Raw genomic sequence first — 144179 nt, forward strand, 5'->3', positions numbered from 1 at the left:
AGCCCTGCCCTGCCATCTGTGTTTTTGCTGTTTCTAAATGTTTCTCCAGTTAGGTTTGTGTAACCTCTCCAGCTACCCATTCATCACCTGCCCACCCCACCCCCCTACCCGACAATGTCAATGTCCCTCCTTAAAGGGGAACACCCAGTGACACGGAGCTCAGACTCCATTAATCATGCTGTCCAGTGTCTCTGTGACTACCCTCCGAGAGGCAGGAGAGGGAGTCCTTTACAAGTGGCAGAGACCAAGGGCATTCCACGCTCTCAGAATGACACTCTCACTGCGAAGGACTGTGTCAGCAGCTCAGCAGAGTTCCAGCCGTGATCTGTTTAAGGGAAGCCTCTGCAGTTTTCTATATTAGTTCCAAACAAACCCCTCACTTCAAAATCCTCTTACGTTTACTGGCTGGTTGTCCAATTCAACTTGGTACAAGGCTTTTTATTTACTTCATCTAGTGGGTAAAAAAACCCCAACACAATATAGACAACACATTTATAGTTTGCTTTTCTCCAATAATCATATATTATGGCTCTTTCAGAAGTACCTTAAGTGTAGTGGTTGCTGAAAATGTGAAAAGCTCTTCTGGTCCTATATCAGCAGTTCAGTGAGAGTCAGCCCCTGAGGTCATCTCAATACAGAACAACATTTTCTTCCTTAAAATTGATTTTTGTTTTAACTTGTATGAAAAGAAAGCCAGTATAGATGTGCAACAACTGAGATAAGCGATGCATCTTCTGTACTGACAAGCATAAAGAATGTCAGTTGTACTCTCTGTACATTTAATATAGTATTGAAAATAAATTTAGTATCATTAAACCACAGCAGTTTTCGCCATCTAGAAAAAAATGTATTTACTGTAGTACACTAATGTACTGTATGCTCATACATTTCATTCCATCCCTACTCCAGAAGAGATTGCATTCCAGCTGTAAATTACCAGCTAATTATAACCAAGCTCTGCCATTAAAGTAAAGGTTTTTGTTTGCTTATTTTTTTCTGAATCTTCAAGTTTAAAAATTGGATTGAAGAATGGCATGACTAACCAGGAGAACCAGGTCTTTATAGCGTAGATACACTGTAAAGTTGCACATTTTTTTCCCAGAGCAAAATCTTTTTCTTATTTTCTAGAGGTCATTTAAAAAAGACCTTTCAAAACTGCAAGAAACAAAGGAGGCACTGAATAAATTCACAAAACTGATATTTTACGCATTGTGTTGATATGCGGTGGCTCTGTGGCTCAGGATCTGCGCCTGTGGTTGGCAGGTTGCTGGTTCGAACCCACAGCTGGCAGAGGAATCCTACTCCGTTGGGCCCCTGAGCAAGGCCCTTAACCCCAACTGCTCCAGGGGTGCCGTATAAATGGCTGACTCTGCGCTCTGACCCCAAGCTTTTCTCCCTGTCTGTGTGTCTCATGGAGAGCAAGCTGGGGTATGCGAAAAGACAAATTCCAAATACAAGAAATTGTATATGGCCAATAAAGTGATCTTACCTTATCTTATCGTAAAACTCTATTTATCCCACGCGATGAGTGTTTATGATAATGCAACAACAGGTTTGCCTTTATGCAAAACAGGAGTTCCTTCTGGTCAGCATGACCTGGCTGCTGTTCACCTTATTGTATTCTTCAACATACTGTCTGTAGAGACTGTATCTACCCACAGACTTGAAACTGGTCTAACTGGAATCAGTGCTGAGGTCAGTCACAGAGAGCGCACAGACAGCTTCACTGCATGTAGCCCTGGAAACGCTAGAAGACACCTGTCATCACATTCTCTTAACCATAATTGTGAAAAATAACTTTCCGACTGGCCTTGATGGTTTACATCACGTGGAAGACGACTTCTTTAATTTACATAATTATTTAATGCGAGTAAAATCCGCCCAAGGAAATTGGGCATGCACTTCACTGTGATCCCGTGCAGCTAATCTTAAAGAAAGAGTGCAGTCAGACTTATGCTGCTTTAATAAAAATAAAACCAAGAGTGGTTTTAATAATTCATGTAGAATAAATGGCACATTTTCATTACACAATATGAGTATTACATATAAAATTCTTATAAATATAATATATAATGGTATCATAATGATCCGTAAATGTGCAAAGGTCCATAATAGTGTTATTTTCTCCATCCTAAGACTAATAAGAAGGTCAACCACTTTACTCGTGTCACAATCCCTGTAATTCAAAGAGTTTTCACAGGATTATTATACTGTAGTTTCTGTTCAACACTTATTTAGAAAGAGTTTAGGAAATGCCACTTAAACATTTAAAAATAAATATGGTGACTACCATTGTTAGAATTAATTAAGACAAGTGCTATGTTTAATTAATGGAAGTAAAAACAAAATCCTAATTAAGTAAGGTGGTCATTCCTAATTGCAGCAAAGAGCTGCTTCCACTCCCTCTGCTGGCAAATGTGAAACTTAGCTCCTTTGTGAGACTCGATATAACAATCCACCCACCCATTTTCAGGCTGCCTATCCTCGTGAGGGCTGTGCCTCAATAATCCTGCACTTAAATACATGCATGTTCTCATGAAGGTGGGAAGAGTATGCATTTAATTAGGCTCTGATACAGAAGGAAGGTGATCGGGGCAGCAGGTCTATTAACAGTGAATTGTACTGTAGTTGGCATTGTTACCAAAGCCAATGAGACTGCAAGGACACCAATTTCAGGTGAAAACAAACTACAGTTTCACATTAAGGTAGCACATTCTCTTGCAAAGGCATTTAGCCCATTAGTTGTCTCATCAAAACCTTTACGAACTACAGATTTTTGGAGATACTACACTGAAAACGTGCCTTCACCCTGTATGGTATATGACAATACTCATATTTGGAGGATCAAGAGTTTACTGTCTCAGCAGTGCTGCAGTGCTGTTGTGTACTGTATTTAACTACACTACTAAGACCGGAGCTTCAGGATATTTATGTAACAATTAAAACTTGCTTGTACTTTTTCCTCCACTAGATGGTAGTCTGTACTAAACCCCTGATTCTAAAGCCTTGTGTGTGCGTTATTTTATTGAAAGAGCTGATGAACATGTACTTGCTCGGTCCAATTATTCGCCTTCCTTGTTTAGAATTAACATAACAAAATCAAAGGAAAAGGAAAAAGAAAGGAGTGGCTACGAGCATTTGTTCTTCAGAGCTGTGCTTTCCTACCATGAAGTTGTCCAGCACTGAACTTTTACTCCAATTTCCCCTTATGCTGATCTTAGAAAAATGTCAGATTATGTCCGAAGATCCACAGTCATATCATAGACTCAAAATAAAAATGCAAAATATTCATATTCAAAATGTATATTTTTGTACCAAGGAAATCCAGTGTGACTAAATAGTAGACCCCTGATTTTCTTTATTCAAGATGTTGATGGACTGCTGCCTGCTATATGACCTTTGAAATAGTAGTGAAACAGAATCCTTTAAAAACACACACCCATCAGGGAGTTAGAATATGTCAATATTTGGGGGATTGTGTTTTTTCACTTTTCCAGTCACTGAGCCCTTTTTATTCTGTCAGTCCCACTGATCCCTACAACATAAACCCTAGTTTGTTTCTTGAGAAAACACCTCTGTCGAGGGTCCTCCAAAGGAACTTGGGATATATTGGCCATTCTTGAAAGTCTCCCCCTATAAAATAAAAAAACAATCCTACAGTAGCACTTCAGAGAAACATCAATCTCAGCCAGGCTGACATGATGTATCTATTGTCATATGGCAGATTCACACAAGCTATTTCGCAGCTGCTAGGATCTGTAGAACGCATGTGTGATAAGGCACCAAGGCAAAGAAGCTTGCAGACCACTAGAATAAATACAGTAAAAGTTATATTGATTTGGAAATGTTGATCACTCAGTGAACTTTCCTGTGAGTATCTGGAGTGCATTGCTCCTTCAGTTAATGACAATTGAGCTCTTGTTTCAAGATGTGTATGTGTGATGTGGAAATCTGACGCCTGTAACAGGATCTGTGCATCTTAAAAGTTCAGAAAAGTCAATAGATAACCTACCTCTGTATTACAACAGATGTTTACAAAACATGGTCACAGTTATTAAGCTGTTGTATTCTGTATTCATTGCAGTCAAACACGCTGCTCAGAGAGAATCAGTTTCTTCCTATATGTTATTGGCTGTGCAAAAGTCTTTTTGAATTGATCTACTCTTTTCATTAAGCTTTTTTTTTTCTCCATGCTGAAACACAGTTCTTATAACTACTGTATCATGCCCTGAACTTTTAACCCTGATTTTTGATGAGGAACACCATGACAGTAAGAGGCTTATATTTGGTTTGTAAAAGTGATCATAAGTGTGCAGGTTACAGGTTGTGTAACGAAGTGTCTGAAAATTCTCATCAATACAAATTAAAAATTACTACATGACAACTTTGAGTTCTTCTCACCCGGATGTTGCTGTATTTATAATAGTCAAAGTAAAAAACACTGGTAAACAATTTGAGCAATGTTTTAAGACATGGTCAAAGCTAAGTTGTTATTTATTTCACTGCTCAAAGAAAAATTATGTCACATGCATGATCCCTAAGAATGGAGAAATCCCTGTCTGGAGCTGCTAACTTTGATTTTATTCACACAAAGAAAATGCAAAAGCTTTTTCACATAGTTCTTCTTTCTAAAATTGCGAGAGATTAATATTTGGAAACATTCCAATAATTCTCAGCAACTTGTTTGCTCTTAAAAAAACTTGTTACCCTGAAAAGTACCTGAAATACAGGTTGAAGAAATATACAGTAAGTGTTTTAATTCAAAGAAACAAAAATAACTTATAAGAAGCAGAGCACCAACAAAAACAGAATGCACAAGGTGCATTGGGAATTCAGAGCTTTCTGAACCGAAAATGATTAACCAGATTTAACAGAGCACATGTTTGGCCAGCCAGGAAATGCAGGGGCATGAGGATTAAATTGACAGCTTTAGTGTTTTCCGAAACCTGATAGGAAGACCTCAGAGACAATGGGAAGGGCAGGCCTGAGTACTGGTGACATATTGAGGACCTGCAAGTGATGTTGTGGTACAATGTCCTGTGTTATGCAAATTGTTAGCTGCTGTGCCCAAGAGTTGCTGCCACCAACCTGCAGAACTGCATTTATCTGTGGCTCACACACGTCTGCAGAATGGTCACACATTGGCTCTAGAAGAGGAATTGGAGGAACCTTTTGCCCCACAGCAGCCAAAGGTGATCCTGAGCTTCTGAAAGGAGCCTCTGCTGAGAACAGCAAACGTTTTGATGCCTGTGCTCTAATTAAAGAGCAGGGGAGATTTTGAGCTGACAAGAGAGTGCAAAACAGACTTCTCACAGAGCTAGTGAGCTGCTGTTCCTTGATGACAAAGTTCTTACTGTTAGTCTGTTGTCTAGGGAACTGCTAACAGTGACACTGTGTGGTTAATGGTTTTTTAATTACCTTCAGCAAAGTGTAGCTACAAAGGAGCTGTCCTGCTACAGCATAACATTACCCTGTAACTTGTAGGGGGTGATATTGACACTTATATACCATAAGTGACACAAATAATACATAAACTTTAAATGTATTTGTTGTCAATTACAGTTTAAAGGATTTGGGCTATTTTTATAATATACAGTAACTGTATTGTTGTATATTGTTTTGAGGGTTCAAAACAATGCCAAGAGAGTTCACTTTTCTTAAACTTTGTATGTATTTTTTCAGCTTGCTTCTACTTTATCAACATCCAAGAGTAAATCTGCAATGACTTCATTTTGTGACACAAATAATAGATGATTTTGGTCTGGCTTGACTTGAAATTACCCTATTCTAACATTTAATCTTTTAAGGAGGTTCATCCCCTGTGTTCCATTCAAATCTCTAACCTCTGACCATTGTATCCCTCAGTGCTCCAGCAAGATGCAGGAGGTGCCTGGTGTTGACAATCAAAAGCTTAGTAATCTTGGAAAGAGGGTGTATGATGAGAGCCGGGAGACTGGGCAGAGTACAGTCTCTCCCAGCTGTCACTCTGACTGGCCAAGATCAGGAGTCGTCATCAAGTTCAGTGCAGGCTGTGCACACTGTATGTCTAAGGATCAAGACAACGCTTTCTCCTTTTCTAGCATTCAAATAGACTGCATTACGGGAAAAAAACATCACTCAAAAATATAGAAGTTGGTAAAAATGAATCATTTTTAACATTCCTTTCTATTTCTAATCCATTCGGAAGTAGTGGCTCAGAACATGCATAAAATGCTCTGATCCTATAAAATGTCCATTATATAAATCTGCCTCTGTGGCTCAATGCTTGGATGGCAGGTGTTTGATATGAATACAGATGATAGGTTTATGTCAACATTTATTTCAGTTTTCTACTGATCTTGACACGATGATTTGGAAAAGTAAAAATCTTGATCAAATACCTTCATATGCCTTCATATAATTAAGCAACAGATGGCAAACTCTATGACATTCATACGGTAAGCCTACATGAATGAGCAAATGAGAATAATACTTGACATCTAATGGACAGTAGAGAAATGGAACATGACAGATCGTATAGAAAAGGCTCCTGGGGAACTTATCCCCTTAGTTCTGAGCTGTCTGACCCACTGCATCCTTTTATACCAACTTGAAGCCTAATAGCCATTTGAGCACCTACAGGGCAAATACTTCAATGAGCACCACTCATCTCCAGTTTCACCCATCAGCAGGTGAGGTCAACCATCAAAGGTCACACATTGTCCAGCAACTCTGGCCTCACCTACAGAAAACTTTTTTTTTCAGCACCAGAGCTGCTGTTTGTATAAGGAATGTACATCTGACAGCCTGATTGAATTCTGTCTTATCTGAAATGCTAAGACAGCTGCCAAAGTGCATGTATTCCGGGAGCAATACGAAAAAGACCAGGTGCTGGTTATTCTGGAATTCCAGAAGCAAGTCCAGGGCGTAGGAATGCATTCGTACTTATAAAATGGGCTAGTGTGTTTTAGAAATAAGGACATATGGTGGGTTTTTTTTTCATAAACTGCAGGTTTAATATCTTTCCAGTTTATAAAAGCATAAGATGGTTACAAACAAAAGGAGCCCAGTCTGGACACATAGCTTGTTTAGGTGCTAGTAAATAATTGGTCTTCGAATCTCATCCAGCCACATCTTGAAAGAAGTCAGGGTATGAACAACGGCTTGCTTTCTCTGATTCTTCAAAGACTACTGTTTCAGACTGCTTTAAAGAACATGGCAAAGTGTAAAGTACCATTTCCTCACCATAAGCAACACAAAACAGGTGACTAGTGGTCAAATTGATTTATGAAGCTCCAAACAGCCTTTCTTGGACCGTAGCACTAGTAGCAATCTACCGTAAGTGTAGCCCACAGCAGTATAGTAATGGGCAGTAAAAGCACATGCATAGGATTAATTCTCCACTCCAGCCTCCAGAAAAAGGAAGTTTATTGCTGTTCCATTTTACAAAACAAAAAGAGAAACATGTTGCAATATGTGGGCTTACCTAGAATTAGCAAAACAAACAAATGACTCCTGTGAAACTAAATTTCTTTGGCCTTTGCTGGACAACGAAACATTAAAACAGAATAAATAAATAATAAAAAAAACAATAATTGGGAGCTTGCAAAGGCAGGTCCAATAAAGTAAAAAAAAACATATTGGAAAATAAAAATATATTGGTTAATGAGGATAAAATGTCTCTGGTCTGAGTGTGTATTTTTAAAACATCCTATTAAATAAATAAACATAGCTGCTTTCAAATGCATATGCAGGTTTTACTCTTTTTAGATAGTTCTAGAAAACACTAGCAGTGCTCCTGAAAATGAATAGAGCTTATTAGATTAATGAAAACCTGTTTAACTTACATCAACAACAGAGTGCTATAGGATTTCTACTTTTTGTTGAACTTCAAGGGTGTCACAGCTGAATTAAATTCCACTGTACGATTAAGTCCTAGTCATCAAAGAGAACCAAATGAATTGCATAAACCATGGAATTGTGCTCTTGCTCAGTGCTCTTCAGCATTGTTTAGCTGTGTTTTGTGTTTTTGCTGATCACGTCAAAAAATATCTCAATGAAGAGATAACCATCGTTTTATACTTCAGCAATCACAACAGAATATTATTTTCTCTGTGAAGTGAACTTCCTTTTCCTTTACACATAACTCCACTTCAAAGCACTTAATTGGTGTTTTAATATCACAGAATGGAACCCATTAATAAACTACAGCTGCCAAGAATTAGAATACACTTCCTGGCAAGTTTTATTTTAGAACAGGGGTATAATGCAAGGAAACACATAGAAAAATCTGTACATCTCCTTCAGGGCTGCTAAATCTGTTTGACTCTGTTTTTAAAAGGCCTAAATTAGCTTTCCTGGCCTGTCCCTCTAACACCACCCCATATACAGTAATATTAAGAAGTAACTATAAAAGGCTAATGACATTAATCCCTGTGCCTGGGCCACACAGCTAATGAGAGCATTTAGAGATCCTGTCCTGACTTCACAGTATGAGGCCGAAGCAGCACAAGCCTGGGAAACCCATCACATGATTTACAGCAGCTAGGGGTTTTAATTGAGGGTTTGTTTGATATAGAACTTAGTGTCTCACCCCTGGGGACTTGATTCCTAATCTGTGCGGAGTCTGAAAGTGAGACGCGGAGCTCCAGAGGAATTTGTTTCGAGAAACAGCGACATCCTGGCAGGGAGCCTAAGCAATACAGTAGAAACCCTCTCCAGTGCCCACCCCCCTCCTTGGGCAATTCTCAAGAGCATTGGGGGGTAATTACAATAATTATCGCCATCAGATGGGAATGGAAAGGAAGCATCGAAAATCTTGCTTCCTTTTCTTCTGGATGATCGTCCCGACAGCCATGGTTAGAAAACAAACTCCCCAAATAAAGTCACGAAAAGGCAGCCTTTTGTCATTGCTTTCAATAGTTATTCAGTGTGATTGCCACTTTCGGCTATTTTTAACCGATGTCTTAGATAAGGGCAGCAGTCTTCTAATCTCATGTATTACTTTTTTTGGAAGAAAAAAACATCAATTGAAAGAATCTGCGCCCAAAACAAAATCACACATTTTCCAGAGCACGTTTCTCACACACAGAAAGAGTGTTGTTATGCATGCAGCAGGCTCCAAATATGTTTTTATGTAAATTATATCTCCTGGATTGGGGGAGGTATGTTCCAAACATTGAGACAACAACGGGGGCAGGAGCCATAAGAAAATATCAATTCAGTGTGGGTATGTTGCACAACCTGCGGGCAGTTATGGGCTCTAAACAGAGGAGATCCTAACCCCCCAACACACGCACAAGAATTCTATTTTAAAAACGGCAAAAAACAGGAACTGGACAAAGGAACAGGAAAATAGGAGAGGGGGTGGCTGCAGTCATACAGGAAAGTGCTGATAGTGATCAGAGAGCAATGCAAGACTTCATGAAGTCAGGCAAGCATGGTGACCTTCACTTTGAAGGCCCTGGATTCCATCACCCTCCTGCCTCCTGGGCTGTGTATAAAATCCAAAACACTTGTTTTCCCAAACAAAACCCTTGAAGCCAGGTACACTGTAATTGTATATAACGTCTCCATTATGGTGGTATTTTTATAGTTCCGTCTGAAAGCTGTTCCTATCAAAGTCATTTAGTTCCACCAGCTGCACAAAGGGAGGCTCACTACCGCCTGTGTAGGAGAATATCATCTAGATTACAGTACAAGTGACAGCAGCATATCAATCTTTTCATAGATTGTTCGAACCAAAGCCAAACTTTTAAAAGAGATTGCCATTAATCCTTCAGCACAGCTCTCAGGGTGGTTTAAACTCTTAATTACCTGCCTCAGCGCCAGTAAAAAGAAGTAGCTTTAGTACAGAGTCATCATATGAACTGTGCAGGGCTTTTAGCAGGAAGGATTCAACACAGACCTAGGTGGTCGGCTTCAGAAGACTTCGGGAAAGGTGAAAATCCAAACGGACGGGTGTCCGAGATAATAGTTGGATTGGGATCCATGACACCCTATGGACATTTAACGAGGAAAAAATAATATTTTTCCTGTGAGCTGCAATGTGCAGCTGCATATAGCTGGAAAAAAGGATGGGTCATGGCTTTCAGAGAAAGAGGTGCAGGAGAGGCCGAGCACAGGTCAGGAGAGGAAATCAAGATGTCATAGGCATCAGGGGCAACGCAGATATTCCAGGGTTTCCTTTGAAAACAGGCTGGACGTGTTTTGGGGAGTAATGAGCTCCTAGAAACTAAATGTACTGATTGGACCAGATGGTCTTCTCTCTCTGGAAACTCTTAAAAACCATTCTGTGTCCTCAAACCGTACTGGTACGACCCCCTCTAGGCAGGAGCGTGGAGGAGCTCAGAGCGGTGGATTGTGGGTTCAGATCCTGGATAGGACACTGCGGCAATGCCCCTCCACAAGGTACTTCACTCAAGATTGTTCCGGTAAAGTCGAATGTAAACGTGAATTTGCTCTCCGTTGGAGCATCTGGTAAAATAACGGAATGGTTCGTTTTTGGTCTGACCAGGGAGCTTTCTGCTACATTCCTCCTCTCCCTTCGGGGACCACAGACATAACGAGACTAAACAATCCCTGCCAGTTTAAATCTGCAACCTGCGGCAGACAAATGGAGTGTTAAAACAAACAAGGCCAGAGGTGGCTGTTTCTCATTTTGAAGCATCTCTCTTTGTAAACAGCGAGTTTACAACTCTGTATCTGGCTTCCAAAGCCCTGTTTAGAGGAATTCACTGGGTAAACACATGGGTCTGTGCCACAATACACTTCAGAAGCTGCAATCTTTCAATTCGGCTTTTCGTTTGAACCTGCTGGCATTTAGGATGTTTGCAGACTTGTTCCAATCTAATTTTCACGAACATGTACTGTACTTGGCTGATAGGTGTTAATTCCCGATCCGTCTCCAGCTGTCTCAAAGAACAGCCTTGCCAGGACCTGTGAAAGATCCAGTTGTGGGACCTGTGAGCTTTCTCTCGCATTGCGTTCAGTTTCGCCGAGAAGGTAAATCATTCCCTCTCTCACTCTGCCCTGGTCCGATGAAAGTCTCTGTTCTGTATAGGGAGGCGACAATTGTGGGAATAAAGTTCCGATACTTCCGATAATCACATGGCGACAATCTCACCTGCGAGAAATGTTTCCCTGGAAACAGGATTATTACGCAAAGAGAGCTCAGATGCTTCTAAGGTGTACAGAAAAGTAGCAAGGGGAGACCCGTTTCTTTTCTAAGAGGGAGAAAGGGATTTTCTAAATGAGGGGTAGGTGAAGCATGAAGTGTGATCCAGCCAATCTCCTTTTGGGGCTGGGCTGTTTCAGAGTTTTGTTGAGGGGAGGAGGCTAAGAGGCCATTTGTTCTCACCGAGCCGAGCCTGAGCGGGTGAAACAGACGGTGCCGCTGAGCGCTTTCAGATGTGGACAGGATAACGCAAGCACTCACAGCTCCTGCGACTTTTTTTTGTGCGTTTTCTTTTCCCGATTTCATTTAAGAACTCCTGCTGGTGCAAGGGAAGAATTCTAATTTGCGAGACGTTTCAACAATTAAAAATCACATCAAGCAGTCCGGAGCACTAAAACCTCGTGCTTATTGCGCTTTTATCTTGGAGTTCACTGGAACCGAACTGTCAGGATGTCAGACCTGTCTGTGAATGATCATCTAGAGGGAATATTGTCAGATTTTGAGGGTATGTACTTTAATAATAATCTAACTGGTGTAAATAAGTAACACCACATAAGTAACCCGGTTAAAGCTCTCCAAAAACGTAACAGATGACATAGGAAACAAGTGCGTTCTTTAAAGTTGCAGTTTGAATTGTTCAGAAGGACTGTTACCGTTGTGTTACACTGCTATATTGAAACTCTGTAACTTGCTGCATATCTATTTAGAATGGCTGGTATTTCGAAGTGTATCTTATAGTTAACCTTAGAGTTTGGCAATTGCCTTTACGGCTTCAAATCGTTAAACGCGAGTTTTGTCCAAATTATCAGCCTAGAGACGGAGCATTGAGTGAGCACTGCTTGTTGGCAGTGTTAACTTTGGTGAAGCTAGTTTTTGTTTCACCGAGACACAATCTATCTTCTTTAGTGCAATACGACCAACGGAGCTTTTTCACCAAGTGCGCTTTTAAAAGTTCCGACCGACACCAGCCAATCCTGTCTGTTGTGAGGAGATTTAAAGGCCATCATGAGATATATAAACTGTTGGAATTGTATTTTCTCGTTTCATTCCGGCTGAAGGTACGAAGGTACGGCTCCTTTCTTCTTTATTTTGAAAATGGCCGGGTTGTTTTTTTTATTCTACAACAAATGGCTGTTGGATCATGCCCCATTCATTACAGGGGGGGGGGGGGGGGGGGACTTCTAACTGATCCCAGTAGACAGGCGTTCATACAGTACCTGCCTCCTACACGAAGCGAAGGTTTTAGTGAAACGGTTACACGAATCTTTTACTCATCCTTTTAAAGCCGGTAGATTAACTGCACACCGGTGCATAACCCCTGCGGCTTGGTCTGAATCATACAGTTTCGATAGACACAGGTGCTCCCCGAGGACAGGAATCGGGGGAAAAAGTATGTACTCTGACATTGAAATAGTGGACAGTTAAATATGTCCATTAAGATTTTACGCTCCAAGCTCTATAGACAGACCTAAATGTATGATATGGATTAAAAACGTCAACTTCATATGGTAGTATTTTGCTCAATTTGGTCAAGTTGAAAGCTGGTAACAATTATTTCATTATTATCAGGTTTTAATCATGGAGTTACCATGGATTTTGTGCATTATTTCTCTCTGCTTAGTTGTTGACCTTTTGTGCTTTTAGGTAACTCCATTTACCTAAGTAAGAGACTTCCTGACACACATAAATATTTAACTTTGAGAGATGCTACGTTTTAGATGTTCTGCTTTTTTAAAATTCAAATATTTTGTTGTGTGATCATTACAGGAAATACATTTTATTGGAGTGGGAATTCCAGGGAGAGTGTATCTATTGATCTCCTATTACACTTTATTATTATTCAGTACCGTTTGACACAGTTACATTATCTTTAGATTAAGTAAATTACTAAATCGGTATCTTGTTTATTTAAAATAGGTGTTGTTACAAGCCTGTAACTTTATGCAACTCTCTTTATTTTTAAAGAGCTGCATTCCAAGCAAATTGTGCTCTTTGTCTTCCCCTTGAAAACAAACTAAAGATAATGTATTATTTAAGGCAAACCTAAAAAAGATTGTTTGCAGAGTATGCTTTGTAGTTGATGAGTATGGAGCCTGCTGACACTTAAATGTGGAAAGGTTCTCTTTCAGATGTTGGATGATGTTTCAAATCTTTTTTGTTTCTTGAAATGCATACTAAGTAACCACAAATACACATTATGCAGCTGGATCCAACAGAATCCTGTTAAACCTTTCCTGAATGTTTTAGATGCTTGTGATTTGAATGATCAGCAAATGGATATTTGAGGAACTCTTACATCCCTCAAATTAAGTGCAAGTCTGTAGTTAAAAGCACTTATTCTTTTTTTATTTAGAGAACACCTATAGATCTACAACCCAAAGCACACTGAAGCTGCGCTTCCTTTAGGTAGTAAAGCACTTTCAGAATGGTTGTCTTGTTGATTTCTGACAATACAGAAAATAACTGTAGACGCCCATCATCTGAGGAGCCAGCCTTGCGCAACCCCTGACTGATCAACTGTGAAATTATGCAGTCCTACCTAGAATGGAGGGAAGTACCCCCAGGGACTGCTTTTTTAAACCTACCCACATGTTTGTGAAAGACTGAGGCTTAGTTCTTGGATCTACAAAAAGGAATGGATTGGATCCAGTTGACATAGCTCAATAGGTCAAGAGTTTCCCCTAGAATTTGGGATCATGAGTGGCTAGTGTGGGACGTTTGAGATAGGGATGGTTCATCACTTTCCAGGAACGTACTGCTCCTGTTGATTGGCAGTCGATGGGTGTAAATCTTAGTTGTTTATTTTCACTCCCAGGAATGGGCTTGAAGAGGTGAGAGAGAATGAACTGCTTGGACTCTGATTACATATCCACATAGAAACACACACTAAATGGTTTGCATTGAGGAGCACCGTCATCATGCCATCATAGGAATAATGAGACATTTTATGTGAGTTGAGTAGAGTCTAGAAGGCTAGAGGACTCTTCCATTGAAATAAGTAATTACAATCATTAAAGACTGTCCAAAACTGTCAGTGTGCATGTTTGTGGGTATACAGTATGTCTCTTATATAGAAATGCCATCGCCAGAGCAGACTGGAAAACCCCTCATTTTTAATCCGATGCAAACTTTAAATAAACAGACTTAAAAGGTAAAAAAAACAAAAGCTTTTACTAAAATGGAAAACCAATGTTGCAGCTTGTAATGATTTTAAGATGGAATGGGATTAAGACCACCTTTAATGCTGATGGAGAGAGAACATCTCATATAAAGATGCTCAGGAGATGTGTGTGTAGGACTGCTTTCCTCCTATCTTAACCTAAAATAATTTATTACCAGCATTATCAGTAAGTTGTATTGTTGCTTGGAGGTACATCGACCTCCCCTGATATTTTGCTAAGCAAGAGCACACCATGTTACTCACTGTTCTACTGCCATAAAACTGTTGTGGATCAAGGATGTTGGCAACTTAAAAAGCATTTATTAGAATATGACAAGATACCTGCCACTCTGCTCCCCAGCTAAGATGTGTTCATACTTGTTTGTTGGTGTCTGTTTTTACACTACTGAAACCACCTTCATGTTGGCAAGAAAAAAAACCCTGGTACCGATAGAAGGGTTTGTAACACGATGCCTGTCATTGACATCCTGCATTCCTTTGTTGCTACACACTGAATAAAAATGAACCTCCCAGCATGGCAAGCCAAATAAGTCTGTTTATAGAAACCTATCTGTGTCCCTTAGAACTCCTTTCCCGTGTCTGATATCTCATCGGACTGCATTTAGAGAGAACAATGAAAATTTAACAGCAAATTTGTCACAGGCAGAGACCCAGCAGGGAAGAATAGTATCAGATTCGTAACATCTGTATGTTTTAAAAGGTGTAAAATTCAATGAGGAAGAGCAATTGGTTCAGTCCCAGTGATCAACTGTTTTTGTGTGAATGTGTACATCTCAAGTGTCAACACTGTTTCATAACTCCAGTGATGTACAATAAAAACTAAATGTTCATTACCTTTCCGCTTTGCTTTCTTACATGAAAATTTATCTCAATCAAAAGTTAGCTCTTTTGCAGAGCTGTTTGCACCAAGGAGGTGCAGATCACAGTTTCAGCAAATGTTTCTGAGTGTGCGGCATCTTTCTAATTGGAGGAAAAAACTCAAAGTAAGAATGTTCAAGCACCACTGCAGCTTATGTGCATTAAACCTTAAGTGGCGGTCTTTGCTGTAATTACTAAATTACTTCTAAATCTTGCAGGACCCTGTTATATGCGAGACACATGGAGATCCAGGGGGCAGCACTATTTCTGTGAGTGTTTAGTGATGAAGGGCTTTAATAGAGGCTTTTGCGACCTATTAATCCTTATTGGTACAGAAAATGTCAAATTCAAATGAATGCCAGACAATTAAATGCCATCAGTGATCCTCCTGCCTTGTAACAAAATAAGAATCCAGCACAAATCATGAGCCATGCGCATTGAAAATCTCTTTTATCTTTGTGGTTAGGCTTTGGAGTTGATTTGTTTTAATTTAAAAGTTTTCTGCTTCTTAATCTCTCTTTTTTATATACATATTTAACATCTGGAGGTATTTCAAGAATACCAAGCCGTAAACCTCTCTTCTTCAGTTGTCCTGTAACACAAGAGCAGATTGAAGGCGTGTTTTAAGTGGGGTTTCGTCGTGTATGACCGCTCCAAATGAGATTTAGACAAAGGTTACAATGTTGCTCTAAGGTTGTGATCTGAAGACAGCTGCACCAGTCCCCCGGCAAATAACTGTATTCTGTGGGTCTCTGACTCTGGTCCTGGAGAATCTCAGTCTTGTGAGGCTGAATTCAGTCGGTGGCAAAGATCCACATGAAACGTCTCGGCTAATGAAGCTAAGTAAGGGGGTCCAATTACACATTTGAGAGTTCATCCAGAATGAAAACCAGAAGACACAGCGATTGTCCAGAAGCGGGATTGGAGACCTCTGCTACAGGGAGTCTTAATGAGGACACTGAGCTCTTGTTAGAGGCTAGATTATTAATGACCAACTGCCAGGCGCAGCGCGCAGCCCCTGTGATGGAAATGTCAGAGCCAGGCTCAATCTAAAGGTGTCCCAGATTCGTTAGCTGGACAGAAGCTGAACGGGTCGAGAAGCTGTCATGGGTGAGAGCTAACGTCAGCCTGCGATTAAACCAGAGGAACTGGGAAGGCCAAAGGGACAGGAATAGCTGGCTGCAATGGAGATGGGGTGAATGTAACCGAGATGGGAGAGGCGTCTGGTATTATGTAATTTAAGACCTCCATAGTTAAGGGGCTCAGTCGATCTAAGGCATGCAGTTAGAATATTCTAATTGCTGCCTCGTGATCTCATTGCACTGGCACACTGGTAGGAGAGAACGTTTCTGTTTGTTTGCTGACAAGTGGCAAAAAATAAAAATAAAGGATCGGGTTGCAGGCCTTCTCTCGCGTTCCTTTCAGACACGGGTGTCCCAGTTGGGTTTAAAGCAGCGGGTCTAAGGCCACTTTGGGCTTGGGGGCTTGAGACTTGTTAGTGGGGGAGGGGATGGGGGGACTGTGCGCGTTTCACCGCTGTGCTTTTAACTCCTTCATCACATCCACCAGTGGCCACCTGGCTGCATTCGCCACTCATAATTGCCTCTGTGTGCAGTTGTTTATTTTTTATTTTTTAAACGGGCTTGCTTGTTAAGCAGAGCAAAACATGTCAGCGTCCTCAGACATGGACAGAAAAGCTTCACTCCTGTTTTGAAAGGTCATGCTTTTTTACCCTTTTCATCCACAGCATTTATGTTGCAGTTTTCCCAAGTGTGCTATGTAATTATTGTGTATGCTTTATGGGAGCCAGTGCCTGCATCTGTTTCCAAAACCTTTCTTTCTGCTGTTAACCTGAATGAATGTGGAGTGTGTTCTAACTGGAGAGCACGCAGACACTGTATACCACTCCTGAAAAGTACTCCTAGCTACACAGTACAAATATTTGGCAACGCAACAGGCAACTTGGCAAAGACTTTCTAATTGAATGACACAATCGGGTATTTAAATAGCCTGAAGCCGCATATTCTTAATGAGCTGCATAACTTTCAGAAAATGGTGATTATTTATCAGCCCTGCTCTTTTATTTTAAGAGGCCGAAACTTGTTTTTGGTTACGTGTTTTTCTTTCTTTTTCTCTTTCATTTTAACAAACATAATGCTTTCACACATAAAGTCACAAGAAAGCAGAAACTGTCAGTTGTGTCATACAAATACTACAGTGTATTTTTTAAATGAGAGGTCGATTGTGAAGATGCACATATTAAACTATATGAGTTATAAAAAGTGCTATTATGGTAAGAATTGAGCATACGTTGATGTTGTTTAATCATTTTGAAATGCTTCATTTAATTTATGAAGTATTTCACTTCCAGTAGGAGAGACTTGAAAATGATGGTATAGTTTCTGAAAAAGAAAATTAAAGCCAGACATTGGCAATACTGTCAGATTTTTCTAGGCCTTAGGCAGGTACTTGGGCTCTCTTGTCTCCATGGTTACACCACAGTAAATGGCAGCTAGGAATTCTGGATCCAGATGTGCATGTGGGAAGGACATTTCCACAGGTAAACAGCTCACACCTGATGTGAACAGCAGGAACAGTGGGGTGTTCTGTAAATACCTGAGAAGAATGCAGGGATTGAGGGCGTAAAAACTGTCCAGAGCAAGTCCCTGCCTGTTGAGAACACAGCCATATTGGGGATAGGGAACACCAACTTTCACCTGAGGAGAGTGTGGTAGGAGTGACGTTCCAGACCACTGAGGTTTAAGAGTTTGCTTCTTTCAGTTCCAAGTGTATTCAAGTCTTTTAGCTTTACATGAATTTTGGAGATCTTTTTGATCTTTTGTTACCGCACTATATCACCTGCCCAAGATATAGAGAACAGCTGGTGGCCTGGAAGAGCAGTCCTTCATGAATTGGCTGAGTGTTTCCCTTTCATTCAGAGCTGCCCGTGGTGCCCCTGCCCTGGCCTGCGTTGAGGCGGTCAGCTCGACTAACCAATCAGTTTGGCTCCTTTGGTCAGAGCTGGTTACATCTGGCAGTGAATTGTAGGTTTGAAGCCAGGGGTCATCCACTTTGGGTCTCCAGCCTAGAAGCACATGTGGTGTCAAATGTCAGTGCTGAGGTTATTTAAGGTGGCATTGTAGGTAATGTTTTGAATTACTTCAGCGATGCTTTAATGGTACTTCCTTAAATCAACATTTTGTGACAAGGTAGGCTATCACATGTCTCTGTGGCCTGACCCTTGGGTTAGTCTACAAGTGCCTCTGTGTGAAGGACATGTGCACTTATTTGTTTTTTGCACCATTCTATTTTGAAAGGTGGGATTTTTTAAATATACTGTATATATAACCCTCATATAAAGAACACAATACTTAGTGCCCTCCAAGAACACTGGAGCAGCAAAGTCAGCTTTGCTTTACGGTCAAGTCAATTTGTATTTGCAGTCGTGAGATTACAGGGACAATATGCAGTTTATTTTTGGGTAATTCCATGCGTGCATTGGTTCACATTGCAGCAAAACACATTCACTTTAAATACATTTCAAAAAGTGATAGTCAGTATTTCGGGACAAAGCCCTTTGAGTCAGTTAGAAGTCTGCTATCCATTGAGCTCATCAAACTCTTTGTGTGATTATTTGAGATGCTTTGCTAAGTCTTCGCTGTAACCACTGAGTTCCTGCCTATATTTGTGGTAGTCTGACTTTTTGCTTCAGTATATATGAAGTTTGAAATGCTGCTCAGCTTAATTTAAACCTGGAGGTCGACTTGACCCATCTAATATTTTCCACTTTTTTTTCTCTTGTTAAACTCCTTGATTGCCTGATGTGCCTCTTGAGGGCATATGGAAGCATTTTCTTCTGCAAAATCAGAAACATTTTGTTCTGTAAATTTCAGAATTAATTCTGCCACTGTCTTTAGCAGTTACATCATCAGGAAAGAAGAGCCAGTCAGTTCCAGGTGTCCATGGCAGGCCATGACATTTACCTCAAACATGCTTCACAGATGAAGCGGTATTCTTTGGAACATCTGCAGTTCCTTGACTTTTTCTACTCTTTCAACTTCAAAATTGCTTGCTTATATTTCACAGAAAAGTCTTTGTTTTTGATCTTCAACAAGCTCCACATTGCTGAAATCAAAGCAAGATAGTTTGCTGTGACGTTCACGGCTCTTTTATGTACCTTTTTACACAACAGCAAACACCTGACCAAGGAGACACCTGTCAGCCAATTGTCCCAATACATTTCAGATATTCCTTCGAAATAAAGAGGTTCAGAGTTTTCAGGTTGTTTAATTAATGGTAAAACTGAATGGACTTGATCAAAAATATGTATTGTACATTTCTGTCATGATTGTTTTCATGAGAAGTGATTGTTGTAGAGTTCATAGTGAAAATCCCAGCTTAGACTTCATCCTCCCAAGATTTTTGGAGGACACTGTAGATCACAACCCAAGAAGAGTGTAAATTGTCTACCTGTGTTGTTTAGCCTTAAGGCTATTTAAATCTGTTTGGCACCTTAAGTGACTCAAAATGCGGAGTTGGTAATGTGCTGCAAGCTGGCATGTGCAAGTCCAAAGGTGTCTAGAGCTACTTGCAGCCTTTCTGTTGGCCTGTCGTATCCCCTGGCGAAGTTACAGAAGGCAGACTGAAGTACCCATTAGATCGATGTCAAGTTTTCTTGTTGCTGCAGGGCAGTGATTTACAGTCTGCTGTCTTCTCCTGTGTGAATGCTGTTGTCAGCCAAGGCATAAAAAATAAGACTTATACTTTCTGAGATTAATGAGGTGGTATCATTTTTTTCTCATTCTAAGGCACTAGTAAGACATGCCAGGCATAGTAAAGACAACCCCTCCTTACATCAGTGTGAATTATTGCACTGGGGAAGTGCATGTTATGTGAAACAGTGTTTCATTTCTGGAAATTAAATTGAAATTTCTGCGTGCCAACTGTCTGCACTTTTTCACTTTCAGCAGATAGGAAAACAAGTGCTCAGTTACCTTGACTTCCTAAATCGCAGCAGGCTAGGTCAGTATGGACAGATGTCTTGGATGCTACTTGCACACTTTTACAAATTTACAGCTTTGCTGTGGAAATAATGTTGGAACTTAAAGCATTTGTTTGATAAACAGGAATGGATGTGTATATAATGTGACAGGACACCGTGCGGGGATTTTATTAGCTATTAAAGTCTTACAGATGTGTACCATATGGAAGTTTAAAAAACAGGGAAGAGCTCTTAATTTAAACACTGACTTCATTAGCCTTGTGATGTGCTGTGCTCTAATCTTTGGTATCAAGTACAGTACAGGAGTTCTGATGAAAACTTTACCGGAGGTGAGTCTAAGTACAACATTTGATAAAATCAGCACTTTATCTTCTTTCCATGCCATTATGCACCCTTGCAGAAAACATGCAAAAATATGGCATTGAAGCCAGTTCTGTTCCAGTATTCCCTATCTTGAATAATACAGCTTTTTAAAGAGGTAAGGTCAGGCAGAGTAAATGCTGCATGATGCTCCGATACAGTATGTACAGATTTGGCCAGTGCTTACTAAAAGTGTTTGCTTTTTAAAAAGCATATTTATACCTGAATGCAAACATAATGTTTTGTCACATTGAGGTAATGTTGGAAAAGGAGTAGATTGCTATTATATCAATAGATGGACAGTCCTGAGACAGAGATGGATGAAAAGAGCAGTCTCCTTTCTGCGAGGATAAAGAAGTGCCATTATTTGTTTTTCCTGGGGTCTGTTAGGGACCTCTGTTCACTGCACAAAACCCACAGGCCTAGTTCCTCCTCAGGATTATTTCTTCACGGTGAATGTCATAACAAATCCAGCAAGACAGGCAGCTATACGCTGAGCTGCTGTCATTGTTCAGCTCTGGAATTCTGGGTCAAAACGCAAGCTGTCGTAATCTGAACCTCCGCCCACAGCCCCAGAAGATCCCCCGTTTGTGAATTCAGCCTTTGTGCAAGAGGAAGAACGGCCATTTCCGGTGAGAGGCTGGGGTGTTTCTCCTCCGGGAGCACAGAGAGCAGGCCACACAACAGCCCTGACAAGCCTGCCTGCTGCCTGGCTTTTCTTACATTGTCCAGTCATGTGCCGACTGAGACTTGCTCCAACAGGTGGCCAGGGCTAATTGCATTGCAAAAAGGAGGAGAAAAGCAAGACCATATTACAGTGCTTCTGTATTGAACAGCATCTGTTGAAGTCTGTTCTCCTGATTTCATGAAACATTTTAATGGAAAGTTACTCTATTCACAGATATTTTTTCCCTTCAGTTTTGGACCAACCACTTATTATTCCACCCAACTTTGAGCAAGAGGCTCTCTCCCTTGTCTGAGAGGACCTGGAGACTTTTTTTTTTGCCTTAGTGCACACCTTGAATACAGAGGTCAGGCTGTTGGTGCCAGTTGGAGGACAAGTGACAGCCTATAGAGGTACAGGGTGCACCCTGCTGTAGCAGACAGTGTCTGCTCTCTCCCTCCCAGCCACCTCAACCCAAGCCCCGGAGCTCCTGGCCACATGGTTTTGTGCTGCAGTCAGGATCTGGGATATGGGAAACCCCTTCTTAGTTTCCTTTCAAAGCTTCTGTGACCTCAGATTCTGAGACTCAAAATGTTCTGTATGTGCACATGATCTTCTGGGAATCATTCCCATTTTGGAAAGCAATCAACTGAATGCAAAATGTGAAAGCCAAATGCTGCTTTAGCTGCAGACCATAGCTTCAGAGTCTAATGATATAGCACATGACCTGAAAGTAGATTAGACTTGCCACATTTTATACATCAAACTTGCTGTGTTATTAACGTATGTGATAGTGTGAACAATACTGTCTTATTCAATCCTGCAGCAAGTCAGCTGCAATCAGCAGTCACCATAGCAATTTGGTTAATTTATTACAGGCACATACAGCAAGTCACCCTGCCACAGTATGCACTGTGTGTGTGCCTTAATCACCAATTGCCAAACTCAGAATCTCAGTTTAGATATACTATACTGTGTACACACTAAAGTAAAAGCAGGTGGAACGTGTCAGACTTTTTTTCAATCTGTGCCTTACAGAGATGAGAGACCTCAAATGGAATTTGACAATACCACATTTGAAGGGATTTGTGGGGAAAAGAGAACTAAACCACCTCAAATGTGTTTAGATTACAGTGCATTGGATATACATTTTATTAAATGAAGTCTTATCCACACCTTTTCTACTTTCAACCATTTTCTTTTTTTTCAGCCTTTATAGTTTTATTTCCCAGCAGAAACACTTGAGATCCATCATCGCAGTTAGGACTGTTCGCTCAAGTGCTGGGCTAGACCACCCCTCGGCACACTTTGCAGACACGCACAGGATGTGAACTAATAACAACTGTAGCATCGCAGTGACAGCCGAGGAGGATTAAAGTAAACTAAAGCAGATCAGTTTTGACTTGGGGGAAAAAAAAAACACTGGAAGACCAGCTAATGGATGGGTGTAAAAAAGGACTGGAGTTTAAACTCATTCATGTAGATTCTCTACAATAGATGAAAAGACTGGTGCATTATAGTTCTGATAAAGCAAAATGATTTAAGTGTTTCAGTTTGTAAATCAATGTTTATATATATTTTAGTGGAATGTTTAATTGCTACACAACCTAACCTAAAACATTATCAGTTGTTCTCATCATTGACCCCTGCCAAAATATTTTTTATTAAAATTGAAACATGAAAGACAATAATGCTGTAGTCTTGCTCCGATTGGAGATGACTGATTTTTCTGTTTGTAACGCATGCTTCATAATGCTTGTGCATGAGTCCCCGATGTGAACACCACGATTAACTGGAAAACTGCTGTGATTCAAAACACACCTGCTTTACTGGTACTGATGGCGTTAGCACAGGGCTCAACACATGCCTTCAGCCAGTTAGGGTTTTTAGATAATATGGCTTTTGTGTTCCGCAAGCCCCTGCCTCTTTCTGCTCGAGTCACCCAGCCTAGAACAATAGATCTCCTTTACCAAGGAGCCTGGGGCAGCCAACACAGTAAAGTAGTTTGCTTCCCTCCTACACTGCTCTTTCTGTCACTGGCTGGGTCCTGCTATGAACTTGCAATCATCTGTTCAAATGCAGAGATGTTGAGCACATCTTGATATCCACAACATTTTAAAGTAATAAGCATAATTGCTTGGAGTGCTCCCAGACCTTGGGAATCGGTAAAACCGAAAAAGAAGAGTTGGGCGTCTTTTAATATTTGCAAAGGAACAAGTAATAGGTTTATTCCAGGCTGAAAAGAGAAGAAAGAAAACGCAACGTTTCGGCTGTGGAGCCTGTGAGGCCGTGACACCGGTTGACACCTGAAGAAGGCTCCACAGCCGAAACGTTGTGTTTTCTTTCTTCTCTTTTCAGCCTGGAATAAACCTACTACTTGTTCCTTTGCAGCCTGCGCATGCTGACGCAGCTCCCCACTTGAACTGTCTTTTAATATTTGCTTATTTCCTGAAAAAAGCAGTTTGTATTCGCTAAAATATATTGACTTTAAACAGCCGTGGTTTTTAACAATCTAGAGAAGAGAAAATGCGGGATTCTGTCTTGCACGAGTGAAGCTTAAGCCAAGGATTATGGGGTGTTTCTTAATTTTCTATGTGTTTTGTGAGTGTATTCCTGTCTGGAAGGCAAGGATCATGGTATTTTTAGACCACAGTGTAGTGAGATACTGAGTAGCTAGGCCCAGGTTCAACTATAGTGCTTCACTCAGAGGGTCTGACTGTGGTTGTAAACACAAGCATGCTCTGATCTGAACAGGACAGTGGTTCACTCACTGGTATTTGCCTTTGCTTGTGCACCTCTTTTAAAAAGTCCTTGCCAAAGGAAGACAAATAAAACCTCAAGTGCTATACCAAAGTGTTCAATTACAAAACCACATGGATACAACCACTTCTTTAGACCTTGTTCTGTGGTGTTGACAATAACATGGTTAACGGTTGCATTTACCAGTCATCCAGTTAGCTTGTTTGTGTAGTAATTGATAAAAATAGGGTTCATTCATTGCCCTAGGCTGCAGATCGGTTCTTTTTTCCAACCTGTCTCCAGGACTGAAGTGTGCCTTTGTTCAGTAATGTCATGCAAACCTCAAAGAAAGATCAAATAGTCATGGTTATAATTATCACCCCACTGCTAACACTGCTTCTGAGAAAGCAGCACTGAAGGCTTACATTCACATTATCTACATTCCCAGGGAATTTCTATTCAGTAAGGGATAAACTTTGAGTCACCCAGAATCCGTAATGCTGTTCTTCATTTATTAATAGTTATTAATCTTTTTCTTAAAATAAATGTAAAATAAATCTCACATTACAATATCAACATCTGTGAGCACAGCATCATGTTGTCTTAAGAAATGTGATTACAAAATCATTGGGTTTTTCTTCCATGCTCATTGAAAATATACCGCACTGGGGAATCCAAATTACTCAGCCCTTTCACTAGTAGCTTCATCTTTGTGCTTCTACATGAAACAAGATCTTAGATTAATCCTTTCATAAACATTTACTCTCTGAATGGTTTGGCATTGGTCCTGATAGATCAAAGCCAATAACATAACATTACTTTAATTTCCATGCTGTTTGCTTAAGACATTTCATGATGGAGACACAAGAAAGTTCTTTGAAGGTCTTTTCTGTGTATGCACTGTGTGGGCCTGTGAGTGAAACGCAATGCTTTAAACAAATGGAGGCATATAGTGTCAGTACAGGAGAACAAAGTGTAGGTCTGAGGCAGTGTGGTTTGGAGATGGACCTCCTATCCAGTGTTAAATTCTAATTCAAATTTCTATTGAGGTTGAAGGCCTTACTGCTTGTCTTCTGATTCTTTGCAGTCTTTAAAGTGTGCCTCTTTGTCTTCACAGCGTTGAAGAGGTCCTTCGACATTGAGGATGTGGATGAGATCCCCACCTTCTCTCCCACCTCTCCACTCAACTCTCCCTTCAGTCCCACCCCCGCTGGCCTCATCATAAACAAGACCACTGATGGCAGAGGACCAGGAGCCCATGTTCCTCCATCCTACCAGTCGCGGATCAGCATCGGCTCCAGTCCCGCCCAGAGTCCAGTTCTGAAGAATAAAATGGTCAGCAGCTTGTCTTTTAACCGTGGCTCAATGGCCGTTGCCAAAACCAACGGTAGTGCAGGTTCCGGCATTACTCGAGTCTCCTCTTTTCAGACTAAATTCAACCCCAATGGCTTCTCCTCTTCATCAGGTCCGGGGAGTGACAATGACAGCCTTCATAGCTCTTCCTCTAGCCTAGAATATCAAACCTCTTCCAAAATGACCTCCTATGCCAGCCCTCCCCAAAGTCCAATGGGTGTAGGCGACTACAAGACTCAGCGCCTCTACAGCCCTGCCTTGAAGAAGTTCTCATCCCATGGAAACATGTTCCATTCCGAGGTGGAGCCTCCCATGGTCTTAGCTGCTGAGCCGATTGGATTGAACCATGGCTCCATGCCCTCCTTGGATCTCCACATCGCTGAAAGTCGAGGGATAACAAGTGCAAGCTCTCCAGGCCTAAGGTATGGCAACACTGGACCTTCCTGGAATTCTGTATCTCACCGACAGAATTCCTTTCCACTTGAACGGGAGCCGTCTTTCTCCTCCAGCACCCGGGCTCCAAAACCCAAGGAGCCCATGAGGCTTAACAAGTTCCCTCTGGATCTGGATAACCTGGTGGCCAGGCCTCAAGAAGCTCCTCCTGAGGTTGTGCCCAAAGCTGTCCCAAGATCCAGCTCCAAGCTGAACAGCCTCCCTGGTTCTTCCAGCCCTGCTGCATTAAACAGCTTAGACAACATAGAGAGGGCATCACCCTATGGTAATATGGCCAAAACAGTGCCTGTTCACCCTCCAGGATCTTTCCCTGTCCCATGTGTCAGTGCATCTCCAGTTCTCCTCTCCCCGCCCCAGACCCCCCAGTTTAAAATCGTCTCGCAGCCACAGGTTGTTCTGCTAAGCCCCGAGTCTCTGCCAGAGCCTGCCCTTCAGAAGGTTCTCCAAGATACTGCGGTCAGCAGTGAGCTCTCCCAGGCAGTTGCTCCGCCAAAGGAGAGTGTGGGCTCCATCCTCCAGAGGATCGCCTCATTCTCACGAGCTGACAACAGGAGCCTGACCAGACCTGGGGAGAAGTACCACGATGACAAGGCGACCGAGAGAGAGGAGCTCCAATTACCACAGGAGGACCTGCGAATGAAGAGGCGGGAAGGTAAGAACTTCAATTTAAGGCATCGTAATGTGGAGCTTCTTGAAGATGTGCTGCCCTTAAAGAGCAGTGGGAAGGGAGTTCTTTTCTTGGCAGTAGCAGCAGTTCTTCCGATTCTTAACAGCTGCTGTCAGTACATGCAATGACACAATAAAAATTGTGATATTTTTACTGGGAAAGTTGTTTTTCAGTAAGACCATTAGTTAAACGAACGGGCCGGCACACTGCAGCAGATTTCGGTTACAGTGTGCTTTTCTTCAGGCTAATGTGATCCTGTCATCGTGATTTGCTTTTAACATCTTGCAGATGCTTTACAAAATTCCCCTTGTATCTATAAATTGTTAACACAGCGACAGTGGTAATGACGTTGTATTGCCTGTCATCACCACACATCCAGCAGTGAGATACACAACCGCCACAGCCAAGTTGTTTCCTCCAACCCGGCTCTGCAGTTCCAGCCTCGTTTCCTGTAAACGAAGATTAGGTGAACCCATGACATTTTTGTTCCCTAAGACACTTACGCAAAATCAGTGCAGTCTTCAATTCTGTTTCTTACTTCTGTTCTTTCTAAACATAACAATAGCAATAACAAAGTCCTTAGATTTTTTTTCAAACCATTAGTTCTTCATTTTCTTACTCATGTTTTACACTGTGCTCTTTGCCCTCTGTTCATAAAGTAAGGTCTCCTGTTTTTGTGACTGATAGTCACGTGCTAGAGCAGCAGTTCCCCGCTGTAGTCTCTGTGGATCACTTTACTTTCTGTTTTCTGGTCCTGCCGAGTTCTAAACTACCACGATTTGGTTGAAAAGTCCCTTAATTCACAAGTAATTTCATCTTTTAACACTAGAATTCCAAAGTATCTCGTTACTAAGTTTTGGAGATTCTTGGACACCCCTGAGTCTGTGCTTACAGGTTTAAGATAGAACCCACTCTGCCTTGGCCAGAATCCAGCCTTACTTAACGGTACTTATGAAACCCAGGACAAAAGCAGCAAAACAATTAAAAAAGAAATGAGATCGTTGAGAAAATAGTTCAGTTAATGGCTTAGTTAGGGAGTTCCCTGAAGACGCTGTCAGAACCACTAGGGTGGAGAACAGACAGTGGATCTAGGCAATGCACTGAAGTAAAAAAGAGGCAAAGTCAATCCTTGGTCATATAGCAAAGGAACAGCAGAAGCCCCAGTTCCACGTTAAGATTAGCCGTGTTGTGGAGGAAGTAGGAGTGATTATTGAGAGCAGGCCAGCGCAGGGTGGCAGAGGTGATCTCCGTGATAGCAGTGTGGAGGGTCACGTGCAGCAATGCAAGCAGTGGCCCTCATGCCCGCTGGAATGTTAGTCTTGGATCCCAGCCAGCCCTTTTTACGGAGTGCAATTTACCATTTCGAAGTGGCAGGAAGGAAAAAAATACCCGGAACGCTTCTTGGAACGTCTGCTAACTTGGCTATATGGAGCTGAAGGGACTCTTGTGTGCTGTCAAAAACCCTCACTTCTAATTTATCTTAGCCGACGCCTCAATGGGCTCGATTGTCCTTGTCTTTCAAGAGCTGCTTCCTCCTGTGGGATAGAGGCGGTGGGCCTGAGGTCTGAGAAGGTGCTTCGAGACAGTGCTGGTGGTCAGGTCATTCCAGTTGATGAAGATGATGTGCTCTTACAGAGCTTCATTTAGAAGCTGAATGTTTTTCTCCACAATTATTTTATATCTCCAATGGTTATTTGCTAACTGCAAAACGCAGGGTATTCATTCTTTACCCATTTTATCTGGAAGATGTTCAGTATGTTTTTTGCCATACTCAATTCAATTGAATTGCTATTGCCTGTACAGTTAATGTCTAGCCCATGGTATACTCATTTTCTATAAGATTCCTGAATGAAAAGTCATTTTTATTTTATTCTAATTTTAAAAAACCTGCAACAAATTACAGTATATAAAAGTTCTCTTTGTTCTGGACCAGCTAGAGGGTAGGTTAAATGTTTTGCAAAGCAGTGAAAACCCTGTTTACAACATGATTTGTGCTTGGTGTTATCAGTGAATAACTAATTGTAACCATTAAAACAAACACCCTTAAAAAGGTACACTGTGCAAGAACAAAAATTCTTAGATTTATTCTTTATTGGGCAGTAGGTATAACCCATGAGAGTCTGTAAATACAACTCACTAGTTTTGAGAAGAAAGGTGATTAGTGCTGTGGGAATGAAGGTTTACAGGAAATAATTAAACATCTAAGGAACAACTTAATATCTGCAAATAATCTGAGATTCTCATGCAATTTTCAAGGGATTGAGGAACACCCATTATTATAAATAATATTTCAAACCAGTGGAAAATAACAAGGAGTCACAATGCCTCTGTTACAGTATGTAAACATATCTTTCAGAATTGTAGGCAGTGTTTGAGTTCTACCAATTACCAGCATTGTACAGGATTTTAAGATAAAGATACAGTGAGCTGGGTTACTTGATCATTTTGGAAGGCATGTTTCAGGGCTAACTGTGTGACAGTGCTGTATTGTTCGTCAAGATTGTTTTTATTAAATTGGCGCCATGGGATGACTTACAATTTTTTTTTCTGGGAATACCACTTATCTGATGTCACGCACTGAAAAAGGGTGCCGCGCAAATTCCGACAAAGACTGGGATATTTTGTTTTCTGTTTTTTTTTTTGTCTTTGAGTCGTTTTTCACTTTAAAGAGTGTGTACTTTGATACCGATAGACTGAAGTGAAAGAAATGGAACGTGTCAGGAACACCTGAGAGGTACAGGGAACTGTAACTGAATCCGAGCCTGTTCCACAGCACCATTCACCTGGCATTTTTTAATCATGTCAGTAATCCACGTTGTACTTGCGGCTTTTGTCGAAACAATAGTAACCCTTAAGTGAACCATGGCTGTTTCCACAACATTATTTGGCAAAGGCAGAGGAATGCATTCAGTGGAGATTAATATATCTCCACAGCTCTGAGGTTTTCCTTCTCATGCAGTTCCTCATTATCACTGTCAACATTCTTCTCAAGTTTGCAGAAAACCACGCTGCATTAATAAAGTTTAAAATACTTGGAGGACAGAGTATTCCACTGCAAATGATATGTAACTATGCTGCCTCTCCTTAAATGATATATCATAGCAGTTAGATGCATGCAGAAAATGTGACTGGTTCCAACGGTTTACTTCAGTGCAAAATGTAGAGAGAATTTGAGTTCAGAACAAGATAGTACTGAATTTCAGAAATTATCCTGGTTACTATATCTGTCTCCACGTGTTCAAGAATACCCATTATCACAATTAATTATACAGCTGCTTGTGACTAACTGTGCCTGCATTATTCAGAGTACATTGGAGGAGTGACATCAGAACAGAACAATATTGCACTGCTCTAACACAGCAATGACGGCAAATGCTCACCAGGAAGTGAATTTAACCAGTGCATGTGCTCAGCTCCTGGTGATTATAATTAAGTCAGAAAAAATAAGGTTGCAGATTCTGAAATAGCTGACATGCGTGAAGTAGAATCGCACGTTAGGAGTAACAGTGTGGCTTTCCGGCGTCCTTTCACAGAAAGGCTAATCACTGAATATTGAAGGAGTAAGTGGAGTGATTTGTGTATTCTTTTTCAAACTCCCCAGACATCAAGTCCTGTGACTGTGAAATTCAATAAGACAATCTAGCTGGATAAGGAGGCTATTTTGTATGATTGAATCACCAATCAGAAACAATAGTAACTATTACAAAGCTCTGGCAGTTAATTAGCATGACAAGAACGTGTTTGTATATCCAGCACAAAAACTCTCTGTAGGCACACTTTCTTTGTCCCACATTGCATTTCACCTTTGGGAAAGGTCCCTTGTGTTTTTTTAATCTGCTGTTCTTGCTGACTGGTATTACCCGAAAACAGGTTTATTCCATGACCGGAATTGAATCTTCTGGAAGGTTCAACAAAATAGTTTCATTACTTTCAGGTGGACTGCTGCAGTAATCTTTTTCGCTTATCACTGCACGGAGCTGCCAAAACATCACTGAGACCTCAGCTTTTATTAATCGCTCACCTCTTGAGTAAATCAATCAGTGCTAAGCAGGTTTATATTGTTTCAATTAAAATTCCTAGTCCTGGCCAAGGCCTGAGCTTTCTATGTTGGTATTTCTACACCCGTGACTCCAGTCCCTCTCTCTCAGCCTCTGCTGGGCAGAGTTTAGGTCTGCGATGATCTTTTCCAATATTTTTCCCCAGACAAAGACGTCCCATGATAATAATAATCTGAATTTTGACATAAGTGAATTTGTGCCTATTAATGGAATAGCTGATCAGAAATTATTTTAATTAATATGAAATGGGAGGGGACTGTTTAACTAAGGAGTATCTGCTTGTAACATTTCCTTAACACTCTTTCATTTGAAAGCAGAAGTTCTTCAGTTCTTCAGCCTATATATTTTTAAGCCATGCAGCTAAAAGAATTACCCTGTTGCTGATGTGTTTTTAGCAGCCAAAGGACTTTTCAATTTTCATAAACCTGCAAAGAACGCTTTCTTCTTTTGTTTGACATTCCTGCCTGAACCACTTTTATTTCCAAGTAAATAGCAATAAGGATCACGTGGATGGATGTATCATAAGACTAGTAATTACAGTGCAAAACCCTCTGAATCACTTTAAAGTAAGTCAGTATCTGGTTGGATTGAAGGGCACCTTCTATTTCTATTTTCATGTATTCAGACTAAAAGATGTCAGTGGAGCTCCACATTGCCTTGAAGGATAGAATTTAAGGATTGCATGGTCATAAAGCAGGATGCAGACAATAATTTCTAAGACTTCTCTTCCAGACAGTCCTCTTTAAACTGGTTTTTCATTCAATAGATTAGGAATCAGGAATTTGTTTAGAACGATTGTTGTGTCTATCCTATTTCTTGTGACTGGACCCGGAAGGAAAAAGTTGCCTCATGCATAGATGAAGCTGTTTCTTTTGTTTTGTTTTTCCTTAGTTTAGTTAACTGTGAATTGCTTGATGAGGTCCATGTGTTCTCCCTGGGATAGTAAAGTACAGTAATATGGTCTATAAAGCATCAGGTTTTATTATAAAATAAAAAATCTTTGGTGCACTTACCGTAACAATGTGGTGACGTATTTTATTTAATATTTGTAAATCCCACATCTATCAGGAGCTCCATTCCATCATGTAAGTGTTGAATTTTAAAAATCTTGCAGTACTCGTTCTTCCTAAACATTTAGAAAGTTTCCTTGTACTGTGATACTCTGTCCAGGAAGTGTGGAAATTGGCCAGGACAAACAGATTAACGTTTTACCATACATTTGGACAGAAGATAAAACAATTTTTGCAGTTCTAAACTAAGGTGTTGCCCTGTTTGCTAATCTATGCCAATTTCAAACACTACACAAAGTTCACATGCGTCTTCAGGTGCAGCCTTCTCTTCAAAGGCATTTTAAAGGTAGTGAACACTGTCAAATCCTGAAAGGGATTAAATTCTTCCTTTCCCTGTAATTACACGACCATAGTTTGTCTGACGGCTATTGAAGATGTATTTGATTTTTGAACTGCCTGAAGAATCTGAGTCTCGGATTCGCAGGAGGTTTGTGTCTCAGTTAACATGAACCATGACAGAAGTGCGCATGCTTTAAGAGGATATTGTTTGTGGTCCAAATGTTATTTTGGGCAATTTTAATTTCAACTGTTTATCGATGACTTCTTATCTTTCAAGCAAGAATGTGTGCATACCTCAATGACTTCGAAGACCAGGAAAATGGATGGACTTATCAAAATTAAGAAGCTATACCTAACTCTTTAACCTTGCTTTTAAGCTATCTTTCTTATCATCTGGTGAATAGCATGAGTAAATGTAAAATGCTCAGTGCTTCTGTATGTAATCTGCCTTTGATACCTTCTTTGCAAATTAATCAAACCAGTGAACAGGAACATGAAATCAATGTTTATTCTTTCTGGAATAAATCCCATTAAAATAGTGGCATGTAAGAGGTACTATGAAATATATGTAGATAATAACGGAAATTGACCATTTTTTCTCCTGTCGGCAAACTTTCTTATATATTTTAAGAAAAAATGAAGCTGTGTGATTCCACTCGAATCTTTCATCATGCAATTGTTTGTGTTACTGGTGGCTGTTTAAACATTTATTTTTCATTTAAATCTAAATTGTATTTAATTTAAAAATGATAGGGGTGTCAGTACATGCTTTATAAGTATGATGCTGTGTCTTAGTTTACAGTGTCTTTTGTAGTGTGAAACATTGCATAAAAGCTGTCACATAGAGGTCATGGTGTTTTTCCATATGCTCCGTAGTATCACCAGCTTATTTTCAGGCTGTACCCCTGTGTTCATTTACACATCAGCTAAAAACCGTGTCTGCCTAACACAAAGTGTTGGACGTTGCAAATATTCAGAAATCCACATCTGGTGCAAGGAATTGACCTATATATAATGAAAAATGATTTAAAAAACCTTTCCTGCTTAACATTCCTTAAAAATCTGGTTGAGGTCAGAGATTTTTCTTGCTGAGTTCCAGGAATGACAGCTGCTCAGAGCTGATTCTTGATCAATGAGAACTGTTGGATTGGAAATGAGATACCAATGTCTCCTTACGAATATCGTACATTCATTTTTCCGTTAGAGCATTTTTGTCTTGACATTATCCTTCTCGTATGGTTTTTAAAGCCTTAAATCTAGAAAATTCTTTTTTTTTCTTCATAGGCGTACACTGTCGACAACATTTACAGCATGCTTTCTCTGTAGGCAGTGACTGAATGCAAAAAAAATGGTTTGGGGATTTGTTCAAATGCAGTCAGGACATTCTTTTTTTCAACATGACAACATGTTTTCTGAGCAGAACTTTTTTTGGGGAAAAAACAGTCGTATTTTCATCCCCTGTATCAGAGAAGATTGCAACTGAAATCACTTCCTGAGAGGGGAGAAGGTCATTGTTTATTGCCATGACCACACCATTGAATTTGGCTGTAACATTAATTGAAATGAACTTGAGGGAGCTGCTGAGAGCTGTAAAAATCTGCCTTTTACTCTGCCAGATTCTGCATTTCAGTGGGGTTTCTTTCTGGCTTGCTCCAAGACATTTTTTAATATAATTTCAAAAAAATCATGAGCAATTAAAACATTATTCACTGTTTGGATTTGCCAATGAAAGCCAAATATTATTGCTGAAGCTGACAGGAAAGCTGTTATTAATTAGCACTCCTGTCTGTACAATAGTTTGCAACCACAGTGGTTCCTGTCACTTGCCTGTGCTCCAGCACAAGTCTCCTCTGACCAAACCCTTATCCCACATTTGCGTCGTAGACGCCACATTTTTTAATTAAGCGTCTTTTCAGTTGTTTCCAACGAATTGTTTCCTTTCACAGAAAAATAACCCATCTCCCCAGAAAAACATCCTGGATGGAGATTCTCCTCGCTTGCCACATTCCATTTGTTCCTCTGTTTGCATCTACTGACCGAAACCAGATCTGTCAGCAAAACAAGGCTTGGGCTTCTCCGAATCTCTGAACCGGACACAAGGAGGAAAACCTACAGGATTGACAGAAACTCCTGTGTTTACATGGGGGAACTTTAGAAATCACGTAAAAAACTGCCTGGACATTCGCCAGCAAAAGCAAAATATTTAATTTACTAAATTTCCAGTTTGAAACGGTAGACGTCTGGAGCTGTAGGTCCCATACGCTTGCAGTATTTTAAAGCACCCTTGTGGTTTTAGTGGGGCACCAAATACCTGGTGGTTTCTCAGTCCCACTTTATCACGATTCCATTTTATTTGTTGAGACTCGGTAGTTTCTAGGTGATCATTCACTGCAGAGAGCTGGCTGTCTCCTAGTCCTCTATGAACAAGAAGTGAATTTGAGCTTGGTTTGTAGTCTGGCAAAGAAACTGAGTCTCAGTCGCAGGTGGTGCGGTCTTGTTTGTTTGAGATGATACTTTCTTTTTGTCCCTTAACCAGTTGCTTACTGTGCAAACCGTATGCTGAAACAGTGAAATGGGAGTCAGCCAGCAAACCCCAGCTGGAAAACAAAAAGAAAGAGACGAGTATTTTCACTTTCAGAATCAAAGCTGTGAGCATGCTGTGTGAATGAGTTTAACACGTTTATCCTTTGTGTGTGAACGGAGCCCAGAACTGGTCTCACTCTCCCAATCACACCTCCTCTTTCTGCGTCTCCTCACAGCTCTCCTGCTCTCCTGGTTCATGTTGACTCTTGCCGAGAGCAGGCAGGAGGTTCTGCACTCTCCTATGGAGCACAATTTATTCTGGATTTAATTACAGTGATTGAGGGAATAAATTCTTCGCCAGCAGATGTTTTCAGTCACCCTCCCCTGTTAACCTTTTCAGTTCCAGCACTCTTTCTGGGAACTTTTTTTTCAAATAGCTTTTCTTACTCTGAAAATCAGATTTTCTTACTCGAATTGAAACAATTTATGGCGTCATTTTCATATATGGTCTAAACTATCAGCTCATTGTATAATTTGGGTTTTATTATTAGTTTTTCTTTATTTAAGGGATATCATTTTATATATCATATATCATTTCATTGGGTTCAAGTATCATTCTTTGAGGAGTATAAATTACTGCGTATATATATTTAAAAAAATCATTTAGCAGTGAATTACCTGGAACAGATTACAGTTGAACATCTTAGTTCAGATTTACATCTGCTGTATTTCCAGTGGGCTGTTGCAGATCATTATTTTGTTGTAATTAAAGAGATATAATACAAGCAGAAGTGAGTGTGTGGGTCCGGGCTGCTGTAGGTTCATACCTGAGTATTTTCTGTTTTGGCAGTGTTTTAAGGTAAATCAGATCTCATTTCTCAGTTTTCTGGATGTATTCCCTCCTTCTGCATCTCTGGTATGAGCTTGTATTGCTTCGGGTCTCATCAGCTGTCATTACACAAGAGTGAGCTCTGGCCCTAGATAGTGATCTTCTTGGTAATATTCAAGCAGCTTCAGTTGAAGACATTTTTGTTACAGCAGTGTTTGTACAAGGCAGGAAACTCTTATTATTAATCAGCGTGTGGCTTTTTAGTTTGTTTTGATTCTTTTTTAATATCCGTAAAGCATATCCTATTTTGGATCGATGAGCCGATGATTGATGATCGGTGTGGTTGTAGAAGTGAAAAATGCAAAAATCTACACAGATCCAAAGCAGGCATGTGTAGGGCAAAATACACGTTTTCTCCTATTAATAACTAAACTAGGCATCCTAATGTCCAGACCTCAGGAGCCGCAGTCCTGTGGGTTTTCTGTCTCTTTAAATTATCACCAGCTGAGGGCTGTGAGAAAGGTCTACACTGGTCCAGTTAAGCCTTAATTGGATCAAATTAACCTCTCTCCCTGGTGCAGACATGTTTATAAGTTAAAGAGACCAGCAGGGATCCAGACCCCAGGAATTGGGATCCCCTGAATGAAACATCAGTTTGAAAATATTAGCTTATTAGGTTTCGGAAAATGCATTGTAGAAGAAAATCTCATCATTGTATTCATCAGTTCAATCAAGGTTTTGATGGTCAAAAATGGTTGAATGTGTTGGAACACATTGGGTTGTATACTGTAATTTCATAGCCACTAACATTTAGAGTTTTTTATAACTAATAGTTGTAAAAATGATTTATACATTTAGCACACAGTGGTGTGTTTTTTCATTCAGTAGAAATCTCAGAAATGCTTTTGGATAGATGACAGCTTTTATTGAAAGCGCTATTTTTGGTTTCTAAATTGCCTTCACCAAATAAAGTGTGGCAACATCCAGCAGTTTTGAAGTGTGGGTAATCTGGGGTCATGGACTTTAAAGTAAAAATAATGAACAGGCAGGCTTTTACTCTTTCATAAACCTTTTTTGGAAATTGACCATCCACTTCAAAGATTATTTCTCTTTTTGTGGGATTATTATGACTTTAGGCTCTTCTTTATACAGCTGGGCACCATTTCATGTTTGAGAAGTTATCGCTGGTATCCTAATTTAATAACGCTTCAAACTGTGGCTTGAAACACAGACAAATTCTTGTATGCTCAATGCTTTTCCTTGGGCAGTGTACAGTATTCTGCTGGAATTCATTATAAATGTGCTGGAATATTCATATAGTAAAACAAACTGTCCTTTAGAAGCAAATTCGACAATGCTCTGAATGAGTTTATTTTTAGAATTTCGGGGGTTATCAGTTTGCTCTCTGTTGCTAGGTTTTTGTTTTTGTCTTGACGTTGTCAAACATCCAAGTTCTTTGTCTCTTCTTCACTTTTACCCTTTGAGATATTTTGCAGGAGCTTGTTAATTATGCATCTAAGCTTGCTAATTGAACCCTGCAGGTCAATACAAGAGCTGGGGTGATACTCACAGGACAGTGCAGTACTTCACAGGCAAGTGTGAATGACTGCAGGTATGTAGAAATGGATCCCTCACAGGAGGCTCTGTATAGATCCACAGGCTGCCTGTCCAGGAGACATAGGAGTGCTGGCTGAACAAAAACACAATAACTGCTGTCTCCCTTACTGTGTTGAAATTCAGCTTTGCTGCCCATCTCGAAAACCTACGTGTAGGAAAGGTGGAGGCGTGTACACACGTATCCACTGCAGGTTTTTTTATCTTCTTCATTAAAAAGAGAATGCACTGAAATGTGATTTCCCAAACTTCTAAGAAATCTAAGAAAAGTGAGGCAGGACAGCTTTTCATGTCAAGAGGCTGCTCATTTTGTATAAAGAAAGGTTATAAACAAGACCAGGCCACCCGGCCCATCTTGTGCACATTTAGGGAGCTACAGAGCCTGGAAGGATACAGAAGCTCTCATTTGACTTCCTGACATATTCCTTTTCCTTTCACTGCGTTGATTTATTCTGTCTGTCTTATGTTATAGATCTTGCAAAGTCAGGTTTTGCGTTCCACTGGTAACTGTGCAGGTGCTGAGCTGGAGGGTATGGACTGGAAATGGTGCTGTTATCAGCCGGGTAGTGCTGTGCTGCTGACAGCTCACACCAGTCACCAGGACTCAGGCCTCATGCTTTTCTCGTGTGCATCCTTATACACAAAGCACTAGCGCTGATCTCCCAATACCTCTTTCACAGCTGCATTTTGACATGCTCCCTTTCAACGCACTCCTGCTTTCAGCCACCCTCAACACTGTCTGTCTTCTCCCCGGCTTCGCAATGTTGAAGGGAGACGGAGAAGCTTGAACGCTGAGCACTCAGTCCTGCTGGGAATGCTTTGTGCCAGCACGGTCAGGCGCAGAGTCTGCCTTTTAGAAGCTAAGCAGCACGTCATCTTTCCTCGGTTTCAAAACTATTTCTGTTTCCATCAGAGTGGGGAAGAAAACGTGAGAATGTTTTTGCTGTAAATGTGTGCTTAACTGAAGTAAAAAGCACCCCCCCAACAGCAGTTCAGAACAGGTGCTTGGGCGAAACATGGGGTTTATCCTAAGGGGGTCTAGGTGAGGGCCGATGGGTGTGTTCCTGTTAAATCCTTGCTGTTTTTTTTATGAAATCTATTCATTTGAAAGCTGCACATTTGCAAATTTGGCTTGAATTTGAAAAGAAACAAGGACTTGACTGGCTTTTGCTGGAGCACTTTTGCGAATGCGAATGACTCTCGCCAAACACGGCTTTTAGACTGTTCGGCAGTGGCTTGATAGCACTTGATAGTTTTCCAAAGAGAGGTCTGTTTTGGTGCAAGAGGAGATGTGGATTTTTTCAGTCTGTACTGGGAAGGAAAAAGGCCTCAAAACAACATGTTTATTTTGACAGTTAGACAAGCAGGAGCTTGAGTCCTTGAAACCCTGTCAGTTAAGAGAGGAAGGAGGTGTGTAATGGTCTCGTCAGGGCATATATCCCTCGTGAAAGTACGAGGGCTTGTAGGATTATATTCTAAGAACTGTTAAGAGGCCTGAAGGCCTGGGTTTGTGTCTTTTGTGTGATCACTGTGAATTTTGATTAGGCTTTGTTTAAAAGGCTTTTTTGCAAATCACCCCCCCCCCCAAAATCTGAAGTTCTGCAGTTTTTTGAGGTGGACTGCAATCTGTGCGGCCAAAATCTCTGAAGTAGGTGTGGTTTTGACCTTGTCCCTCTGCTTCAGACATTTTCCCGAATGCACTCTTTAATTGTACAGCTTTTTTGGAAAATGGATGGTAATTATGTTGTATTTTTTCTGCCTTGGTTTGCCTTCAGGAAATCTATTCTCTTGTAAATCTTCTTTTTCTTTCGTGTGCGTGTCTTTGTGTGTTGTCTTCAGAGCCACAAATTACTGCAAGATTACTTAATTGTTTACATTTGTACAATATTTGGCCTTACAGCATCTGGTTGGAGGCACTTTGGTGGTCAGTGCACCACAATGAGAGACAATAGCTGCACTCAGAAAGCAGAAACAAAGAAAGAGACTGAGTAACTTCAACAGAGGTAAATCCACAATGAGGCATGGCCTGGTTGATGGGATAAAGATGGATTCATCCTTGGATGGTCCTCTCTATCAGCCCAGAAAGCCTGTTCCTTTAAAGTGGGATTGTAGTGTTGTAGTGCCTCATGATCTCCAACCATTGAGCTTCAGTTACAGGTATCTTGCTTCGCTTTGGTTCTGAGGTATATCATCACCACTAGTGATTGTAAATGTGTTGCAGCTATCAGTGGACTGCAGGCATAGTTGATGAGTAATATCTGTATTACAACATTTACCAAAACCCAGCTGGCATTTGCGGATCCTGATTTTTCCAGGAATGCTGCCTTGGGGCCATCTGGGGTTAAATTTCGTGTCCCATTAGTAGCCAAAAAAGAAAAATATATTCTCAGTAGTAAGCAAACATCAATGGGCCAAGTGAGGTCCAGTAGCTCAGTAGCAGGTAACTGTGCTACGAAACTAGATGATGCAGAATTGTTTCTCCTGCCAGGCATTCGTGCCATGCATGCAATCTTCTTGATTGCATTTTAATAGAAAGGTGAGAGCCTGGTTTTTATCTCAATATCTGCTTGAGCTTTAATTTCAATATCTGCATAATCTGTGATGTAAGACACTAGTCCGTGTTGTCCTTAGAGTCCCTGGAAGTATGCATTTAACTAAATAACATGCTGTAGAGAGCAATCTTGTCGTGTGTGTGATGGAAAACACATGGTCTATGAGGGCAGCAATTCTAAGGTAAACAAAAGCATTAGCAGAGTCTACCCTGTGGAATTCTATATGCTGTAATTAACAGTGAAACACAAAACAAAAACACGTGCAGAAACTAAGGTGAAGCACATTTAAGACCAGTCACAAGGAGTCACAAAAAGGTTCTAGCTGTCTGAAACAAGAATACCAGCTCTATTATTAAACCAACACCTTGGGTTCTGGAACAAGCATCCTAGTCCTAGTCAAATCTGGGAACAATGCACAAAGTTTAATAAGCTTCTGTGAGCTTTTTAATGGATGAAAGTTATATAATTTACCAGATGGAAAAAATGTTCCGTTCATTGACACGGTTTTACTAAAAAACCAGCTGCCTGAAGGCAAGTCTCACAATAAACCCGGTAATTCAGGGAGAAAATCTTATTTAAGGAAGTGAATTAATTGTTCTCGGGGAAAAGAATTTTTGCCTCTGGGATATTGGGCTTGGTTTCTGGATGAGAGATCTTGGCTCAGGGGATGCTGGTGTCAAGGTCGATTATCATGGCTGACAGTCGTTCGGCACAGGCTGGGAGCAAGATTCCGAAAGGAGAGCCACTGTTGGATATTATAGCACTTCCTTAAGCGCTGCACCACTCAAGATATTTTATGGCACATTAAAGTAGTATTTCCCTGCCAGAAATATGCATAATAATATTTAGAAGAATTTTATAAACACTCTCTTTCTGAAGTTCTATATTTATTTTTTGTCACTGCTTTATTGCTGGAATGTCCTGTTTTTACTGTTTTACTACATGTTATATATATTTTTTTAAAATTGCAAGCACCCAAGGAATTTTTAAGAATTGCGTATGGTTTAAAAAACAACAACTGAAAAACAGAACTGTGGATTTTCTCCCAGTGTTGCTTTCAGGCTCTGATTATACCACCAGGTGCCCTGGCTTCCAGACAAACAGTCTGGGGAGCCCCTGTGTGTGTTCTTTGCAAGGGAACCCAAGGTTTCACGGATCACTGAGAGCCAAGGAGGCCATTAGTACAACTAATGGCCTGTATCTCCACTCCTTGTATGTATAGATGTACTGCTGATAGGGCAAAAGGACATCATTTACTGCAAGAGTAGCAGCCTATTGATAACCACTCTTCATTTCTTCAAGTAATGTAAATTGGAAGTAGACTTTTTCTTTCTGCGTTTACTGTATCTGAAGAGAAGAAAATTGTTTGGGTGTCCAATGAGCTGAGGAGAAACAATGACCCAGAAGATGCTATATCTATTTTTTAGGAAATCTAGGAGTAGCAGGGCTACTGGGCTCCTGAAATTAAAATGTGGCTAACTTCCTGGGCTGTGCCCATGGGACTGAATTCTGATTACAGAGTTCATGGAAGCAGGAATCAAAGATTAGGAGATTAGTAAGAGGTTAGTCTGCTGGACACCTCAAGTCATGTTATTAGTTAATATGTTGTATACTGTCTTATCTTTTTTTAATTGAGAACTTCTCAAATTGGTTTAATATCTAGGAAACACAAATCTGTTTTTGTTTAGTTTTTTTTAACGTGACACTACCCAGATTAAAGGTGCATACATTTGCTTTGTTGTCCTCCTGATAATTAGTGGTTGTGTTTGCATGTGTGAACCATATATTTCTATCCTTCATGTCTGTCTGTGGCAGGTCACCCGCAGAGCCACCCATCGTGTGAGAGATAGCAACTCTGAATTTCATCTGGTCTGCCGAGCTGTTTGCTGCTGGATTTGACAAGAGGAATATAGTGACATGCAGAGAGCTGGCAAAGGCTGACAGTAGTATCTCGAACAGCAGTTTAAAAAAGGGGTGCTTATGTTACGGTCAGCTTGGGATGAGCACCTTGTGGCTGCTCAGACCTTGCAGTTACGACTTGTTAGAAACTCATTCCACTGCAGTGAGTCACAGCCCACTTTGCTTTTCTTTCACCACTAATCTCTGTTTGTTATGGTCGGAGGAGTGTTCATTGTATAATCCCTGAAGAATGTACACCTTCAAGGGAAGATGTGCAGGACAGCTCCAGGGAATACCATGCCCTGGGGACATTGTCGTGACAGCTCTGCAGCCTCATTTATGTTTAGTGCTATTTCAAGAGGACAGTCACATATTCAATAGTGTATTTGTTCTTCTGTAAATGAAGACTCTAAAGGAGTCTCTGCCTATGAAAAATAGGACAATGAGATTGTTTATCATCCTTTATGTAATGGGGATAATATGTTAATTTTTGTTTTTACATCTGCCAAACCAATGCAATGTCTCCCATTGCAGTCAGCCAGTATTACATCAATGTGTAGGTAGACATACTGTAGAATGTATAGATCCAGTTTCTGTGAGACGTGGCACTACCAAGGTATTTCCTAATCCTGAACAGCCTGCTCAGAAACCAGGCTCTCCTGTGTATCCTCCTGTCATGTGTCTAATGTCTTTTAAAGTTTTTTCCCCTTTCCAAATGAGCACCTGGAGAATGATAACAACCAAATGGTATGGTAGAACTGAGTTCATGAATCAGGTGTGCAGCGTTTTGATTAGTTGAAAACATAAAGGTACCATGTTTTACGGGAAAAACATGCCGGAATGCTTGGTGTTGAATCTGAATCAGACAACATTAAAAACTGAGTCATTCTAAATTAGAGGCTGGATCTGACCTGATGTTTAGAGCCTTAAAATGACCCCTTGTTAAGCCTGTACTTTTTGTTTTTTGAAATCTGATAAGGCAGCTTTTCACCGGTTGACTCACAACACTTCTCTCTGATAATGTCAGGTTACAACCTCATTGTAACCTGAATTCAGTGTAGATGAGTGCAGATAGCAAAGAGTGACCTGTAAGTAATGTGGTAGTTCTTTGTGAAAGACACACTAGCCCTTAAAGAGTGGATAGTTCCTGTATTCAGCTTAGTTGAGCACATGTTATTTATTGCCACTAATAAATAATACAAATGCTTGCTTTTGCCATCTCCTAGCACTCCATAAGCTGTGTTTCAATAATAAAGCACTAAACCATGGGTGACAGCATACCTTGCAATAGTATCCCTGCATTTGAAATGTTTGGAGTAACATTCCTGGTTTTTGTCCTTTGCTCTGGAATTAATTTGGATCAGAATTGTCCTTCACTGGATTTTGCATTGGGGTTCTATTAGGAAACATGTTTTTTTTGCTATCATCCTTTTTAATCTCTCGTGGATAAATTAAGTAGTGCGGAAAATAAACCAGTCTTTCTCATTACCTATTTCTTAGTATTTCTTAGAAGCATTTCATGCTTCTGATGTACTGAAAAGGGGATAAAGAATTCTGAACTGTCAGAAATACTACATGATACAAATACTACAGATCTGTATACAAATCTTTCAAAGGCTGTGTTGAAATGTCTCCTTTTATGCTTATCCAGGGCAGAACAGTTTCTTGTTTCATTATCTTTTTACCTGGAGATTTATAAAGTGAAGATAACTTAATCCCACGGGGTTACAGGAATGAGCTCTGAAGTCAAGAAATGAGAGGGAGGAAATGATTTTGGCTCTCCATTCACGACAGTCACAGCAGGACTGTACTCAGAGACCACAGCCTTCCCAATACAGATCTGTATCCTCACTGACAGCCTGGATTTGGGAAGGAATTCTGAAATGCATTTTCTCCCAGTTTGCTTTGACAGAAGCGCTATTGTCACACCACGTAGTTCCTGTCTATCCAGCTTTCAGAGGGTTATCCCATTACAGCTCCCTGCTGTCTAGAAAAGGTCTTGCTTTAACAGGAGGGGGTGGGGGGAGTTGGGAAGGCAGGTACCAGGCTGGAAGACTTGTTGAGTGGGAAGATAATTTCAAACCGCACAGAAAAACAAACCAAGGTTCGTTAAGGTACGCCTGGGGAAGTTCACTCAAGCAAACGCGTACGATGGTGTACTAGGGAATAAACCACCGTTGCTAGAAACAAATGGTTCCTTGTCTGGACAGACTGACGGCTGAGCTAAAGGTACAGTATTAAAAAGTGATACATCCAACTGGCTTGCGTCTCAGAACACTCACAGACAACCCACGCACTGACTGAGCCCAGCCTGCACACTTGGGTAGAAAAAAAAAAACCTCCACCATTTGTAGCTGAGGCAGATTGTGCAGAAGTGTTCATGATAACCAAGCATTAAACACTAAGACCCTCCACCTCCCAACACACACACGGTCTCCTAATTGTGTTGAAAATGCACAGCTGCTCTGACTATCTGTCAGACTAAAAGGCAAAGAAAACATAAAGAGCACTGAAATTGACATTTTGCTTTGATATATTTCTTTAATCTTGGTTGGATGGATTCTTCTTGGGGCAACTCATTTTTTAGATTTCCATGTTGAAACCCATTGTAACTCTACTGACTTAACATTATTTCCCCCTTTGTTGCGGCAATCGATAAGAAACATGGATTTTAGACACAGTCTGCACAAGGTTATTGAGCCTGATCTCTTTTTGTCAGGTGCTCTTGGTAGATAAGACATGGGCTGCAATCAAAAGGCTTTGTCTTAAATTGTTAGTGTGGACTTCGCATAACCTCCTGGTTAGCACAAATTATAAAGACTAACTTTAATGCAAAATGTGACATAAGTGGTTATGGCTGGATACTGTACACTTCACCTCTCTGGAATGACGTTATGGTTCAGCTGTTCATTCGGGTTAAATTATTAACCTTAATAACTAATAGACTATTACTGCGGGCCTTTCTGTAATCTACCAGAAAGATTGTTTTACCTGTGCTTTTTATCAATGTACTGGAGCTATGAGCATGTGTTCAACTAAGAACAGGCAGCATGCTGTTGACTTGGACTAAAACGTTCAGCTCGTGAAACACACAGCATGTGTGTTTATGCGAAATTATTTTGATTAGAAGCATCTTATGCACTTAAAAGGATGCATTCAACCCAAGCTTGTTTATTCTTCCCTGTTAATGTTGGTCAGGTGATGAAATAAATTGTAAATTGTGTTAATGTTTAGTTTTATTTGTCTACACTGAAGTGAACTACAGATATTCTGGTCTTCTTGGATGTAGAAGTTCTGGAATGTCCTTAATTAGCTTGACCTCAGAAAGCACTTTGTTTAGGCTGAGGAAGTAGGTTTTGGCTAAACATGCAATATAGATCCTCTTTAAATATTTGAGGCCACACTGACCTAATGGTTTAAGTATAGAAACTGCTGTTCTTCATTTATCTGTTGACATATAAAACTATGCCCACTTACCCACAGATTGTCATCACTGGCTTTTGAAGAATAAATCAGGACTCTACAGGACAAAGCTTCAAGAGCACGTAAACTCATTTATCACATCAGATTAAGTAAGAGTGCATGAAACAAGCATCACGTTTGCCACATGCACAGCTCCTCTCCTGGGCTGTGGCTGGTCTCGTCTTTGTAGAGAGGCTGTCATTCATGTGAATCCCTGACAGCTTGTTCAAATTGGATCACTTGGCACAGGGGCTTGTCTGCAGGTATTGGATTTTCATGCAAGCAGTTTGCCAGACAGCATAATTGCAGCATATTAAGGAAGGCTGAAGTCTTAATGGCCTTTCTTAACTAATTTTTCAACCAAATGCCTGTTTCTCATGAGAAAACATCTTTTTTTTTTCTGTTCTTTGGATATGTCTTTTCACCCTCACACCTTCTGTAGATAAATTCTTTGTAGATATGGGAGACATGCCTGATAAGATAGGGATCATCTGCTGGGTACTGGATCTCATGCTCTTTCTGCTTGGTGGAAAGACGCATCAGCCGGCTCAGGGCCAGGAATCTATTGAAACAGGGACACTCCCGTGAGTTGATGGACACTGTGTGTCAGGCTAACACAGATCCTGTTATTGTTCTAACACGGAGAGCTTGTTGCCGGGTTATGCCATAGTTCATCAGCTGAGCTATGGAAATAGTGAGTTTTGGTGCACTGTTTTATTTTATTGTTTGGTTTTCTTTCGTTGTCAAATATTTTTTAAAAAAAGTGTTTAATGAAGTAAAAAGGCTTGTGATCCAATAGCAGTTGTTGTCATTTAAGAGACGGATACAAAAAATGCACTAAGATTGCATATTGTTTGAATTTGAGGGTGAAAGTGAAGGTTACAAGTTACATTTTAAATGCCTTACATAAACACAACTACAGTGGAATTAGTGTCATGGGTACGTTACATGTCTGTAACTCATAATTAATGAGAACTGTAAGAAGAGGTGATTATTCATCAGAAAATACACTTCTATATCTCCTGAGCAGTGCACCTCCTCCTTTCTCCGAGCAGCTCGTGGAATGCGGGGGGAAGTAGGAACTGATAGTCAATGTCTTTCAGTTCACTCACACCTCTGCTTTATACAAGGGCCTTAGGAGGCAACTGACAGATCCCACCTCTGTCTGCCTCAGGATTTCGGGATTACTCCATCAACATCAGCCTCACTTGCTGAACAGAAGAAAGCTGAGTTTGGCTTGGAACTGTAGTACATTTTTGTTGAAGGCCTGTATCAAATATACACATCAGTTCGTGGCACGCAGCCCTGGGATAATGTGAGATAAAAGACTGATGGCTTGTCAGGTTGGATCTCCTCCAGCTACCACCAGTGATGAACCACGTCCCTGGGAGAAAATTAAAAAATAAAAACGCCATCTTCCATTTTCAGAACCAGTTAGAGTGAAGCACACGGGTTTAAGTTAAAAAGAAGTGGGAAGCCGACAGGACAGGAAAATAAGATCAGTTAGAAAGGAAAGGAGGTGCTCACGCACTTGTGTGGGATTAGTGCACTTGGATACCCTTCAATCCGCTGTTTCAGTGTACCAGATCCGCAGAGTCAAGATAGATGCCAAACTGACTACACCTGAAGCATTGGTGACAGCACTGAAAGAGGCAGAAACAAAGTGGAGGTGCATTTGAAACAGGGGAGGTGGTGTAAAAAGTTACCCAGCCATGTTGTTGAAGCTGACACCCCGGCTTCCTTCAAGAAAAGGCTGGGCGAGATCCCTGGCTCAGCGAGCTCCTTACTATAAAACATGATAGATGGGCCGAGTGGCCTCTTATCATCTGTAACTGTTCTTATTGGCCCCTTTGCCGGAGAGAGTTTAAGTGCCCTTGAGAGCTCTGATGAAAGATGTCCACACCAGTCGCACAGTGGCAGCCAATCAAGTCTCATCCACATAGTCCTGCTAACTCCTATAAATCTTTATATATACAGCTATGTGCTCTACAAAGGAGTGAGCACAGTTCCTCTTGCTGAAGCAATCGATCAGCATCGTCTCTATCTGATGAACTGAACTGCATGTGTTGCCTACCTGCTGCTGTGGCTTTTTAAAGGAGGAGAGATCGGCGGCTGCACAGCACTTGGCGCTGGAAAATGTCCCAACTCCTCAGCTGTTAATGCAGGGCTTAGAAATGAGATGAAGAATCGTATAGGGGGAAACTGCGGCGTCTTTCCACTCTCGATTCTTTTTCTAAAGCCACAAAGGCTGCATGGTGTAAGTGGTGTAGGATGTCTGGGTGAAATTAAGTTCGGCAATGCGAGAGACTGAGTACTGTCAGGGCCGCAAACGTGTGAAGAGGCTCCGGTCGGAAACGAGCCTTGGTCACTAAGGGCGGGTGCCTGGTGAATCTGAAAATAGACGTTTCTTCAATCTCGTGACTTCATTTTCAGATCGTTTCCCGTGTTGGGGGGATCTGATTTCACAGCACATTGCAATTCCTTGAAGTCTCCTCGCGGGTTTGCCGGCATTATTCTGCAAGTGGTTCGCAAGCCAGGACTCCAAAGGCACACACCAGTTGGCCTGTCCTGTAACAACATGTAGCTCTTAAAAGAGCCTCATAAACCTGCGAGACCATGCGGTTACCACTGTAACGCTGGGAAAAAGCCCCCAACCTCTTGCTGAACTTGCTGAGTGACCTTTAGAGAAAACCGGGTGGGGTGTGCGAGTGGGGTCTATTTAAACCATTCCCACCCTTCTGTACCCCCAGCCCCCCAGCCCCCCCAAACCACTCGCGCATAAACACACACTGGAAACACGATGTCGTTTTTGTGTCCTTCCCAGTTGCTGGCATGAACTCGAGGAAATATAGGTCAGATACCAGATGTGCTTCCTACTAAACAAACAAACCACAAAGTTATATACTTGGCAGGGTCACAGAGAAGGGATATCCATGGAGTTTATAAAACATGATAGCACAGCACAGTAGACATGAAGTCACTCTTTTTGAGAATAAATTATTGGCAATTGTGCAGTAAATGAATAAGTTGGATTATCCTAACTGTTTTTTTTCTAATCAGTTTGAAGTGTTCTTGTTCTACGGCATATTTGTTAAATGTATTTATATCAAGAAAACTAAGCCCTTTTTCATACTGTTCATTCCTAAACAGACCAATCCAATGAAGTGTGAGTGCAAATTGAATTTAAAAACCCAGAGTTTAAAAGACCACTTAGAAGCTGAATTATGCTCCTAGATCACTTAAGCCAACATCCTCACATATTCCTTGCATGAAATGTGTCTCTCTCATGCTGATGTAAACAAATTAGCTTAATGTAATCACAGACAGTGGATTAATAGAGCAGCTTTTCTGTGTAAGAATCATTTCTGTCCTTTCTACATTATGCAGAAAGGATAATGCACTGTGCAGGGCCCTTCTCTTACAGCTGCGTCTCAGATCCCAGTGCATTTCATAACCTTGTATCTTTCATACTGGTAGATTGATGAGTTACAGACAGATGTGATTGTTTTTCTTGTTTTATATATGTTACTGAGTGCATTCCTGTCTGTGACTCACACTACAAATTAATGTTCAGCGTAAACATGGGCAGGCCTCAACAGTCGAAGAAATCAAAGTAGAGATGAGACAACTGAGGAGACAAACACAAAATACTCATCCAAACTTGCAATTAAGAACACAGAAAAATGTGCTTGTTAGTTTGAGGAAATTGCATCTTAAAAGGGTAATAAACCCACAAGAAAATGTAAAGTATATTAGAAATAGCCACAGGTGCATTATCTATTAAATCGTGCAGAAACAAATCCAAATTTATGTCATTTGTTTTATTCTTCTATATTCTTCTTTATTTAACAACCATAATCTGTTTCAAAAGAGCTTTTTTTGTTCCCAAAATGGAGTAAAATAATACAGTTCTTTACTCGGATGGCATATCAGTCTTCTTATACTGTATGTCTTCTTTGAAAACACAAGTATTACCTGTGAAATCTGAGGTGAGCTTTTCATGATTGTTGTGGTCCTTAATTCTCACTTGGAAAATATGAAGCATTCAGATTTTCAGTACATTTGCCACACTTGGTAAGGATCTTGATCGTGGTGTGGGAATGAAACATGTGAGGCTGTAACCTGGCATTAAGCAGGAGGCTGGAGCGACATTGTATCACCTGCTAGCGACATCACCTGGAGCAGGCACACAATAGCCTCTCGATGGCGACACCTTATTAGGCAGTTGTGCCATTATGAATCACAGTCAAGTATCACCAGGCAACAGTATTTGCTCAGGACTTGAGAGGAAAGCTGGCATAGACAAAGACAGGCAGACAAAGGGGCAAAGTAATATCTCCTGCATGGAAAGGTGAAATTCAGGCATTTTTACTGACTTTGTTTACTCCTGAGTGCCGTGAAGATGAGCACATCCTCCTTCACAACTTTTCTGGAAAATTATGCACAGAATGTAGGGAGTTCTACCACAGGACGGAAGGAAGGTAAGAGATAGGAAAGAGAGACGTTGTAGGAAGAGCTTTGGGAAAACAATTTTTTAGCCAAGTATACCTACAAATATCTCCTTAACTGAAAGAATCATCAACCGTGATTTCCAAGAACCGTCACTTCTCTTTGCGCATCATGAATGTGATGAGAATACATTCATGATGTAACCACAAGGTGGCAGCAGTACAAAGTCGTTAAACTTTCAATTTGCAGGCTCAGGCAGAAAATCTTATAAATCAGAAAAATCTAATAAAAAGCTGAAACAGTAAATTAAATGTGTAATTGCACCATTCAGTGGCAGAATGTTTTATTAATTTATTCGGATGAGTGTTGGGGGAGTGGCAACAGACTTTCTACGCAGAGATTAACTTCTAACATAATTTTGTAGATTTTGCTATCAGAGGTATAGGGCAGCCTGTAAATAAAATATTGAGGCTATAGTAACAGCTCTGTAACAGCTCCTAAAAATCTCTTATTACATTTTAGCCAATGAGAGAAAGTTCTGATGACATATCCCCTCTGTGTTACAATTACACAGTTATTATTACATTACGGAAAGGAACAACAGACAATTTCCCTTATTTGTGTGCCCCTATCAAGCGGTTCTCATTTTACATCTTTGGAAAGGTTGAAACAGGAATTTTAAAGAAATGGCTTTTGTTTTTAGTCTTTTTTGAGTGGCAGTGTCCTGATGAAGAGAGTAGAATAAATATTTGGTCTCAGTTTCGCTCAAGATCCGTCTGTGTAAGTGTCTTCACATTTAATTACATCTCCATGGACTCATGGCTCAGGGGTCAGGCCTAGCTATGTATTTTTCCCTGCTGTAAGCCATCTGTAAATGAGTTAAGTTACCTGTGTCACCAATGGGGAATCCCTAAATACAGTGCTGCCTATTTTATCACACCAGCTCTTACGTTTCTTATACCTGAGCTTACTGACAGCTGCCACATTCTGATCCACCCTTATACACAACATGAAAAAATGTGAGCTTCAAATCGGAGAGCGGGGCTTCCCTGCAGGAAAATCACAGGCTTCTCCACACTGTTCCATTGCATCGGCAGATCAGCAAATACAGATCAGACACACACAAAGGGATCTGATCAGAAAACAAACAGGGGTAAGAGAATAAATCCTTTTCACTTGAATTTCATCATGTAGAATGGGCCTGTTTCCATACATGGAAATATAGGCACTGGAGGTCTGTACACAGAAACGTAACTCGATTCTCTCTGCATGGGCTAACGACTTCAGTGTACACAGTCTGTCATGCTGGGAGGAATTTATTGGCAATAGCTTAAGCATGAGTAGGGCTTTGAGGCCTTTATCCAGCGAGGGAACAAGACTGAAGATGAGGCTAAAAAAAAATACAAGAGGAGATCATAATGACATATTGTAGCTCAATCAGCTACTGCTTGGATCCCATTTATTTTTTCAAAATAATATTCAAAAGCCAGAAACCGTCACCAGGATGAGCAAACCAAAAATGGATGTCCAGAATCCTCTGGAAGGAAAGTGGACATATTTTTTCTATGTTCACAGATCCCTCCCCCAATCTCTGACTTGTGTTAGCGAGTCAGCACTTGTTATTCTCAGTGACTCTTCACAGAAAGTACATAGAATTTAACAGGCTCATGAAAAGTTTGTCACGTGCCTTGTGGGAGCTGACTTTGACTGTCTTTTACGATTTTGAGATCCTGTGATGCAACAGGAGAATCTTATAAAACAATTCTGGAGAATACCTTTATAAATCATTCCATATATTATAAAATTCATTTAAATGCAATCAATTTCCAACAACAGTGAAGATATTAAAGCAAGAGTTATTCTAGGCTAAACTGATCCACAACGCATGCAATGTGGTTTGACTGATTGGAAACATGTTTAGATTATATTTGCTCTGTCCAGGTTTATTTAATCTAGGACTAATGCAATTAAATCAAATCCATTTTCTGAAATCTGAAACCAAAGCAGTATAGCTTGTCTCCAAAGGATTAGGGCCAAATTAGCCCTAAGTGTTATTGTGATGGAAAGGCAATGGTGATATCAATGCATAATGACACATGGCTTTCCTGTGTCACTATATTCATTTACAGAATTAGCCCTGTTTTCCATTCAAGTCCCCACGACTGTGCCATTTTGCCTTCTGTTAGAAGATTATCTCAGAGATTCAGGGCCAGATGCTGCATTTTTTCGTGAACTTGGAAACAGTTTTTTTGCTGGTCAGGATAATGAGAGGCAGGGGGCAGAGGAAAGTCTTTGGAAGGGAGGGGATGAGCAGAAAAGGTTTCCTTTCTGCCAGAAGGGCTGAGAGGTGTCCCAGCTTCCTGCAGAGATTCTCCCTGCTAGATTAACTCCACACGAATCAGCTGATCCATATTGAACAAGATTATCTGTGATGATTTTGTACTGGCCTGCTAATTTACTTGAAATCAAAGGGCTCGAATATTAAATACTGAACTTATTTTACCAAAGATTTAAAGTAACGTGTTTATGCTAAAACACGGATTTTTGTACTCTTAACCCTCACCAAGGTCGGTAGAACCTTATCTGTGCGAGGAGGGAGTCTTTGTCACTCCTTTTGGTACTTCTTTTCTGCGATAAAATTCTACAGCAAGACAAAAGTTTAAAAAATGTGAATGTTTTCCAAAACAAAGCAACACCTTTTAATACAATGGCCCATAAAGGTGTTTGTGCTTACTCTGTGCTCAAAGCTTACTTACAACATCTAACAATAAGGTAAAATTAAATTGAAACAATTTTAGGCCGTTATCCTGGATTTGTCTTTTGAAGAAAAAGCATCGCACCGTACATACTTTGATGTCGTTTGATATAGCCCCCACAGGGAATCAAACGATCTGTTCAGAATTTTCGTTTTGCCTTTATTTCAAAATGAAGGAAGTGAACAATACACATCTCTCTTTCTGTTCTTGTGGAGATGAGGATCAGGGCTCTAGCTAATGTTGTCAGGATAGCTCTCTTCAGTTTTGTTCTTTATATTATCCATCTCTGGATTGGATGCTTGTAATGGTGTGTTATGTGTATATATAATTGTGTACTTAATATGTTAAAGAGTCTTGTCAAGTTTTTTCAGGTGCTGACTCTTACACCCTTTGTGCTTGTCCTTTTACAAAACCTATCCCGCTTTGCGATCTCTGTTTCCGAGCAGCCAAAGAGCTTCTCTCGCGAACAGATGCTGGAGGGCGGTGGAGGGAGAGGTCTTGTCCCAGCAGCAGTGTCAGCGCTGAGTGAGCGTGGGGGGTTAATCGGTGCAGTGTGTGTCCTGCAGGCTGGCCCTTGTTTCCTCCCTGGACAAACAGCCACACACAGCTTGCCGTTTCCTGCTGCGGCTTTCCCTTTCTCTGGGTGGTGTATTCTTTTGTGAACCTGATAGTGAGACGGGGGGCCTGTGTGTGTGCGCTCACTGCTGGTCTTGCTGAAGCCACGGCTCTTTCTCCTTCGGCGCTGCGAGCGGCAAACACTCGGGGAGAGAGGCGACGGTAGGCCTTGTCTAGTGAGTGCTTCTCTCCAGGACCGCGGGGTGAGTTCGTCTATGTGATTGAGTGTTTCAGTTAGCGAGAGGAATTGCCGAATCCAGTGTTCAGCTCATCCTCTGATGAGCAGGAGTGCTCCATCAGTTATTTATTACCGTCAGTCATCACAGTGATGAAGTAAACATGATGGTTTTACTATAAAGTCTTTCGACTTCCTTTTAAATCCCTTCTTTCTTTTTGGCTTCTTTTCGGTAGGAGTGTCAGTATTTGTTACTTTCCCGCCTTCAGATTCTGGTCTTTAATAGTTCATGGACAGTGTTGCTGCTATTTAGTAATGGGGACCTGGCCAGGAGCAAGTTAAAACAAGTTAGAAGCAAGGACTTACAGCCTAGGCCCTTTCTGATTCAGAGACTGCTGTTTGAAAACCACAACGATACTGCAAAAAAAAAAAAGCACAGCCATTTAGAAGAGCCCAAAAGAAGACAAGGGCAGCTAGTGTATTAGCTGTTCGCATTGGGAGCTAATTGAGCAAGCAAGAGGGGATTTTGCAGGACAATCTGTTTCCCAGACTGCGGTGCCATAACAACTGCAGGGTGCTGTGTGCCCACCACTCGTCATGTGCGATCCTGTTCACACTGCCAGGCCCTGCCGCCAGCTGTCCATATGTGTGAAGACAGGGTACAGCTGGCATGTGGAAACTCGATAGAGGTGCTCTTGAAAAATCCTGCTTGACAGTGTTGGACTAGATTTCTTCTTGCTCCTCCTCTCTAGTTTCTTTCTGTTTTCAGAATCATATTATCATTTCGGCTATCGGGGATTTAGATGGCTTCTGAGACGGTCAAGATTATTGCAGGGTGAAGGCTTCCTAAGAATGGGACTTCACCACAAATCAGCAAGCTTTCCAGGCAGCCACTTTGGTTGGTTGCAGGTGGCCCTTGGTAGAGATCAATAATAATAATAATAATAATAATAATAATAATAATAATTGCTTACACTTATATAGCGCTTTTTCTGGACACTCCACTCAAAGCGCTTTACAGGTAATGGGGACTCCCCTCCACCACCACCAATGTGCAGCATCCACCTGGATGATGCGACGGCAGCCATAGTGCGCCAGAACGCTCACCACACATCAGCTATCAGTGGGGAGGAGAGCAGAGTAATGAAGCCAATTCACAGAGGGGGATTGTTAGGAGGCCATGATTGATAACAGCCGATGGGGAAATTTGGCCAGGATGCCGGGGTTACACCCCTACTCTTTTCGATAAACACCCTGGGATTTTTAATGACCACAGAGAGTCAGGACCTCGGTTTTACATCTCATCCGAAGGACGGCGCCTGTTTACAGTATAGTGTCCCCGTCACTATACTGGGGCATTAGGACCCACATGAGCCGCAGGGTGAGCGCCCCCTGCTGGCCCCACTAACGCCTCTTCCAGCAGCAACCTTAGTTTTTCCCAGGAGGTCTCCCATCCAGGTACTGACCAGGCTCACACCTGCTTAGCTTCTGTGGGTTGCCAGTTGTGAGTTGCAGGGTGATATGGCTGCTGGCAATCTTTGTACATCTTTGCTACTGGAGCAATGCTGTGCCTCCATGTGTCCTCCTGTGGTAATGAAGAGTATTTTGTAATGCAGATGTACAGGATGAGTAGTCAGGGACACAGTGCTGTGGATCAGTGGAGATAAGGAGGCCATTCAGACAGGGCTCTGAGATTGTGATGCTTCTGATGAGATTTAATAGGAACCAGCAGCCTGGGCTTGGGGAGATAAGCATCTCCATGAGAAAGGAAGACAACATGCAGTTTGAATATTCTCAAGCGTGTGAACTATCTCACAGTAACTGGGCTCTTTAAGAGGCTCTTTATATTCCTTGTCCTTCTGAGCATGTGACATCTCCTCCTCTGCTTGCCTTCCTTGTAGCTGTACCGTAGCATTCTTGTATAAAGCAGAGATAATTGCTGGCAGAATAAACTTTTCCAAATCAAACGCAGAGAGCAGAGCTGCTGAAGGCTTTGTGGTAATTGTGTGACCAGCCCTACTAGGTCTGAGGAATGGAACGCACAATAAATTTGAGGAACTCCTACAGAGCATCAGTGGACGTTGTCCACATCGGTCTGTCCTGTAGGGCTCTGCACCTTTTTTCCCGAGCCTCAGTCCATGCTAAAGCTCACACAACAGAAAAGGAGCAGTCAGAAGATGGAAGCCATCCATCTGACATAGGTTTCCAGTGAAATATGCAGTGTTTTCCAGCAACTAAAATATTTATAAATCAGAAAAAGGTAAAAATAGCTTTCACTAGACTGTATCGGCACTGTTATTATGGTCTAGTTCCGCCTTTTGGATGGCTTCTTCTGGAGTCCATAGCAAAAACCACCTTTAAAAAGTGGTGCAAACAAATTCAAAGTCATGGAGTCGCTTCTTGATAGACCCATAAGACCAGTGGATCTTATTGTCATTAGGATTGCACTCTGTACTGACACACCCCTTCACCATGGCCTCTTTACCCCTGTCCATGTTCTCAGCAGCTTGTTGCGTTGCTGGTAACAGATGTTCCTGTGTGGCTGTTTCCTTGTCACTGGGTCTGAATCAGCCCCCCTTTCTCACACACACACTCCCTCTGCTCTCTGTAAGAAATGCATTCATTCTGAAGCAGCGCAAACAGACCTGGAAACAACAAGGTCAGTCTCCCAGCACCCAGCGATCTCTCCTCACACATTTCTGAGGCCTGTTGTGACCGAGTCTTAAGCACCCATAATTGAATTAACCCTTTTGACGCCGCAGGGTTTGCTGGTCGCCTCCAAGGCAAGAACCCACTCCGTATGTGGCTGTAGTCTATTAGGAAACCTGATACTTCCTGCATCTTATTTAAAGTTTCCTTGGCAGTGATGTGAATATGTTAATCACAGCTGTTCTGACATGTGCTTTCAATTAAAGGCAGAACGATAGTCCGGTTCAGTGGCATTTCAGTGGCCCCTGTGGCAGAACACACTCGCACCTTTGTGATTCAACATATAAATGTTTCTCATTTAATATAATTCTGGATCTCAGCTGTTTGAGCAGGGTCCTTGAGTGCTTTAGCTTTCCCAGGTGTCCTCTCAGTAATTTGTTGAGTAAAGAAATAGACTTGTGTGCTTTTTTTTGGATGATAGGACAGTAGAGAACAATTAACAAGAAGGAAAAACGCTTTCATCAGCAGCAACGACATTGGCAGCAAACGTATTTATCTTGTTTCCGTGACAACAGATAGCTTTCGGATTCTTAGATCTTTTGTTGGGGGAGTGAATACACTGAGCTTAGAATGATGTGAAATTTCTTCTTCAGGCTGAAGGCCGTTCGTCTCAATGTGGAATTGTCTTCTGCAGTATGGGCTGTCCCAGTTGATTGGGGACTGCAGGCTGGTGGGGAGAGAGCTGCCTTTACTCTGTGTGTGAGTTTTTGTTGCATTATTTGTTGATACCTGAAACAGTTCCTTTGTGGTCCAAATACAGAACATAAGGTCACGTTTTGATAATTGTACCCAAATACCAGGATCAGCAAGATGTCTAACCGTTGTTAAATTGCTTGTTTCAAAAACAGACATCATAATGTAAAGACATTTTCCTTCTGAAACATTCAAATAAGTCCCATTTGTATCCCCCGCTTTAAGAATAACATTGTTATCTCCATCAGCACTTTCCCCTTGTGGTCACTGGTTCACAATAAAGCTTTCCATTAGCTGTAAAGGCATTTTTATAGAGCTGAACACTGGCTCACACAGGCTAGCACAGGGTCTTCATGAAGCTGTTAAAGGAAACTATACTGTGATTGTGTGTAAATACTCAATTTCATTTAAAACAGAAAACCCTGGAGATATTAATGAAATTGTACTTTCCCGGCAACTGTTAAGTACAAGATTAGAACCACATTTCAGATGATCTAGAAGATGCATACAGTACATCCTGGGTACTGACCTGGTGATGCTGACGCCAGTATATTGGTGCTCGCACAAAAAAGGTGCCTGCAGAGGTCATCTTTTGAAACGCGGAAAGCCAGTACACTGATTTTTGAGCCCACACTACAGTCGATTCCAGAAGACAAAGAGTTCTGAGTGAATGAAAGGGGGTTTTATGCCCATGTGTGTATGTATTTCACAAAATAGGACATTCAGCAAACAAGCTGCAAAGAAAAATCAGAAAGTTTTGAAGATCAAGAGTGGGTGACTCACCTGGCATATAATTTAATGGAGACAAATGAGTATTACATGCAGATAGCAAAAACAAGTGACAGATATAAGGTAAGACTGAAAGGCCTATCTATGAAAAAATGTATTCTATATTGACAATATATTGACAATATTATTATCCTAAATTGACACCATCATTTTCATCTTCTAGAAATTGTGGGGGGTCAAAATGGGCTAGCATAATTAGGAGATATTGTTAAAAACTATTTTAAATTACATCAATGAATGTTATGTAAAAAAATTACAATTCACTTGTAAGACCTCATATAGAATAGGTCACCAAAAATCTGGAATCAATTCAGAGAAGAACAACCGGTTATATTCCTGGGCTCCAAAGAATGTCCTACTCTCACAGGCTAAAATAGTTGAAACTTTTAAGTGTTGAAAATACTCAAAGTCAACCCAATGGACTTTTTCATTGCCAACTGTGAAACACGAAAAAGCACTAGTGGAAACTGATGGGAAGTACATTTGAAACTCAGAAAAGGAGAAACATTTTGCTCAAAGAGTTGTGGGGGTCTAGAACAAGCTATGCAGTCTTCAGCCTTCAGCTTCTCATTTCTTTCAAGAACTTGTTGGATGAGATCTTCCACCCAATCAGCTACTACCAGCTAAACAAATTAGAAGGACAGGATGGCTTCATTTTGTTTGTAACGAACCTTACGTTCTTATGTTGTGACATGTTTCTACATGTACGTGCTAATATCACTGATCTTGAACAGATAGTTGAAGTACCAGTGAGTCAGGGGCTGGAAGTCTCAGCATGGTGACACAGGGGTGATTCCTGGGAAGAGAGCTGAGTGGGCTCAGAGGGAGCTGAATGGCTTCTGCCCTAAACAACCTTGAGGGCTACAGTAAATAATTTAATGAGTTATTAGCTTAATTAGCTAGAGCCCTGCATCCCATAGAAAGAATGCATCCAGTGTAGTTGAAATTAATCCTCTGGACTCCAATTCAGTATCAGTAGACAACGTACCTTCCTGCTTCTGATGCGTCACTGAGAAAGGTCTGGTCTGTCACTTTTGTCCTCGACTGGAGTGGACTTTCCTGGTAGTTACCTCCCGCTCTTTGTCTTATTCCTCTCTCCTGATTTCCCTGACTTTCTTGTTTTATTCCGGTAGGTCCACAAAGTGCATGTCACACAAGTGACTTCCAGGTCAGCGTATCCCAAGGCAAGGAGAAATTTTGAGTTTCTCTTTCTTGCTTTGAAAGGAAGGATAATAATTTCCCTTTCCTTGTCTGAAAATCATCTAATATTCATTGCAAACTTATCATAGAACAGAAGCTACTTTGTAGCCCAGTCAAGAGAACATCTGTAAGTTACGTTACTTCTTGTTTTACTGACACAAGCAAACACTACTCATGTTCTTGAAGATCGTATTGTGGAAGAGTAGGAATGTCAATGGAGCTTTGAGCTCTATCTGGGTTGAGCTATCAAAGGAGATTGTGATTCATCAGAGCACAATTGGAGATTTCTTCATTACTGCGGAGGCTTTTTAAATTAAAATAATCATAATATTCTTTTTTTTTAAATAAAGAATAACATGACAACAGAGTCATGCATTCACCCAGTACAGCCAGTCCTAACAGGCAATGAGTGAGATCAGACTGACTGTGGGATGAGAATGCAAAGAGTCAGGAATTCTCATGTCTCAGCAGTCTTTTCTCTTGAAGAAGTCAAATGAGTCTCAGCCTTCTGCTTACGTCATCAGAACAGATGCTGGCACATTAACTCCCACAGGTGTCACAGTTAGAATATATCGGGCTCTAAGATGTTTCCTAATGACCGAACAGTTCAGTGGTTGTAATTGGCTGAGCAATATTCCGTCCTCGTAAAGCAGAGAAAGGATTGGGTCTCTTGTAAAATATCAATAACTTATGACTGCAGCTGTAATCACAGGAAACTGAAGGTTGGGAGACTCTTGAATTTTTATATCACATCCAGCGCAGAGGACTAATCCTTAAAGTGGGGAGGACGATGGAGTTAACACTGGTGTTAACACTGGCATTTTGGAAATGGGGGATTTGCATAAAAGTCTTTGACTTGAAGTTAGTGGCAAACTATAAACAGGAAGTGCAAACCCTGCAGGCGAGGAAACGCATCACCCTCGCACCAATGTCTGTGGTTAGTGCAAGTCACACCCCTTCAGTGTGAGCAGAGTTGGGGCACACATCCTTAACTCAGAGCACAGGCACTTCCAGGGTTCATCTGCTGTCTCCTCCAGATCTAGGTAAGAAATGGGTATCTACACTTTCTTCTTCCACGTGACATGCAGGCAGGGTTAGGTTTATTTTGTACATACCTATCACTCTGTAATGGGTAGGCAGCCTCAACTCAGCACTGTTTCCTTCGGTTGATATATCACACTAACACAGACTAATGTTCAAACTGGAAGGCATGGGTTTCGGTAAAGTGTGTTACACGCATTTGTTTTTGGGCTGCTTTTTTTTAAAAAGCGGTTCTTTCTGCACGAAAAAGCTTGTTTTCCACCTTTTTAATGCCTTCTCAGGTCTGAATGTCTAATCATAAATTTCCGCTTTCGATTTAAAAAATAAATTCTCACTCTGCTCTACAACAAGTGACATTTCAGCATCATCTTAAGTTATTTGAGCTGCAGAGTCATACCTTGCCAAAGCAAGAAATAAAATAGTATATGCAACAGTCTCTGTACTTTATGGTACTGCATGGTACCTCACGATATAGAGGACCTGCATGATACTATCTGATTAAGGCAGGAGCTTCTCTTTTGCATCTTTGATTTCCCTGTTCTAGGTTAAGGGAAATACAAAGATCGATTTGGATTATTTGCTCTACATGCATCTGTATACAGCAATGGAGCTTAAACAGGAACTGGCTTGCTGACTTCTGCAGAAGTAAGAGGAGATTGTATGATAAGTGCAGCTCGTAAGCCCGAGTGCTTTGTGATACACACACAACACAGTGGCATGGCATCTGGTGTTCCTGTCTCACGCCTCTTGGGTTCTTGACTTAATTCTTCACTGGGGCACCTATTGTGTGCGCATGCCCTGCAAGGCATTGACGTCCCATCCAAGGTTAAAATGGGACACCAATTCCTGGCCAGGAATGAGCAATGTTATGGTAAAGAACGGACTGATAATGGTGCCCTGAGTTGTAAAGTTGATTATACCCTGTGAAATAGAACAGTGGAATAGTGAAATAGACCCCCAAAAATATCACTTAAGTCTTTGCTCTGGCATTTATTAAATGCTCTCCCAAAGGGTTGGATTGAATTCATAAACGACCATTTGACTTTTGAAAATGGTTGCTAGAACCCACATGTGCCATTTTGAGAATTAAGAGAACTACGTTTTTAAAGCTCTTTTTGATTAAAAGTAGTTTTCATCCGGAATATGAAAATCTTGTACCATGAAATAATTGCAGAAAGTGGTCATCAGTGACCTGCAGCCTCAGAAGCAAGTCACGTGTAAAAACATCCAATCAGGTTGCCTGCTTGCACTGCCAAAGTGAAATTATGTCAACACCCGTTGATCAAAGCAGGACTTGTGACTAACAGTAATCTTCTTGAAGATGAATAGTGAGGTAGGAACATGCGAAAAGCTGCAAATGAGAGGAGGCCATTTAGGCCGTTTCAGTCGTTTTGCAGTCAGCAGCTGTCTGATCCAAGAATCTCACCCAGCCATTTCTTGAACAAGAGCAGGGTATCACCTTCAGCGACATGTCTGGGTAACGTTTTGTAATTAATAATAATTGCTTAGACTTATATAGCGCTTTTCTGGACACTCCACTCAAAGCAGGTAATGGGGACTCCCCTCCACCACTACCAGTGTGCAGCACCCAACTGGATTTGTATAAAGACGTGCCTCCAGTTCTTGATTTTAAAAATATTTCCAGGAAAAAACGCTATTGGCTTGCTTTGTCAGTTGTACAGAGCAGTCAATTCTTCTGCTTTTAAAGTTTTAATACAAGTCTTTTACAACAGCAACGGCTCATCACAAATTAATGTTCCAACATGCAGTGTTACGTTACACAACACCCACAATGACAGAAAGGAAGGGCAGCGCGTCTCTCGGTAGGGAATGAGATGACGACAGTACCACAGCAGTGATTCCTGGATCCGGGAACATTTTTCGGCACGTTTTGAGTTTTTGAACATTGAATTGACTTGTTAAAAGAACATTTTGCTTGAGGTGATGTTAGGAAGCCCTAGATGAGGAAGATTGCGTCACAGCTGTGGCCTTTGCCAGATGTATTTTGACATTTGTAACTTGTGATTATATACCAGGGCCTAACCCTCCTGCTTTCCAGTGAAGCAGCTTCTCCCTCAAGTTAATAAAGCCAACAGGAAGAAGCCACCGTGGAGCCCTGCCTATTTCCCAAACTGCGTTTTTATAGATTAGTTATTTGGTTAGTTTGTTCTTCAGCTGGGGTGCCTCTCACCTCTGGCTGCTTGCGGCTCCACTCATGTGTAAATTCGTCTGCTGAACAGGAGGTGTGTGTGTGTGTGGGGAGGGGGGGGTGTGGGGAGGCTGGGTCAGAGTACTCTGGTTCAGTGGAAGCTCCTTGCCGATCTGCATGTGAATGACTGTGCGAGAGCCTGTGCTGTCCCCCCTCGCTTCCTCACTCGCTCACTCGCTCAGGCAGAGACAGGGACGCGGAGGGGAGAGAACACAGCCACTCGGCGCGATCTATCAGCCAAGACGCAGCTCCTCCTGGACAGCAGACTCCGGGGAGGGGAAGGAGGGAGAATAAATCCCAGAAACTTTCTAAACTTAGCGGCTCCGCTCATCGTGTGGCAGGAGATTTGAGTTCCGGCTGGGCTGAGGGCGAAGACAGTTTGTGAATGAGAGAAGGTAGGAACCGGTTTGCTGTGCAGTTGAATGGAAGGTTTTCCAGAGCCTCTCTTTTGAACAATGGGTGTGAAATGGATTTCAGCTGCAGTGGTGAGGAGTTCATACAGGGGAAGATCTTAAGCTTTGCTTTTTAATGTTTTTTTCTTCTTCTGGTTTACTCAGGTGACTTTAGTTTGTTCAAAACTTTCCTTAGTGCCTATGCCAGCCTGTCTAGCTTCTTATATTCTTCATAGGATGCACTAAAAACTCATGTGAACGATAGCTTTGTTTATAGTGAAAGTACCACTACGCATATTATGGTGTATTACAGGGCCTGTACTTCATATTGCCTGTTTTCATGTGCTTACTAAATGTGTTGAGCGCATCCACTCTGACAGCAAGGCAGAAGTGCCATCCTTCTTTCTTCTTTAGAGACGAGGCTTGAAAATGAGCTGTGTTTGTTTAAGAAAACAACCGTGTTCAATATTTTAAAACTGCAGGGTACAGTACTTTATGCAACAGTTTAAAACTCACAAAAGCACCCTTGCAGCACCCAAGGCAACCCCAAACAGGGCAGTGAGGAATTGGCGTGCACCCAGAACACACTTAATTAACTCATTCTGAAATGTTCACATGGGAATTGCTTTACTTAGTGTTCCTGGTTTTAATAACAAGCCTAATGGTGCTTTGCATGTAATTACAAGCCAAAAACCCATTTTTGCTTTAATGCAAGTCTTTAATTTGACACTTTCATAAATCCCAGTTTTGAGATTGCTACGAACTTGTTTGAATGAGGCATTGTTCGCTGAAAAAAGGAACAGTTTGTATCGTTAAATTGACATTAAGTTCTGCAAGCTGCAGTAAACAAAGGCATGAGCATTTCCACTTTCCAAAATGCATAATTAAGACATGATAGAGCTGTTTGATCCATGTATCAATCAAATGCAACAGCAACTTAGCGGCTGATGAGAAACATAACTTAAGCAGTGATATGAAGTTATGTACTAAAAACCGATTGTGTTTTACAAAAAAATCTAAAATATATACTGTACATAAAAGCCGATTATTATTGAAAGCCTGTGAGTCTGTTGGACTGTCAGCTGTGTGCAATATGGCCCTGAGCACTGGCTTCAACAGTGCCTGTCTTGTGCTTGTGTCACCCTGGGATGTACAGTATATTATTTACGTAAGGACATAATGCCGGATGTGCATGGAAGCCAATGAGGTCATCCATGTGAAAACTCCACTAAGACCATTACAGTTGCATAAGAGGCTAAGGCACATCGACTCAGTGCATGCAGTGATGACACAGAAGAGAATGCCATATTAAAGTGAATTAATGGGTCGTACTCCCGTGGTTTAAGTGTTTGCTTGAGGAGAACTTGGTTATACAGAACTCCTTTTTTAGAGTTTCTAAAGAGTGCATCTGAAGAATTCATTTCACACTTGCTTAAATAGCCATATCCAGGTAACGGAAAATCAAATGCATTTAGCAGATGAAACACTCAACAAACACTCATGAGAATCACTGCAACACACTAGCAAATGCAGAGATTCCATCTGAATGCACTAAAAAGAGAGAACAGTACGGAGTGGTCAGTGATATTGCCTTTTATCAGTCCCAGGCCTAATTTAATTAGCTTTTTGGCTAGAGGAAATTGATGAGTATATCAATCAGCAGAGAGTGGAACAGTATTGACTATGCTCAGTGAAGCCTTCTTCCAGAGATCCACTTAACTAATATTTGTGAAGAGGTGCTAGACGATAAATCACTTCTTTACTCCATTGGGCTTCAGGTATTTTTAGCTCTTCATTTAAACTGGGCATTCCCAGTTTTTTACAGCTGTTAATGTACTGCACAATACAACCATGCCCTTATTATTGCTTTATATTGCTATATGTTACTACTATGTACTGTATATACTCTATATAGTAATATATATTACTAAGTCATGCTTTCTGAATTGTGACACTGTGAAGTCAGCTTCTAATTGGATCTGTATCTGTCAGTGACCAAAAGTGGACATACTCTACCTACAAAGAAACTTGTGGTAAACTCTTTTGTTACTTTAGTAGTACAGGCAGATGTCCAAATTCAGATCACTCAAAAGCAGCCTAGGACTCCCAGACCCCAAGCTAGAAAGATCCAGAGGAAATCAGTACATCTGGCAGCCCAATACCAACCCTTTTCAGCAACAACAACAAAGAACTGACTCCCCCCTAATGACGTCACCAACACCCAGATGCTGACCTGCAGGGGTTATGTGTTCTGTGTGTGATTAGCCCTTCAGACACCCATTATGCAAAACAGTAAGTGAGAATACAGCTTTAAGATGTACAGGGCATGAGAATAGAACAGTCAGGGAGCTGACATTAGGGAAATGAATATTCATTGGGTGATGTCTCTTTCCTAAACTCTTACTTTGTTTTAAAGGGAATTATTAACCCTTCAGTTACACTAGAAGATGATGGCTTTCTAAAGTCATTTAAGTTGACCATTCAATGATATGAAAGAGTCTAGGTGACTAAATATGAATACTCACAGCTCTACATCAGAAACTAAGCACACACTGTAGTGTGTCAATGAACAGTAACCTCCTCTTCGCAAATCTAAAGGAAGAGAAAGATAAACTATTACTTGTAATGACTTCTAAATCCCAATTTTAACCGGATTCTTCAGTACAGCTCGATTGTGCACAATATGGCAGAGTGTTTTTTTAAAAACTGCACAAAGGGAATGTGTGAACCAACAGATAAATTATTTTGAAAGGTCCCCTTTCAAATATGCTCAGGCCTGACTGAAGGGCAGTCATTCCGCCTCTTCAGTAAATCAGTGGTTCTCTTTCTAATCTGAATAAAATGTGATACAGTTTACTTCTCTTTTTCTTCGCAGTTCTACCCCTCCCCCCCCCTTCCATTCCTCAACACGTGTTGTCTGTTTATTTTTCTCATGCCTCGGAAAAAGATCTTCATGTTCTGTCCCTGCGTCCCACAGTGTGTTTGCCCATCTCTTTCCTGGCTGCTAGTTAAGCATTTTAATTTCGTGCCTTCATATATCTTGATATATAACTCAACACAGGAACCTTCTTAGTTTTACCTTCAAATATGAGATCTGACAGCTGTGTCTGCACACCTGTGCAGTATGCATAGCTAATCTGCAAGAACATTTAATCTGTCCTTTCCACATTTAATGCCCTGCTATGTTCCTGAAACTATTAACTTTTGATACTGATGGCTTGCCTATATCCCCCAATATAATCATAGTTGGATAGTGGTATCTCCTTCATGAGCATGCCTTTATCGGTATTGGTCAAGCACAAAGTTTACACATGGTATGACGCCATCTTTATTTTACATCACTGCTGAGCACTGCCTCTGAGGTAAGCCAGGCGGTAACCTTTCATAAAGTCTGCTGCGAACGCTCCTTAAGTTGCAGATGATGCATCTTTAAAAGCCCATGGCATGGCACGGCAGTAAAGTGAGAAACTACGGATGGAAATCCATTGCAAAGGAATTAATTTCTTCCAAAGCAGCTAAGCTAGGGGGAGGGGCTGCCAGTCAGTTTTCTGTACTTAAGAGAAAAACCCTACTGTAGCCTCACTGGCCTGTCTGTCTGACATTATTGTTCTCTTCTGCCAACCCTTAATGGCTTATTTTCTGGGATTGGCTGTCGCTGGAGTGTCTGTGCTGCAGGCCTCCCTTCCCCCTCTCCCTGTCCTGACTGTTTGTCCCAGCCCCCCACCCCCCACCCCCCAGCGCAGCTCTGCTGGGGCCAGTTTTCACAGAAAAGGCCAGAAACTAGAAGGGCTTATTAGACATCCTGGCTGCCAGATAAGCAAAGCCTCTTAAATCTTAGCCCCGAAAAATGGCCAACTGTAGTTTTTAGCTGCACCGATCTTTTTGAAAGTCGTGTTTTTTCATACTAGAAAGATTTCAGACACTTCTCTTGAAATTCAGTTCAAATGCACCAGCTTGCCTGAAGCGTCATTCAGAACTAAAAAGAAAAGGCACACACTTTCTTTATTTTCATGGTAATGTTACAGAGTTTGCATTCCAGCTGCTGTTATACAGAGTTTGTCTTAAAACAATCACTTCCCTGTATCTGAATTCAATGGGCTGTTATGCAGAATAGCCATTGCATTTCAGATACTGCTGTCCCAGTCTGGTCTGCGGTCTGTGCATGCCATTCCTGAAGGATGTATAACAGAGTGGTACAGTACTGCATTTCACAAAAGCAGGTTCATCCTGCGGTGGTATTTCGGGACGGATGATGTTGGTAACTTACCATCACATTTCACCCCAGCATTGACTAATAAACCAGCTGTTGTCTGTACTATTTTCATTTCCTCTCGCCTGTTACTTAAGAAGTTCTGTTAGAATGATTGCTGTAACCGTACTGCTAAAACCACTTCACTTTCAAAGATAAACAACACCACACTGAACCTCCAATAAGATCCGTCCCTTCGTCTCGGCCTCAACTGATCATCCAGCTGAGCCGGAAGGTTAATGGCTTCTGAAATTAAAATGGTCCTTCTTTTCGATAGCAAGCTAAAGCTAGCCGCAGTACTAATTGGAGTTCATAGATTTTTTTTTAATCATTGGTGCGAGGACCTGCATTGATCTCTCTTTCCTGACCCAAAAGGGCAGACAGGGTATCGGTCTTAAATTCAACACACAGTCATCGTCATGTTTTGAGTCCAGCCTGGAGTCCTTGTTTTTCTTTCTATTCCTGTGCCTGACAGAATGCTGTGCTAGTTGAAATCCCTGTTTTCTGCTTGTAAAACCCGCTTCAGAAATCCTGCATCCCTAGTGAGAATGTGCAACCATGTCACTCGATCATTGAGAGTCCTACAGAAGAATGTAGCATGAAAAACGATTTAGAGTGCGACCAGCAGAAAGGCAATTCTTGCAAGGAGAGTGGGCTGGTTTTCTTCTTAAGACCCTTCTTTAAAAAAAAGGATCCAGGGCCGTGAATGATACCTGATGTCATATGTCATATGGCAAGGGTTTGAAATGATCTTGGAAATTTGGTGTCTTTGAACCAAGGAGGCGAACTCAGAATCCGAAGCCTGATCTCTTACAATAGTGCGTGTGGAGGGCAGGACTCATAAGAACTTTTACCAACAGGAAGTTGACTGTTTCACCAGTAATTCTGCCTAGTTTTTGGCCAATGCTGTTCTTCCTGCTTTCTCCTCAAATGTCATTCTCCTGGTGGGGAGGGGGGGCTCTTATCATTTGACTCCAGGTTTTCTTTGAAAGCACAGACTTGGTCCCCCTGATCTGCATGTCTCTCCTCCTTCCTGAAGAAAGAGCTCTGATCCGTTGCGGGCATCTTGCTCCCAGACAGTAGAAGTGGGGGGATGAGGGGGGGGTGGGTGGTTGTGGGGGGAAGCTGGTAGAGGTTTTCCGAGAAAGAAGCGGAGTGAACCTCACACAGCTTCCTTCAGGGGCAGCCCCGTGGTGAGCAAGGGACCCAAACACAGCTGGATCCCCATGGCCCGGCTCCCCATGTGTCTTCCATTAAGACCACATTTACAGAGGCTTGAGGGGCTCTCAGCCCGCATGATCCTGGGCTAAAGCGTCTGGTTGATTTATGACTTCATTTTTAACGACCTATTAAAAAGGTTGGTGCTGCAGTCTCTTTCTGGAATTCCTAGTGCTAGATACCTTCTGAAATCCATTCCAGGTGGCACAGTCAGCTGCGGTTTTTGCATTTGTATCAAATGAGGATGTGTCTTCTTGCTGAAATGTACCAAGGCCCCTCAAACACTTAACTTCAAGTTATGTCTGTGGTGAAGTATCTTTCAATTTATTGAAAATGAAATGGATTGTATGCGTCTTGTTTAGGAGCAGGACAGTTTATATAGTTTTTATAGTGCAGGGAGATGTACCTCTTGCAGAACACTGCTCTAGCTATCACAGCTAACTTTCGTAAATTAGAAGATCATGTCATTTATTATACAGAGCCGGAGGATTTTGTGCAGATAGATTGCTGTGACGCAGCTCAACTGTGTTTGTTAATGCTGCTGTCCTCAGAATGTTCACATCGCCATTCATCTTCATGTAGCTTCAAATTGCCTCTTCACTGCACTGCTATAAAAAAAAAAAAACACACACTAACAAAGTAGTCCCACTGAAGGGGGAATCTCCAGGTGACTGAGATATAAACACTCATGCATACAGTGCTACTTATAATAATATTGATACATGAGAAATTCATGATATTTCAGTGGTCTGCTGCATCTTCCAAGATACAAGATACATTCAAGAAATGGGACTTTTCTATAGAAACCTTTAGGCTATTTTAGTAAGGGATAATACAATTAAGCCACAGTTTATGCGATAGAAATACAGAGCCTTTGATAAGTTGCTTAAAAGGATTGTCAGGTCCAGTCAATCCTCTTTTAACCTGACAGCACTCCGGAGTTGTTCCTGCATTGCTTTTCTGAGCTTCATTACTCATTCAGTGAGGTGGGACTGAATATTAACCCAGTTACAGCCACCTCTGACACATGGCGGCCTGCATGAATAACAGATGCAATGCTATTCAGATATTCGGTGCTGTACTGGAGCTAACCTGTATTTCCCACGCTGCATGCCACTACAGCAGTGTTAATACATCTTTACTGGACAGTATTAAAGTAGCTAATTATATGCCCCAAGCACTATGGTAATTTCTGGCTACTAATTGAAATGCATTCAAATAAAGTCTTTCCATTTAATTTCTGGCAAAAGAAGCTTGAACTCACAAAATATTATCCTTCCCCTTTTAAAAGTGAACCATATAGGGAACTACGTTTGTTGTGCTAAATGATTTCAAACACACTGGAACGTTTAATGAATGCAGCTTTATTCAGTTATTCCTCTTCGAATCCTAAACCATCATCGCCACAGTGCTCCGTTCATTGTCAGATGTTTGCCCAGCTTGGAAAATATATGCTGACCGAAAATGAAACATAAAACAAAAAAAGCCAGAGAATGAAATCCAGAAATCAAGTCAGGATGACTGCCCAGCTTGTGAGAAGGAGGGGAAACTCTGCAGCTGAGCCTTTTCAGCGAGGAAGATGAGTCATTGCACAGGTTTAGGAACTGGGTGGATATGCTTTTGTTCAACAACAGAATGTGGCCAAATTTAAAAATGGGAGAAATTCTCAACCTGGAGGGTATTCCACTGTAAGTTGTAACTTGAAATACAAGAATATGATACTTATTCCTCCTTGGCTGGCATGATAAACGTCAGCAATCCTTGTTGTAGAAATGTGATTCCATCTTTTGAAGGCTGGGCGGTTTGTTAGTCTAAAGGAAGACTTGCACCACTCCAGGCCTGGCTTGCTCAGAAAACAGAAATTACAGTTGCAGCTGCCTTTTCTAATAATTGCTTCATTTGTGTTTTGTAACTTCCCTAATTTAAAAATGAATTATATGTGACAAACACTGAACAAAGTACAAATTTCTATATTTAACAGGAAATGTTAGAAACTTAAGGATAATAATTACATAGACCTCCTCCCTGTCAGATATCTGGCAATAGAATTAAATAGATAAAAAGTATTTTAGGGAAGTGTTTACGAGTAGTTCACACTTACTAGGACTATTCTTGTCTAATGAGAAAGAATGAGCTTTCTTCCAAGTCCTAATACATACTATTGCTTGTTCTCAGAGCAGTTCCAAATAAAACAAATGGAGTAGATTTCTTTTTCTAGGGCCAGCTCAACTTTCTTTCAGTTTTTTTTGCCAATCTAGAAGCAGAAATATAACTGTATTTGCTGTTGACATTTTTTTCCCCTCATTCTCATGTTCTCTTATTCTTTCGCCATTTGCTGAGCCTCTGCAAAAGTGAAGTTTGTAAAGAGTCCCAGTCCTGGCTCTGACAGCCTGCTGTTCTGTCTCCCCTCAGACGCGCTGCAAGGGCTGGAGCCGAGAGTCCAGATGGCAGACCAAGAGCCAGACCAGCTGCCTGAGCACCAGAACGAGCTGGCCCCGGAGGGACCCATCAGGGGCCGCGAGCTCTTCGGATATGTGGGCATCGAGGCCGTTCTGGACCAGATGAGACGCAAGGCCATGAAGACTGGCTTTGAGTTCAACATCATGGTCGTGGGTAAGTAGCGTGGAAGGCTTGGGCTTTCTCCACGGTCCTTATAAATAAGTCTGTCTGGCCCACTTCAGAGTCTAAAACTTTATATCAACTGGTGGACTGTAATGCGCCAAGTCCACAATTAGAAATACGCCCCCTCTCCACGTGTGCAGACTGTGTCTATACAGCAGCCATGTCATACCCATCTGTCTGAAACTGTTATTAAATACAGCTCAGTGCAACTGTGCCAATTCATGCCAATCAACAAAAGCATTCTGCTAACCTGTTTGTCACTAGTGGTACGGAAAAATTCACTTAAACATTTTTTGAGAGCCTTGTAAAGCTAGGGTAGTACCGAGCAGACTGTTTTGAGACTCTTTGCCGTTTTTGGACGTTTAGTAACTGCAGTCAAGGGCGTGTGTCTTATTAATCAGAAGTGTGACGTGAGAGTCGCCTGTGCAAGATTTGTGGACGGCGGCTGACTGCAAGGCTGTATTTAAAATGGCAGGTGGAAAGCTGTGGGCTCACGTGGAGGAAATGGCAACAGGTGAACAGGAAGGATGGAGGGAGTGGAGAGCACTTCACTCTGAGCCTCCTGCTCACAGGCTGAGTCTGAGGGGGGAGCCAGTCTGGCCTCACTCAGGCGGAACTCCGAGCTCTTCTGAAAATCCAGCAGCGTCGTCAGGGGTTTATAAGATATTCCTTGGTGTTAACACCTCTCCTTTAATCGTCAACTCCTGTGTGGATCGGAAGCTTGTAGTGAAGGGAAGGGTGGCCCATTAATGACTTTAATTGGTATGGATTCAACAGGCTGTATATTTTAAACAAACCGCTCAGTGTCTCCCTCCTTCACTCTGAGGAGGTTTTATGTAACTATAGAAACTGCTCCACGGGAGCTGGAGAGATGAAGCACAGCTTTTGACAAAGTTGTAGACGTCAGTTCTTACAAATTACTGTGCTGGAGATGTTTTATATCTGTTATTGTATTTGATCTGAGTGTACAATGCATACACCCTTGTATGTATCTGAGGGATAGCACAACCAGCCTGACTTTATTTAAGACACCAGCGTTGTAGCCCATATATCAAAATAATTAGAAGCTTAAATTCCTATAGGAAACACTAGGAGTTTAAGTGTCTTTTGAGTATAAGGCTCATACTGTATCTTCCTCAACATGTGCAGCTAATCATAAAGGTGAATTCAGTGAGATTACAGAGGCAGAACTGGGGTTTTCAGGTGTCTCTGGTGGTTATTACAGAGCTAGATAGAGAATAAGCAGAAAGGTTATCAAACATGGTTGGATTTAGAGTTGTAAGGTTGAGTTAGAATTATTGGAGAATCTCTTGAGCTTTAGAGCCCAAGAGCAAGCGACTGTTGCGCCCTGTGGAAGTAGATCAGAGGTTAAACTGTTAGACTGAAGTGCAGAATGTCTCGGGTTTCTGGTAGATATTTGCCAGTAAATAACCTTTAGTGCAGAATGTTGCACACCTTTAGCACATAGCAGGCCTGCGCTGCAGCTTTGAAATCTTGTGTAGCCCACTGGGTCATGTGAAGGAACATCATGGTGAAGTATATAGCTTATCTCTTTTTCTAATGCTATGAAGGTGTTTTGTTAAAAATGTGGTCATTTAAAAAGTACTTCTTCAGTTTTGCGAAAGTGTGGACATTTCAACAGATCGTTTTTCACAGAAGAGGTTTCGTGTTTAGGTGCCAGAACTGCTGAGCTCTAAAGGATTCTGGTAAAGAAAGAACAGCATGTTAACTAAGCAGGAAAGATAAGACACAGGGTCATTCTTGGTGAGCTTTGCTCATGTTCTCTAGTCAGGTGATTTTGGGAAAATATTGGACTGGAAGGCATATAAACAAAAGGATGTTGCCTAAGGTGGCTGTGGGCTTCATTTGGAAGCCCTGTTGTAAGGATAGGAGGCTTTTCCTTCAGTGGATTTATCCCAGTCTGGGTGTTATGACTGTCTGAGCCGGGAAGACCAAATAACTTTCACCAAGCCACCTGCCTGTCTGACAATCCCCACCCCCTCCAGCCTGACCAATTAGAGTGCATGCAGTCATGCTTGCATTGTTTCTTCACAACACACCATCTGCTCTCAACGTGAAAGACAGAGGTGGGGGGTCCTGTGTACAATTATTGTTTGTAAGCATGTGCACTTCTGGTCTACTGTAATTGCGTGCCAGTTTGAACCTCTTGTTCAAGACGACAGAAACACTTTCAGTCACTGCAAATGTTTGGGAGTTCGTTTCTGGGTCGTTCAAATTGGGCAAGTTTCTTCAATTGAAGGAAAAGAGTACCAGAGGTTGATCTGGTGGTTTTATGTAAGCCCTATTTGGCAAAAGCTAATGTAGCCGTTTGCTGCCAGGCAGTCTGTGTTCCTAACTGTGCCAACTATATCATGTTAGTTTCTTGGATGTCATGCAGTCCAAGTAGGCCAAGCAGCTTGCAACAGAATTAGCATGGCGGGTGTCATTACAGTAAAGAATGCAAAATATGGAGCCTGGTAGGATTCAGCCACATCTTGTCTGCCTTTATTTGAATATTGACTTTAAATGTCTGCTTTTTAAGTCTGTGAAATGTTTATGAACAAATATATATCAACTAGTTACTCCATGTAGGCTGATCTAAAATATTATTTCTGTAATCCGTTCAACCTTATAGATTAATTTAAAAAAAAATGTCCTACCAATCCAGAGGGTGAGCTGCAGAGAGAGCCAGCTGTCTCTGTGCATTTCAACAGCTGCTATTCTCACTGGCTTGATGGAAAGCATGGAACTCCAGCCCTGATGCGATTATGCCATTAATAGTCTTCCCTTTCCTGTCCAAAGCATGTGTCGGCTATGATAAATATTATTTAGTATGTTTTGAAGTCTGGCTTTGGGGTTGTTAGCATTTGATGATGCTGTAGTTTGTCAAAAAATAGCTGGCCCATGCCACATACTGTAGAGCAGTCGTGTTGAAAGCCAAAAAGACATTGCCATTAGTGGCCTAGGACAATCCAGAGGGTACAGATTTAATTAAAAGGCAGTTCAAACAAGGATAAGGGCAGCCAACCGCCAGCATGTTGCAAATTATTCTGAGTGATTTACACCCATTAAAACAAGCAGTAAGAAACTACCAAACGTTTAAAAACTGACCGTTGTTTAATTCTATAACTGACAGTGCTTGATTCGTGCTCTTCAGAAACATACGGAACTCATCCAGGGTGAGGCTACAGAGTTGGTTTGCACTGTTCTGTGGCTCAAATAAAGTTGTTGTTTTTCAAATCAAGTTTTAAACTGAAATGTTAGAGCTTTAGAATAACAAGGCTGCTGCTCATAGACTGCCGTTGCAAAGATAAAGTGTGCGCGTGGCTGTGTAGCTCAAAGGTCTGTTTCGATAGCTTGTCTAATTTCTCACTTCCTGTGAACCGGAGCAGCACAGGCGCAGGCAGTTTCTCGGAGCCGTGATCGAAGGGCACCCCGGAGCCGTGTGTGAGTCATGGCTCTGGAGACCAGATGAACTCTTCTCTGCACAGCAGGGGTGCACAGAGACGGAGGCTGATACCAGGGCTTTGAAAACACAAGCAGCCGGCTCGGCAACAGTCAGTAAAGCTACGAAATGGAAAACCAGAGGGCTGCAAAGTTTGCAGTAACCGAGTGAGAGCTGATCTTTCTGTCATGACCTCAACCGGTTGCAGAAACGCTCTAGCATATGGTTTTGAATTAAGGGGGAAAAGATATACATTTTCTAAACAGCGTGAAGATAAGTAGTCAAAGCTTTCATGATGATGCCTTTTACCGATGATCAATTGCATTCTGTTCTAGAGGGTCAGAAAGTGTCTGGCACCGTTAGACACTGGCTATTGTTGGGAGACCAGATGAATTGATTTATTGGCCTTCAACCGGAAAGAGAGCAGAAGCCTCTAGTAAATGAAATGGGTTTTTGATTTCTTGTCTTCTGCTGCGCCATTGTCCTGTATCCCACAGTGGCAGAATGGCTCATCATTTTGCCCTCTGCATCCTGCAGTGCCACTTACACGAGCAATAGCAGACTTAATCCGTCCCTGCGAAATGTGGAAAAGCAGAGCCTGTTCTGCTGCCTGCTGCAATTCACAGTGTCACAGCCTACCTCTTGGGTCTGATTATTCTTCCTTTCTTCTGAGCATACTTACAAACCTGTCTCTGAATACGTATTTCCAAACGAATTGGCTTTGCAGTGTTTACAGCCGCAGTGTGTAACAGAAACTCCTGTGCTTTGGCACATCCGTTGTATTTTAAACAGGCCTGTGCTCGTCAGTTTTGTTTCAGATTTTTCCAGCCGTGCAAAAAAATGAACCTCCTGAGCTGCCTTGTCGTAAGTAATGTGAATTTGAAAAAAAAAAAGAAAAAATCTCCCTCTGGTTTTTACAACCGGTCCAAAGAAAGGGAGAGGCAGATTTCTAAAAGCTTACTTACCATTCAGTTAATTGCAGGAGGCAGCAGTTGTAATGAGCAGAGTTGTATTTTAAGACAGCTGTTTCCTTTTCAGCTCTGTATCCTACAAAAGCCTTAGGTCTTTATGTATTTGTTTAGTAGATGGGAGTCATCACTGTAACTGCTCAGAACTTAGTGTCTTTCGATTTGATTCACCTCTCCAATCTGTATGAATCCGACTCAGTGACTCAAAGAGTTTTATCTAGATCCATATACACTTCAGAACCCCCCTGTGGGGCCCCTTTGCATGATTGCAAAGGATTACAGTATTTTGGCAACAAAAGGTATATCATGTATGTTTTCCAGGCTGCGGGTGCATCTGCTTCTGATTAAACAAAGCACAAAGTGTAGAGAATATTATTGTGGATCGTTAGCGAAATGCTTAGGCTTAATCTGAGTGTGAGATACTGTATGTATCATAAGCAAGAACGCTGCTGTAAAATCTTTAAGTGCATGTAATTGGCCGTTGTCCTTTGATATAGGCTCTGTTTTTTCTAGTTTCATATCACAATTGCGAAACTCTGTCTTGAGTGTGATTGATTATCTTTATTGCTCAAGTACCAGGAGAGCAGCCTGATGGCATTTATAATCTTCTCCTCTGTGCACTCTGCTAGTTAATAACCCTGCAAGTTGCAGACACACTGCACAGCCTTATTGTATTAACCATTTAGGAAGCCAAGAATCTTTGGAAGGCTAGGACTTTTTTCATTTGTTTTCTTTCTTGTTTTGAAGAAATGCCATGACTTTCTGCTGAGTTCTATTATCAAGTGATCAGGTTTCTGCAAGAAGCTCACACAAATATGCTGCAAAGATGCAAAATTCATCCTCTCTGCTCTTTCCTCAGTCTCCACTGTGTGCACACACTTTCTCCTTCCTTCCTTTTTGGCATGGTCACTTGTTTCACATGGGCTCCAGGGCGTCTGTCTGTCTCATCTGGAATTCGACTCCTTAAGGTGTTTCTACCAGTCCTGGAGACCGAAATCCTGCTCCTCTTGTGTGTCTGCTGGTGACATCAAAAGCTCTCTGACTAATCACAGCCCCTGAGGGACAGTCTTTACCAAAAATGTGCATGTGCTTTTCCCTTCTAATAACTTCTCTCTCACCTCACCCAGACTCAGTGCACCAAACGTCTTCGCCCATTACACATGGTTGAGCTTCTGAGTTTTGCCTTTTTCCAAATCCCATTTTTCACAGCAGAAACACAGTGCTAAAATTAACAGAATAACTCCCGTCCGCTTTTCCCTGGAGTCTCATTGCAGAGTGTTTTGTCATTGCTTGTGTCTTATCAGCAAAGGCACCCTTTGAAGTTAAATGCCTGTACAAATTGTAAATAGAATGTTACTTAAACATGTTTTTACGTCTGCAGTTAATAAGATAAGGGCAGTATTTTCTGGGCAATAAATTCAAATTGAAAATCAAAGAGCTTTATTCACATGACCGATCAGTTACGGTGTGGCCAAGGCAGATACTATAAACACGACATTTATAGATATTTACTGTTCTTGGACATTTCTATAAACCACATAAAACAGTGCTTTAGAGGGTGATTTCCCTCGGCTCCAAAGGTCAAGTCTGCCATATTGGTGGCAGGTCTCTGGCTCTGGAAGCTGCAAGGTTCTCTGCCTTTTGACATGGTCACACTTGTTTGTTTTGCACATACTACCTGAATACTGGAGAGGAAGTGAAATACGAAAAGAAGACACTGAAGCACTCAGTGTAGAAAACGCCCCATGTGGCTCGTGCAAGTCACACTACAAATACACAGCGGTCATTTGGAAAACTTTAAAAATACCCACAGTAACAATTCCTTCATATTAATACAATGTGCTAATCATCGTAATCCATATGGAGAAGATTTCACTCATAGGAAGTGCTTAACGTGGATCCGTGTATCTACATACAATAAAGGTTTTGTATTATAGTCTTGAGGGAGCAAAAACATCTGAATTTGTTTGTTTTTTAGCCCAGTGATTGTTTTCTTATTTAGTATACTGAGCCATAGTGTTTTCCACACGAAGCCTGATTCAAATTTAGTGAGAAACTCACAACAAGACTTAACAAATCACACAGTCTGGATGACATTACAACATAGAAGATGTTACTCGTTGTGACGTTAAGTGCAAATTACTTGTTCTTACTCAAGAGTGCTGGTATTTCATTATCTGTAGAGCAAAACCTAGCTACGTTAAGGGCTACTAAATACTGCAGCTGTGTTATCATCGTTGTCAGATCCCCTGCAATGGCACAGATGCAAAAGATTTTAGAATGGAAGTGATGTGATGGAATTAAAAATTAAAACATATAATGTGTAAATGGTATGGAAGAAAATAACTTAGTATGTGAGTAATTTCTCATCATTTCTTGCCTAACTCAGCTGTTCTGGAAATGTATCTATTTGCATGAGCTGTTTTAATGATTCAGAGTGGACCTTGGTAGTACACGTAAAATAACTCATCGAAATTTCCCGTCTGTCTTGATTAAATGTTTTGTCTAGCTCTTTAGCCATCCATCTACTTGCTAACAAAAAAATACTGATGGAAAAAAGAAACGCAACATTTTCTGGAATGAGAATACTATAGTTATAGCTTATGTACTTTCACAAAAAGTTGTCAATTTGTTTTAAGCCCTCTGTCCAGCAATACAGCTTGTGCAGTGAGGCATTGCAACTTCTCAATCACACGAAAGCTCGTTAGGTGCACTTTTACCCAACAGGGTCCAGGTGGAACGATGCCCGATCAGGTCACCTTTAATATGGCCTTAATTCAAAGCTTCGGTCACTACAAGGAAAAGGCCACACATGGTCAGTTTCCATTGCACCCATAATGCCTTGAATGTCACCAGAAGCAAAGGAGAGGGCCATGTGCCAGCGTTGCCAGACACTATGGAGTAAGCCGCTCCACTGTGTTCCGACTGCAGAGAAGGTGTCAGCAGACCGACGGGACAGATGACCGTCCAAGATCCAGTTGGCCTTGAGTGACCGAACCAGAGCAGGACCGACACATCAGACTGGTTCATCTGAGAGATCGTTTCAGATCTGCCACCCGTACTGCTGCTGAAACTGCCAGCAGACACAATACCCACATCACTGACAGGACAGTGAGGCTCCATGCTGCTGGCCTTAGAGCAAGGCGACCTGTCAGGGGCCCAGTGCTCACACCTCCTAGACCTCACACCCGACTGGCTTGGGCCAGACAGAGGCTGCGATGGACTTGTCAGCAGTGGCATCAGGTCCTCTTCACGGACGAGTCACTCTTCAGCCTGTTCCACGCAGACGGGAGGGCCAGAGTGTGGAGGAGGAGGTGTTGCGTTTTTTTTTTCCATCAGCATATAGATATAAAACAGCTTGCCAAATTAAACTCAACCTAACACTCCGATGCATCTACTGGGGCTGAACCGCAAATGGAAGGGGATGGAATAAAAACAAAGCGTGTGTTTCAGATCTTTGCAGCGAAAAGAAGGATGGGGGCATGTTCTTCTAGAAGCCCCAGGGGACAGTGGGCAGGGTCCCTGTAGCAGAGGAATGGGAAGAAATGGCCGTATGGACTGTAGCGCGGGAGGCAAGGAAGTTCTTTTGTTCTGCAGGATAGGGGAGTCACCTGGGCCGGTCCTGCAGTCTCTCCCCAGCAGGGCAGGGCAGAAGGGCCTTCGGCTGAGTCACACACACACGGAAGCAATGTGCTCAGCGGTCAGGGATAGCCAAACCCAGGCAAGACCTCCCACTCCCTGCATCTTCCTGCCCCCCCCAGAGCTCCATGCTCCTCACCAGATAGCATCTCAGCCTCTGGTCTCGGCGCAGTGTGGAAATGATTATAATAACCTGGTATTAATGCCTGATAATTAAGTGGCTCTTCCGTTCTCCCATATTAAACATTAGTAACACTTCCTGAACCTTTTCCCTGCCAAGAGAGAACCACAGGGAGGGTGTAGTTTTACTTAACTGCTTCCCTTTAGAAGGGATTTGAATTTATTCCACACTAACAGATCACTGAAATTCAGCTTTTTCCATTTTGTCCCTCTGCCGCATTGCAGAAATGACCAAAATGTTCCAGCTTTTATCAATGGGAAACCGTTAAAAAATAAAAACAAATTCTTTCTTAGAGCTTAGTCATGAGAATGTTTTATTTTTATTTATTTTTACTCAATGCATCCTTTATTTTCTTACTGGCCAATCAACAGCCAACTTCTACAAAATCTATCAAAATAAATTCTTCACAAGAGGTACCAGAGGTACAAACACTAGATGTTCAGTAAAATCAGCAGATTAAAATATTTCTTGTTCCCTTTCATGCCTTCAGCTTTCATGTGGTTTACCAGGATCTTACCAAGACTAGATCACAGTGGTATGTAGTTAATATCCTTTGTACCATAGTCACTTACAATTGCCATCATGTGTAGTCTACACAGTAATAAAGGTTAAATTGTTTCTCGCCCTGCTTTCACTGGACACATAATTTCATCAAAGAGAGAGAAATCAAGCAAAAAGTGGTTCTGGAAGAATGGGTTTACACCCTTATGTTTTAGAGCTTGGCATGATCTAAGAGCATATGATAAATTCTCTTTTGTGGTTTTTAAGTAGTACTGGTATTTACTCGTGCTTTTACTTTTTCACAGTGGTTTAATAAATTTGTTCTTTGTGAGCGAATAATGCTCCTGTCATTAGACAGCCATGTCTATAAGGGAAAGTTACTCTTGCTTTTTGAGTTTTCTTTGGTTGGAAAAGCTGTGCAAGTAATTTCCAAAAGTTCTTATGAATGTATCCTTGTGATACAGTGTGTGTTTCTCTAGCAGACCTTTTAAAGGTTATATCAATCTATCATGGAATACATAAAGTTCAGCATATGTATGTCTTAATGTTTCAGCATACAATAAATGGCATTTCATGAGCTTTCTTCTGTGGAAAACTGATACAATACCTGGCAGGATTGCTGATGATCCAATCATTACATCTAAACAATTCTTTGGATTCTTTCTCTGACCCCAACATTCTTTATGAGCTGGCATGAATAATTAGGTCAGTAATTGAATTAAAACAAACGTATTGTTTCTTCCAGTTTGTGAAAGGTGTTATTTTTTTAAATGCCTTGACCATACCTCCTGGACATCTAGGAACACAATTATTCTGGTTTAATACTTCTACAAAATCTGTCTTTTGCAAGACAAATTCTGGCCATTGCACACAAAGACCACTTTCTCTGCCTGTGATACCAGACAAAATATCTTCTACTGAGCTTTCTCATTCTCGAAATAAAAACGATAGGGATTGGGTTTGTGGGGGGAAACTATGCTATTAGAAGTCTGCTATAAGGGGATTCCAGGGGTGCCTAGCTCTGGTCATGGACAGTTGCAGGATTTTTCTGTTTTTTCGAACATTTGTTTAAATTATCCAAACTAAGGTGTGGTTTAAGAATAATTAGAAACTACTCTAAAATCGGAAGGCTTGAGGATTTTCAGGACAGAGACTGGAGCACTGGGATAGAAGATCACATTCCATGTGGCTTATGTATCAGTAATATCTAAAGTTATACACTTGCTATACAAAGCCATCTGTTGGTAGATTCCACATTAAAGCAGTTCATGTCTGGATTCTGGATCCATCAACAAGAGCAGCATCGTGTGGATCACAGTCTTCCCTTTTCTGGCTTGTCTGCAGACGTACCCCCATGCTCTGAGAAGTCCAAATCTCCTGTTAGAAAAACAGGCAATGTACAACGCTATGCCTTTGCTTGAACTTGTCTGCTTACATCAAAGCACAATTGCCAAATAATGTACCCAAGCACTTCAGTTCCCCTGACTGCTTTTCAGTTCTAGTCCAGATGATGATATGTCTTTTTTGAGCTGTTTCGGTGCTCAGCTGTCTTAACTTCTAAACTGACATGTGGATTATTCTTGCTGCTGAATCAGAGCTAAATGAAAAGGTACAAATAACACCCTGATAATGCCCTTTTCACCTTTTCACCAACACAATTTGTGTAGAAAAATGGGATTATCAGTACCACTGTGGGCCATGGATCAGCAATAGAATGCAAGCAAAAAGTTCAGTTCCTGCTCCAAGAGCTTGTCTTACAGAGAAGCTTGAACAATTAGGAAAACGTGACAGACAATTTCAGCATCAGCACTGAAAGTGTCTGTTTCTGTACTAGGTCCAGTGGTTTGCTTAATGAGCCGCTCTTGATATCTCGACACGAATAATCACGGAGTCTGATTCTTCCTTCTGTAGGTCAGAGTGGTCTGGGCAAGTCAACGCTGGTGAATACGTTGTTCAAATCCAAGGTGAGCCGGAAGTCATGCACGCCCAACTATGAGGAGAAGATTCCCAAGACGGTGAACCTGCAGTCAGTCAGCCATGGTGAGTAACAGACACGGGTCGCCTTCATAAGACCTGCATTTCCAGTTATCTTTGCCACTTCATTTACGAAAAAAAAACAACTAATAAAGCTTTATACACAAACTTTCAAGTTAACATCCAGGAAAGATTTCAATGAAAATGGTAGATATTTTGTAATGATCAATTATCAATGTCTGTACCCCAACATGTGTTATAGCTCTGGTGGCGAGTTTTGCCAGCCTGCAGGGTCCTGAAGTGTTCATGCAATGAACGAGGTACAGTCAAGGGCAAACGCTGACAGATGTGGAAGTGTTAGAGCTCTGGGTTTTAAAATGATGATGGCAGTCAATCCTTCTGGAGAGAGGGAAGGATTCTTGGCTATCACGATGTGTTGTTCTGCTGTGAAATAAAACAGCTATGACCACATCCCAGTTTATCCTGCTAGAACAGATAGAGATCCAGCAGCTTCCCCTCTGTGTGCGAAGAGTTTTGCTTTGATCGCTTGAAGATATCGGCTTATCATTACTCAGGTCTGCTGGCTTGGAGCCACGCTATCAAAATGAGCTTTATCTGTGTCTGCTTGCCAGAGAAGCTCCAAGAGGAAGCACAGCTCTTTTATCCACTAGTGTCTTTAATTCATATGTTCACACTAACAGTGCAGTTGTGGGGATTTGTCCTGGAAGTGTGAGCATGGTCAATCATTCCCTTCTTTCGTCTGAGACTGCCTTTCTCTGTCAGCAGTAAATCTAGTGTACCTGCTGTAGGTCATAAAATGTGGCAGTATGTATGATTGATTATCCTAGGTAGCAAGCAGTGTAATACTTTTATCTATAAGAATTTGCCTTTCATAACATTTTTATTATTTTTATCCTTACAGTGTTTTGCCTGTCATCTTTTATTCTTATGATCTTGCTTAAGAATCACCTAGTAAAACCACTAGGTGATTCTTAAGCATTTAGGCCTGCTCACTGGTTTTCTAGATTGTCTATTTTAGTTTGAGGGGACAGCATCTAGTGTGTGCGTGTCACTTCACGGGATAAAAAACACACATGCCTAATATATCAAGGGAAGAAGTCAGCAGGTCAGAAATAAGACAGTGCTCTGTTTAGCCTGTGGGCTCTGGGAATGACCGAGGAGTATTACAGGTAGCACATGTGATCAGCCTCCGGGTTTGAAATATCACAGCACAATCACCAGTGAGCACACAAGCCACACAGCCCATATGATTCATGGGATTGATTCTTTCCCCTATATACCTAAAGACTGGTTCCTTGCTCTAAAGGAAATGAAGACTTTTTAAGAGACTCATAGTGTAACAGGGTCATTCCTAGCACTTTAATGCTCTCTGCCACAGTGCACATCTGAGTGTAAGCTTCATGCCCTGCAATCAGCAAGCCCCTGCACAGCACCACACACTGGCTCTCAGTTTACATTCTGCAGGCACCACCATGGCCAACTGGGGAAGAGTGTCAAGGCAGATCCTGTCCATTCTCATTCTTCATTCATTAGTTGGTACCAAGCCTTTTGCCCTATAAGTGTTGTAGTGTGTAACAGACTCCACAAATATTACATATCTGTTACATTCTGGTGCCAATGCATTGTAATCTGTCCTTCGCTGTATTAACTCTTCGATTCCAATAGCCTCCAGCAAATTTTCACATTTTCACAGCAGTACTATTAGAAAGCAATGGTCTCATGTGACTGTAGTGCAATATTAATAAGGGCAGATTGCCCTGTTGTGCTGTTGTGCACTGAACTAGTTTTAATACATTTATCACAGTTTTACAATTATCAAAAGACAGCGATTAAAAAGCCCATAAAATAATGCAGGTGGTAAATCTTTTAAGTGCAATTAATTAATGTTAATTTAAGGAATTTAAAAAGAAGGAGATAGAAGAAAGTATTTAAGAAGGAAATAGTGTTTGGATGTGTGAGACCTGGGTGGTGTGAGAATTGGCTTGGAGTCTCAATTGTGAATGCAGGATCACAGTATTGTTAGAAACTGTTCCAAATTATAGACCCCTCTATGATGCGTCTCTGTGATACTGCCATGTGGCAATGGCAGTATCTGCAGTGTCTTGATTCCTCTTTGAAAAATAGAACACATCTAACATGGGTACCTGTTTAGTTTTGCAAAGACAGGCCTGGAGATGTTTGGTATTCTGTGTGACATGGGAGTACAGAGCATTGCCCCTGTGTATTGTTGCTCCCTCCCATGTGCAGGAACGGGGGGTCATTTCTGAGCTCAGCAGCTCTGTGTGTCTGCGTTGATGGGCATGTTCTCCCTGTGTCTGCAGGGGTGTCCTGTCGCTTGCCAACAAGTACTTGGCAACAACTCCTAGATTACTAGTTTCTCCTTGTAAATATGCTTGCACGATGCACACATATGGCGACAACAAATGGCCTTATTGTTTCAGTTTTGAATGTACAGCTACATCTTATAGCTCTTGCATGTTGTTTTCCTATGTTTGACACCATCACAATGGCCTCGCCCACAAGTATAGATGGCCTCTCTGTCCTCTTGCATATGTTCCGAATCTGAGGTGCACTGGATTCTCAAGTTTTTTAGGGTGGTAGTGCACCCTTTAAGGAATGTACCTCCTGTCACAGTTTTGGGACCAAACACAGCTCTTGACTTACCCCTGAATGGAAAAGGAGACCAGAGTCTGGTCAGATGGCGTATGTGTTAGGTTATTGAGGGTATGAGACCTTGCTGTGGTACTTGTCTCAGTTGCCTGCAGAGGAAGAGATACCACTTGAGCTGTCTTTGGGACACACATGGCTTTTATTAGGCCTGAAAGGAGCTGTTGAAACTTATCATCAGTCAACGTTTGACAAGTTAAAGAGGTGTCTCCTTGTACCAATCTAAAATATCTTGCCTGCTTTTAACAGGAAACCGATAGCAGTGCATGTGATTCATCATTCAATAGGTCTCTTTTGAAAAGGCTACAGGCCAAGACATGGGATTTGGGTAACAAAGTAATTTCTTCTTTGTTGACAAAGAGGCTTACTGTGTATTTTTGGTGTTGTAACCATCTGGTTCAGATCCTACAGTGATTGAATGCTTTCTGTGCTTTCTGTCTTGCAGTCTGAATTGGTTTTTATTTTACAATTTTTTTGTTTCTGTCATTAAAAAAAGTCAGTTACCTAATGAGGTCTTCATACTTTAGTTTCTAGCTGTCTTGACTACCAGACATGCAGGACATACATTCTCATTTCCTGCTTTCATTACACGATATAAGGAACATATACTGTCATAAAGGTTCCTACCTTCGCAGTAATAATGAGATCTCTTTGCCTTCCATTTTTATCTCCTGCAAAGTTGTGCAGGTTTGAGAATTAATTTGCATCAGTGTGATCAGGTGAGTGGGTGATCATTGGTGTGTAACAAGATAATAGCCCCTTGGTAGCACTGACAAAAGGCATAATAAATCAACCCGAAAGAAAGAGTGTGAATATTGAAAGAGTACCTCACACTGACAAGAGGTTTAATCTCAGAACACATCTATGATAGAACAAGAAGATGAAGCTGCTGTTTGTTTGCTTGATGATGGAGGGCTGCAGGTGGAATAAAACATTTGGAGAAGTGCAAGAGTGATGCCACAAGACCAAGCATGACCATGTACTGACTTTGCAAAACCCCATATGAAGTTCTCCACCATAAAAGCAATGCATTGGTCTTATTGTTTAAAGCTACAGCTGAGTGCTTGTGTAAGACGTGTAAGACAATTAGAAGCAGACGCAACGGGGTGTGTTTGACCATTTACACTGGGATGCCATTAAAGTCTGGTTCATCTTTCCGACGCGCTATCCCTCCTGTATGGTGACATGCCTTAACTTCTTTTGAAAGCAGTATAATTGCTTCTGCTTTGTAGTCGGAGCTTCAGAAACATTTTACTAGGCCTTGCATAGCGTCAAATGAAAGGCGGCTTGAAGAACAGAGAGCTGGCTGTTCTGCTGGCTGTGGGTTTCCTGTATGTAATGTGACACCCAAAGGTGTGTCCCTTTCCTTAGATTCCAGGAGTGCCAGCCAGCATTAGTGTAAATCCTGCCTTTCGTTGACTAAGCCACCGGTAGAATCATGCAGCGCCACTGGGTCTTTGCTGCCCAGTTAGAATGGGAAAGCCTTGATGACTGGTCTGTTGGTCTGAGCCCTAGCCAAGGTATTGACACACGCTCATCCGACAACAAAGGATACAGTGTGTGTTGAGGCTGCAGATCACCATTCATGTGTCTGGTAGTGGAGCATTTGTCTCGAGAAGTCACAAGAATCAGCGCAGGGTACAGTGCAGCAGTGACTGAACTACGGGTTCCCAAACCTTCCAAGAGCACAGACACCTTTTCCACTCCCCGACAATTTCAGAGACCACCACATGCTACAATTATTGTAAATTATGTTATATATGGAAATCTAACATCATCACTGAATAATAATCAACACTCTGTAAACTTTTGTAATGTACAAAATTCTATGAAATTCCTAGTCATCGCTCCAACAGATATCTTTGGGAAGCACAACAGTGCGTGTGCATGAACATGTGGTTAATGAGATGTGCTGTGTTGCAGGTTTCAAAGATGGGTTGTCAGGTTGGAGTGATGACCGTGATTCTGATTCCACATCAGAATTTCTGAGCTCTTTTCCACAGACTCCCTGTAGTAGCTTCACAGACCACCAGAGGGTCCACAGACCACAGCCAGGGAGCCCTCAGTGCTGAACATAGCAGTCAGCTTGCTTAGCCTTGTTATTCACCTTAATAAAAAAAATGGTGGTGAAATTGTTCTAGGATATTAAAGCACATCTGTGTTATTAGAAATTATATTAGCACTCAAATATATATATAATTTAATCATTCAGATTATCCTACAAAAAAGCATAATAAACTTTCTTTTTATTTTTTAATGCCCATAGTGTTCTCTTCATCTTGAGTGAAATTTGAATTATTTTATTCATGATGAACAGATATTTGATCTTTACAAATCGTCTGAGATTTATTGAAATTATCACTTTAAAATATTCCTATCTTTAGCAAATTATGAAGTAACTCAAAAAACTATAACGTACATTATTTCTCTAAAGCTGCTTCAGACTGTTGTGAGGATATTCCAGACAGAAATGCTGATGCTGGCTACCTAGAATTGCCTCGAGTTATTTTATATTTAATGCAGCATCCCAGTTTAGAGGAAGTCTCATGGTTTGTTTGTTTGTTTTTTTAGTTCTGCAGGCATCAGATCCTCCTCCGTTTTCCCCTTTCCAGTTCCCTGTTTCTCATCTGTAGAGCTCAGGCACAGAGAGTCACATCTGCTTTCACAATGTCTAACTCGTCCAGCTCGCAGTGACAGGACAGACTCTGCAGGATGCTGCGTACTTCGATTACGTTCCCTGAAGTCCAGAATGCCAGAGATTAGATGCTCTGTCACACCTGGGATAGGTACAAAACATACCTGCAAGTCCGTTGTCTTTGTAATTCATAAATGAACATCTTTCAAAGTAAAGCACAAGACAGAGGAATAAGTTACACGGACTAGAAGAATTAATGTGATCTGGTCATCCTTAAAATCCTGTACAGTAAATTCTAGTCTTGTAGCATGGTAACTAAAGGAAAAGAGTTCATCAGTGTAATCCCCATCTGTCAGGTGCAATGCAAACAGCCCTTCAACCTGCAGGACCTCAGAGATTTATCTGAGAAATTTGTCCTACGGCCTTTGTGCTCCTCTGCGTTTTAGACCCTTTTTTTCGAAGGTGCAGTTTTGGAGCCGTAAATAACTTATCTGTGGGAGGTAACTGAGGCAGAAGGAGCAGAGTGCATCCTCTAAAATTGGAGTTTTTGACAGAGGAGCTGAGCTGTCAGTTTTTATTACAAAAGATTTATGTGATGCAGTAAAAACCTGACATGCAGGTAGGGGCACCATCCTTACCAGAACTGTAGGGGGAGATGGGAGGTTTTTATCTGGAGTCAGGACAGCTTCCATCAAATCATCGAAAAGGTCAACTGTGACTGGTTGCCATCATAATTTTTCAGATATTTCACCCTCTAAATAACTATTCATCATCCCAAAGGCAGTTCACCTAGAGGCTGACCAGAAAAGTTAACTTTAGAATTCTACTTTGATTTATAAAAAGTTAGAAATTAAACTTTATACATTATAATATACATTGAGATGTTGAGTGAGCAATTAATGACCAGGCCTCATCACTTTTAGCATATAGTTTCAAAAAGGAACTTACAAGAATAAGGAAGCACTTTAGTTTTTAAAACCACTGTGTCAGAAATCATGCAAGTTCAAGTGTGGTTTTGATTAACCCAGGTACAAAACACGTCATTTAAATGACTTTAAAATGACTTTTCATTGAAATGAAAAAAAAGTCTAAAACACAATTTTGCCAGTAATTTAAAGATGAAGGCACAGTGCTATTAAATAAGCATGCTGTCCTGTCACGTAAACTGTTAACTAAAGTCTGAAGTTGCTGGCTGCTTTGTCTGTTCACTCACTTTTACTGGATAAAACAGGTCACGGTTTTGCAGTTACAGATTTAGTTGTTGGAAATTGCTCTGCTCAGAGCTTATTCATAGCTTTTTCAGAAATTTCTGAAGATTTTCATTTAAATCTCCAGTACCTTTACACATGGTCAAAGTCCTATTGTCATAATAAGTTCTTTAGTACACTCTTATTCCTGTTCCTGCAGTCATCAACAAGAAGCTTGTTCTGACACCATTCTGATGTCATTGTGATTCTAATTAAAGAACAGAGCTCAAGGAGATCCCAACACGGACTCTTTATCACTTCACTCCAGTTTTGTTTAGATTCAAATATCTATGTAAAATATATCAAAATTCTTTTTTTATTTAATTTTAGGAATTTGCTTGTTACAATGTTTTTTGGGGGTGGCAACCTTAACTCACTGCAGCAGCCAGAGCTCGAAATGATAACATTCTGGGCAGAAGGTGTTTTCACCTTTACCATCGATACTGCTTTCTTGCTACATAAGGTGCAGATAATCACGTGGAAGAAAAAATAATGACTCGTTACTGAGTAAATCGCAGGACCCAACGTTGAGGAATACACAGGGATTTGCCGTTTGACTCATTCACATTTGCTCTGAGACTGCAGCAGACTTAGGCCAGACATAAATCAACACTTTGAACCACCTGCCAGCTGTAAATTATAAACCCAATACTTGATGGCTGGTTTCCGTTTGGTCGCGAGAGAGAAAGGCTCTGACAAACATAAATTAGTCGAGCATAGGATTTGTAATTTGTCCCAGGGACAAAAAACTGACCAACTCCAGGCCTCACTCACACTGAGGAACAAGAAACTCACTTTCTGCAGCACCCCCTTCTCTCCTTTTCATGATTTCGTCCCACATGAGCCCATCCTGTGTCTCTACTTCAGTCCTCCAGCTCTATAGTAGTAGAACTGACCGAATCACAGACACGATTCAGGTGCAAACAGGGGACTGAAAAGTGAAAGAGAGGGGTAAGCACAATCACACAGCACACTTTGTCTCTTTATTGTCCTGCCTCTGAAGAACTTCACAGCAATAGATACAGATGAGTGGCTTTAAGAATTTTCACAGCTTGGAAGACCAAAAACAAATGTTTATCCAAACGTGAAACGATTATCTGTGTTTTTGGAAGCTGTGAGTTTTTGCTTTTGAAACGTTGAGAAATTGGGGCTGTTTCTCTCTGACAAAATCCAGTGGGAGTCTCGTCATGTTCAAGCCATATTCATGTGCTACTGAAGCCACTCGGAGTGACTGTTCTGAGTGGGTAATAAGTGAATATCCACTTTTAGGAAATCAAGTCCTGCAGGCATCAGCTATGCTGACTCTGGGTCTCTGGAGCAATCACTGTACGTTTCTCTTGGCCAAAACAAAGGAATGTGTGTCTTAATCGTTTAGACCCATGGGTTTGTATCTGAACGGTTTACACTACGAGGTGTGTAATAGTGGTGCTGTATTAATAATCTTCAAAACATCTTCTGCCTCCCAGAGTAGAGAGTGCTGAAGGCAGATATTTTTTGTTCACAGCCTGTACCTGTAATAGGTAGACTGGATGACTTCAGGATTTATTCCCCTAAAAATGAAAAATATTTCTCCACTGAGCTTGCCCAGTGAGGTGTGACGTCGAGAAGGGTTTAGACCTCGGGCACCTCCACAGCTGAAACTCTAAACAGTGGTGTTCTTTCATCTTATAATTGATTAGTTCTTGAGGTCAGTGCTGAGCTATAGACTTGTCAAGCCAAGAATTGAAAGCCGAAAGGCAGGCCTTTTCCCTTTCACTGGGGTGTTTTTTTTAACAAAACAAAAAAATGGGATGTTTGCTATTTTCAGAGTAATGCATCACTGTTTCCCCCTTTGTTTGGGGGTACTGTTTTTTATGTACTGTTTGTCCACTGAAAAATATACAATCTTAGCCCCAATCCCTTGGCATATTTTGGAACCACTTGGACTTTATTACAGCACAGTCTGGGTGGTTATTTCAGTTCAAGAAAAAGGGGGAAATGACTTTTGAGATAAAAGATGAATGTTTGAGTAAAAGAAAGAGTGTTTGTCTCTGTGGGTTTGAATACACTCATCAAATGTTTATGAACACTGTGTTAACATCGGAAAATCTTCATAACAGCTGTAAAAGCAACCACACAGAATGGCCTTGAGCCTGTTTTATGCTGAACAGTCTGCTAGACAAAACTGCCCCCAAGTGGTTAGTTTAAAAAAAGAAGACCTGAACTTGAATTTACATCAAGTCTGTAGGTGGTGTTGTTCTGTTAGAGGACACCATGAAGAATGAGATCATTTCTCTGTTTACAATGAAAATCTAATGCTACATAAATCAAAACCGAGTCCAATTATAATTACTCATGCTGGTATGTTATTGTTTATTAATGGGGCTTATTTCAGATGTGTTTCTGAGTTTACTTTTTCAAAAACAGATGTTCCAGAAACCATATATCAACACAAGTGGGAAAAAAAAAACCTGGCTCTCATTCTCTTTTTTGCAGTTATTGAAGAAAAGGGGGTGAAAATGAAGCTAACAGTGATAGACACACCAGGGTTTGGAGACCAGATCAACAATGAGGACTGGTAAGTTGTGCACTGCAAAACTGCACACATGATACATGATGTCAGCGTCCTGCCAGGAGCTCATCTAATAATAGGGCTTGTGGGGGTACCTGCTCATGTGAGCCCCTTCATTTTTGCTCCTGCTCTTTATACCCTGAGCCAGGATTGGGCGTCTGCCAGGTGGGATAGGTGGTAGATGAACAGTCCACACAAATCATGATACTAAAGTCCTACCTACTGCTCTGGTGATGCAACAGGTCTAGATTCAATCTAAGCATCTGCCAAATCACTAACTGCAGTTACACAACTGAGCCCCTTAGTATTATGCTGCCAAAGACTGAATTCATTATTGGTTTTACAGATGGGTTAAAACTTCTGGTCCATGCTGTGGTACAACATTAATAAGATGTTCACCATTTGGATAATTTTAAAAAGCATAGTAAACAGAAATGTGTCATTATGCAGTGACTTGAAACACCAGTTATGACTAAATATGGGTGATCTCTCAGCTGCGCTTATCCTGCAGCATCTTGTGGCCTGTGTCTGCTATCATCGGGGTTCCTATTAATCAGCCTTATTAAGGCAGTTTCCACTTCATCCTCCACTAGTGTGAACGTGTGTCTGCAGACGTCTGAAGCTAAAATAGAATTTGCAAGAAATGTAAATCAAAGTCAGAAAGAAATATCTCATTTGTATCTCATATGTAAAGCATATGTCTTTGAATTAAACCACAACTCTGCTAAAGGATTGATCACATTCTACAAGTAAATATGTAGAGAACAACAAAGCTGGTTCTGTTCAATGCAGATTTACGGCTCTGTAAATGTTTTGTTGTGTGGACCAAATGCATGATTTGGTAGAAAGCTGGCAGGCTATATGGGCTCCTGGAGCACATGGAGACGGAGCCAGGGTGCCATTTTTCTCCTTCTCTTCTTCAGCTGGGAGCCCATAGTGAAGTACATCAACGAGCAGTATGAGAAATACCTGAAGGAGGAGCTCAACATCAACAGGAAAAGGAGAATCCCGGATACCAGGATCCACTGCTGTGTCTACTTTGTGCCGCCGACAGGCCATTGGTACGTTGGTTCACCTGTTGTGCATTTCGGTGCGGGGCGTCACATGTTGGGGATCTGCTATGTTTTTTCCATGTCTGTTTCTGAAACAGTTAATCAATTCTACTATTGGCGGCCCACTGATTTGTAGTGGTCCAGAAGGCACTATATTTTGCCACCAGAAGAAAGAATACATATTTGTGCAGGGACTGTGTACTAGTGTGCAGTTTTGACCTCATGACCTCCCTCGTACAAGAACGCCTAAGAAACATGGGGCCTCCTGTCACACGTGCTCTGGGAGCCCTGTGAAGATGCAAGAAGAGCTCCACTACAACCCTCTGAAATTCTGTCTCTTCAGGCAAGTAAGTGCTTTCCAAAACACAAAGCCCCTGGGTGATGAGGTCAGATATTAACTTCAGAGACAGATAGCTTTTGACATGTCCACTTTTCTTGTGAGCAACAGTTTTTGAGATGCTCTTCCAAATGATGGATGGGCTTTTTTGCAGCAACACAGGGGGAGGTCAAACGGTATGAGTGCAGGTGAGAGGAGAAGTAAAAGGTGCATTCTTGAGATTATCAAGTGCCTGGGATGATTAGTGAATGACCTCTGCCAGCTCCCACATTATTCCCAATGGGAAAGGAACACCTTCGGGCTCCTGCTTCTCTGCCCCTTAATCACATAGTTAGAATTTTGACCCAGGTCCAGGAGTCAAATTCACGCTCATTAACTGTAAATTATCTTGGAGAAACTTTATTGGTCTGAATTTATATTATGCATTAGTCAGTCACATCAGCCGGTAATGCTTCAGTCCTGACAAACAGGTAAAGGACACAAGATAAGGATTCAAATAGGTTAAAGTAGTTAAGGCCTTCTGTTTACTTATATGTTTTTATCTCAGCCCAACTTATGTCTCACATTCTTCCCATCAAGGCTGTTAAAAGAATTGAGTGGAGCTTTTCAGAGGAGAAACACAGGATTGCTGCTTTTTATGACTCTTTTGCTGCCTATAGCTGCTGCCTGACAGTAAGAATCCAACAGGTTCTATAATATCAGTTTAAGATCTTATGCATGTCTGTGCTGTGAATCCATGAATGTTGTAGCAAACAGAGCTAGCATGTCTTAAGTGTTTGCACTAAATTTCAGTGCTGAGTGCACAGCAAATACCCTTTTTTTCCCATAACGTAGATCACACATTCTGTTAATCTGTGGTCCGATTTCTATATGGGCAGCACATGGACCTACTGGCTGCTCAGGCAGCTGAGAAGAGAAAGGGATCTGTGTGCCACACTGCCTCCACAGCTGTCGTGCTCTACAAAAAGCACAAAGTGCCCTGGAAGACTTTGAACTGGTGCCCCCACTCTCATTACTGACACGGATCATTCTGCCTGTGTGATCAGTCAGAGGAAAATGCAGCAAAGATGGATTTGTGGTTAGAAATGTAAGGTCACAGACCCCGTGTTGAACAAAAACACAGCTAACATGCCCATGTCACTTTCAATAATGGGATTAGCTAAACGGAATGTTGAGCAAAGGTGGACCTGACACAAGAAAAGGAACAGAGTTTTAGTTATGCAACGGGGCCTTTTTAATGAGAGCATACAAGCTTTTTCCCAGTTTTTTCCAGCTGGGCCCAATAGCGCTTTTACTGCAGTCGGCAGTTCAGGTTCTCTGCAACACCGAATCATGGCTGTTTCTGTGATGTGAGACACTGAGCATGGAAGGTTCATTTTAGGGCAGTGCAGCCCACCTGTGTTGTGCCATATTGCTTTCCGCTGTTTTGTGCTTTGTGTCAATGTGGGATGGACAAAATATAATCACGCCGCTGATAGCCTGGGGTGCAAACATCAAACAGCTTGGATGAACAGGGATTGCAGTGATGAAGGATTTAAACTAAAGCATCTGTTGTTTTAGCCTGCTGAGCAGCAATGATTTGCAGCACAAAAGTTCACTCCCTAGACGATACGTCCATTGCTGTTCAGAACAGTATAATTGTGCTCTTCCAGCAGTAGAGATTTGTTCTTTTATGTGGTGTAAACCACATCACTGCGTTACTGATATTTTAGTTTACAGACATGTAGCAGTTGCTATTGCCAGTGGCGGTTGTTTTAAAAAAGTAAAAAGAAGAAAAATGTATGCTCTGCATAAATTCAGTTTTTTCATGTTTCTCTGGCAGTTGAGGCTTTCCAATCATCGGTGACATTCCTCCCATTTACAAATCAGAAAACAATTTGTTTAAAATCATCAAGACTGATTTATGACCAGCATAAAGCTGTAATTCAAGCTGGCTGGCCGAAGAGTGTCTGAGGGCAGGGGGAGAGCTGACAGAGTTTCCCACTCCGGGTCTCGAGGTTGATGGAGGGGACTGGCAGGGTTCGTGCTCAGACAGGACATGTGCATCTACAGAAATCTGATTCATTACCCTGACATAAAGCAACAGATATTCGACAGGTTAATGGGCACATTTGCTATGTATAACTCAGGCATGGACGCTTCAGAGACAGCCTTCTAATTTAAAAAGCATGGTGCTCTATTGGACTATATCGGGAGTATCGTGGGGGATGCTCAGTGTGTCACTTCTCTTTTAAAGGTTGCGTCCCATCGACCTGGAGTTCATGAAGCGACTGGGCAAAATCGTGAGCATCGTGCCAGTGATTGCCAAAGCAGACACACTCACCATGGAAGAGAGGCTGGAGTTCAAGCAACGGGTATGTACCAGGCGTGCCCGCAAGAACAGGGAGTGGTTCTGAATGGCAGAGGGGCCAGCCAGACAGCTATAGGAGCAAACCCCAAGCCCGAGCTGAAGCTGTAGCTCCGGTATGAGCCGTGTGAGAATCACTGTTTATTCCACAACCAGAAGTGATCATGCAGCAACTTGCTAGGGCAGCGTGTCCCAACCCCGATGCTGGAAGAACACTCTGTCTTGTGTTTTTTTTTTTGTCTCCTGCCAAGTTCTGCATTACTAATGCTAATAGATTTCACTTTTCTGTTTGGGATAATAATTGTAGATGTGCTTTCAGCTCTTAAAAGTGAACAGGGATCTAATTGGTTTCAACCCTGTACCTATTTCGGAGCTTCAGAACTGCCCTTCATCTGTGTTGCCTGAAATGTAGCCAACAGGACCTCTGCAGAAGGGAAAAACACCCATTGTGTCTGATACATTGATCCACAGCTGTTCTGTCAGAGATAATGTCAAGCAGGCTGAAAAGAGCCTGTGAAAAGTTCTGTCTTTAGAAACTGTTGAATATGGTGCCATTGAAGTAAGGTATTTGTGACTGGCCAAAGAAACTAATTAAATAACAGTCTTAACAAGAAATCAGATCAATTAAGTCATCAATTAAGTGCTGAAGATTTACAGTTAAGGTGGAAGGAAAACAGTTCAAGGCTGGGAACCACGGTGCTTCATCAAGCTGCATCCTTATTATAATAATTCCAGTTATATATATTGACTCACATGAAGAGAGAGAAAGATTGTTTTCCTGGCAGATTTACAGCCTGACCAAAATCATATTTTGTCGTTAGCAGAACTTGGGATCTTCAGAAAGCCTCCGGTTGACTTTCAACCCCCAAAATAAACACCCACCCCAACCACACACACACCCAATTAATCCCTTATTAAAGCTGATTGTTTACTGCCACTGAACAATTTCCAAATTCCACAAGTTAAATAATGCTGAAAATCATTACCATGGAGCTGGCTGGGGCGGGAGACGGGGGCATGGAGCACTTGAAATCCCTTTTGCTTCGGATAATTCTTGAAAGGAGTCCGTGTGATTCTGCATTTATCTACCGGTCAAAGCACTCTTGACCCTTGACCTCGCTCACAAAGCACAAATACCACAGTTGGGCAATTATAATGTTACAAATACTGCCTCTGTGTGACTGCTGGCAGAGTATTCAGCTGGGATCAATAAGCAAAGCACATGGTCTTCCTGGCCCTCCTGCTTGGCCCTTTGCCATCTTTTCTTTCCAAACAGGACATCAGCTTGCCCTCGCTGAATTGATCTAAAGTCTCCAGTGGCCTAAACATATTTTAACTGCCGGTTAATTAAGGGTTTAGACATTGCTGCTAATTATTGCATTATCCGCTTTTCATAACATCGCCTCCGACACATCTGTGTCACTGCAAGAAATCCCGCTGCTGTATTTGGAGATTCATCAACAAACTTCTTTAAATCTTTCCCTCTTGGACAGCAACACACCTTGTGCAACCATTCAGGTTGGAAGGCTGCTGTGCTGAAATTCAGATTTTGTTTGGTTGTGGTCAAGCCGAAGCAGAGAGCTTCCTTAATTGCTTCTGTTTGCATTTTTATGCGACTGTAGAAGATCATGACAGTTAGCTGTTGCACAGCAAAGCAATCCCTGCCTGGTACTGACAGTACAACACAGCTGCAGATCCTTGTCAAACCATTAATCAGTCTCTTACACAATTCCTGCCATTCGGAGATGGTCTGTTTCTCCATGGGGAACAATTTTGAATTTGTTAACCCGCAGATCCGGCAGGACCTGCAGACCCATGGGATCAGAGTGTTTCCACAACGGGAGTATGATGAGGATGCTGAGGACAGGATACTGAATGATAAAATCAGGGTAAGACCTTGTTTCTTTTGTTTTTTTTGTCCAGCCCAGTGAAAAACATTTCTTTAATAGCATGTTTTTCTATCCTCACAAATAGGGAAAAACTGAAAGATTCTGACTGAAACAGTTGGCAATATTTGCATAATGTGCTTTCTGAGGAGTTATACAGTTTCATGGGAAGAATATTATGGGTGTTTCCCTATTTCTCAATATGAAAGGCAGGTTAAAACAAAGCTTTAATGTGAGCCACACCTGATACTGAAGCTTGTTGGATAATAGTGTGGATTTCACTGTACGATGTTACAATGTTCATAGATAAATATTTTTAAAGGATTTCTTATTGAGCAAAACCCATCATATCCCTTGCGATAGTTTCAGTAGTTTGGTCAATCCATAATTAATATGAAGTAGAAGCATGATACAGATTAGTTGTTTAATTGGTGCAGCTCACCTGGCTGAGGGGGCCCGGAGTCTAGTTGTTGATTGATTTGCTGGTTACCAGAAGTGACCTGGATTTAATTGATCATGACGGTCGACCTGAAATGGTTATGGTGGCGTTCTCGTTTCAGGAAAAGATCCCGTTTGCAGTGGTGGGCACAGACAAAGAGCATCAGGTGAATGGAAACAAGGTCCTGGGCAGGAAGACTAAATGGGGGATCATTGAAGGTAAGGTTTGGCTTTGGAGATCTTTTAGGAAGTGAAATCCCACACTGTCCGCCTCTGAGCTGAGCCTATTATCCCCAAACCACATCTTCCCACATCTGCCCAGAGGGAATACTGTGTTGTCCCAATCTGCCATCATACATACGGTGTTTATATATTCTTCCTGCTGTAGCTTTATGACATATTGCCTTTTCATTGCTTGACGAAATCAGCTCAGATGTCTGTACTTACCATCCAAAAAAGCAATGCCTTCAAGTTTTACCCCTTCTGTCAATTAGGGGGACATTTGAAAGGGGGGTGTTTGGAAACATTGCGGTGTTAACATTGTCCAAAGCATAGCCTCTTCAGTCTGAGTCTTTGGAGAGAAGGATGCTTCATTTTTGTCTCTGTGTTTGAGTCGTGTAGCACTGGGCACCTAATGTAGGGATTCTCCAGACCTTGCTCTTTAATGTCAAGTAATAATTTCTCCAAAAAATTAGAGAATTCAGTTTTCCCCTGGTCCCAGGGCTGTGCAATAAAGACTGCTGGTTAACCTATCTGATTTGTAGCAGTGCTCAGCAGTGTTTACACTAGCCAGGAAACCCACTGCCTAATGTAGCTCAAAACATAACCACCAACCACAAGGGGGGGATCAGGATACCATCTCAAAACTGCTACTTTATGGACTGGATCATGTGCACCCATGTGGAAAAATGCAATACAAGCTGCTTTGAACAAAAAACGTTGGTTCATTTCACTCCATGTCATTGGGCCTCACCCCTACAGACATTCAAGATTTCTTGGATTATACATCACACAGAATGCATATTGCAGTGGGCTTCATAGAGTACTCTAAAGGCCAGGTAACAAACATCTGCTGTGTTCATTATCCCATATGAGTCCCACATAATGCATTGACCTTGCAGTGAAAAATTCAGGAATTTGTCTTGGTTCGCAGCTGCTTTAAATCAATGCTGTAAGGTCTCACAGATCCTACCACACTGCAGTGCTACCCTCTGCACCAGTAGCCACTCAGTCTGCCTGATATCAGGAGCTGTCTCACAAGGGCTCTTTGCTGGGGTTTCTACCCTGGGATACGGCAGCTGCAGCACAGACAAGGATCTGGAAATCTCCGCAGCTTCCTTCAGAGAGGCACTGAGAAGGCAGCAGTTTACAAGTGAGGGAGAGTAAAGGGAGAGGGAGAGAAACCGTACTTGGCTTGTTTCACAAACAGAACATAAATGAGTGGGGACTCACAGCAGCCCCATCACAAAACAGGGGGTGAGAGTTTCTGGGATAATGGGAGGCAGCTGTCATGGGGGGTGTCTGGCTTCTTTGATTCAAGGAAGACTAACGGATTAAGCCCAGGGTCTGGAATTCTGTGATTAAGAAAGAAACGTGTCAGCCGCTGAGCTGCTATCTATGTTGAAATTCTAGTATAGACCATGACACATGCATGTAAAAACCGAGCCCATGTGCTGTAGTGCTCTCCTCTCACTTGAATGCTGCCCACCCATGGTACATACAGTACGTACTTTACCCCCAGACAAAGTCATGCCAACTGCAGGTTGCAGACTTCCTGTGATGGCACTGCTACAGATCTCTCTACGCCCATATCTAGGTACTCTCTTGATGAGCCGTCTGATGAAGGAGGTGGTCTGGAACTAATATATTCTTTTGAAACCATCAAAGGAAAATATGACATCCAAGCAGAAAATATGCATACATTCCCACAACAGCACATTTTTGTTGTTACTTCACTCTAGATCATCTTCAGTTTTTATAAGCGGTCGTTAAATACATATTTTTAAAAGGCCAGGTTGCTGCAGGGAACAAATTAAAATCTCTCATTACCTGTTTTTCTCATCACCTGTCAGTGAATGAAATTGGACCGGTGGAAGTGAGCTTGCTCATGGTATCACTGTGGAGGGAGTCATTAACTGTTTCCAGAAACGACGAAACCCGGCACATTTGGGAGGTTGTGGTGCCTTATGACACTACCGAAATACAAATATTTTTCAGCTGTAGTGCCCCTGACATATGGTAGGAAAGAGCCTTCACTGGGAATGTAACAGCTTTTTCAATATCCGCACGCATGTCATTAAAAATGTCATTGGGATTATAATTATGTGACATGGAGTGTCATATCTGGGTATCTCAGGGGACAAAGTGTGGGGGAGTGTGTGTGTGTCAGCACGTGCAGTCCCAATGCAGGTTAAGGTAGAGAGGTGTACCCAAGTCACTCTTTTCATGGACAGGTATTGAGGCAGGGTGACCACTTCCATGAGCTCCCCAGCCCTTGGGGGTTATTTAAAACAGAGGGCTTCACTTGTCAGACAGAGCTCTCATAAGAGGCAGCCTGTAGAGGCTCAGGTGAGCTTTCACACTGTGTTAGAGCACTGGGAGGTGATGAGCACAGATCGCACTGACAGCCGACTACTCCAGAATGAATGGAAAGTGCTCGGCTGCCACTTTCTCCCTTTAATAATCTAAGAGCAGACACATTGAAGTGTAGAGATTGTTAAAATGATCTAATTAGAAGGTTATTTTATATTGGGAGTCCATGAGCCTTGTCTCCTACCTGGGGCTGATGCTGCACGTACTGTACAGAGACAGAGATCTCTCAAAGCAGCTGTTGCCACCCCACAGGCTGGATCTGAGCTTGGGTGAGGAGCTCTGAAAACTCGGAAACCAGCTGAATTTGTTTACCAGAAGGCTTCGTCGAGCCAAGCAGAGGTTTTGCAGAATGTCAGTGGAGAATCCGACAAAGCCCACACAGATACCATTAAAGTGAGATAAAATGCCATGTCTGGAATTATTAACAAATGAAGTTACAAATGTACAAACGTGCCATCTAGTGGCTGTTTCCAGAAATGAATAGACTTTCAATCTAAATTGCAGTCCCACATTATTTCACATTCTGTTTCCAGAGAAATTTAAGTAAAAATCCTCAATTCACTGTGAATGTGTACTTGCAAGTACCTAAGAAAGAATATGTTGTAGACGAACCACCAGTGTTGTTGCACCGTTGAACTAAGACTTGATTCACTAAGACCAGTGCTGGCTGAGTGGTTTGGCCTTCGGCGTACCCCTCGTTTGTTTGAGACCCTTAAGGCTTCCCGAGGCTCACCATGGACAGCATGGAGCTCCTTGTCTAGCAACGAATTCCCACCTCTGTCCCAAAGGAGTGCACTGACTCTCCAGGGAGTGAGCTGACCCCTGTAGACAACCTGTTTAACAGTTTGAGCCTTGGCTCAGTGTAGGCTCTCTCGGCCTCTCAGTTCCTCGGCCTGGCCAACTGGCCAGCTGGTCACGTTCAAACTCGCCACTTCACTCATGGGTACAAACCGTGCATCTTCCTCCTTCGTTCCAGTCACAGCAGAAATCCCTGCAGGAGATCATGCACCCCAGAGATCATTACTTTCTGAACCTGAAGAAGCTGCCCACTCAGCTTCTGACACGTCTGCGTTTTGTCTGTGCAGCACTTTTTACACAAGTGGTGGAGTCTTAACAGTCTAACAGAATAACCAGTTCCATCGCCTGTTACGTAAATAACACTTCTCAACTTCTTTGCCATTTCAACAGTGTAACACGGATACTGATGAAGCTGTAAGCGGACAAGATATTCTATAACTATAATAGATTATACCATTTAATTAAAGAGACCGGATCTTAATTCCATCATATTTCTGTCATGTAGATAATTAAACAGTTTGAATGTTCTCGCTGTGTTCTGCGTGGGTTTCCTCTGGGTGCTTCGGTTTCCTTTCACGGTCCAAAGACATACTGGAAGGTTAAGTGGCTTCTGGTGTGAGTGTCTGTGTTTGTGTGCTGAACAGGCGTCCTGTCCAGGATGTACCCTGCCTTGCATCTGTTGCTTGTCGGGATGGGCTCCAGCTCCCCCCCTCCCATGACCCTGACTTGGAGGAAGCCATTAGAAAATGGATGGAGTTAAATACAGTACTCTGCAGGGTGGCAGGAGAAATATGTTGCGATGTTACTGTATGAAGGGGGGGGGGCTACTTTGTGCTCCACCTCAGATTAAGTTTCACATCTTTCATCTTTGAAATGAGTCTTGAAATGTTTCTTTTTACTGAAAACAAAACAGGATCCAAGAGGTTTGATACCTCATTGTCACCTCGTGATATTGACTTTATCAACCAGTCATCTACAGCTGCAAGGTTTCAACTGACCACTCAGAGAAACTAGTAGCAACTGGGCTTGTCAGCACCCTATAATTCTGGGGAACTAGTGGGCCACTGGCACACCATATTGGGATGGTATGATGAAAAAATACAAAATCTACATTGCATTATGTACAAGATTTAGATGTTTTTACACTTCACCAAGTGTAAGCAGAAGAGTAGAAATTCTGTGCACTTGAAGGACATGAAGAGTAGCAAGCAGATGTGAGACGTGGAAAAATACATCATAAACAATTCAAGTGTAGACTCTACTTAACGGTTTTCAGCATTACTGGGTCATCGTTCTATGACCTGTCTGCCATAGTATTAAATAAAAAAGTCAGACTGGTTCATTTAGATCTTACTTGTGACAGAACACTTTAAGATAAATTCAGTGCCTCCTGCGTACTGGAATGATTGCGTCACCTCTGGGGAAGCAGACGTCTGCTGGTCAAAGATTTCAAATTTCATGCTTCAAATCAACTGCCAAGGATGTCATTTTAAAGTGGGAAAATGTTTTAATGAACTCTGTCAACAGGTTCCTTCTGTTATCTGCTTTGCTGTATGGTTGCTGTCAGCTTTAACATGCCTGTTCGCTGTGCTTCCTTCACAGTTGAAAATGTTGCGCACTGCGAGTTTGCCAACTTGAGGGATCTGCTTATCAGGTAGGGACAGTGTGGTTGCTGGGTTTTGTCTTGTCCATGAGCCGGTGTTCTTTATCAGTTGTGTTGAAGTGTCACCCTTTAGCCAGAGCTAAGAGGCACTTCTTTCTGAGATTATAGTGTGACGCAAGCAATTCAGAAACTCAGTTCAGACAAGTTACAGGAATATAAAGGTGAGAAGGTATGGGGTTTTTACATAAAAGCATTATGCATTTTTGAGAACTGCTCATTTTCTAACCCACATAGAATTGTGCAGAATATGTTTTCTCTCCTTTCGCCACCAAATCGACTTACAATGTTTACCCCCAAAAGTAATCTTCGTAACCATAAGAGTAATCCCAGAATACAGTTTATTATCAGTAATGGGGAGTTCAGCTTCCTGTGCTGAATGAACTGGACTAGAGGCAGAGTTTAAGACTATAATTTCTCCTGTGAACTCTCGGTGACTGAGGATGGGTTCACAATGGTGCATTGTCCCCTGGAATCCCGGAGCAGGAGGTGTGGATAGGTTAATGCCAGGCCACCTCAGTCTGTCTCAGGTGAAGCAGTCACCTTTCTGTGACCCCTCCTGGTGTGTCATACAAAGGCCCTGAGGCACAGCCTTCTGAATAGCTTGGCTTCTTGTTATTCAGGAGATTTCCCATGCGAAATAGACCTGTTCAAAACATCTCAACAGATTTTGATGTTATCAGTGTGCCTGATTTGCTCTGAAACAGCTTCAAAGTCACCATAACCATCATTTCTACCTCTGTTTTTTTTTAGGTTTGCAGATTAGGTCTTAAAGAGTTAGAATACTTAAAACAGCAAATTAACATTGAAATACCCTGGTTCAAGGAGAGTAGATAAATATATAAGGAAAAATATTATTATTTTGCTGGTTAGAAAAGACTACTCATTCATCGATGGAATTCATTTATTTTAGCCTAAATTGGACATGTGGATGGATTGATGCCCATTGATGTCAAGTAAAACACAACAGTTTCTTTGTCTTCTGTGAGCCACATGGTTCCTTAACAACCACTGTGTTGTTCTCAAAGGTGTTTAGAGTGGAAGTTCTTCACCAGGCATCAGCTTTGCCCTTGATTGAGACCTTCAACTCATTCATCGTTTATTTTTTTTCCGGGTTTCTCTGAAGGTCCCACCTACAGGATCTGAAAGATGTCACGCACAACATCCATTACGAGACCTACAGAGTGCGGAAGCTCAACGAAAGCAACATGAACGGATTGGGACTTTCACCTTTGACCCCGGTGAATGGCACACTGGGGAAGAGCGAGGCGGAGAGTCACCTCTGAGGGGAGACGGGGGAAGAGAGGACAACCACGCCGATGAATCCAGGTTCATCCTCTCACTTTCTCCCTGTCCTTTCCTTCAGCACGGCAGGAAGACCCTTGTATACCAACACCTACTCCTCTCTTGCTAAGAAATGTCCCAGGACTGGACCACACCTTGGACAGTCCTGTTGTCCTGCAGACGTTACCACTAAGTAAAGCATTTCTACTAATGTCAAAGTGTCTATGAATACAAAGAGGGGGCTCTGCGACTCTGGTAGCTTGACAAAAATGGTATCTGCAACGTGCTGAATTCTCAAGGGAGGACAGAAGAGAATGCACAAGCTAAACCTCTAGCTTAGATCTTCACTCCGCTTTTTGCCCCCAGATCCCAGCTCATTCAGAACATTGAATACTTCTCTGTAACACAGAATACCACTGTAACAATACCCATGAGCGGCGATGACACGTTTCACTCCAATAAGACGGGAGGCTTTTTTAAAACCAGCTACTCCTTGGTTCACATTCATCCATTTGCTTTTTTTTTTTGGATATATTGGTCTGCTCTTTAGACGTTCCTCTGCTTGGGATGTTATCAGTATTGCAAAATGACAGGACTCTTTAAAAAAAAAAAACAACAACCTGGCGGTGGGCAGCTGGGCTCGCTGACATTTTTCTTAAAGGTTTGACAGAATATTTAGACTAAGTTTTGCTCTGGACTGTGAAGCAGACTGAAATGTTTAGAGTCAGGTGTAGCAGGGGCAGTCAAGGAAGTCTTATTGACAATGTATGAACTAGCAGCGAAGACTTTTCTCTTATTGTTGTGTCCTTCCATAGAACCTATCCTTGGCTTGACATCAAGGCCCGTTAAGTTTCTGTGTGTTGTATTACACCCTCAGAAGGGTTTCTGCTTTTTTCACTGGGGCTTTTTTAAAGGATTTACAGGTCTTTTCTATGCTTGTTCGGGATTATAAGAAACTGTTGCATATTGTTAACACTTTTGAACATCGGTGTCGCCTGTGTCCACGTGGAGGAACTGCAGCCCTCTGTGGGGTTAGTCAAGGGAGATGAAAAGCAGCAGAAGCACTTTTCTGCCATCAGAACAGATCGGTTCTGCTTGACTGCAGCTGCGTTCTTATGTTAAACTTAGATCGCCTGCCTCACCTCAAGCAAATTATTTTGTTTGTCCCCAAGGCTGTGCAGAGTCTTGCCCCCACCTGTAGGGTTCGCTGTGGCCTTCGGTTCCGAGCCCTGCAGTGGATCAGGCCTGGAGTTTCTTCTGCCCTTTGCGTATCAGCCCATGTACAGACTAATGTTTTTAATGTCTCTGTTGTTTTGTACTGTACTAACAGCTCAAATGTGATTCTCTTTTTTAAAAAAGAATATTCATATAAAACACCCTTTGTCTGCGATTAAATTACCATACTCTGTAGAACCATGTAATTCTTTTACTAACTCAGCACACATTCCCATGAAACATGGTGAAAGTTACCATAAATATCAGTGTGGAAGAGCTATATGTTAAAAAGGGTTGGTTGAGCAGAAACGCGTCTTTTCCAAAGGCAAATACCACACAAGTAGTTTGGTCCGCTGCAGCATATGGTGACTCATTGATGCGTGGTTTGATATGCATGATGGTCAATAATTGAATTCTCCTCCTTTTCTATGAGTATGTTCAGTGAGCAGTATGAAAGAGTGATTAGGTTTCTGGGTTATAAACTCAAAGCTTATGGGTTCAAATCCTGGGTGAGCCACTGATCTTGTAGCCTTGAGCAAGGTATTTCACCGAGATTGTTCCAGTACAATACCCCCCCTTTAGAAATGAGTGGGAATGTCAGTTGCTAACGGACAAAATCATCAGTCAAATAAAGGAAATTAAGTAGTACAGGTTACATTTAGAGATTCCCACTTTTGGTGTTTGCTTTCAGGGAATAGCTCCCACTTTAAACTACTGATTTTAAGTCAATTCTGGGGTCTAAGCAGGAGGAAGTTAAATGCTACATCCTGTACATTTCAGAGTACAGGGTTAGAAATTAAGTTTTAGAAATAAAAGCTTAAATGCTGCATTTTTTGGAACTGCATAGTAGAATGAGGATATTTCATGTTGAAATAACATTAAATGGCATTAATTAACAGTTGTTAGCAAATCTCTTGTACAACAGTGTGTTTCAAAAGCAACCAAAATGCAAAAGACACACTGGAAGCTAAATGAGGCTCTCCAGAAGAGTGAAGCATGAATCAAACAGATTTGCAAACAAGGGATTGGGATCACCTCTCAGCCAGGTTCCTGTGTAGAATAAACTCAAAACAAGTAGTTCAGTCGCGAGGGGAACAAACCTTGTTTCAAAGTTATTCATATTGATCAAACCAAAATGACTCTCAGAACTTGTAAAGGGGTGTCGTATGAAAATGAACCCTGAAACAGAAACTCGCATCTGGGATGTTCTTTTGACAGCTAACCCTTTTGAGTCAAAGGCAGTAGGTGGCAGTGTTGGACAGTTTCTGCTTCCACATGCCTTTATAGAGGAACTGCAGTCAGCTGCTGCACATTTTATTACAGTGTGCATGAACTTGTACTGAAAGATCTTTGGAGTGCACAGCACAACTGTTGGGAAAAAAAACAGCTAAACCTATAAGTTTATAGAAGTATTCAAAGCCTTGCATCTCTTTGTCAGTACACTAACACTCCAGATACTTTAACATAAGTCATTCTGTAAAATCATCTGTGGGCTTCCCTGAAATATAGGGATTTTTTATTAAAATGTTTAATTCTGTATTATGACAAAAGCAGGCACGGACATTTACTGGAAAAGATGCCAATCAAATATTATCTGCAATTTACTGAAAAGCAAAAATTCCATACAGAGGGCATATAAGAACCAGGAGATTTCACTGAGCTTTACTCATAGAAGCCACTGTTTAAAATTCCATTGAACTTACATTTTCTATATTTTAAAAAGATCCAAGGAAATAAAATTTTAAAAACATGCCAGGGACATAAACATACAACGCAGCGAGCTAATGATGCTTTTGGTTTTGGAAATCTGAATAAATATATATTTCTTTGTATAGAAAACTCTTCGGTAAAATTTTACATGTGTTTTCATAAATGTATGTGGGTGGGGATATTCCAAACAGAAATGGTGCTTATGCCCCACATAATCAAGAGAAGGAACATTCACAACTAGGGTATTGCTGCATTGTTCATTAAAAAGGACATAATACCTTTCCCATTTGCCCAGATAAGTGGAAAAAATGGAAAGGAGACAACATGAGGCATGTCAAAAACCAATGCTAAAGAAAAAGACACAGCAAGCCTCCTCTTTTTTTGTACAACTTTTACTAAAACGGTGCAGACTGCAACCAAACCATTTGAAAACGACAACGCTTGTTTGACAAGGCACTGCTGCCATGAGATAAAATTACTAAAAACGTTTCTGTCAAATAAATGTCACCACATCATTATTTACAGAAGGAAAAAACTGCCAGAAAACTCATGACTTTGTCATAACTAAAAAAAAATGGAAAAGAACCAGAATTATATTTGTATAATAATCAGTGTGCAGCTTTTAAGACCTACCTTATTCCTAAGCTATATGAACCAGTGTTATTCATAGAGGCATTCAAACTGGTTGCGGAAATTTGTGACCATGTGATATGTACTATACGTGATGAAGCTCAAATTTATTTTTGCGTTACAATAAAACTTTCTTAATTAGTAAAAAACTTCCAAATTAAAAAAAAACAATTGTTTTGATGTTTTCTCAACACGAAGGAACTCAATATAAAGTCTAGGGGGTCCCCTAACTTCTTCTGGTTTTTGATGTGTTTAGTTCAAGTTTTGTGTTTAGTTCAATGTTCAATGTTTGAATACTTAAAAACGTTACATAGCCTTGTTTAATAAGCTTTGAACAACCATAGAGTTTAGATGGGCCCAGTGGCCTTCCAACATTTGTTAGTTTCTTTAATTAAATGGGTGAAAGCTGTCACCCTATAGTAACAGTTTATTTTAAAAATATTATTTAAATCAGTTAAGAGTAATGAGTAAACATTATAAATGCAAAGTACCTGCAGTAATGATATTGCCAGACTTTACTTAAATCCGATAAACCTTCAACATGTTGGCATAACCTGCTATGCAACGGCTGAAACAAATCCTTAAAAGCATTGCAACTTTTTGCTAAAAAAAAAAAGAGGAGGAATTATATTTCAACTCTGGAGAGCAAATCTGGGTACGACAGGGAATCATTTCCTATTTCCATACCACACTTGATTTGCTGTAATTCTAATTACCTGTAATGAATCCTATCTGATGATTCAAGGATTCACTGGTGAAAGTCTATGAAACAGAAAGGAGTTCTGAGCCGGGCCCAGCCGCTCCTGAGCCAACTCCTTCGCTACTCCATAGGCACAGTTATAAACAGCAGATAAAACAACCTCAGCCGGACAGACGCCCACGACGTTTTTTATCAAACAGAAACAGTATCTCACAGCTTTTTTGTTGCTGTTGCATGTTGCTCTCTCCCCAGGAGTGATATTACCCAGCAGTGAGTGCTGCCTGTACAGCTGTATTCCCACCTGAAATCCCCTCCCTGTTGAAACAGTGTGAAGCAGGCTGGGATACTAAACAGTGTCCAGGGAAAGCGATTATCAGTAATTCCCCAGGCCCAGAGCACTACTCTTCAGTTCAGCTGCAGCCCTGCTTCTGCAGATCTGGTTATCCAGACGGGGGCAGATGCGTGTGTTTGGATAATACTGCTACCACGTGCAGGTCTTAAAGAAACACTAGCGAGTCATTACTGTTGGGAAGATGTGCGGAAACACAAACTTCTCGTTGGTCGTGAGCGGGGATGGGTATCTGCACGTGAAAGGTGAGACAAATCAAGGAGGGAAAACCAAACCTCCTTTCTGTTGACTTCCACGCTCCCTATTAAATCAACTCGAGAGAGAGATAGAGAGGCCGCGCCTGAGCGTGCCCCTGCTGTACAGCCGGACTGGAGTGTCGGCCGGGGGGAGGAGCCAACACGGGGGGTGGAGAAGCACCCCTCAACCAGCATGCATGCCCCTACCATTAATATGAGTATTTTACACATTATATATACTTCATATATATATACTGAATCTTTCTGCAATGGATATTAATAAGCTCAGGTGGATTCCGGTCAAATAAAAAAAGCCAAATGTATTCACAATGCCGTCCTGCCCCTCCCACCCCGACCCTCAGCCAGGTCTTTTCTCCGTTAACCCTTTTATGGCCTGGATTTTTGATCTGTGTTAAAAAAGAAGAAGAATACATTCACACTTTAAACTAATATTCACACCTGGGTGTTAGAGAGACCAAAGTCAGGCCAGCGCCCACCTCGCTTCGGCTGTCTAATGCTCACTGAACATCTCCGCTTCCTCCTCTGGAAGCCCGAGACTTTTCCTCCTGGCGGGACTTGCAAGTCCCAGCAGGCCCCGGGTGAAAGGCTGGATGAATGGAACCCAGCCCCGATGCGTGCAGAGAACACCAACCGTCTGTCCTTCGGAGCAAGGCGGGCCCAGGCTCAGCCATTTCCTGCCATACCGCAGAAAGTTGCTGATCCCTGCTTGGACTGCAAAGACTATGCAGGTGAATGTCAAACAGACTAGGGTTCATCTACCCTAATGCCAGAGAGTCACTCTATCGACCAGATAACTGCAGTATGTCAAATTTAAATTTGTATAGTACAGTTAGAAAACCTTATTAAAGAGTCCTTTTGTGGACTTTTAATTACTTACTGCTGTGTTTCAATGCATTTACTTTATTTACTTCTTGACGGTTTCTTTTTTTTTTACAGTGCCTATGGGTAGTTGTCATGAAAAGCATCCTATAGAAAGAGGTCTGACAGATATGGTTGTAGTTTAATGTCACATGGTGCATACAGTAAATATTTTTGCACATGAGTAATATTTTACTACACATTACAGTCCCGACCCCAAATAACATTTGTGTCATGGAAGCAACATGCTGGTGTAACTCCTGGCCTCCTCCCCCAGTGAACTAATAATCCCAGACGTCCATCATGGTCTCCCTAAACCACCAGTGGCCGAGGAAGAGAAGAATCCTGCAGAAGCTCTGACTGTTAACACTGTTGCCTCTGCACACAGTCCAGCTGACTCAACAGATGGAGCAGTGTTGGATTCGAAACGGGATGTGCAGCCTCGAGAACAGATTCAGAGCCCCCAAATCTGTCCTGCTCTCATTCTTCACCATTTCGGGCTGAGCACACCGGAGGGCCATTTCAGATTTCCAGAATTCTTCTTCATAAATAAATACATAAATAAAAAATAAATAGAAAATAAATAAGCAAGCATAAGAGAGGGCTTGAGCCTCCTCTAGACCACCTTCATGCTGGAGTGGCAAATGAGGATTTATGCTCTGGTGCTTGGGAGATATACACCCACTAATCCATCACAGCCTCTTCCCAGCTCTGGGGCAAACACCTGCGTAAACTCACATATGCATGAACTATACCTACCTTTCTTCCCAACCTCACACTGCAGAGGTTAAAAGGCTGGTAATGTCTAAACTGTCCAGCTCATATTTTCAGAGGGTTACCTGCTTATAAAAAAAAACATCCCCGTTCAAGAAGGAGCCATTATAAATCAGAGGACAAATCCAGTCAGGCTCTATGCTTCCAGAACCAAAAAGACTGAACAAGTCCACTGTGTCCCTGTACTGTACTTATGGCCTGGTCAGGAAACCACAAGCTACCTTAAGTCATCACCCTTGTGGAAACCAGTTTAAATTGTATATCATTAACACCAGAGCAGGCCAACAACACAACATGAACTACAGATCTTTTGCACTGGTCCTGAAACAAACAGCATTGTTTTTCCTCAGAAAGTTATGGAAATATGTTCTAAGATGTGGTAAAGGGAATGTGTACAGAGAACGAACCACCTCTTCTGCAGTCGACATCAGAGGAAGCACGTGTCTGTCATGGGGAATATGAATCTTACACTACAGAAGTCATGGATCTGTACATGTACCAGGTAGAAGATAACGCACCAGCCATGCAACTCCAGCCAATATTTAAGAAATATTGGCATATGTATTTAGACAATGGAACGAGATTTTTTGTGCAGTTTTTGCTTTTGAATTTTTATCGCCTCAAGTCTTCCATCCAGTCCCATTCAGTGAGTCATGGAGCGATCTGACTGACAGCAATTCGGAGGTCTTGTGACTCAACCTAAATCCCACAGGAGTTTGTATTAAAGTCCACCTGGGTCAAATGCCAGCTAACAACACCTGGGACCCACAACTCAGCCTACCATACTACAATACCTAGTTAGAAACATCAAAGTTTATCCTTCTATTAAACCTCTATTTGATTTGAAATGGGAAGCTACTGCCCCTCCAGTATTTCTGCAGTTCGCACGGTGCTACACGCAGCTAGGCGCCCAGGAGCTGAGGTGAGCTGTAACCTGAGACCAGGCAAACTGCTGTGCTCTGCAAAACGCCCTGAATCAGCAACTCGAGAGAAGAGGGAACAGACCGGGGACAGCGAAAGCCCCAGGGTTCCCAACGCCGCTTCTTCCAGAACAGAAACAAAGGGAGAAAAACCTCCAAAGAATCTCTGTGAGATCAAGAAAACAAAGAAGTGAGTAAAATTGTTACTGTATTGAGCTGGGCCTGCTGGGATACTGAGATGAAATGAAGTGAAATGGAATGAGCAAGAGTGCCCCCTTGCAGGTCTGGCAGAGGAGGAGAGCTGCCTAGGAGGGACACCACTCCACTTTGGTGAAGGGTCCTGCCTCTACCAGAGATTTATACCTGGCCAAGAGCTCAGTCCAGTCTGGACACAGAGATAAGCACACTCCACTGGTGGCTATCCTTTTCTACGTGCGGGATAGCTATTGAGATAAGTCTATGAAACTTCCAAATGTCACGCTACTAATACAGCAGTTTGTTTATATACACGCACAAGCATATATGGGAGAGTGCTGCTTTACTTGTTGTTGGAAGAATATGACTGATGTCGAGTGCTTCCATGTCTATGATAGTTGTGGGCTGTCACGCCCTTTCTAATACAGTGTCGCTGCAAATGCAAATAACATAAGATCATAAGTAACGACAGCGTGCGACATCTCCTGCTACTGAGAGCCCCAGGGCTGACTTCGCTGACCCACAGGGGTGGTAACAAGAGCGCTGGAGACATGCAGTTCAGCGTACACCTTCTTACCTCCTGTATCTGCTAAATTGTGACAGACACTCAAACCTGCACGCAGGCCACAAACATCACCTCAAATTAACAGGAGTTCTCACAACAAGGCCAAGCTGGGTGTATTACCTAACGTATATACAGCACAGTCCACCAATCAGAGCTCGTTAACTACCCTCTTCCCCGTGGCACACCCCCTCCCTCATCAACCCCCGAGCCATTTCTGAAATCACAACCCCCACGGGATCCTTTGGTCAAAAGATCGCGCTGGCTCCTCGCCCACCCACAAAGCGAGCAACTTGAACTTTAAAGCGGCGTCCCCGTTCAGTGTCCTCCCTTTAATTACCGTGGGTCCCCTTTCTTCGAGACCTTTGATTGCTTACCACAAATGTCGAGCCTTTTGTTTGCTTACTCAGAAATTAAGATTTAAAAATAATACTTAAGAAAATAGCATTACAACAAGCGGGTAAGCGTGCAGCTCTGACCCCCCAAAAAAATCTACTTAGCCATTGTTTTTCGGTTGTTAAGACACAGACATGGGGGGAGGGGGGGGGTGGAGGAGAAAAACACCTCGGAGAGCACGACAGAGTGCGCGAGACCCACGCTGGCACAAAGTGCCGTACAGTGCTCCCAGCGAAGCCTGGCCCCCCTGCCTGCCTCGCCCTCCTCCTCTCGCTTCCCCACTGCTCCGCCCGTTCGCACCGGACACCCGGGACCAGGACGCGAGGTGGCCGGAGGGGCTCAAGACACACAACCTTTGAAAAAACACGGAATGATGTCACACCGAAGCTAAAGTTCTCAGGATTCGTGGAATTGCATGGTTCATGTGTGAGTGCGCGCGCGCGTGCGTGTGTGTGTGGAGTCTTGATCGATTTTCATCCTTCCCTTCTTCGCGTTCCTCTCCGCAGTCCGTCCCTCCGTTCGGAAAGTTTTTAGGCCTCCGTCTGTCGGTAGATCAGGCTGGGCTTTCCTTTCTTCCTTCCCTCCTGCTCCCTCTTTCGTCCTTCCACCCTCAGGATCTGAATGAAGTTGGCTGGGCAGCTTTCGGTTTTGACTGCAGGACAAGGTTTGGGCGACGTGGCGCAGTGCCGCCCCCCACTGGCTACTCGATCACCATGCAGCGAGGCAGGTGCTGTGAATAGTACTTGAAGAGTTCAGCCGTGGCCCCAGGGCAATTGGTCAGCTCCAGTTCCTCCAGGTCCTGCAGCTGGATGAGGCCGGACAGGCCCGTCGTGGTGAGCAGAGGACAGCCTGAGACAGAAAGGAAGAGCGAGCTTGCGAAAATCGGGTCCCTCTGAGGAAGGCAATTAAGAACTAAACCTCTCTCTCCTCCTACGCAAACATCTGTACACGCATTAAGGCCTTTTAAAGACAATTTGAAAGTAAGATTTTGGGGTTTTCTAAGGAAGTTCTGCCATTTACTATCCATAAAATCTGTAGGGTTTCTTTCTAGAATTTCATATAAAAAAAGATCACGAAGGTACTTTACGCTGCAGGGATAAAAAGGTAGTTTAGGCCGAGTCTTTCATCTCTGAAAGCTCAGAGATGAGACACAGATGAGGCAACACGTACCTGCGAGAGACAAGAGGCGCAGACTCCTCATTCCGAATAGATGCTGCAAACCAAAATCTTGCACCTGAAAAGAAGGAAAACGGAGTGGTGACCACTTTGTGTACAGAACCCTAAATTGGACAGAAGGCAGACTTTTGGCAAAAAAAAATGTATCGCTGTCTGACAGAGAATGGTATTACATTTGCCCATCCATCTTAAATGGTGAAAATAATACAAATCAATTACTAAATGGAAAAAATGAGAGAATGCCACAGAAAAAAAAACATACCTTCCAGTTGTGCAGATCAAAAAGTCAAGTTGCTTTTATACCTGTATCCATCTAGATAAACATGAGCACTGTGGCCCTTAATCAGCTTCATGAATGGGATGTTTGCACAGTTTGCCAATACTGCGGGGTAGAGCAGTTAACATATCCAGTCAGCTCGGGTCTTCCAATCACATGGCATTCCTCAGCTGGCAGTTAGGGAATGTCATGTAATTGGAAGACCCTTGAGGAAGACTGGACGAGCAGGACAGCTTTCCTATCTGAAATGATGGACAAAGGTTCTTGATGGACATACCTGGCAGCACCACCTCAGGTAGAGACTGCGCAGAGAAGACATGGTGGATAGGTATCCCAGCCCTGTGTCCGTTATCCTCACGCACCTGCCAAGACAACCACGGGTCAGCCTGCCAGATGTGCAATTACTCTGCAGAGAAGTGCAAACTGTGTAGCACAAAATAAAGATTAAGTTTCCACACTGTTTTTCTTTTTCCAATGTTCCATTGTATTTTCTTAACATTTCCACATAAAATGACACAAACCCAGGAGGTAGAAGAGATTATATGTAAATATGCATATCTACATGCTATACTGCTAATGGGGTTGTGAAATGGAAAACATTGATTAATGTCCAATTCCATAATTCATGGTGATTGCATGCTCTTGCAAAACACCCCAGACCCTAACCCTAAGCTTGAAAGGTCTTCTCTGTAAGATACATTCATGTACAGTAGATGCATTCTATAACCTATGTCTTGCAGCCGGAACAGTCCATCCACCTGTCCAACATAAGCTCCTCCAGCAGCTGGTCCACCTGTCCAACACAAGCTCCACCAGCAGTAACAGCTGGCCCACCTGTCCCAACACAAGCTCCACCAGCACTAACAGCTGGCCCACCTGTCCAACACAAGCTCCACCAGCAGTAACAGCTGGCCCACCTGTCCAACACAAGCTCCACCAGCAGTAACAGCTGGCCCACCTGTCCAACACAAGCTCCACCAGCAGTAACAGCTGGCCCACCTGTCCAACACAAGCTCCACCAGCAGTAGCAGCTGGCCCACCTGTCCAACACAAGCTCCACCAGCACTAGCAGCTGGCCCACCTGTCCCAACACAAGCTCCACCAGCAGTAACAGCTGGCCCACCTGTCCCAACACAAGCTCCACCAGCAGTAACAGCTGGCCCACCTGTCCAACACAAGCTCCTCCTGCAGCAACAGTTCACCCACCTGTCCAACACGAGCTCCTCCAGTTTGTGCAGGTCACAGGCGATGTACTCCAGGGCCATGTCGGTGATGCGGGGGCACCAGGAGAGGTCCAGGCTGCGCAGCTTCCGCAAGTTCTCCGCCACCAGCTCCACCCCGTCATCGGTGATCTTGGAGCAACCGGACAGGCTGAGCGAGGTGAGGTTGGGCAGGCTGTGCACCATGTTGACCACGCCGTGGTTGGTGATTTCCCAGCAGGAGTGGAGCCGCAGGGTGTGCGTGGTGTAGCCCTGCTTGGCAGTGAAGTAGGCCATGGCAGTGTCGGTCACGTGGTAGGCCTGCAGGCTGAGCTCCGACAGGTTGGGCAGCAGCTGGGAGATGGCGGCGATGGCGTCGTCCGCCACGTTGATGCAGTCGCTGACGCTGAGCGAGGTGAGACGCGCGTTCAGGCTGGACCACAGCCCTGCCTCCGTGAAGTCATTGCAGCCTGAGAGCTCCAGGTGCACCAGGCCTTGCATCTGCTCCAGCATCACCTGCATGGGGACAGACACAGAGGGGCAAGGCAGACCCACTCAGTTATAAGGCATTGGCACATTACTGCTGCTTTTACCAACTGCTACTGGGATTTATGGAATATCTGCTCAAACGATAATCACTTGTGATTTAAAACCCAAATCATAAATGCAAAAGACTTATATGGTACTTTCAAAGGCTCAGATTGAGGACACAGAGGGTGGTGAGGGTAGAGGGAGTCTTGGAGTGCCACTGTGAAGCTGCTCCTTCTGTTCTGGAGGAGAAATGAGGTACATCTCGCTCTCGGTGGACCCTGTGATGGATTCTCGTACCGCTCGTGCTACCAACAATCAGACAAGCCAGAGCCTCTGGGAGGAAACACACCTGTTTCCTCAAGCTGTTTCTAAATGCATTTCCCATCCTCACCTCCGTGTCTCAAGCAGCAAAGACACCAGCACTTGGTCCTCCAAACCTTCATGTTTAAGTCAATTCTTTTGAAAAAGTAATTACTGCCTGTGGAACACACTGAAGTAAGAAGCATTGAAGGCTATGCTTGTCATGGCACAATTTTTTATCTACTACAAACACATGAGCTAATCTCTTATCAGTATGCTACACCAATATGAGTACAACCAAGATTTAGTTATTTTAGTTATATCTACAGTCTTTTTACATACATCACGTATAAGAAAAATTGCACACTGTACACCTCTTGGTTGGATATTCATACTTCTAACAAGCTGTACCCCTGGAGAACAGTGCAGTAGTTTTTAAACTAAACATCTCTTTGAGAAGACTTCCTTCCTCGCTTCTTGATATTTGGTATTCATCAAGTAAAATAGATGCAGGTGAACGGAGACAGCCAGGTGTGAGGAGAGATGCAGAGGTGTGAAGGCAGGGTGGGTTCGAGCCCCACTGAGCCCTTCGCTTCTGCATCGACTTGACAAACCTAAAGCAGGCAGTACTGGGCATGAAGCAAACGGACTGCTGTGGGCTGGGGACATGCATCAATGGATGGGTCTGATTGTCACCCTGACAAAAGCTTTGAGGAGCTCCAGTACCCTGTGGGCTATCACCTGCTTCCCCCCTGAAGGACCTGAGGAGAGCCAAAAGACTCCCAGCCTTCACTGGGTCATAGGATACAGTTTCTATACTTAACTGGGTGGGGACTGCTTAGCCCCAGTAATATTGATAGAGTAATGTTCAATACATTTCTTTCAAAACGTGGTTTTTCTGTCCCTGAACAGCAGGAATCGAGATTGCAATGTCTAAATAGGACTGAATTTAAGGAAAAAGATGTACAACTTATCTTTCATTTCAGAATGACAGCATTCAGAGATGGCTTTTCCTTGGAGTAACAAAAAAAAATCATTGCTTGAAAGCAAAATCTTTCATTAGCAGGAAATTGAAAAAAAAACATCTAAAAAAGACTCCTGTTTATCTTTGTGCTCTTAAATAGGAAGCTGGGGCACGATTAGCCTCAGTCATAATGATGTTTTCAGCATAGATGCGAGGGGATTGTTTTAATCCTAATTAAAAAGCTAGCCTGCAGCAAATTCTGTATCTGCAATTCCCTGTGCCCATTACACGCCTGTATATATTTAGAAATAGCATTCCAGCAAAAATCTACACTACCTAGGATTAAAATAGTCACTGATAAAAATATGTGAAATAGATTTTCACTGAACGGCTTCTATTCAATTCAATGAACTGCTTTTTAATTTGAAAGAAAAAGGTTAGCCTTTCCAAAGTTGCACAAAGGCTGATTAAACGTACAGTTGGCATTTCAGCTGTCAGTTAACTTTAATATTAAAGTTAAACAATGCTCACATCATTGTGTTACAGGTATTTAGTACTTCATGCCTCTCAAACAGCCCAGAGGTCTGTCAGTAAAGGGACCGAGGTGAATATATTATTTCTAGGACACTTCCAAGATCTTACTGAAATCCTTTGGTTCCAGCTTCCAAGGCTCACAAAGAGAAGAAACAACCCTGACTGTCGATGAGGTAAACGACACACTCGTGATCTCATTTGACTCCCATATGGCTGATGACAAATTACACACCTAACCTCTGCACTCCAGGTTTGCTACTAAGGAGAAGAATTCTGAATATATCGTGTTCACTAAAAACAATTATAACTAACATGAAATCAATCAATGGAACAGTTGCTGCCTTGGACTTTTCTAGGCCCGGCTTGGCCGTTTGTTTCCTTATCCTGTGATCGAGTGCTCTCTCCATTGGATACCCAAGCCAGCCATTCCTGGTGCGACAGCAGGAGCTCAGAAAAGTTACCTTTTGCAGGAATATGACACACAGCAGACACAAGCCAACAATCTTTCGGCTCGGTATTAGCTATCTGCTGGACAGGAGGAGCGCTGCAGCACAGCCACTCTGCTAGGACGCCTGAGAGAACAACCAGTTTTTGACAGCCAGTTTTTGATGTGGAGGAGTTCCAGGACCCTGTGGGGTCTCACCTGCTCCCCCCTCCCCTGCACAACCTCAGCAGAGCCAGAAGACACCCAGCCTTCCCTGGATCCCAGACTCCAGTCTCTGTTCTTAACTGTGCAAACTCTTATGTTTCAGGGCTATGTTTCAAAAAGCCGATAAAATGAACAAGAACAGGACTTGAGTTCTGGCAACATCACTGAATTCAAAGGACTGTCAAAGAGATAGGCAATAGCAATCCATTTTAACGTAGCAGAAAAAAAGATTCAGAATTGCATGGGTATATACAGCACATGCACGTATAGATACAGTATATTAATTGACTATGGCACTGGTAAGTCTTCTTTATATCTGTGTTGACTTCAAGCATGACCAGATTGACAGCAAATGAAACTGAATGCTACTCAAATGCTGACAGAACTCCTCCCTAATGATTGCATCTGTGGTCTCAGCTGGCTCTCCGTGGCACCTTCCAGTCATCCCTATTTACTGAAACACAAGCCACAGCCAAAACTGCAGAAGGGAACGCAAAGCACCTTTGGAGTATTTCTCACTTTACTGAGCAAGACAAGCCGTCAGATGTGGGGAAGTGGTGCCAGGGTTGGACGCTGAAACTTGTGTTAACGAGCAGGGAAAGGGCGCCTCTACAGATAAAACTGCAATCGATTTAAAAAAATACAGAAACAAGAAGGAAGGGAGAAGGTTTGATATTGATCTGTCAAAAAATCTCTCAGACATGCATGGAAAAACAATTCAATTAAAGACTAAACCCTCAGACTCTTTCAGGGGGAACTCAAAAATATGTGGAAAAATATGAGTCTTTCCACACAGACTATTATTTCAGTACCTCCAGTTCTTGCAACCATATGTTCCCTTGAAGCTATCGCAGTACCGAATTCTCAAACCAAATCGTTCTCAAACTAGAAAATACATTCTGCTCCATTATTTGCATGGTAAAAAGGAAGCTGTAATTCTTGTTATTTTAAATCTTCAGCTTCCCGATAGAAACTCTTCCAACCAGGTAAACGATAGCAAATCCCTCTGAATGGAAAAAACAATGCCACAGTGGTTGAACCTGTAATCGGTGCTGGCACCTGAGTGTTCACTGGTACAAGTGCTTGCTCCAAGCCCTAGCTAGCTATGGGTGTCGTACCCGACTCAAGGCTGCCAGCGGTAGGGATGTGATTCGTGGATAAGAACTCTCACAGGATAATAATGAAAATAATAATAATAATAATAATAATAATAATAATAATAATAATAATAATAATAATATAGGGCTTTTCTGGACACTCCACTCAAAGTGCTTCACAGGTAATGGGGATCCCCTCCACCACCACCAGTGTGCAGCCCCACCTGGATGATGTGACAGCAGCCATAGTGCACCAGTACACTCCCCACTCACCAGCCATCAGTGGGGGACAACAGAGTGATGAAACCAGTTCAGAGATGTGGATAATTAGGAGGACATGATTGGTAAGGACCATGGGAAATTTGGCCAGTATGCCGGGGTTACACCCCTACTCTTTTCAAGAAACGCCCTGGGATTTTTAATGACCACGCAGCACCAGGATCTCGGTTTTACGTCTCATCTGAAGGACGGCACCTTTTTATGGTACAGTGTCTCCGTCACTATACTGTGGCATTAGGACCCACGTAGACCGCAGGGTGAGCACCCATGCTGGTCCCACTAACACCTCATCCTCAGCTTTCCCAGGAGGTCTCCCATCCAGGTACTGACCAGGCTCACACCTGCTGAGCTCCAGTGGGCTGCCAGTTGTGAGCTCCAGGTTAATATAGCTGCTGGCAGAACCCCCTATGACCCTTCTGCATGCCCGCAGGCTTGAAGTGACATCAGTGAGGGGCACGCTGCTCCTCAGACCAGCACTGCTCCTCTTCTAAGTCAGTGAGGAAGTCCAAGCTGATGAGGACATGAATGAGCCACTGGACAGGAGCACAGGAACTCAGGCAAAACCAGCAAGTCCAAACAGCATGGGTACACAGCAAGAAATAATTTTCATTTTTTTCTAAAAAGAACAATAATTGATTAGAAGCCCTCACCTCCAGACCTGCATCTGTGATGGTGGACCTCTTGAGACTGACTGACTTGACGCCCTTCTTGGACAGAGGGTAGTTGTCGATGAACTCACAAATGTCCAGGTCGGAGACGCCCACCAGGCAGAAAGACTGGAAGCCCCTCAGGGCAAAGGCCTGCAGGCTCACAAACTCCTTCTCCCCATTGGGCAGGATGGTGTAGAGTTCCTTGGCGTGCAGGATGGGAGTCACGCCTTCCCAGAACTTGGGCTGGTACAGCACCTTTCTCCAGGTCTTGCACACCTGGGCCAAGACGCACTTCTCGGCTGTGGTGAAGTACCACAGCAGCCGGTTCAAGACCTTCTCGTCCAACACCAGCTGCCTCTCCAGGCAGGTCTTGGACAGTTTCCGCCGGGGGGGCTGGTCACAGGTGGGTGAGCCGCTGTCGGGGTCGGGGCTGAGCAGGGAGGCCGCGGTGGACAGCGGCTCCATGTGGTAGGGAAGGCTGGGCGGAGGCAGGATGGTGGGCACCGAGGAAGACTGGCACAGGCGGTTCTTGGCTGCAGGCGTCCCTTTGGTGATGCTGGCAGACCCCAGGCCATTGGGGGGGAGCTTGACCAAGCCGTTCCTCGGTACGCAGGGTGACTTGAGATCATTGGGAGTGGACATCTTCAGCATGGAGAGCTGCAGAGAGGGGAGAAAGTGCACAGGCAGAGTGGTCAGCTGACAGCATCTCCCAAAGGAGCCAAGGCACCGCACACGTCCTGCAAAACGTTTAAGATTCCAGATTAGAAACATCCAGAAACGGGAAATCAAACCCTCAGGTTTGGATGCCTCTTCCTGAGGAGCCTCCAGACCGAACGTGACAGGCCGGATGATTTCAGAGGACAGGGAGAGAGTGACGTCTGCTGTTCTGGCAGCACGCTATCCCAGCTCAAGCCGGCACCAAAATAAACCTGCCTATTTAAGGCCGGTCTGCGAAATAGGTGGATGTAAAGATAGAAAAAGTCCCACGTGTCAATCGTTCGCAAAATCACAATCCCATCTAAAATGGCCAAATCAATGTCACCATATGTGATTAAACTGTCAGCATTAGGGACTTGTGAAATGAAAGACAGGAGCCAGAGGGGGTGAGAGCTCCTGATACCAGGGAACACACCAGTCTTTGGGTGGCACTGCCAAGAGCTCTCTCTGATTGACAGACAGGCTGGCTAAAGCATCGTTGTGAGAATGACTTCTAATAGTCCGTCTTTACTGTCACACTGGCAGGCAAATGTTGTGAAGATATGAATATCAGGAGCTCAGAGTCCTGCAGCAATGCAAGGCCTGCATTACTGAGCACAGACTTTAATGATACAGTAAGTGGTCATATGGGAACATGCAGAACTGCTTCTTAATTTAGCTCTCATCCTATTTTAAACCACACGGCGTAGAGCACACAAAAGGAGGAGAATTCTGTGTTTTCATTTCCATGTTTCCTAGAGAATGTGTGCTTTTTTGTCTCTTAAAAGAAAAAGAAAAAAAAACATTTTGGATTTTAAAACAGAAGAAAGGGGCAGGAGGGTGTTTCCAGCTACACAAGTTGCGATGGGACAAACTGGCACATTGGCTTCACAAGCCTAAAGCCATGTTCCAAGAGGGCATCAGAGTGAGGGGAGACAGTCGGCCTGGACCAGCATTCCAGGCTGGGAGTCCTCCGGGAGAGCACGATGGACTCTGGGATAGCCCAAGAGGAAAGGGAATTCTGGGTAACATGAGCCGCAGAGATCCCCACTGTCCCGGTGCCAGTACCACAGTACCTTCCACTGATTGGGTCCGCTTGGTGTAAGGACAATACTGCAGAGAGCCGAGTCCATCACTCATCTCTCATAGGAGGGCACAAGGACTGCACTTTCCAGGACCAAGTGGTAAAATACTGTACATTGGGGATACTTTTTTGTTATGATTGTATGTCTTTTTAATTTTTTTGGTATCACTCCAATTCAGCATCAATGCAAAGATGCGCACCTCTTTGTAAGAACTGTCTAATGTCACTATTCATCCTGCAAAGCAACGCAGCCACCTGCCCTGGGGCAAACACAGGTTCGAAAGTCTCCTCTGAAAGTCATTCACACACATGACTCGGGGATGTCATGGAAGTAACTTTGCTTGAACGTGTTGCGGGCGGAACCTTTGAGCTGGATGCTGAAGAATCATATATGGCTTGTATACAAAAAAGTAAAATCTCATTTTCATGACACTTTGCATGCCCCACATATGTGGTTAGCTGAAGTTAATGCAAAGCAGGTGCAGTTTACGGAAAAAAAAAACAATTGTGAGCTTTGAAAATTAAACCAGGGTCCTTGTGCATTCCGCTGAATGCTTCTATAGCTTAAAAAAGAAAAGCTAATAAAGAAATGCGACTGTTTTATGCAGAGATTTATCTTAGAGAACACATACTGTACTGTATACTGTACCGAATAAAGAGACTCGCTATTACACTGATCTTCAGCACAAATTTCAATTGGGAGCTTCTCCCTCACCTTTCTGACTGTCCGCTAGGACCTGGTAGCTCATTTGTCGATAGTGTATCTTCTGGGGGGGGGGGGATGATCGTAACAATCCATCTGCAATTATGTAACACAGAAGTTCTGCCTGGTTTAGGGATCGTGTGTATTTTCACATCCGCCTGCTCGCGGCGAAACAACGCTCGGTTCGCGCTACAAGCAAAAAAAAAGACTAAAGGCGGACAGTTAACTGGACGCTTTAATTCAGCCTTTATTTGAAACATAAACGTATACACTTTTGCTCGGGGCGACGTTACGCGCACAATAATTACCCGATTTAAATGTCTTTCGCGTTGGTAAACGAAACACGCTTTACCTAATGGTCCCTTCTCCAGCCTCGAATTTAGCTGTACAGAGATGTACAGTATCTTCATGTTTAGAATAAAACAGCTAGCATAATTGGTGTTACATAATGCAGCTGAAGTACCGTTTAAACATTGTCCATTACAGCTCCAAATGCATTTTCAATACAAATGAAGGTGGGCACATGCACGCTGAACATCCACGTTTTATTCTTTTGGAAATGTCTTGCTAGATTGCTGTCTTAACCCGAGTTGCAATTCCTATCTATACATTAACCAACAGAGCGGAAAATGACATGAAATTCTGGAGTCTATCGAAGCCGCATTGGTACAGCATGTCATTATGATCAGAGAAAGCATACCCCCCCGGAAAACACAAACCTTAACCCATTCACAGCAAAACATCGACAGACGTGTCTCCATACTGTCGCTAAGACCTTCACCTTCATGACTTAGAGGTGTATTCGAATTAGGTCTGTCTTTGTTTTACCCTTTGTCACAGACCTCAAGTCCAAGCAGTACAGATGAGGTGATGTCCTGCACTCGCAGCGCCGAGATCAGCAGCTGCTTCTTCAAAATCAAGGCTCAGAGCAGCCATTCTGGGATTGATTGCAAGGCAAACTGTGGAAATTACACGAATCCCTTACCTTCACAATATCCCGCTTGTTTCCGGTGTCCGATGAGTTTTGTATCTTTTATCTCCTGCCTTTAGATCGATTCGAAATCGCCATGTTATAGGCGCCCATCGGGAATAGCGGGGATAATGTTATTCATCATGTTTCATCCAACGGGAGAGGCTGAAATCAAGCATAGCGGGGAAGAAAGTGCAAATAATTACAATGGATATCTCACTACATACACACACTGCCCGATTTCCAGCCTCTAAAATACATCCCCATCCAGCAGCAGCAGCATTCATTCCCGAAAAGGCTGCGAGCCGAACCCAACCCATTGACAACAGCCGAACACTGACCAGCCCACTCTTAAAGCTGCAGTATTCCCTTCCACCAAAACACGGCTTCCCGAAACCGAACCCGCCTGTGTTATTCTTGCATTGGTCCGTTATATTTTTCATTACCCATACTGACATGCTGACGGAAAAAAAAAACTCTCTGGAATCACAATAAATGAAATAACTGTTCAATTCCATGTTTATTCTCCTTCGAACGGGTTCTGAACGTTGGGCTATTTCAGTTCTTACGCAGCTCTGCTGACAAGTATTATATTCGCAGCATTTGCAAACTATCTTAATGATCATATGATCTGCTTCGTCCGCTTGTGATTTAAAATGACTGCCAGGCTTTTTGTACACATACATACATTTAACATCAAACTCCACGGGTCTCCCCTTCTGCATTTAGATTTAGAAACCAAAGAAAGGCAAATAACACCTTTTATCCTCTATTTCTCTAATTAAATAAGACAGAACCTCTAGCTTGTAGCCACAGACAAAATATCCAGTGCCACATTCAAACCTTACAGCTCTTGAAACCACAGACTCAAGAGGATGGCTCACTATAACCAGTGTACACTAGTGAAATACATCCTAGGCTAGAGAACCCCTTTAAGTCTGCTATCAAGGTGCAACAGAAGGCAAAGTTATGTATGGTTGCATTCCCCCTATTCACTTTATGATAACAGCAACAAAACTGTTCTTTAACTTTGCATCAGTTGAAGATGTACTCCTAAACAGTGGGAATGTGATTAAGAGGTTTACCTCCTATCCTACAGGAATCTCCCACCTGAAACTCCGAAGATATTTGTTCACTGTGAAACTTTGCTGTTGTTATTTCCTGAACCATTCTTGGTTCAAAAACTCATTACACTCTCCAGATCATGATGTTGTGCACGACACAATACCTCGGCAATGCCTGGTGTCATTTGGAAATTCATGCAGGCCTACGGAGAAGACATTCTGCATGTAGTAAACTAGTCATGGGCTCTTGATTTAAGCTCAGGAGGTGTTGTGAACTGAGACGCATTATTGGTAAAAGCAGTGTGTAATTACTGTACATGGCTGAATTTCCCATTAAAAAGTCAATCATTACATTGCCACACTCAAGTGAAAAGTGATTTTAAAAGGCAGGCTTGATATGCGTACAAGAAAAATCAGGACCACTTACCACCACTTACAAACTGAAGGTCTTAGGTTTAGCATGTAAAAATCTAACAATGAACAATATTGTGTCCTTATAAAACATTTTGGATCAGAAAGACACTTCCCACAATCCATAATCTAGACTTTTGTACAGTACATATATACAGTTTATAATGTTCAGATAATGCAGATATAGATACAACACATGGAATATTGCCACCAGAAACTTGTCCAAAAGCTATTCAAAACAATCAATTCCAGCGACAACACTTTGCTTGAAATCCCATTGTTTCTACCCCTGCAGAAAACATTTATATTCATCCCACTGTCCCAGAATGTTCTGTGTGACAATGAGCAGAGACCTCTGTGTGGGAATTTGCAGTGGAGCACAAATATCAGAATGTCCACACAAGCTCGCCTGCTCACAGCACTATGTATGCCACACTTCGCTGTCCCTGAAGGAGTGAAAAAATTCAATACCAGGCTAAGCCTAAGAAATAAAAGAAATGTCAAATTTAAACACTATTAAACACGCTATTTTCACATGAGCCTCCTTGAGGCAAAATGTTCTCGTAAAGTATGCACTATTTACTTTTCAAGGGGCCTGCAGGATCCAGTATAAAAACATTACAGTCTTAGGGGTTACTTGACAATTAAATTAATAATATTTATGGAATACTACACTGTCACACTGGCAGGCAAAGTCTGGTGTGTGTCTATTTTTTGCACCCTGACATAATACAGTACATAAGCACCAATATTTTTTGTGGATAGATTTCAAAAAGATCCTGGACAATGCAATTGGGATGAATTGTGCATCTGTATATGAGACCACAAATATAGCACAATGGCATGAGGCCATGTCATACGAAAGATATGTGTTTGAGTGCTTTCCTTGGAAACCCTGAGCATCAGGCTTCAAAAAGCAACTCTGCAGAGGATAATACTGAGGTCTTGTACTGTTTCCACAGTGTGCTGTACACCCTTAAGGCTTCCAGGCAGGTGTACGGGCTCTCTGTATCTTAGACACAAGAACAGACGTCAGTGTGGGCATCTTGCATCTCTTGTATTTAACTGAATCAGCTCTCTGGAGAGCCGACTGCTACTCGGTGAAAATGACATATAATGAACTCCAAACATAGAGACACCCGAGCTCACGATACCTGAGAAGGCAAATTGCATTTGTGTTCATCTGCTTTTGTCACATTTGTATCCGTGAAAGGAATATGCGTTCATGCAAACGTTTGCAGTGCTAAAATGGCATTATGCTTTGCACCAATTCAGGGGAGCGTGCTCTCGAAGGTTACTAGGATCAATCAATCAATCAATCAATCAAGCAATCGTGGTTTAATTATCAATGCACGAGCAGTACAGCATACAGCGGGGTTGTCAGCAGTGAAATAATTTGTCCGCGAGCTTGTTAAGAGGGATAGAAGAGTTGAAGGACAGGAATTTATAGGGATTAGATTAACATTAGGATACAATAAATTACACAATTGCAATTTCCAATACAATTTACAGATTGTGCGACAGCAACACAAGGATAGGAGGTATTTGGCACTCTTTGTAGGTGTCCTGAGAGTGCAAGTGACAGGAGGGCGCCGGTGCACCTGTCAGTTCAAGGAGGTTGCCTATTCGCCAGCGGCCATTTGGGTAACTGCAGGCGTCTGTTGTGGTTGGCTGTTGAGCAGTCTTACTGCCCGGGGGAAGAAGCTGTTATGAAACCTGGTGGTCTTGGTGTGTATACCCCGGTACCGTTTTCCAGAAATTAAGGAAATTAGGAAATTTTGGACATTAACAAGTGAAGTCAAGTATGGGCAAAAAAAATTTAGGCTATATTGTGATGGAACAAATAGCCATCTGTTGCAGATACAGTGAATGGCATATACAGTAAAAAAGTATCAGGACAAATTAAATTAACAGATTAAAAATGTCCACGATTTGAACATTTTCAGAACAGGCTTCAGCAAGAAAAACTACAAAGAGTATATGTGCTGCAATGTAGTTGCTTAAAACACTGCCGCTGTTTTAAGCTGGCAATGCGCACACAGCTGAGAGATGAAGGCTGTGCAGACACACTGGCTAGCCACTTAACAGCAGAGAAGGACCTCTCATCCTTTTACTGCTAACTTGTAAACTAAACACCATCAAACAACAGCTTTCAGGCCATCATTAATCTCAATTTGTGCAGAACAGCTCCAGCAGTGTGAGCAGGCCCAGAGTGAAATGCATATCATTGTTTTGTAACAATAAAACCCATGACACACTTTGTGTTTAGGATGGAGGTGTTAACTACAGAGGGCTCAAATGAGATTTGAAATGTAGTGTCGGAGGTTTACTCCATGTGAAATCATCATAACCAAAATGAATCATGACACCCCCCTCTCACCTAGAAGAAAAAACGCAATTCTGTTCCAGGCAATAAGAAAATTAACAGGTATTAGTTTAGAAGTTGGTGACAATCATTCTTTATCTTAGAGTAAATGTCAGGAACTACGCTTAAGAAATAGAAGCTTCGCAGGCAAAAAATATTGATAAAATGGAAAAGATTTATCTATGATGCCAAGTCATAAAATTAAGCAACAGACTGATTTTCTTGCCATGTTCATATAGCTTCTTCTGCACTGCAGATTGATTTTACAATATTGTTTTCCATTCAGTGGTGTCCAAAGGATACAGAAGATTGATATTGACTGTTTGTTGCCATTGTCATATCTTGTTTTGTTCGTAATTATAAAATCTGTTGGATTTGTGATGTTTGAAAGGTTACTCAAGTCTATATTTAGCAGCCTGCTGCAGCAGTGCAGAATCTAAAATCAGGAGCAGATAATGTGCATGTTACCTCAAATACAGAGCGTACTGTCTCTTACAGCAATTCTCTTTTGATTTTGTGATTGCAGACATTTTATTTCACTGCCACTTTCCTCTTATTTGAGAAGCCTTCCATGCTCCTTCATAGGGAACCAGATTTGCCCCTGTCTATTGTGAGATGCAGTGATAAGGCCTTGCCTGAGAACGTCAGCCTTTGCATACACCACAGTTACAACGGGATTCCTCTGAAATAGTCTTAGGCAAGATGCACATCTGAATAGCTACCTGGAGGATTTAATTCCTGGCATGGAAGCCAGCAGCCCCTGCACGCGTGATGCTTTGGTGGAATTTGGAGTAACCCACTGCAAACTGCACAGTCTCAAACTACTGCTGGGAGGAGCATAGCAAGTGTTTTGAAAACACACTTTGGACAGGTGAACAGCAGAGAACAGGAAAGGAATGATTCAAACCTAACCTGTTCTAGATGCATGGTTCACCTGTTACATTTTGAGTATGATACACAAAAAAAAGGGGACATGGGGACTCCTTAACTTAATCTTGCAGATTGGTAGCAGAGCAGGTGCTGGGAGTACGGGTGAATCTCTAAGGGGCGGGGTCATCTCGTTTGGGCCAGCCACATTCTTCACATTCTCACCAGGAAATCACTGAGCTAGCTGCACCTGGAGTCTACCCCTCCCTATAAAAGCAGTTCCCGTGGCAGTCAGAGGCTGTCTTTTACACAGACCCTCATGGTTGAGAAAAACTGTGAGCATTTTAAGGATGATATGGAGCCCTGTACAACTAATTGCAGAAAGATTATAGCTGGGTGATATTGGCAGCGGCCTTGGTCGTTCTCCGGGTCAGGACGCCGGTAAACAAGAAGACGGTTAATGAGCGCACCTGGCCAACCGGACTCGACCGAGTGAGGCTCTTGCCACTGCTGTCGGGGGGGAATTAGACCACTACAGTACATGTGAAAGACCCCTTGCCACTCGATCAGAAAGGGGGATCTTTCACAAGGTCCAACATAAAGATAGCAACAGGAGCCCTTTCTTTTACAAGATGCAGCCGGACTAACTTATGCCTGACCAGGCTTCTCAACTAGTAGATTTAAAAACTTGCTCTAAACGTAAAATATCACAGCCCAGTGTTAACTCCTGCTCCTTAGCTCTATGGATAAGGTGCTGAAAATCTAGCATTCACTGCTGCTGAAAGATCCACATTCTGCAGTTCAGTACTTCAGCCCACACAGCTCTTTCCACCTACGAGCAGTTCCAGGGGAATAATGCAGGAGACCAAGTTATATTAAGTAATATTTTGGCATGTGGACAGATGCATATGTTATATGTAATTGTGTTCATATTGCAGTGTTGAAATGCATACATATTTCTAGTGCATGTAAAAATGCAGTTTGAAATAACTGAACTATAACTAAGGCTTTAAAAATCTCTTTGCAATGAGCACTCCACTCAGGTTTCACAGATAAAGATAAAAATTGTCAATAAGAAAACAACTGGCTCTTTCTGAGGATCAGAGTGTCTAATTGATGCTACTTTTCAAGAGCAACAACCGTTTTAAGAGCACAGCGGCAGGAGAAGACCCAAAGGGTGTTAAATGCCTCATTACTCTGAATTACAGCTGTGATTTTCTGCCCAATCTCTTGGCTTCCTTGTAAAAAAAAAAAAAAAAAGAAGTCATATGTTTTAGGGTTTGGCAGGATGGAATATGAGTAATGGCCTAAGAATAAGTATAGTATTAGTAAAAACTGATTTTTACAGACTTTTAATAGCCATTCAGTATGTATTAATCAGCAGCAGATTTCTACCTCTGAGGTGTTTGGAAGAATCTGTCTACCAAACCAAGCTTGTTTTCTTACTTTTATGTATCTCTACCTTTGAATGCAGTTGATGCTGCCCTTCCTGACAGCTCTCCTTCTGTGCTGAGGTCAGGTGGAGACGATTGGGGCTGAGTAGGGTTACAATGATAGTTTGCGTCTCACAATTAATCTCAGCTGTACCAGAAAGGAAACTGAACTCATGAGCCATGCAGGGAAATACAGTCAAGAGTTCTGTTCATAGAAACGCCTCCATGACAAGGGATCACTTTCATAACAAAGTTAAAAGGCAGGTGGAGACTGTTATTTGAATACTTATTTTCTTCCTCGGGTTCTAAATTTAAAAAGGCATGCACAATTCTGTCAAAGGAGCCCATTGTAAAGACGCCCATCAGAAAGCAGACACAGTGTCCGACTGTGGCTCTGCCCTTGCACCTCCTACGGCCTCTGATCTCATCATGTTTCCACTGGTTCCGGGACTAATCTCGCTAATCTACTTTATCTTTGACCTGAAAAGTCCTTTACAAGTTGGTTAAGCAGATGAGTTCTGGTCTCCTGCGGAAGTGCTTGAGAAGGAAATGTGGGGTTACAACATGATGGGGTGAAAGAGAGAGCTGGTGAAACGTGTCTTTGCAGTTTCAGGACCAAGGAGAGCAACTGAGATGGCTGGTACTCTCCAACACCGTTTGTCAATTAGACAGCTGTAAGAAAATACAATGGGTGTTGCTTTCCAGTGCTGATTGCTTCATGTATATGCAAAAACAAGCATGCATTCGGTCTTCTGTGTTAAATATGAGGGAGTAGGTACGAGTCCAAATCTTTTAGCCAGACAGCATCAGATGTGAGTTTACAGCTCCAGGGAAAGTGCCAGGGAGCAAGCAGTGCCACAGTGGCCACAGTCCAGGCTGCAAACCATATGTCGCTTCTGCGCTTTCTTGACATGGTGGGAGTACTGAAAAGCTGATCACAAAATACTGCTAACCGCGGAAACAATTACATAAGCATATTGCAAAGATATGCTGCATGCTTTAAAAAACTTAGTGTTTTGGGAGTGGATTGTATACAGTAAGGGTACATGCATACTTAAGTGTGCCAGCATTCAACTTTCCACATTGGTGTTTGTGACGCATGTTGATGTCCACAGTTTCAGCTCCTCCGTCAGAAGAAAAGCTTGCCCAGCTTTGTCTGTGAAAATGTGGGTGCAGCCTGTTTTCTGAGCAGTTCTAGGGATAGGGGTGCTGCAGTGACGGCCATATTGACCTTTGACCGGAGGTGGGGCAAAACCAGGAAAGGCTTCAGGACTTGCATCCAGATCAATTCTGTATTTATTGCATGTAGCATTACAGTTCAGTGAACAAACTACGTTTCACAATTTAGAAAGGTTGGTTGTGCCATCTTTACAACCATTTCAATGTGAGATGTTAGAGTCTACTAACAATATGAAAATATTCAACTTTATTGCTATTAGGATCAGACTCGTTAATGCAATGTGCTTAAAGGAAAAACGCATTCCTGCCATCTCTTCCACCTTCAATGACAGACAGGAGCTACGGTATTTACTTTTCACAACACTGGTTTGATTTTTTTACAGCCTCACAAGAAGTTTTGACCTTGTCTATAGTCTGATGTTCTCATTAAATCTCAGGTCTTTGGCATCGGAACATTAGTTAACACTATTGTCTTTGTCTGTGAATGTTTTGCAGGCCGTTCATTCTGAAGTCTTTTGTGTGACGACTGTCACTCAGGATTGTCTATCGGTAGTATATCATGCTGAAGAATCTGGAAAATATCTCAAGCACAAGCACTTTCAACTGCAGAGGATGGAAACAGCCCACTGAAATCCAGAGATAACAAGGAAGACACAGGGCCTATTCTACAGCCTCTGTTAGAGAGAAACTCTTCACTGATCTGGACCAATGATGAATATTTTAGTGTCCAGAGAGTTTTCTGTAAGTTTTTATAGACGGAGCCTGCTACTGTTCATCACCTACAGTACATACTGTACATAGCATAATAGTGTAGCAAATGTCGTTTAATGCAGGAGCTTGACTATTGTAATCTAGGCTAATGTAAAAGCCCAAACCTTTGACATTCATTTGCTAAATTGAAAGGACAGTTCAGGTTATCATCGCTGAAACTCATTTGTAAAACTGCCTTACTGTTCTGTGCCAGTGGAGTGGCAGAACAGCCGTAATTAAATGTTTCCAGAGCTGTTGGCAGGCTGGAGTAAGGAAGCCTGCCCAGAGGGGGGTGTATAGGATTCCCCCCCGTGTGCCCCCATCTTCTCTGCCTCTTTACCAGCTGGTGTAGCCCGCCTGCTGGGGTCAGGCCCCCGCTCACAGCCAGCTTAGGATTCACTGTTGACAGCACGAAACATGGGGAACCAACAGAAAGCAGAGCGCTGTCAAACTGAGGGCTGGTCACGGTTCCCCCCCGCCCCAGTCCCCATACCCCCCCCATGGCAGATGTTTTTGTTTTCCGTTGCTTTCTTGAAAACCTCATCAGGATCTTTAGCTCCCTAGTGGTCGTAGCGAGGGAGAATCAATGGGCTTGAAGCATTTACCCAGCGCAGACCCTGAAGAGACTCCCGCTGCACGCAAAAACCCACACTCGTCCGTAACGTTCGAATGGGATCGCGTGTTCTATCAGGAAGCGAGGGGGGGAGAAAATATCCCACCAAGCGAATCAATACAATTAGCTACCTTGCCCCCAAACAGTGCTTCATGTTTGCATTAATCATGCAAGAGCCAGTATACAATTTTTATTTTCTAGTCCAGCATTGCAGGCGTTAGGTCATGCTGCTGGTAAGTAAGCCTTCTCCTAAGAGGAGAGTGGCATGTGGCGTGACGCATGTTTGTACCGGATCGCACTGGCCCTGGAGGGAGTGGGAAGGCAAAAGGATTTCAGGCTTATTTTTAGAGGAACTAGCTTTTTAATGGCAGCAGAGGCTCTCACCTATACAGGATGAGGTCACTGTTCTCTTTTATTCCCACTTTCAGATGCTTTTGAGCGGAACCCCTACATTTAGTTTTGACTGATTTTTATCGCATGGGTCCATTTTTTTTTCATGCTCTCCAACATCTTTCATGATGTTCCAGTAATATACCTTACAAGGGAGATTATATAATGTGTGTATATAAACAATGTACCAGTCCAACAAGAGACATCACTTTTGCATACAAGTGAAAGTATCTCTTTGGAGATTCCCATAGGAATCGACACCTGTTGGGCTCTTTCCGAAAAGCCATCCCAGCTGACTTGGGGAACGAGGCAGCACCTTGCCCTGGACCAGGTACCAGGGACAATATCTCTGGTAGGAAGGAGGAAACTAGATTCAGGGTGAGCAAACACTGGGAGATGTGTAGTATTAACTGCCACACCACTGACCCACCCAGGATAGAAATGATGATTAGAAAAAAGTAACTAATTCTTGGATGCAGGGCTGTACATCAAAACTTATACATCAAGAAACTGAATTGCCACTTTCCATCCTACAGCATATGCATGTATTACATTATTATTGTCTTTAGAACCAGTGCATTTCTATGTTTTGCGTTAGGTGTTGTGAAATATCTCTTGTACAGACATTTTAGTTCTTTAGCTACAACTCTGACTGCTACTTCAGTTCCTTGTGTTTTGGTTTTGTGAGTCTGGCTCTTTGCCTCTCTTTACTATCGTGTCAACATGAACATGTTTTGTCCGCTGTGGTCTACCCTATAGGCCTGACAGGTCTCCACCCTCCCTGGCTTCTCCTGTTCAGCACACTTGGGCAGGTTGGCTACAGACGTGCTTTAAACGGATAGAATGTACCATAGGTTTATTATATATTATAACCTGCTTGTATAATAGGTTTCAATTTCAATGTCTGTTCATCATTCTTAACAGTCCATGTGACAAAAGGCAATGTTACATCTTTTTTTTCCGGACACCAACAAGACATGAACAAAATCTAAAACTGGCCAGTCTGCTACCCCGCCTGAAGAAAGTGTAGAAACTCTCTGAGGAGGGGTCACTGATGATAACACCCACTGTAACACCATCCCTTGCTTTGAGTAAGTGCATAATTATGAAGACGTGAGTGATATACTGTATATTTTTCATAGCCCAAGACACCACACTAAAACAAAAGAAATCCCCTTCAATAAATGCCTATGAGTCTGTCCTTGGTTTATCACTCACTCCTCCTGCCTGTCTCCTTGAGGCACTGTTTTCTCCAGATTAGTACACCAGTCACTCCATTTCCACAAAGCTGTAAATCAGCTCAATAGCTTACAGAAGGAATGATCCTACTGTAAAGTGCGCTAAAACCACTGGGCTCCATTAGGTGGGTGTTTTTTTTTCCCCAAAGTGAGTCCTCATTCTTCATCTTTACCAGCACTTATTGAGGACTCTGTAATGACCATCAAACATATTGCCTCTTGCTGCCAAATAGTCCCTGCATGTTCGTGCTACCCGCTGGTTGATGGCAAATGCAAACACAGGGAAAAAAAAACAGTAAAAAGCTTTGAAGAATTTTGCATGAAAATGTTTAAAGGGTGGCAGTGTTCTTGGGCTCCAGGGCACATATCCACCTGCACACTGACAATGACAGCAGAGCAAGGGAGGAATACTGGTGGATGTGGCTGCTTTTCAGGTTTCTTCAAATGCTTTGGCCTTCCTTTCTCACCACAATGAGAAATATCGGTGTCTTTGTACAAGCAATGGAGCTTCTGCCACGTTTACAGTACAGTACAGTAGATCTTCAGCTGTTCACAGGCTTGGCACTGTCTTCCTTGTAGTAAGAGCGTACCTGACCTCACACAGTCACAGGTCATAGTCCTGGGGCTCAGAGAGTGTCATGCACTGGCTGATGAAGGTGAATTGCCTTGCAAAATATTTACCATGTTTAAATGTTCGTCAGTGTGCCAGTGGATCAGAGTAAATATTACTGTCAGTTTCTCTTCTGCAAACTTTTAGAAGGTCTTCTGTACCAATATATGGCTAAACATCATTAAATGGCCCTTTTAAGGGTGACCTGGGACAGCTTACTGGTTAGTGATGCTGACTCTTCTGATCCCCCTACATCTCTCTGCTGCCTTTAACTTCATTGATCATGTCTGTTACTCTTTCATTTAAGTCTCCTCAGAAAATCATTTACCAGCGGTGTGCCACAGGGTCTGGTCCTGGGCACTATAATCATTCTACTTCTGGGTGACCTTCATCAGCTTTAGCTTTCCTTTTTTGAATATAATGTTAAACAACATAAACTTTTGTTTTAATTCTAAGAAGAAAATTATTTATCACATAATATACTTCATATAATATTCCTAAAGTGTACCGTGTGTTTTCACTTCTTCGTACAGCTCCTGATTGAACAATCAATTCTAACAATTACCTGACTATGATTTCAACAGGTTCAGACAGGTGTTAAACTACCCGAGAGTGAATGTAAATGAGGAACTTTACAGTACGTATGACACCCAGTCCATCCCACTCTCAAACTCTCTCAAATGTCTTCCAATCAGGTCTTGAAAGAAACCAGGGTATCAGTTTTGACAACATGGCCACACCTCTTGTTTCATATTCTCACACGCGATTGTGGAAAGAAGGGTCTCCACAAACAACACAAAGACAGAGCTAACTAGATGGTTTGAAGCCCCTTTAACTGCTTAAAAGAGTTAGACAGTTAATCTGTGTTTAACTGCTACCTGTTAAGACAATCTGCAAATTACTTTAATGGGAATTTTCCAAGTGTGCAATTGCTTTTTTTCCTATAGGTTCAGCTCTTTCTGTGGAAGCAGACGCCCAGAGCTGACATACCTCAGGCTACACTCAGTGAGCCTACTTGCCTGACTGGGTCAACCCCTAAATTTGTATTTATGCCAGATCAAAGCTGGACTTCTTCATGCGAACATTCCTGATATCGCTGTAGTTCACATGAGCCAAAGAGGACCATGAGAGTAATTGTTCAAGGATCTAGTTCGCTGTTGGGAGATTATAGAGGAGATGAAATACAGTACCCTGAAGAGCAGTGATGTACAACTTCATTAAACAATTTTCTCTTTTTCACTCACTCATATAAGGCATTAGAGAAGTAGTGGCTTTCTTCAAGTTCAAGTAGACTTCTTGATCTTATGTTTTCTTAAATCCACGGATCTTATAAAATTAATGCTTCAGCACCTTAATGGGACACTTACATTTGTGTGAAGACCTGGTTTATAGTATTTTTACTGAAGGAACCATAACATTCTCTGATATACAGTATACTGTATGGTTCTGAAATGAGAACATCTTCACTGAAAATTGGGTTAAATATACCCTCTTCATAAAATATCTTGAAATTATAGTATGTAAAGTACTGTTTGGTATTCAACATGGTCTTGCACATAGTTGAAAAATTGATAAATCTATGATTCTATTATTAGAATATAAAATAGTATTTTTGTTTCAATGTACTTCATACCATATCTACTACAAAAATTCCACTCTCCATTGGGATTAAATATATTTTATTTTTTGGTATTATATGGTATTGACCTTTCTCATTTTATTAGTTCATGACCATATTTCAGGACAATGAGCAATAAATAAAGTTAAAAGACCCATGGTTTTGTTTCTCTTAGAACAACTTAAATGACGTTAGCATCTTTCTTGAGGACTGTATTTGAGTAATTATATAAATATACAAATCTACTGCAGTTTCCACCAATAACTATCAGGCAGAAGCAGTGTATTATGATGTTAAAATGAGTGCAATTCCTCGGCAGCGTGATGTAATTCAACAGCAAGATGTCCGAAGGCTACATTACCCCCAATGTACTGCAGTCAAGTCGCTTATCATTCGAGGAAGTTGTGAGGATATGCAAAGCAGGACTCCAACTTTCTTTACTGAAACAGGGTGAGGCATCACAAATTAAAGATTATTTTAATTGCTACTGTATATGCTGGCATTTTCCTTAACAAGATCTAAAATATTGTGGCGGTAACTTGTTGGAATTCCACCAAAAAGCAAATAAATTGCACCGAAAGTCATACATTGCACTATTAATTGTAGCCCGAAGAACATACTGTAGATCTCAAGGTAAATCTTTCAACGAATCCATTGCAGTGTTTTTTTTTAAAATCAACTTAACTTACAACCCCTTTAAAACGCACGGCTAAACATTTGTGAATGGCTGCATCACCCCTGACATGCAGTAAATCACACGGACCACATACTGTACATTTTAAAAGCACGAGATGCCTGGAGGACGAAGGGGGATTCATCTAGCAAATGACTTCTGTTCAGCGGTTCATCCATAGAATTCGCTGGGGAGCTCGCTTGTTGTGGTGCGAACAGAGCAGGGACTCGCAATACTAAAAGGTTACATCATTGGCGCTTAACTGGTAATCGCGTAATGTTTCATCCCACCTACCATCGCGTAAGGTTTGATAAAACCATAAAGACGTGTGCAGCATATATATATATACACACAATCACAGCATCGCCAAAACAGAGGTGTCACAATTCTTTTTTTCAATGGAAGAAGGCTAGTGCCAGTCCCATCACAAAGACCTCGGGGTTCTAGTTCTAAAATCTCTATTCGGTTTACAAATCCGTGATGCGCCAAACACTTGACAACGTTGAATTAATTTCATCTCGATTCCTGGGCTACCTACTGTATATTAAGACCATGCCTTCATGTAGGAGCTCACTTAAACCGCACATCATCCTTTGGAACATCAGAATTTGTGTTTAAAAGACCAACACCATTCTTACCTTGCTGTTAAAATAAACGCATGTCCATCGTCGGTACTAGGGATCTCTGAGGTGTAATTACGTTTTTTCCACAACCCTGCAGAGCTAGCATTTGGTAAAAACAAAAAACAAACAACCCACCCCGTTATTTTCTTCCAGAATCGAAGAAAGATTGGAAAAATCCTATAGCAGTACAAAGGAGGAGGGGAAGGAGTGAACACACTGTCTGTTCTCTTTGTACATAGTGTTGAAATGTCGGGATTATACAACATGCGGCGATCAAGCCCTAATAACGAAATCTAATTCCTATTCATTGAATGTTCCATCGCACACAGCTTGCCTCCTACACACACACACGCACACAAACAGACCAAACCCATTTAAAGAGATACCAGCATTCATATCAATAATTCATGTCTTCGGGCATCTTGCTATTGAATTACATCACGGTGCTGTGGAATTGCACTAATTTTAACATCATAACACACTCCTTCTCCCTGGCAGTCGCTGCAGTAGAATTTTGCTAACATGACATTTAAAATACGAATTCCAATTAAAGATTACATTTTAATAGCAATAATTTGAAATCGCATATTTAAAGGCTGCATTATGGCTACAGATGTAACGCTGTCCTCTGATAGTGCAAAATGGATTCATCATATGCGATCTCTAATCATGGCCTCGCATGTCTCATGATTGCTTGTCTTGAGAAGATCCATATCCTTTCAGGGCTAAAGATTTATGCAGGCTCTGCAGCATGGAACATTGTGTAATGCTATAGTGTAGTAATCCTTGCAAGACATCTCAGTAGAAGACTGCTTAAATTTTGAGTTGCTTAATTTCAGAGTGCATTTGCTTCATTCCACTCTCGAGGACACTACAGCATACAGCCTCCTGAGGCAGACTATTATTGAGATCTCTGCTGGTGTGTCACCTATAATCTCTAAGAATTACAGAACACAAACAGGATTACGCTGATTGTGATGTTGCTTTCTCTCTTTCACTTGATCGTCCCAAAGCACCAATGCAAATATACAGTATATTTATGATGTAGAACAGCAGTAGTATTTCTATCCTAGCGATAGTTGGACCAGTGCAGGTTTTGGTATTGGTGGAGCATATGACTGTACCAAAAGTGTCAGACTTCCTAAAGTGTTGGGCAACTCTTCACACACCCCTCACTTTCAGAAACCAGGGACTCAAGCTAATTTTCTACATTGGATACATGTAGGATGTTCTCTGAATCTTTTACAGTTGATTACATAAGACATTCACTTCATTGAAGGTACAATTGACTATACTGTACATCACTTGCAGCCTGCTTAGAAGTATTACAGTTATGCAGCTGATCAAATAAGTAGACCAACTATGCAATGTTGACTAAGGGTTAAACACAAACCAGAAGACTCTCCAGGAACAGGGTTTGAGACCCCTACTCTAAAGTGTGTTCAGTATAGTTTATCATTCCACTATCTTGGAAGGGTCATGGCTCAGAAATGTTCACCTAAAACAGCAAGACTCTTCTGAAACATCATGCAGCATGTCCCCGATATACATGCGTAAAAGCCAGCGGATTTTTAGAATCCTGATAAAGAAATGTGAGCCTTGAAGTTGGCCGTCTACAGGGCCTACCAACGCCTTTGTTGTTAGATCAGTGTATTTTGGCGCTGTGTGATTTTTAAGACTATCTGAGGCTCCAGAAGCCCTCACACGCAAAGATTAAGGGTGCAACAGAATTCCTTGGCTGTTTGTGGTGGCCCCTTATTCCTGCCCATAGCTTGGATGTCTTTGCAATGTCCTCTTCTTGGCTTGTTATGGTTTAAATCCTATAGCACAGAACTCTGCGGCCAATCCAGACGAAGGCAGAAATATAGCCCATCCACACATCCTCTTTAATCTAAAGATTAAATAACCTGGGGTTGAATATGCCATTTATTTACCCACCTTGTCCCTCCCCCAGATTCCCGGAAAACATATTTCCACATGCCTGGTTACCTGCTGCTAGCAATAATCCATACCCTGGAATCCTTCAGGGCTACCTTTACATAGTTTGTTTTGTATGCAGCGAGCATCCTGTAACACTCACCACAGAGAACCAGAGAGCGGCCGAGAGACACAGAGCTTTCTATTTATAGCTCACACAGTCTGTTCATTCTCCTCCCCCCCTTCTCGCTGGGCAGTGCTACACAACAGATTGAGAAATCCTATACGCCTATTAGAGTCCTGCTCTCAGTCCCACAGCATCAATAATAGAGGGATGTTTTTTAGAGGGGAGAAGAACTGCACCTTTTAAATAATTCACGACTGGCTGGAACCTTAGTTGGCACAGCTGAAAGAGAGGGGTCGGCTGTGTGCTTTCTTTACTGCATGTGTGTGCCGTTCTATGTCTGTGAAACCGGGGGGGGGCACGGTTTTATTTCTGGTGAAAAGGACATGTTTGTGTCAAATGAGCACCATGCCAGGAGCCATCACATTGTGAGGAGAATCTAAATTTCAACGCGCTGCATTGAGCCATTTTGGAAAAACTATAGGGCGCTACTGTAGGCCCACTTCTTTCAAGAGAGGTGCATGTTCATCTGTAGAGCGAAACGCACAAACTCATTTTGTGCTAGGAAGTATACGGTTGTACTTTATTCCAATGCTATTAAAGAGTTTTGCTGTCCACGCAATAATAGATTTATTCCGGTTTTCCAAGCTGTTTGAGTCCAGATCTAATTCTACTGGTTATTATAGTTTCAAAGCATCATAAAACAATGTTGAGGAATTCATCACAATAACATGTGTGTTACAGGGGATACTTCCTTGCAGTGGTTATAATTTAATTAATAAAGTGTTTAGTCAATAAAACCAATGCAGTTGCTTTATTTCTCTGTCTCCGGGCTACAGATAAGACATTTTTGAGGTTGTCCTGAACTCCAACATAAGTTCGCTGCGACTCCTACATCCGCTCCCCTGCAAAATCTTCTGTTTATCAATGACATCGTCTGGTTTTGATTATACTATAATCTGAACCAGGGCTGTAACATTCTTCTGCAATGGCGGTGAGGGAGACCATCTGGACACGAACGCATCATTCGTTCGCAAACTTTCACCCTGCTTCTTTGCTCCCGGAAACAACTGGGAAGCGATTATGGATTTGTGAGGATTCCGTGTTTTCTGTCGGAGTCGTTTTGCAGACCCGCACTGTGATCCCTTGTTTGTTTCTTTGAAAGCTGTACAAGAGGCCGGCACCTTTTTGTCTTCCCCTGTTGGCTTGATTTATTCTTGAATGCTGTGACCGTGCTCACTTGCTGAAAAAGCCCAGCGGGCAAGCAGGGGCGAGGGTGGCTGCCTGCGGGCAGGACTGATGCCCCGGCACTGCTCTCCCTGGCTGCAGTGTGGGCAGCCGAGAAAGAGGAAGGAACGGGACACGATGAGTCTGCCACCCAGCTCAGAGAGCTGGTTAGGAAGGGGTATTGCCCTGGTCCACAGCCATAACCACTTGACTAGACCATGTGGTGGGCGCTCAATGCACAATTTATTAAGCAAACAGATACAGATCAGAGTGATGGCAGCCATCTTAAACTGTGCAAAAACTCTGCATCTCACGCCTCCATGAGTCCAATCTGCTACTTGACCCTGATGTCTTCATGCCCGATTTTTCAACTCTCTAAATTTCATTACTCTACCCTCGCTGTTATAACCCTGATTTGGATCCCTCAATGACATGTCAACATGCCCGGTCTGCCATGATAGCAGTTTGCTTTATTTTGCTAAGCGTCTTGGCCATGACATAAAAAGCCATTCAGCTAGCAGCTCCAAGGACACACTGCACTGCGGATGACTCAGACACAGCCGTTGCCATGGAGATCAGCTTCCTTTGCAAACAGTCTCCTAGTAACTCTGGTTGCCAGGTAACTGCATATATATGTGTGTGTGGGTATCTCAGTGTGCCTGTTGTTATTTTACTTCCACTGGTTTGGACACAAGACACTCTTATTTTTAGATCCTCGTTGTAGAACAATGTCCGGGCTATTTTCTCACTTGTTTCCCTTGAAGAGAGCTGATTCAGTTCAGAGAACCTTCCTGGAAAGTCTGTTTTTAGCAGAGTCAGAAAGCAGTTGGTTCTCGGCCTGAAATGAACACTTTGTACACAAACGATGCAATCTTACCACAAGGTGCTTTGACTCCAGTAAGCACGTGCACGCAAGGCATGCAGATATTAATTGGAGTCATTTTAGGAAGCAGCATGCTCAGAAGGCATCAAATAGCTTCTCACTAGACCACTATTGGATGCTTTTTAAAGACTGCATTATACTCTGCAAGGGAACTTGACAGAATGGCCTTCTTTCTCTGTGACAGTTTATTCAGAGGTTAATTAAAAGTAAATTCCTGATAGTTCCAGGATGTCTTCTTGATAGGGTTCACTGTAAAATGACACCATCCTATATGTTACTTTAATTAAATATCGTGTCAGTTGTGATCATTATATGCTGGGAAAAAAATATTGCTGTTCTGGGATTAATCCAGAGAAGACCGACCAGATACATTCAGGGACTTAAAGGAACATCTGAGCCTTTTTAATCTCTTAGAAAATACTATAAAGGGACCTGGCCTCAAGTATTCAAAATCCTCAAACACACTTGCCAGATCCACCCACTGGCCCCTAGAATTAGCAGCAATCCAGGGCTCAGAGGACACAATAGACAGCTACAGGGGAGTGCGTCTGAAACTGAGAACGCTTTTGCAGAAAGGGTTGTGGGCCTGTGTAATTAATTGCAGGTCTGCAGTTGAAAGGTCATCCACGCAGGCATGCTCAGCTCCAGCAGGGCTTTCTTGCTTTGTGTCGGAGGGATGGAGCCCTGCCTCCCTCTCAGTCTCCTCTCCCGGAGAGCTCCCTGTATAAACAGCTCCGCCTGGGCCGTCTCCCTTGCCCCTGGCGGTGGGGTGAGGGGCTCTTTGGAACCAAGCCCTGGCACACAGGGCAAATGCTCAGAGAGCCGGGCACCATTCTTTTCAAACAGACAAGTAAACAAAGGGCAGTGTGATGCGGGCAGAGCCCCCCCCTCCCCCGGTCTGACAAATGCGATTTTTCTGGCTGGTTTTTCATTCATGCCTCCTGCTCCAGCCCACCCACAGCCCTGTCCACCTACGGCAGGAGCCCCTCTTCCGTGGGATTGACGTCAGCGCTGACGCACGGGGCCCAGACTGGACTGCAGATCAAAGGCAGCCATGCGCAAGGCCCAAGAGGAAGCATGTTTTGCTGGCAGGGAGGGAGGAGGGGGGAGGATAGGGGAGGGAGGCTGGCCTTTGTCTGCCTCTCTAGTTAGCCTGCGGGCCACTATTCCAGGCAGGGCCTCTTGCTCAGAATGCCATATCGCTCATGCCTGTTAACAGGACCCAGCTCACTGCACACATGGTAAATGTCACCCTGATGCCATTCTCCCTTCTTTGTCCTCACCATGTCAGAGGCGTGCTTTGCGGGAATGTCTCTCGGTTTTCAGAATCTCTCTTATCTGCCATGGTCCATTCGTATGCAGTGTATAAGATACTTAACTGCATGGGAATTTACATATGGCATTTGCATGTAAACCAGTGTTTGCTTTTGTGCAGACCTGTGTGCTGGGCATACAAAATGAAATGCTTGTCCTTTTAGTCGGCATGGCTTAAAATACACCCCCCCCTCTACCCCTTGCTGAATAAGTCTGCAATCTGCCATTCATCCGGTAAATCAATGAAAAGAGAATTTAGCTTGCAGACTCTTTTCAGTGCTTGGACCCTGTTCATGCATGGCTGGTATGTCTGGGGTTTCACTGGAAGCTGAGGAGAAGAGCGAGGGAAAGACCAAACGCATATGTTGAATTAAATGGACAATGTAAATGTGTTCTGCTGTCTGAGATACTTATCATTTCTAATAACTGTATTCCATATATAAAGCTCCTTACACATGATATCCATAGATAAATAAAATTGCACTATGTTAAGCAGAGTGATCCATGAACTGGTAAATTGGTAGATTACAAAAAGGAGCAAAAATAATGTACATTACATGAGACGCAGGACTACAGTAGAAACAGCAACTGCTGACATGCTGTCTCCCAGCATCCCTCATAGACCTGGTGATTATCTTACTTGATCATCTGGTCTGTGGGTCTAGAGCTCATGAGGACAGGAAGTCTGTGGCAGCACAGCACTGCAGGCAGTGAACGGTGCCTGGGAGTGAACCTGAGCCTGATTGTGTTATTTTCCATCTTGTAGATGCTGTTGCTACTCTCAGTACCCCCCGCCCCCTTCACATACAGTACCCACATTTCTAGTTGTCATAAAACTCCATGGAAACAGGAGCACAGTTTGTAATCCCCTCATTTCAATTGAAAGAAAAATAGAAGTCATCCGTTCACACACCGATATAAGCACTCCGGGAGTCTTGGAGTTGGTTGATTAGTGACTTACAGTAGATGAGTCTCTCAATCAAACTGCTAGATTAGGATTTAAAAACAAAACAAGGGAGCTAAAGGTCCCTTCAGAATGAGAACTCTGCTCTTCATGTGCTCAAGTGTGAAAGCCTACTCGATTCAAATGAACACGGACAAAAACACAATCTCGTAACTAAATTTAGCTCATGAAAGGCCTGGTGTTCGCAGTCAGGGCGAGAGTTTGAGTTTGAGTGCACGACCCAGCTGTGTGACACTCCTAGCGCCGTTCTGCGGGTCTGCTGAATGTCAGTTTTCTTACTCACCTTCCTACTTGGATTCTGCCTCGCTTGACTCATGAAATAAGGGGCATGTTCGTCTGCTTTTGCAGCTCACGTTATTAGATTCTAAACCTCAGGGCCTTCAGTCTGGTCAATTATGTTAAAAACAGATCTGTTAAATGGAGTTTCTAACAAAAGTTCGGGAGGGATGACAAGAACCAAGCTCAATCAGACTCAGCCGTCAGTAATTAGCAATCGCTCCTGACAATCCATTCCTCTCCCAAAAGCTATAAATACCAACGAGATCCTTATCTTTCTCTCTTGCACGTCTCGTGCATCCCACCTCCACCTCTGCAGCTGCTCCTTGGTCACCCAGCATGGGGGTCCTGGTCTCCTTGTCCTCTGCCCGGGAGGCCAGCCCTCAGCCAACTGGGTTAAGCCACAATTTCACTCCATGACAACGCTTTCATCTTGGGTGTTGTCATTCCTAGTGAAATGTAGTTCTATGAAGTAACCATACACAGTTCACATGTATTAGCATATTTATGTGAAAAAAGGTTTGTGTGTAAATCTTGCGGGGCAGTGCAGGAGTCTTCCCTGTTGATTCAGTTCCGGGACCCAGACCTTAAAGAAAAAAACAAGCTCTTTTCTTCAGTTACCTCAGGGTCTCAGTGCCCAGTAGAGGGGAAATACAAGCATTAAAAATAATGTATTTCGGTCAGGTGTTTCTGTGCTGAAGGACATTACACTTATTAAGAAAACCGTCTTTGAAGCAGGCCTATGTGAGAAAATGTGGATTTTACAATACTGGTTTATCACAAATTCGTGATTGAATCCATTTGAATTCTACAAAGACTTTTCATGTGGTCGAGCTCATGGCAGTGGGGCTCCCTCTTGTGGTAACTTTCCTGTTCTACAGACTTCGATTTCCATTCCAAGAAATCTTGGCATGCCATAGCATATGCAGTAAGCTTAATTTGGCATGTTCATTGGCATTTTACTGGTAATAATACCCTTTTATTGCCCTTTCACGTCACATGCTTATCCAGAATACTTTTTATAACTCGTACTCCTCCACATTACAGCAGTTTCTTTTTAAGCAACCAAAGCTCTTCTGTAAATAGACAATACCTTCTGTCGTGCCACAGTCTGATTTTATAAGTATTTAATAAACAAGTGCGGGTTCATTGTGTGTGAGAGACGGAGATCTCATTCCTTGACGCTAGATGGCAGCAGAAACGTAGCTTTGTTAGTGCTGCGCAGCAAAAGGTGGGGTTGATCTTTAACTCTTATTCTCTCTTTTTTTAACATAGAAACAGGAACATATTGGAATGACAAGTGTTCCTAAAGTTTTCCACAGCAAGTCTGAGTAGTGTTTTGGCATGTACAGTGTGCTGGAGAAGCAGCTTAACAAACCAGCCTCTTGGACCACATGTGCTCAGCTGTTCGGGTCTATAGTGTCTCTTGGTGTCATTTTATATGATTTCTTACTCAATTGGGACTGACTCCCTTGCAACCTTTTGGCTTCCTATGAGAGGAGTGGGTCCCCCTGGAAAGCTCCCAGTTAGAGATCAGCAACATACTTGATCAAGGGGCTGTGCTTCCTTTCTTTGAACTGTCTCTTCTGGACTGCAAGTGAATCTGTCCGAAGGTGTGTGGCAAAATGTGCAGGTGTCTTACAGCTCACATCCTTCCTCGAAAGAGGCCATATGGGTCACCGGCTGTTTCCTCTGAAGTTCTGATAACATTAAAGTCTCTCTGTATCAAAGGCTCTCGTGGCAGACAGAGTGTCAGTAATTAGTTCCTTCTGAAGACGGACACACAGATAAACTGTATAGCTGGTGGAGCACCTGCTGTCTGTCTCTGAAGTACAACAATATCCTTTTTCTTTTTTGTTTGAGTATTGTATTGGGGTTTTCTTTTTAAAAAGATTTGAAAGCCCATG

The 144179-nt window shown here is 42.2% G+C and overlaps 2 protein-coding genes across 9 annotated transcripts; one reads left to right on the top strand and one right to left on the bottom strand.

Annotated features, from left to right (window-relative positions):
• Positions 1–11185: 11185 nt before the first annotated feature.
• septin12 (septin 12) lies at positions 11186–103471 on the top strand. 7 transcript variants are annotated; one of them, XM_015360408.2, is made up of 11 exons: positions 11186–11237; positions 25077–26417; positions 69626–69826; positions 80481–80609; positions 89589–89670; positions 90588–90725; positions 93290–93407; positions 95194–95289; positions 95847–95943; positions 100717–100768; positions 101901–103471. In XM_015360408.2, exons 1-11 carry the CDS (start codon positions 11231–11233, stop codon positions 102058–102060), a joined length of 2421 nt encoding a protein of 806 aa, XP_015215894.1. In that variant the 5' UTR covers positions 11186–11230; the 3' UTR covers positions 102061–103471. The 7 variants fall into 7 exon arrangements, with proteins under 7 accessions (XP_015215894.1, XP_015215892.1, XP_015215895.1 ...); XM_015360406.2 differs by lacking the exon at positions 11186–11237 and adding an exon at positions 11262–11660; XM_015360409.2 differs by lacking the exon at positions 11186–11237 and adding an exon at positions 15442–15463.
• Positions 103472–107803: 4332 nt separating this feature from the next.
• On the bottom strand, positions 107804–135905 carry fbxl16 (F-box and leucine-rich repeat protein 16). 2 transcript variants are annotated; one of them, XM_015360414.2, is made up of 7 exons: positions 135703–135905; positions 121749–121898; positions 118281–118937; positions 113284–113792; positions 112355–112439; positions 111795–111858; positions 107804–111473 (listed from the first exon to the last, which is right to left on the bottom strand). In XM_015360414.2, the coding sequence occupies exons 3-7, from the start codon at positions 118929–118931 to the stop codon at positions 111325–111327; spliced, it is 1458 nt and encodes a 485-aa protein (XP_015215900.1). In that variant the 5' UTR covers positions 118932–118937; positions 121749–121898; positions 135703–135905; the 3' UTR covers positions 107804–111324. The 2 variants fall into 2 exon arrangements, with proteins under 2 accessions (XP_015215900.1, XP_006637229.1); XM_006637166.3 differs by having other exon boundaries at positions 135583–135905.
• Between the last annotated feature and the right edge of the window lie 8274 nt (positions 135906–144179).

This window comes from Lepisosteus oculatus, chromosome 19, assembly GCF_040954835.1.
Source record: "Lepisosteus oculatus isolate fLepOcu1 chromosome 19, fLepOcu1.hap2, whole genome shotgun sequence".
Lineage (NCBI taxonomy): Eukaryota > Metazoa > Chordata > Actinopteri > Semionotiformes > Lepisosteidae > Lepisosteus > Lepisosteus oculatus.

What these genes read in the sequence shown, in the direction of transcription:
- fbxl16 (XM_015360414.2), bottom strand. Translation starts at nt 118,931, where the DNA reads ATGCTGAAGATGTCCACTCCCAATGATCTCAAGTCACCCTGCGTACCG. An exon ending in ACCTGAGGTGGTGCTGCCAG is followed by an intron (nt 111,859 to 112,354) that starts GTATGTCCATCA and finishes CCTTCTTTTCAG; the next exon opens with GTGCAAGATTTTGGTTTGCA. An exon ending in GCGCCTCTTGTCTCTCGCAG is followed by an intron (nt 111,474 to 111,794) that starts GTACGTGTTGCC and finishes TTTCTGTCTCAG; the next exon opens with GCTGTCCTCTGCTCACCACG.
- septin12 (XM_015360406.2), top strand. Translation starts at nt 11,606, where the DNA reads ATGTCAGACCTGTCTGTGAATGATCATCTAGAGGGAATATTGTCAGAT. An exon ending in TACTGAATGATAAAATCAGG is followed by an intron (nt 95,290 to 95,846) that starts GTAAGACCTTGT and finishes TTCTCGTTTCAG; the next exon opens with GAAAAGATCCCGTTTGCAGT. An exon ending in TAAATGGGGGATCATTGAAG is followed by an intron (nt 95,944 to 100,716) that starts GTAAGGTTTGGC and finishes CTTCCTTCACAG; the next exon opens with TTGAAAATGTTGCGCACTGC.